Source organism: Salmo salar, chromosome ssa29, assembly GCF_905237065.1.
Source record: "Salmo salar chromosome ssa29, Ssal_v3.1, whole genome shotgun sequence".
Lineage (NCBI taxonomy): Eukaryota > Metazoa > Chordata > Actinopteri > Salmoniformes > Salmonidae > Salmo > Salmo salar.
Genome location: NC_059470.1, coordinates 24,802,783 through 24,940,720, shown reverse-complemented (window position 1 = coordinate 24,940,720; position 137,938 = coordinate 24,802,783). Strand labels below are relative to the sequence as shown.

General features: G+C 45.5%; 2 protein-coding genes across 8 annotated transcripts; one reads left to right on the top strand and one right to left on the bottom strand.

Annotated features, from left to right (window-relative positions):
• Window positions 1-27,688: 27,688 nt before the first annotated feature.
• Window positions 27,689-40,698, bottom strand: shrprbck1r (sharpin and rbck1 related). Of its 2 annotated transcripts, none has more exons than XM_014181426.2 (14): window positions 40,525-40,698; window positions 34,533-34,707; window positions 34,328-34,411; window positions 34,038-34,179; window positions 33,809-33,899; window positions 33,351-33,648; window positions 33,123-33,250; window positions 32,787-32,957; window positions 30,219-30,379; window positions 29,788-29,899; window positions 29,416-29,595; window positions 29,227-29,325; window positions 28,906-29,049; window positions 27,689-28,562 (listed from the first exon to the last, which is right to left on the bottom strand). In XM_014181426.2, the coding sequence occupies exons 2-14, from the start codon at window positions 34,630-34,632 to the stop codon at window positions 28,482-28,484; spliced, it is 1,791 nt and encodes a 596-aa protein (XP_014036901.1). In that variant the 5' UTR covers window positions 34,633-34,707; window positions 40,525-40,698; the 3' UTR covers window positions 27,689-28,481. The 2 variants fall into 2 exon arrangements, with proteins under 2 accessions (XP_014036901.1, XP_014036900.2); XM_014181425.2 differs by lacking the exon at window positions 40,525-40,698 and adding an exon at window positions 39,562-40,075.
• Window positions 40,699-51,671: 10,973 nt separating this feature from the next.
• On the top strand, window positions 51,672-132,925 carry LOC106590416 (ras-responsive element-binding protein 1). Of its 6 annotated transcripts, none has more exons than XM_014181420.2 (14): window positions 51,673-52,118; window positions 76,968-77,078; window positions 77,624-77,793; window positions 103,610-103,738; window positions 103,849-104,081; window positions 106,598-106,687; window positions 111,134-111,297; window positions 118,414-118,558; window positions 118,669-118,811; window positions 126,335-126,524; window positions 127,254-129,975; window positions 130,313-130,498; window positions 131,055-131,861; window positions 131,971-132,925. In XM_014181420.2, coding segments are annotated over exons 3-14 (5,481 nt in total). In that variant the 5' UTR covers window positions 51,673-52,118; window positions 76,968-77,078; window positions 77,624-77,792; the 3' UTR covers window positions 132,642-132,925. The 6 variants fall into 6 exon arrangements, with proteins under 6 accessions (XP_014036892.1, XP_014036895.1, XP_014036898.1 ...); XM_014181421.2 differs by lacking the exon at window positions 51,673-52,118 and adding an exon at window positions 75,274-75,313; XM_014181423.2 differs by lacking the exon at window positions 77,624-77,793.
• The last annotated feature ends 5,013 nt before the right edge of the window (window positions 132,926-137,938 follow it).

Sequence of the window (137,938 nt, the reverse complement as noted above, 5' to 3'; positions counted from 1 at the left end):
ATTAAAGGGGAACAATGAAATAACACAGTGGAACTGGCTTCAAGGTCCAGAGTTGAGTTTGAGGGGTCTAAAGGTTACACACACGAGAACAAATCCAAGTCAGTTATTGACTGCATAGATCTGATCCACAAGTTGGCTAGTCGGTTACACCTCGACTTGGACAGATTTGAAGAAGGTACAACTGAAGTGAGAGTAATGTTTCAAGTCTTCTTAGTTAGCACCAGTGTAGACACATACATCTGTTTCATATATTGTTGCTTTTACATCATGGTTAAAATCAGTTGTGATGAGAGGCAGCAGACTAGAGTAGACTAGATGAATAGAGATGGACAACACAGACAGTGTGTTAGACTAGATGAATAGAGATGGACAACACGGACAGTGTGTTACACTAGATGAATAGAGATGGACAACACAGACAGTGTGTTACACTAGATGAATAGAGATGGACAATTACACTAGATGAATAGAGATGGACAACACGGACAGTGCGTTACACTAGATGAATAGAGATGGACAACACAGACAGTGTGTTACACTAGATGAATAGAGATGGACAACACAGACAGTGTGTTACACTAGATGAATAGAGATGGACAATTACACTAGATGAATAGAGATGGACAACACAGACAGTGTGTTACACTAGATGAATAGAGATGGACAACACAGACAGTGTGTTACACTAGATGAATAGAGATGGACAACACAGACAGTGTGTTACACTAGATGAATAGAGATGGACAACACAGACAGTGTGTTACACTAGATGAATAGAGATGGACAACACGGACAGTGTGTTACACTAGATGAATAGAGATGGACAACACGGACAGTGTGTTACACTAGATGAATAGAGATGGACAACACAGACAGTGTTACACTAGATGAATAGAGATGGACAACACGGACAGTGTGTTACACTTGATGAATAGAGATGGACAACACGGACAGTGTGTTACACTAGATGAATAGAGATGGACAACACAGACAGTGTGTTACACTAGATGAATAGAGATGGACAACACGGACAGTGTGTTACACTAGATGAATAGAGATGGACAACACAGACAGTGTTACACTAGATGAATAGAGATGGACAACACGGACAGTGTGTTACACTAGATGAATAGAGATGGACAACACAGACAGTGTTACACTAGATGAATAGAGATGGACAACATGGACAGTGTGTTACACTAGATGAATAGAGATGGACAACACAGACAGTGTGTTACACTAGATGAATAGAGATGGACAACACGGACAGTGTGTTACACTAGATGAATAGAGATGGACAACACAGACAGTGTGTTACACTAGATGAATAGAGATGGACAACACGGACAGTGTGTTACACTAGATGAATAGAGATGGACAACACAGACAGTGTTACACTAGATGAATAGAGATGGACAACATGGACAGTGTGTTACACTAGATGAATAGAGATGGACAACACAGACAGTGTTACACTAGATGAATAGAGATGGACAACACGGACAGTGTGTTACACTAGATGAATAGAGATGGACAACACAGACAGTGTGTTACACTAGATGAATAGAGATGGACAACACGGACAGTGTGTTACACTAGATGAATAGAGATGGACAACACAGACAGTGTGTTACACTAGATGAATAGAGATGGACAACACAGACAGTGTTACACTAGATGAATAGAGATGGACAACACAGACAGTGTGTTACACTAGATGAATAGAGATGGACAACAGGGACAGTGTGTTACACTAGATGAATAGAGATGGACAACACAGACAGTGTGTTAGACTAGATGAATAGAGATGGACAACACGGACAGTGTGTTACACTAGATGAATAGAGATGGACAACACAGACAGTGTGTTACACTAGATGAATAGAGATGGACAATTACACTAGATGAATAGAGATGGACAACACGGACAGTGCGTTACACTAGATGAATAGAGATGGACAACACAGACAGTGTGTTACACTAGATGAATAGAGATGGACAACACAGACAGTGTGTTACACTAGATGAATAGAGATGGACAACACAGACAGTGTGTTACACTAGATGAATAGAGATGGACAACACGGACAGTGTGTTACACTAGATGAATAGAGATGGACAACACAGACAGTGTGTTACACTAGATGAATAGAGATGGACAACATGGACAGTGTGTTACACTAGATGAATAGAGATGGACAACACAGACAGTGTTACACTAGATGAATAGAGATGGACAACACGGACAGTGTGTTACACTAGATGAATAGAGATGGACAACATGGACAGTGTGTTACACTAGATGAATAGAGATGGACAACACAGACAGTGTTACACTAGATGAATAGAGATGGACAACACAGACAGTGTGTTACACTAGATGAATAGAGATGGACAACACAGACAGTGTGTTACATTAGATGAATAGAGATGGACAACACAGACAGTGTGTTACACTAGATGAATAGAGATGGACAACACAGACAGTGTGTTACATTAGATGAATAGAGATGGACAACACGGACAGTGTGTTACACTAGATGAATAGAGATGGACAACACAGACAGTGTGTTACACTAGATGAATAGAGATGGACAACACGGACAGTGTGTTACACTAGATGAATAGAGATGGACAACACAGACAGTGTGTTACACTAGATGAATAGAGATGGACAACACAGACAGTGTGTTACACTAGATGAATAGAGATGGACAACATGGACAGTGTGTTACACTAGATGAATAGAGATGGACAACACGGACAGTGTGTTACACTAGATGAATAGAGATGGACAACACAGACAGTGTGTTACACTAGATGAATAGAGATGGACAACATGGACAGTGTGTTACACTAGATGAATAGAGATGGACAACACAGACAGTGTGTTACACTAGATGAATAGAGATGGACAACACAGACAGTGTGTTACATTAGATGAATAGAGATGGACAACACGGACAGTGTGTTACACTAGATGAACAGAGATGGACAACACAGACAGTGTGTTACACTAGATGAATAGAGATGGACAACACAGACAGTGTGTTAAACACTAAGCTTAAAGGTCCGCTCAGAGAGGGATATGTATCCTAACTTGTTCTCTAATAAATCCACAATAGGTGACAGGATTTCCACGTATGTCTTCTCTCTGTGCAAACTCATAAGGTACTGTAAGGAGGTTGCAAAGCTAGCATCCTTTTAAAAACACGACTAGTGGTTTATGACTGCTGAAATAAAGGCATTGTTTATGTAATTCGATTTGAACCAAGGTCTAGGAAAAAAACGACAGTACTGATATGATTGCATTGCAGTTTTAAATTCTCTCTCCAGCCTTCATCGTCCCCATCTTTGGCAGAGTGTCTGAACACACCTCTCATCACATTCATACTCGCTGTGCTGGAGTTCCCTGTGGAACCGTTTCTCCAGGTCTTTCCCTCTCCACCCCTGGTCTGTTCCTAATTCTCACACACACACCTGTGCCATGCGGTACTCAAACACACTGCCCCTCTGAGAAATTCTCATTTTTAAGAGGTCTTCCATACCCAGCTGCCTGCTTGTCTTCCTCACCATATCCACGTTCCACCAGGGGTGTACAAGCAGAACATATCCTGAGGCAAAAAACAAAACAAGAGAGAGGGCTGATAACAATTGTCTTGATGTTTATGAGTTATGTAACTGTGCCAGGACTGTCCAGTAACAGCTCTCTCTCCTACCTGTGGGGTGCCGCAGACCTTATAGGCGCGGAAGATGACATCGACCACCCTCTGTAACGTCAGCACATTCCCCCCCACCACAGCGGCATTCTTGGAGGGCTAAAGGATGGAGCTGCTGGGAATGATGAGTTTGATTGGAGTGAGACAGCCCTGAGACAAAGAGTGGTTGTAATGCTTTCTCAGTGTATATCACATCATATCCTTGCATCCAAACTTCAACATTGTAGTACCAATATCTACCACCAGATGTCCTACCATATGTTTCCTGTTCGAGACTTTCTTCTGTGGTGAATTGAGAACTTTGAGCCACTACTGACCTGGTTGAGGGGGATGTCCTGGCACACAATGCAGGCAGGCAGTAGATGAGGGCAGAGAAGGTGATGGCACGAGTTGCGTTACAGTTCCCCCACTGTGAAGTCAAACACTGTACTGCCCTGGGAGGGAGAGATGGAAGAGAGATGATAAGGTAAAGGGAATGAAAGAAAGGGGGAATAATCACTACAATTATATAAACAGCAGTTTCTTATTCTCTCATGGACAGATCTATGTAAACATAACTGGTACCGTAGAATCTGTCGGTATAACAGTGTTCCATCCCTCTCCTTGCCCCAACCTGGGCTCGGACCAGGGATCCTCTGAATATATCGACAACAGTGACCCACAAAAGATTGTTACCCATCGCTCCACAAAAGCCGTGACCCCTGCAGAGCAAGGGAAACAACTACTTCAAGGTCTCAGAGCGAGTGACGTCATCGATTGAAACGCTAATAGCGAGCAGCACTACCCAGCTAGCCATTTCACACCGGTCCCATGGGGAGGAATGAGATGCGTGGGAAAGCGAGCAGCACTACCCAGCTAGCCATTTCACACCGGTCCCATGGGGAGGAAGGAGATGCGTGGGAAAGCGAGCAGCACTACCCAGCTAGCCATTTCACACCGGTCCCATGGGGAGGAATGAGATGCGTGGGAAAGCGAGCAGCACTACCCAGCTAGCCATTTCACACCGGTCCCATGGGGAGGAATGAGATGCGTGGGAAAGCGAGCAGCACTACCCAGCTAGCCATTTCACACCGGTCCCATGGGGAGGAAGGAGATGCGTGGGAAAGCGAGCAGCACTACCCAGCTAGCCATTTCACACCGGTCCCATGGGGTGGAAGGAGATGCGTGGGAAAGCGAGCAGCACTACCCAGCTAGCCATTTCACACCGGTCCCATGGGGAGGAATGAGATGCGTGGGAAAGCGAGCAGCACTACCCAGCTAGCCATTTCACACCGGTCCCATGGGGTGGAAGGAGATGCGTGGGAAAGCGAGCAGCACTACCCAGCTAGCCATTTCACACCGGTCCCAAGGGGAGGAAGGAGATGCGTGGGAAAGCGAGCAGCACTACCCAGCTAGCCATTTCACACCGGTCCCAAGGGGAGGAAGGAGATGCGTGGGAAAGCGAGCAGCACTACCCAGCTAGCCATTTCACACCGGTCCCAAGGGGAGGAAGGAGATGCGTGGGAAAGCGAGCAGCAGTAGCTAGTTCCACTGGTTATTTGGACACATCATGATTTCAGAGGTGTTAGCATCTTTCAAATTTTGTGAGGGGAGGGGACATTAGGCCCCTAATTTGCAAAGAGAGAGGGTGGAGCTCCTCGTTCCAGTTCCGCTCATCATTCTAGCGTCTCTTCATCCCTTCTCTTAACACGTATGGACCCAGAACTTAATCGAACATCTGACCAATTACACAAGACTTTAGTTTTGTGTTAACTGAGATTAGCAATTCCTTCACAGTCCTGATGGATGGGTTGTGACCCGGTTGCCAGGTCTGTCTGTGTTTTAAGCAACACTACTCTGGTGTTAGTAGGCACGCCAAACATGAAAAAGTAGTTGACTCCAGTGCAAACAGATCTGCCGGATATATTAGTACATGGATAGTATTACATCTCCACATGCCTCATTCTCGTTAATCTGGACCCGCAGTCTGATTAGTGTTCCATCGTCCATGAAGTCCTCTGCCTCCACCTTCAGGGAACCTGTCTGTTGCCCTCCGGCGACGGGCAAAATCTTTCAGCATGTCTCTCACCGCCAGCTCTGCATTACTCACACATGCACATGCACGAAGACACACACACACACACACACACACACACACACACACACACACACACACACACACACACACACACACACACACACACACACACACACACACACACACACACACACACACACACACACACACACACACAGGTCAGATTACATAAAGACAAACACATTAGCACCTATCAACATGAATGCTGACCACTCCATTTGTAATGTGATATGACCTAAGAATACACATGGAGCTAATACAACACAACACAATATAACACAATACACACAACACAAGACAACACAGCACAATACAGCCCAACACAATACACACAACACAAGACAACACAGCACAATACAACACAACACAATACAGCCCAACCGAAACAAACATCTCACAGTGATGTCCTCCTCACCTGGATGTATCCCATGTAGACCTGCACCACAGTCAGCCCAAAGCCGTCAATCAACTCCCCCACCAACGTGCTCTCTTGCTGATTGGCTGCCACTTGAGCTTGAAGGTCTGACAGATTGTCATGGAGATTGCAAGTCTCAGAGAAGTCTGGGTATTGAGCCAGAGCCATGAGGGCTTCGGTTACAGTTGATAAAGAACAAAAGAGAGAATAGCAGAGAGAGAGAGAGAGAATAGCAGAGAGAGAGAGAGAGAGAGAGAGAGAGAGAGATCAGTACAATGCCATGGAAACATTATTACAAACAGATTCCTGGAGTGCTCTGAATTCCTAGGGTCACACAAGTCACACAAGTCACACAAGTCTCATGGTTTGTAAAGTAGAGCTCCACAGAGTTTCTCTTGTAAAACCATATCCTTATACTGAGTCACTCAGCTTCCAAAATCTCCTGACTACAACACATTATACAGCCAACTGATGAGAACACAGAGTGATGAATATGGTGTACTTGCAGCCCTCAATTCAGGGCGTTACTTGATGTGGGTGTTCCCTGATTTCAGGAAACGCCCATTGATACCTGTTATTGGTCAGTTCCGGTGTTATGAGACTGATGGTACTTCGACACAGATGATTTGTTTACAAAGCCGGTTAGGATAAATAGCGAGGCAGGTTAGGATAATTAATGCAGCAGGTTAGATGAATTAGCATGGCAGGTTAGGTGAATCAGCATGGCAGGTTAGGTAAATTAGCATGGCAGGTTATGTGAATTAGCGTGGCAGGTTAGGTGAATCAGCATGGCAGGTTAGGTAAATTAGCATGGCAGGTTATGTGAATTAGCGTGGCAGGTTAGGTAAATTAGCATGGCAGGTTATGTGAATTAGCATGGCAGGTTAGGTAAATTAGCATGGCAGGTTATGTGAATTAGCATGGCAGGTTAGGTAAATTAGCATGGCAGGTTATGTGAATTAGCGTGGCAGGTTATGTGAATTAGCATGGCAGGTTATGTGAATTAGCGTGGCAGGTTATGTGAATTAGCATGGCAGGTTATGTGAATTAGCGTGGCAGGTTAGGTGAATTAGCATGGCAGGTTATGTGAATTAGCATGGCAGGTTAGGTGAATTAGCATGGCAGGTTAGGTGAATTAGCATGGCAGGTTAGGTAAATTAGCGTAGCAGGTTATGTGAATTAGCATGGCACGTTATGTGAATTAGCGTGGCAGGTTAAGTGAATTAGCATGGCAGGTTATGTGAATTAGCATGGCAGGTTAGGTGAATTAGCGTGGCAGGTTAGGAGACTGAGGTTAAGGTTAGGAAAAGGGTTAGGGTTAGGCTTAGCTACAACACTACTGTTGTCCCCAATGCGAACGAAACAGCCAAAGTCCAATGCCGAGCATCAATAGGTGTAACTTGATATCAAGAAACGCCTATATCAGAAAACGCCTCCCTAATTGCGGTCTGCAATTACACCATTCTCGAGGTGATCCTACATGACCTACAGCATGGTCAAGCAAGTTAATGTTTCCTACATTTTTGGACTACTAAACAACTATTGATTTAGAACCACAGAGAGTTCATGAAGTCACAAAGAAAACAGGAGCTGCCTCCACTATTCCAGCACCATTTCAAAATCAGCAAATCACCTTTGCTTAGTCTAATACAGTGAAAACTAAAATATACAGTGGCTTGCGAAAGTATTCACCCCCCTTGGCATTTTTCCTATTTTGTTGCCTTACAACCTGGAATTAAAATTGTTTTTTTTGGGGGGGGGGTCTATCATTTGATTTACACAACAGGCCTACCAATATTTTACACAAAATATTTTTTATTGTGAAACTTGAGCATGCATAACTATTCACCCTCCCAAAGTCAATACTTTGTAGAGCCACCTTTTGCAGCAATTACAGCTGCAAGTCTCTTTGGGTATGTCTCTATAAGCTTGGTACATCTAGCCACTGGGATTTTTGCCCATTCTTCAAGGCAAATCTGCTCCAGCCATTTCAAGTAGGATGGGTTCTACTGGTGTACAGCAATCTTTAAGTCACACCACAGATTCTCAATTGGATTGAGGTCTGGGCTTTGACTAGGCTATTCCAAGACATTTAAATGTTTCCCCTTAAACCACTTGAATGTTGCTTTAGCAGTATGCTTAGGGTCATTGTCCTGCTGGAAGGTGAACCTCCGTCCCAGTCTCAAATCTCTGGAAGACTGAAACAGGTTTCCCTCAAGAATTTCCCTGTATTTAGCGCCATCCATCATTCCTTTATTTTTTTCTTTAAGCAATGGCTTTTTTTCTGGCCACTCTTCCGTAAAGCCCAGCTCTGTGGAGTGTATGGCTTAAAGTGGTCCTACGGACAGATACTCCAATCTTTGCTGTGGAGCTTTGCAGCTCTTTCAGGATTATCTTTGGTCTCTTTGTTGCCTCTCTGATTAATTCCCTCCTTGCCTGGTCTGTGAGTTTTGGTGGGCGGCCCTCTCTTGTTAGTTTTGTTGTGGTGCCATATTCTTTCCATTTTTTAATAGTGGATTTAATGGTGCTCCATGGGATGTTCAAAGTTTCAGATATTTTTTTATAACCCAACTCTGATCTGTACTTCTCCACAACTTTGTCCCTGACCTGTTTGGAGAGCTCCTTGGTCTTCATGGTGTCGCTTGCTTGGTGGTGCCCCTTGCTTAGTGGTGGTGCAAACTCTGAGGCCTTTCAGAACAGGTGTATATATACTGAGATCATGTGACAGATCATGTGACACTTAGATTGCACACAGGTGGACTTTATTTAACTAATTATGTGACTTCTGAAGGTAATTAGTTGCACCAGATCTTATTTAGGGGCCTCATAGTAAAGGGGGTGAATACATATGCACGCACCACTTTCCGTTTTTCATTTTTTTCCATTTTTGGAAACATTCAATTTTTTTCACTTTACTTCACCAATTTTGACTATTTTCTGTATGTCCATTACATGAAATCCAAATAAAAATCTATTTAAATTACAGGTTGTAATGCAACAAAATAGGAAAAACGCCAAGGGGGATGAATACTTTTGCAAGGCACTGTACCAAAAACAATTTAGTCACCCCCAAAGCCAATTCCTCCTTTGGCCGCCTTTCCTTCCAGTTCTCTGCTGCCAATGACTGGAACGAACTACAAAAATCACTGAAGCTGGAGACCCATATCTCCCTCACTAGCTTTAAGCACCAGCTGTCAGAGCAGCTCACAGATCACTGCACCTGTACATAGCCCATCTGTAAACAGCCCATCTGTAAACAGCCCATCCAACTACCTCATCCCCATACTGTATTTATTTATTTATCTTGCTCCTTTGCACTCCAGTTTATCTACTTGCACATTAATCTTCTGCACATCTACCATTCCAGTGTCTAATTGCTATATTGTAATTATTTCGCCACCATAGCCTATTTATTGCCTTACCTTCCTTATCTTACCTCATTTGCACTCACTGTATATCGATTTGTCTTTTTTGTACTGTATTATTGACTGTATGTTTGTTTATTCCATGTGTAACTCTGTGTTGTTGTTTGTGTCGAACTGCTGTGCTTCATCTTGGCCAGGTTGCAGTTGTAAATGAGAACTTGTTCTCAACTAGCCTACCTGGTTAAATAAAGGTGAAAAAAATATGTGGCTGTTCATGGTTCTGATTTGTGTGTGCGTTCCTGCAAGTAGAAAAAACATGTTGACTCACCCTACTTGAAGAGAAATGCCAATGCCATCCTCCTCTCTTTAATGTTGAGAAACGGTCTATCACTCTGTCATAGAGTACACACTTTTAGTTTTTGTTGTCCTAGGCTAACTGACTAAAATGCTTGCTTGCTAGCCTAACTTTCTTTCATGGGCAACATTAAATAGTTAACATTAGCCTTCTACATCTAAATACATATTGAACTTCCATCCTCTCAGTCCAGGGGCACAATGTATTTTATGATTGAATCACAATCGCCGTTATAATCATTGATCAGTACAGAGAATTAAATAAGTCCAAATCCCTATCTCCATCCATGGCTAATTTAGGAAAGGGGCAATATTGGCTAGCTAGCTAGCCACCGGAGGACAACAACACAACAAGATGCAACAATTCAAATTGTTTCTGTCGTTGACGTATTTCTCTGTAATAGGAGTGAAGCCAAATCCAAACTGGCTTCGCTTGAGACTTTCATATGGTGCCCCAGAACCATTGACAGTTGAGCTCACTCAGTTTAGCTCAATGCTGAAAGGCTATTATTTTATACGTTTTTTATCAAGGGAGGGCAAATGCTGAGCTGGCTTCCCTTGCATTCTCTTTCTGACCAGACAGCATCAGATAGATGGCCTACACATACAGACACAGAGGGGCGCTGTTTCACTCGCTCGGATGCTTTCTTCAGTGAGATACAGTACATTCAGCCTCTTGCGAACTGAATACACATTTTAAAACACAGAGAGACAAAATATAAATTATTTTAATGTTTTTTTTTTTTCCTTGGTACAGTTTTGGGGGAAGCCTGGCTGAATAAACGCCACTGATTATGAGTGAAACTCCCTGGAGGGATGACTGAGGTCAGAGAGGTGACTGCCTCCTGCACGTGGATGGTTACTCAGAATCACATGACCCTTTCTAATGGTGCTCCTTATGGATTTGATATGTAGGTAGACTATGGAATTCCCCAGACCTACAGGACTGGGAGTTGCTGGAGTAACCTGTGGCCATCCCCATGAAAGCACAGTCTGTTTTCTCATAATGGAGGTGGAGGAAAACTTCAGTGGTTATCTGGGCCCTGAAATAGAAAGAAAGATAAGAAAGCATTGCTTCATTCTTAATTATAAACTGGGTGGTTCGAGCCCTGAATGCTGATTGGCTGAAAGTCATGGTATATCAGATCGTATACCACTGGTATGACAAAACATTGCTCTCTCAGGGTCTCTGTGCAGCTCTGGGTTAGGAGTGAGGGTCGTACTGCAGAAAGCAGGGCTCCTGGACCTCCTCCACCACGTCAGCCAGGGCCAGGTCATGGGCCGACAACACACCACTGCACCTGGGAGGGAGAGGGAGGGACAGGGAGAGGGATAGAGTTAAATTGAAGGGAGGGACAGGGAGAGAGAGAGAGGGATACAGCTAAATTGGAGGGAGGGACAGGAAGAGAGAGAGAGAGGGATACAGTTAAATTGGAGGGAGGGACAGGAAGAGAGAGAGAGAGGGATACAGTTAAATTGGAGGGAGGGACAGTGAGAGAGAGGGGGATACAGTTAAATTGGAGGGAGGGACAGGGAGAGAGAGGGGGATACAGTTAAATTGGAGGGAGGGACAGGGAGAGAGAGGGATACAGTTACATTGGAGGGAGAGACAGGGAGAGAGAGAGAGAGAGGGATACAGCTAAATTGGAGGGAGGGACAGGAAGAGAGAGAGAGGGATACAGTTAAATTGGAGGGAGGGACAGTGAGAGAGAGGGGGATACAGTTAAATTGGAGGGAGGGACAGGAAGAGAGAGAGGGATACAGCTAAATTGGAGGGAGGGACAGGGAGAGAGAGAGAGAGGGATACAGCTAAATTAGAGGGAGGGACAGGGAGAGAGAGTGGGATATATTTAAATTGGAGGGAGGGACAGGGAGAGAGAGAGAGAGAGAGAGAGAGAGGGGGATACAGTTAAATTGGAGGGAGGGACAGGGAGAGAGAGAGGGATACAGTTAAATTGGAGGGAGGGACAGGGAGAGAGAGGGATACAGTTACATTGGAGAGAGGGACAGGGAGAGAGAGAGAGAGGGATACAGTTAAATTGGAGGGAGGGACAGGGAGAGAGAGAGAGAGGGATACAGTTAAATTGGAGGGAGGGACAGGGAGAGAGAGAGAAGGATACAGTTAAATTGGAGGGAGGGACAGGGAGAGAGAGAGAGAGAGGGATACAGTTAAATTGGAGGGAGGGACAGGGAGAGAGAGAAGGATACAGTTAAATTGGAGGGAGGGACAGGGAGAGAGAGAGAGAGGGATACAGTTAAATTGGAGGGAGGGACAGGGAGAGAGAGAAGGATACAGTTAAATTGGAGGGAGGGACAGGGAGAGAGAGAAGGATACAGTTAAATTGGAGGGAGGGACAGGGAGAGAGAGAGAAGGATACAGTTAAATTGGAGGGAGGGACAGGGAGAGAGAGAGGGGGATACAGTTAAATTGGGAGAGACAAAAGTGTATTGAAAGAGAAAAGATGAGAAAATCTGCAGACAAGCAGGAAGGCCAAGTTTCTGTTAAAAGTAAAAAATTAAATAAAAAGGGAAATTTATTTGAATGTTAAAGTTAACATAATCATACTTGAATACTAGTAAAAATTCTACTTGAATACTAGTAAAAATCATACCCTTACACACAACATACCTAACCCGGTAACACTTTACTTGGCACCCATTGTCATAACACATGTCATAACAGTTGACATAACTTGTCATAATATGGTCATAACATTGTCATGACACATATATTTAGACTTGTTGTGACATATATTGCGTTATTGCGTTATTTTATGGCTGGTTATGAGACCTACATAATAGTGTCAAAAGCCACAAAACCTACCACACAAGACAAAACCTTCTATTACACCATGGCCTATGTGTCAACAGTATGTTCATGTTATATAACATGTTCTGAAATGTACCATATTAAATGATCATTGTAATTGTGCACACATTGATGTCAGACATGCACCTACCTCAATGCTCTGTGTCTGATGACTGGGATGAATGTAGGAGCAGATTTCAGGAGCAGGACAAGACACCCTCTTTGTGACTGACATAAGGGCATGTACATGACAGGCCTATCTGGCTTATGTGATGATGATGGTCATAATGCTTCTTGACAGTGTTATAAAGTGTATTTTCTTAGTCCAAGTAAATTGACACAGGATGGTCATAATGCTTCATGAAAGTGTCATGAAGTGCATTTTCTACAAGTTATTTAAAAGATGTCTGTTAAGAATTTATTAAAACAGGACTTAAGAAACAAACTTTGAAACGAAAGGAAGCTTCTTGGCAAGGAAAAAATACATTTGAATAAATGTGGGTTTTGACACTCTTATGTAGGTGTCATAACCAGCCATAAGATAATGCAATATATGTCACAACAGGTGTAAATAATTATGTGTTATGACACTGGATGTCAAGTATGTCAAGTAAAGTGTTACCCAGAACCCTTAGACACACAACATAGAACCCTTAAACACAACATTCCGGACCCTTAGACACACAACTCAGAACCCTTACACACAACATACCGGACCCTTACACACACAACTCAGAACCCTTAAACACAACATACATGGACACACGACATGAAACTAAGGCACTAGTGTTTCTGAACAAAGTAATGGACGATACTGTCATAAATGATATAGTGAAAGGCGGCAGCACCATCCTAGGCACCTTTTTTACCTGGCCAGGGGCCACTGGTATGAATCATGGGACATGAGCAACGACTGGTTGGACTCAAATCAAATGTCACCAGCGTTCAAATAAGCCTACTATTTTCATGCCAGCCTCGCACGCTCCTTGCCCCTCTTTCACTCACCCCTACTTTCTCCTTCTCCACCTGTCCCTCTCTGGAATACACAAACACACAGGGGCGCAACTTTCACTGTGTCCCCCCCCACATTCTGAAATTGCATTTTTGTCCCCCCCAGTTGTATCATTGGAATGTGATACAAAACGAGGCAACGGTGTGCTTTAGGACCACGTGGACCACTCCGAGCGGTCGGGTAGGATGTTTGGAGTGTTTATCCAACCGGATGAAAACATTTATATGTTATGTCCCCCCCCACTTCTAAAACCGAAGTTGCAGCCCTGCAAACACATGTGCACTCAACTCACACATGTACTCAGACATACAAATGTACGCACAGGCAACAGGACTCACATGTGTATGAAGACAGTCCCCATTCCTAAAGCTTGTGCGATGGCACATGCGTGTTGCCCACCTGGTCTGCCAAAACATGCCAACACATGCTTTAAATTATTTTATTTTTTAAATTATTGCTTATATAAATGTTACGTTCCAAATACTTCAAAAAATGTAAGGCATGTGAGGCGTATTTGCGTTTAGACAGAGCATTTGGGCAGCGTCTGGGAATTTTCCTCAAAAGTCTAATGAAATTGGTGTCACACCCTGATCTGTTTCACCTGTCCTTGTTATTGACTCCACCCCCTCCAGGTGTCGCTTGTTATCCCCAGTGTATTTATCCCTGTGTTTCCTGTCTCTCTGTGCCAGTTCATCTTGTATGTTCCAAGTCAACCAGCGGTTTTTCCCATTCTACTGCCTTTGCTATTCTCCTTTTTCTAGTCCTCCCGGTTTTGACTCCCGCCTGTTTCTGGACTCTGTACCTGCCTGACCATTCTGCCTGCCTTGACCTCGAGCCTGTCTGCCACTCTGTACCTCCTGGACTGGTTGGAGTCTGAACTGGTTTTGACATTTTTCCTGTCCACGACCACTCTCTTGCCTACTCCTTTTTGGATTATTAAACATCTTAAACTCCAACCATCTGCCTCCTAAATCTCGTCTTGTGTCACGATAATTGGAGTCATGAATATGGGCTACTGTTCAACATGGAATGGTTTATTACTAGCAACACTATTTCATATACCGTTAGTCTAATGACTATTGCTCATGTTGAAATGGGACTAATTCATGTATTTCAACACATTTTTATTTTACCTTCATTTAGCTAGGCAAGTCAGTTAAGAACAAATTCTTATTTTCAATGATGGCCTAGGAACAGTGGATTGTTCGGGGCAGAACAACAGATTTCTTTTCCCTTGTCAGCTCGGGGATTCAATCTTGCAACCTTTCAGTTACAAGTACAATGCTCTAACCACTAGGCTACCTGCTGCTAAGAATGTCTCTAGTGAAAAAAGATACATCAAATAATCCCTCCTCTCAATACCTGTGTCAGTGCTCTGATTGGATGACATGGCCTCGTTGGCCACTCTGACAAAACCCATGGCAACTTCCTCAACGCTCATCTCTGATTTGCCACCCATGACCCTGCTGTTGTGTGAATAGGCGCTCCCGTTGGCACTGCTCTGGGATTGATTGGTGGAAAAGAAAAGGTTGATCTTGCGGGTGAACTGGTGAAAGTGCTTCATGGTGTCATCGCTGGACAGAGGCTCGTCCTGTCCCGGACCAAAGATCCTGGGGAAGAAGGAAGGGAGCAGGCGGCCCAGAGGCAGGTTTCCATCCGTCGCGTCAGAGAACAACCTATGGAGATCAGACACGAATACCTGTACATTAGACCAGGCCTTAGACCACAGTCTACAACTCACATATTTCTGTCTTCTGTGCGGTACTACCAAACCAAAAGTGTAGGGCTGGTTCATAATATAGGCAACACTATAAAGAACACACTTCCATACAACCGTAGCAGGAATCATACCATACCAACCATAGCAGGAGTCATACCATACCAACCGTAGCAGGAATCATACCATACCAACCGTAGCAGGAATCATACCAACCGTAACAGGAGTCATACCATACCAACCGTAGCAGGAGTCGTACCATACCAACTGTAACAGGAGTCATACCATACCAACCGTAGCAGGAGTCATACCATACCAACCGTAGCAGGAGTCATACCATACCAACCGTAACTGGAGTCATACCATACCAACCGTAACAGGAGTCATACCATACCAACCGTAGCAGGAGTCGTACCATACCAACCGTAGCAGGAGTCGTACCATACCAACCGTAGCAGGAGTCATACCATACCAACCGTAGCAGGAGTCATACCATACCAACCGTAGCAGGAGTCATACCATACCAACCGTAACAGGAGTCATACCATACCAACCGTAGCAGGAGTCATACCATACCAACCGTAGCAGGAGTCATACCATACCAACCGTAACAGGAGTCATACCATACCAACCGTAGCAGGAGTCATACCATACCAACCGTAGCAGGAGTCATACCATACCAACCGTAGCAGGAGTCATACCATACCAACCGTAACAGGAGTCATACCATACCAACCGTAACAGGAGTCATACCATACCAACCGTAACAGGAGTCATACCATACCAACCGTAACAGGAGTCATACCATACCAACCGTAACAGGAGTCATACCATACCAACCGTAACAGGAGTCATACCATACCAACCGTAACAGGAAAACATAAAATTGTTTTATAGGTTACTACTCCACTAGAGCAGTATGTAAAGTTCCCCCTCGGCCACCCAAGCAACCTAAAGATGGGGTAGGGGAAAAACTTTTTCCGTATAGATGTTAAATGTCCGTACATTTTTATTTAACTGAGTGGAACGGATTAAAGACAGAAATCTGTATTTCTGACAAAGGGGTAGATAGAGTCAAAGGGTAAAAGCTGGCGGTGATGGGGTGTATGATAAACGGAAAACAAAACACTGGATTTAAAGGGGAAGAGTGTGTGAGGAAGTGGGAAGGAGAGCAGAAGAAAGGGATTGGGGTAAATTATCTAACAGCTCTATTCCACAGAGAAAAGGAGTGGAAAGAAGGGGAGCATGAGAGAGAGAGAGAAAGAGGAGAGGTGGTGGGTAGTATTTCTACCATTTCTGTAGCAGGCTGGTCCTGGATGGGTACCAGCAGACTCTGACCCCACTACAAACATCCCTGACCTGGGATCGGAGAGGGGAGGTATGTGGGGTCACGACTATAATGTTACATCTCCCTGTAGACGGACTCGACTAGAGTGACTTCCACCACATAGACAGTCATGCCCGGGGAAGTTATGTATTGCCATCTAATGTTTATCTACTAGAGTCATAGGTAGTAACGGTGGCTTAATGGTTTAGCGACGGAAGAACAGTCTGAGCATAAATTACAAAAGGAAAGAAAATATATTTTAATCATTGTACTTCCAAGACCTTCAAGCAACAGACTGTGTACAGTCTATGTAAACATACAGTAACAGTCAATAGTTTGGACACACCTTCTCATTCCAAGTTTAAAAAAAAAAATATTTTCTACATTGTAGAATAATAGTGAAGACATCCAAACTATTAAATAACACATATGGAATCATGTAGTAGCCAAAAAATTGTTCAACAAATACAAATAAATGGTTATATTTGAGATTCTTAGTAGTAGTAGCACCCATTGCCTTGATGACAGCTTTGCACACGCTTGGCATTCTCTCAACCAGCTTCATGAGGTAGTCACCTGGAATGCATTTAAATAACAGGTGTGCCTTCGTAAAAGTGAATTTGTGGAATTTCTTTCCTTCTTAATGCGTTTGAGCCAATCAGTTGTGTTGTGACATGATAGGGGTGGTCTAGTGGTTAGGATTTGGCGCTCTCACCCCTGCAGCCCAGGTTCAATTCCCGGTCAGGGAACACACTTTTACGGGCTCCTGAGTGGCGCAGCGGTCTAAGGCACTGCATCTCAGTGCCAGAGGTGTCACTACAGTCCCTGGTTCGAATCCAGGCTGTATCACATCCGGCTGTGATTGGGAGTCCCATAGGGCGGAGCACAATTGGCCTAGCGTCATCTGGGATTGGCCGGGATAGGCCGTCATTCTTAACTGACTTGCCTAGTTAAATAAAGGTTAAATAAAAATGTAATAAATACAGAAGATAGCACTATTTGGTAAAAGACCAAGTCCATATTATGGCAAGAACAGCTCAAATAAGCAAAGAGAAACAATAGTCCATCATTACTTTAAGACATGAAGGTCAGTCAATGTGGAAAATTTCAAGAACTTTTCAAGTTTGTTCAAGTGCAGTAGCAAAAACCATCAAGCGCTATGATGAAACTGGCTCTCATGAGGACCGCCACAGGAAAGGAAGGCCCAGAGTTACCTCTGCTCATTAAAGTTACCAGCCTTAGAAACTGCAGCCCAAATAAATGCTTCACAGAGTTCAAGTAACAGACACATCTCAACATCAACTGTTCAGAGGAGACTGCGTGAATCAGGCCTTCATGGTTAAATTACTGCAAAGAAACCACTACTAAAGAACACCAATAAGAAGAAGAGACTTGCTTGGGCCAAGAAACACGAGCAAAGGACATTAGACTGGTGGAAATCTGTCCTTGGTCTGATGAGTCCAAATTTTAGATTTTTGGTTCCAACCGCTGTGTCTTTGTGAGACACAGAGTAGGTGAACGGATGATCTCCACATGTGTGGTTCCCACAGTGAAGCATGGAGGAGGAGGTGTGATGGTGCGGGGGTGCTTTGCTGGTGACACTGTCTGTGATTTATTTAGAATTCAATACACACTTAACCAGCATGGCTACCACAGCATTCCTCAGTGATCGCTTCTATTGAAATGTGTGTTCTGTGGTTATCGGAAATGGTATTGTCCCGAAGGTGCCTTTTCGAAATGGTAAGTCCTGAAGGTGCCTTTTCAATATACTTACATCCAGTGACTTCAATTACTTTACAGATTGAAACTAGGAGTAGAAAGAACCCTGTAAGTTAACAAAGTAGATATAAGAAAGGGGAGTGAAACTCAAGTATCTAGACGGCAGGAGAAAAGGGAGTGAAAGAGAAGGATAAGACGCTTAGTTTCTGCTTATAACTAAGTTAAGTATATCCATAAGAAATGTAAGATGTGTCAAATAAATGATATCCAGCTCAGGGCTCCAGCATTTGGTTTGCTAACTTGCTAGCTAAGTGGCTAGACGTCAAGATCAAGCTTCTTGGTTACAGCAGAGACATTCAATCCCCTCCTGGATCAAGATCCCTGTTGCCTAAATTGTTTTGTGCATTAGCGGAAGTGGCCCTTGTATGCACTTCCGGTAATACCATAGACCCCGGTACCCAGAAACGGGATGATGGTATGAAAACCTGGATACTGCCCAACTCTACCTTCCACACAGACCACAGTGATCCAAAACCAAGAAAACAGGCAATCTGACACTACGCCCTAGACACACACACACACACACACACACACACACACACACACACACACACACACACACACACACACACACACACACACACACACACACACACACACACACACACACACACACACACACACACACACACACACACACACACCTAAACTCTAACCCTTAAGAAACTGCTATGTGGGGAATCGTAAGTGGCTCATTTCAGCTTGTTTCATCTTGCTATTGATACCATGTTTGTTTTGAGATGTTTTGACTGCTTTCACGTCAATGCTAATATGGCTAAAATTCGCTATCTAGCTAACCAACAACTGTAACGATGTATAAACCAACCTCATCTGTTTTGCCCCATGTTGCTAAACAACCAACCTGTCTATAGAGACATAGATGAGCGTACAGGAGGACATAGAGAGAGCAAGAGAGAGAGAGAGAGAGAACACAGGTATTGTGGTTAGTGATAGGTTAAGACAGTTGAATGTTAATCAGGCTTAAGATTGAGTGAACTCCTATTATCATTATGGAACAGAAATGATCCCAGATTTGACCTTTAGCTCAATTCAGGTAAACATATTATTTGCCTGTTCATATTGCTTCTGTGTGCGTGTGTGTGTGTGTTCAGAGTATTCCATATTGTAATGCCACTGATACTATTCCATCTCGGAAATAATATAGGAGATCCAGGAAAGCAGAATTTCAGAGAGCAAGGGAGAGAGGGGAGCAAGAGAGAGGAGCAGACAGAACAGAGAGAAGAGAACACATGACAGAGAGAGGAGCAGACAGGACAGAGAGAAGAGAACACATGACAGAGAGAGGAGCAGACAGGACAGAGAGAAGAGCAGACAGGACAGAGAGAAGAGCAGACAGGACAGAGAGAGGAGCAGACAGGACAGAGAGAGGAGCAGACAGGACAGAGAGAAGAGCAGACAGGACAGAGAGAAGAGCAGACAGAACAGAGAGAAGAGCAGACAGGACAGAGAGAAGAGAACACAGGACAGAGAGAGGAGCAGACAGGACAGAGAGAGGAGCACACAGGACAGAGAGAGGAGCAGACAGAACAGAGAGAGGAGCAGACAGGACAGAGAGAGGAGCAGACAGGACAGAGAAAGGAGCAGACAGGACAGAGAGAGGAGCAGACAGGACAGAGAAAGGAGCAGACAGGACAGAGAGAGGAGCAGACAGGACAGAGAAAGGAGCAGACAGGACAGAGAGAGGAGCAGACAGGACAGAGAGAAGAGCAGACAGGACAGAGAAAGGAGCAGACAGGACAGAGAAAGGAGCAGACAGGACAGAGAGAGGAGCAGACAGGACAGAGAGAGGAGCAGACAGGACAGAGAGAGGAGCAGACAGGACAGAGAGAGGAGCAGACAGGACAGAGAGAAGGAGCAGACAGGACAGAGAAAGGAGCAGACAGGACAGAGAAAGGAGCAGACAGGACAGAGAGAGGAGCAGACAGGACAGAGAGAAGAGCAGACAGGACAGAGAGAGGAGCAGACAGAACAGAGAAAGGAGCAGACAGGACAGAGAAAGGAGCAGACAGGACAGAGAGAGGAGCAGACAGGACAGTGAGAGGAGCAGACAGGACAGAGAGAGGAGCAGACAGGACAGAGAGAGGAGCAGACAGGACAGAGAGAGGAGCAGACAGGATAATATATATATAGAGAGGGGGGAAGCCCACACAAGACAAACATGTATTATATTCCTCTCAAGCCAAAGGAAGTAGTGGTTGCTAAACATTACCTCTCAAAAAAATAAAAATGGCACTTCTGCCAAGTCCTGTGTATAAACTGTTAGACCCTGATATGCTCCCATCCCTGAAGGACACCATACAGGTCTCTCTGACCATCCATCCCAGTTAGCAGCTGCAGCTGTGAGAGATTTTTCAATGCATTAAGACATCTACATACAGTACCTGGTTTAGGAGCCTAATAACCCAAGATAAAATGCATCATGACAATTGATAAAGATATACTAACAGCTTGTGAAAGAGACAGGTTTGCACAGCTGACAAATAGGCGATATAGTTTGATGCTACCCTCAACAGGAAAATAGCTTTACACAGTTCCAACAATATCCAACGGATGGCAGTCTAAAATCCCAATCCTGCTATACTGCAACTACAACATTATTTCATGCAAAACATTCATTTGTGGTCTAGGCTGCCACCCTTTGGATTATGTTGGAACTGCACAGTGCGCGCAGCACAAACTCACATTAGTTATAGCCGCTACATTGTAAATCAGGCATCTTGCATTGGCGGTGCAGCATTTTGAAGGAAGTTATCAAGGAAGTGAGTTTGTGTTTATACAAGACCTCCCGCCCTCACCTACCGTCAACCAATCATGTCAATGTGGTGCTTCACGGAGCCCTCCGCATTGTTAAAAACTTTGAGTCGCACAGCGATGTCCTTCGGGATTCAAATTGGTCTCTGCGTGCCTACAGAGTCTCCGCAATTTGCGTCACACCATCCATACTGCGCCTCCGACCACATGGCAGTAATGTGACCAACATCAACATGAGGCTTTTTGTTGTTGTTGCCAATCGCGATATAGTTATGCACTTGTTATTTGTACGTGCTAATAGATGCTTATAAATATTAACAGTCGCTACGCAATTAACTAACACCATATTCAATGGATTTACTGACCACAATCCATTGAATTAATATTAAGAAGTATTGATTATTTGGCGTCAGGATAGCACAGCGCATGGACAAAAAGCTGTGACATATGCAACATTGCGTTATGTTCCTGCAAAATGTTCACGGTTAGCGTGCGGGGCGCTTCATTTCGGTCGCGCAGGGATGAAATCACCCCCTTCCTAGAGCCAGGCCCAGGTCTTCATAGCCCAGCCTATTCTTATTGAAATTACAAGTCAATCTTACAGATTGGCAATTTATAACGGTTTGCAGTCAACATCTGGTACATAATACCGTAATGACACAGTTGCCAGAAAATAGCTTAACATTAGTTTTTTAAAGTTTAATATGTTTTCTTTTGCGACATATTCAAATTCCTTTATTAATCACATTAGCAAGCAATAATTATTATTTTGATGGAAAACCGAATTTTGCTTCTTCGGTCGAGATTACTTACGCTCGATAACGTTATGGAAAAAAAGGTTTATTGGCTAAATGTAGCAATTCCCCTCTTGCTGCAAAAATGTTTCATGGTATCGGGCCTTGTGGTCAGGTTTTGAATAGTCGTTATTCTGTACATTTTTGCTAGACCTGGCAACCCTGGAGAGGTACACTATATTACCAAAAGTATGTGGGCACCTGCTCGTTGAACATCTCATTCCAAAATCATGGGCATTAATATGGAGTTGGACCCCCCTTTACTGCTATTACAGCCTCCTCTCTTCTGGGAAGGCTTTCTACTAAATAAAACATTGCTGCCGGGACTTGCTTCCATTCAGCCACAAGAGCATTAGAGAGGTCAGGCACTGATGTTGGGCGATTAGGCCTGGCTCGCAGTCAGCGTTCCAATTCATCACAATGGTGTTCGATTGGGGTTGAGGTCAAGGCTTTGTGCCAGCCAGTCAAGTTCTTTCACACCGATCTCGACAAACCATTTCTGTATGGACCTCGCTTTGTGCACGGGGGCATTGTCATGCTGAAACAGGAAAGTGCCTTCCCCAAACTGTTGTCACTAATTTGGAAGCACAGAATCATCTAGAATGTAATTGTGTGCTGTAGCATTAAGATTTCCCTTCACTGGAACTAAGGGGCCTAGCCCGAACCATGAAAAACAGCCCCAGACCATTATTCCTCCTCCACCAAACGTTACAGTCAGCACTATGCATTGGGGCAGGTAGCCTCCTCCTGGCATCCGCCAAAACGAGATTTGTCCGTCGGACTGCCAGATGATGAAGCGTGATTCATCGCTCCAGAGAAGACGTTTTGACTGCTCCAGAGTCTAATGGCAGAAAGGTTTACACCACTCCAGCCAACGCTTGGCATTGCGCATGGTGATCTTAGGCTTGTATGCGGCTGCTCGGCCATGGAAACCCATTTCATGAAGCTTCCAGCAAACAGTTGTTGTGCTGATGTTGCTTCCATAGGCAGTTTGGAACTCGGTAGTGAGTGTTGCAACCGAGGACAGACTATTTTTACATGCTACAGCACTCAGCTGTCCCGTTCTGTGAGCTTGTGTGGCCTACCACCACGCGGCTGAGCCGTTGTTGCTCCTAGATGTTTCCACTTCACAATAACAGCACTAACAGTTGACCGGGGAAGCTCTAGAAGGGCGGAAATTTGACGAACTGACTTGTTCGAAAGGTGGCATCCTATGATGGTGCCACATTGAAATGCACTGATCTCTTTAGTAAGGCCATTCTACTGCCAATGTTTGTCTATGGAGATTGCATGGCTGTGTGCTTGATTTTATACAAATGTCACCAATGGGTGTGGCTGAAATAGCCGAATACACTAATTTGAAGGGGTGTCCACATACTTTTCTATATACAGTGGGCTCCAAAATTACTGGCACCCCTGACTAGCAATGCACAAACAATTATAGAGATAAACTCAAAATACCAACATGTGAGAAATACTGTACTTATTTAATGTTTCAATGGAACCCACCAAAATCATACAATTATTCAATACAAAATACATTTGACCAAAATCAAGGTTTCATAATTATTGGCACTCCTCATTTAGTACTTAGTGCAACCACCTCTGGCAAGGATAACAGCATGGAGTCTTTTCCTGTAATGTTTGACAAGGTTAAGGAACACATTTGGAGGGATTTTGGACCATTCCTTTATGCAGATCCTTTCAAGATCCTTCACATTCTTGAGTTTGCGCTTATCAACTGCCCTCTTCAACTCAGCCCACAGGTTTTCGATTGGATTGAGGTCCAGCGACTGAGATGGCCATGGCAGAACATCGCTTTTGTTGTCATAGAACCATTTCTGTGTGGATCTTGAGGTATGTTTTGAGTCATTGTCTTGTTGGAAAGTCCACCTACGGCCAAGTCCCAGCCTTCTGGCAGAGGCAACCAGATTGTCAGCCAAATTGCCTGATACTTGGTGGAATTCATTATGCCATCAATCTTAACCAGTGTCCCTGGACCTCTGGAATTAAAACAGCCCCAAAACACCACTGACCCACCACCATATTTCACTGTGGGTATGAGGTGCCTCTCCTTGTATGCATCTCTGTTTCGACGCCAAACATGCCATTGCTGTATCTGACCAAAACGTTCAATTTTGGTCTCAACTGACCAGAGCACCTTCTTCCAGTCATAATTTAAATTATGTTTGGCAAACTCCAAGCGCTTGCGTCTGTGTCTTGGGGTCAGAAAGGGCTTTTACTGGCAACCCTTCCAAAGAGCCTGTGGTTGTGGAGGTGGCATCTGATGGTGCCTTTTGAAACCTGGTGACCCCAAGACGCCACCAAGGCCTGCAATTCTTTCACAGTGATTCTTGGGGATTTTGTTGCTTCTCTCACCATCCTCCTCCCTATCATGGGGGGCAAAATGTATTTGCGTCCTCTCCCCGTGAGGTTTTCAACTGTTCCATATCTTTAGAATTTTTTTATAATTGCCCTGACAGTGCTCAGTGGTATATTCAATCGTTTGTAGATCTTCTTGTAGCCATTACCAGATTTATGAAGGTCTACGACCGTCTGTCTCTTTTGAACTGCCAGTTCTTTTGTTTTCTTCATGGTGTTGGATGACAAAGGGATATTGCATGCGTGTTACCTCATTTTTATACCCTAGTGAAACAGGAAGTGATGTAATGGCTCAATATAGTTCCTTAAGACTTAGATACACTTAAATAAGTGGAATTTAATTCCTGGTTTAATTTTGGTAGATGTTATTTACAAAAATCTTTAAGGGTGCCATTAACTGCGAAACCTTGATTTGGAGGACATAGATTTTTAATTAAATCATTATATTATTTTGATGGGTTCCATTGAAACATTAATAAAGTACGGTATTTCTCACATTAGTATTTTGAGTTTTTCTCTATAATTATATTGTTTATATTTTTGAAAGTATTATTTGTGCATTGCCAGTCAGGGGTGCCAGTAATTTTGAAGTTCACTGTATAGTGTTGTCAATATATCCATAATCTTGCTACACCCCTGCAGTCCGCTGAACTGAACATGCAATTGAAGCACCCCTTGCCACCTCTATTGCCTTGGTGATGCAGAAACGAGAGACCACATATGTGGCTGTTTTATAAAAATCTGGGAATATTTGACCAAGGAAACATTTCTGGTTGGTCTCAGGGAATGTAAAACAGTTAAAGGAGACTTTTAAAACGTGATTCAGTGAAGTAACAGCAAATATATTGAATAAGCAAGGAGAGCCTCACAAGTTTGATGAAATTACCTTATATATTTCAGTCTAATACAGCTATTTACTTACTTTTGTAGGTCTTCACCAAAAGCACATTAGACCTAACTGCCGTCTTCCGGAAGTGATTTGAGAAATATGATTGGTTGACAATAGGCCTATTACATGGCCTAACACCTCGATTACACCAACAGCACCATTACGTTTTGGTACACCAGAAGTCCATTCATTTCTAACGGAACGCTGTGTTTGCCTTACAGCATTGTCTTGCAGTAGCAGTTGCAGTGCTTTCTGCATGTGTAAATGGCTTGACAGAAATAGTAGCAGAAGGTGAATGCTGAACTTTTGTTGCAAACATATCCAGATGATGCTGTAGGTGTGATCGAGTCGTTAGGCTACTACATCCTTATGATGTACACTGAGTGTACAAAACATTAAGAACACCTGCTCTTTCCATAACATAGACTGACCAGGTGAATCCAGGCGAACGCTATGATTCCTTATTGATGTCACTTGTCAAGTCCACTTCAATTAGTGTAGATGAAGGGGAGGAGACAAGTTAAATAAGGATTTTGAAGCCTTGAGACAATTGAGACATGGATTGTGTATGTGTGCCATTCAGAGGGTGAATGGGCAAGACAAAAAATGTAAGTACCTTTGAACGGGTATGGTAGTAGGTGCCAGACGCACCGGTTTGTGTAAAGAACTGCAACGCTGCTGGGCTTTTCATGCTCAACAGTTTCCCATGTGTATCAAGAATGGTCCACCACTCAAAGGACATCAAGCCAACTTGACACAACTGTGGGAAGCATTGGAGTCGACATGGGCCAGCATACCTGTGGAACGCAATCGAAACACCATGTAGAGTCGATGCCCTGACGAATTGAGGTTGTTCTGAGGGCAAAAGGGGGTATTCTTCTCTGCTCATACAGGAGTAATACAGGCCTAGTTTACAAATTCTGTGGCTAAATTGGCAATGTAGGCCTGATTGCAAAACTAATGCATTGCGAAATGTTTGCAATAAACTCATGATCACTCACTAGCATAGCCTATGGCAAATCCTAAACCTTGTCATATGATGGTCATCATTTTTTAACTAGGGGTTAATCTCGATTTATCAGGAGATGCTGCAGCACCCTCAGAATCCCTCCTTCCACGTGGCTATGTGAGCGAGCTCCCCTATTGTGCAGTGTATCTCAGAGTCTTCATTGACGTGCTTGAGGCAAGCCTCGTCTCTCTTCCAGTGTTGTCACCTTTCTGAAACCAGATTTACAGCTTTTTAGTACCAGCTAGCTGCAACAGTTGCCTGGCTACCCAGACTCCTTGCTCCTGCCATGCCACGCCCACGGACGTTAGTTTCTTCTCCGCAATGAAAAAAGGGAATAAAGGGGAAAAGTTAATGAAGTATGTAGCGAACGACAGAGCATAGTAAGAATTTGGCATGAGTTGTCAGACTACTGCAACAGATTGCCATCATATGACAAGGTTTAGGATTTGCCATAGTAGTGCGATCATGAGTTTATTCCAAACATGTAGCAATGCAATGCATCAGTTTTGCATTCAGGCCTACATTGCCACTGACTGACAGAAAGCTACCTATAATGAAAAGCTGCAGGAATTCTGGCATTCTATTCCTCCGTAGGTTACATAATAATAATTTGTTACATTAAAGGAGCCGATCTGGTTAAAGATAATACAAAGAAAGAAACGTTTTACATTTTTTTGTACCATCTTTGAAATGCAAGAAAAAGGCCATAATGTATTATTCCAGCCCAGGCACAATTAAGATTTTGGCCACTAGATTTTAGACTGATCCAATGAACCACTGCATTTCTGTTCAAAATGTTGTATCAAGACTGCCCAAATGTGCCTAATTGGTTTATTAATACATTTAAGTTCATAACTATGCACTCTCCTCAAACAATAGCATGGCATTCTTTCACTGTAATAGCTACTGTAAATTGGACAGTGCAGTTAGATTAACAATAATTGAAGCTTTCTGCCCATATCCGATATGTCTGTCCTGGGAATTTGTTTTGTTACTTACAACCTCATGCTAATCACATTAGCCTACGTTAGCTCAACCGTCCAACGGGGGTGACACCAATCCCGTAGAGGCTAATAATGTAAACCATGAAAATAGTGTATTTGCCAGACTGGGTAATACATTGTAATTACCTTAAGCAACTTGAATAGGCTAAAGAAATGCAGAATGAGTGTGCCATCCTCATGAGCTTGGGCAAAACAGGAGGCATTCAAACCGTGGTGGTTGTTTGTGTTAATGCTTTATCATATTAGATTTAATTAGAGACTAAATCTTGTGTTTAGAGTGGCTTTATTGACACACTGTTTTAAAAACGCACTATGGCACACAGCAGTTACTGAGCAAATCTGATTATTCCATGAAAACTGGCAGATAGAAAGTGTTTTCTTGGCGTTCATACATTTGTCTGTCTGTAACCAGAGCCTGTGAGTAATAAATAGAACAAAATAGAACACTTAGTCTTGGAAACAGATCTACGTGACAGAGCCTGGTATTCATTCAGAGGTGCTAAAACATAGAAAAACATGCAGAAGTATTAATTTCACATGAATTCTCATGTACTTTCAAAATGGCTATTAATTGGCACACATCGCAATGCAGTTTGAAACAGAGATTGTTTGTTCTGTTTCTATGCAGAAAAAATGGCATTATATCCAGTCAGAACACAGTACGCTCTCTGTTACAACCCCAGAATGCGGTCATTAGCATTAGACTTTGGCTTTGAGGGCTGAAAAAGTTAAGTACACTTAGTTTAATGTGTCCCTGAACAGTATTGCATGACTCTTGCTGCATTTAGACAAGCAGCCCAATTCTGATATTTTTTTCCACTAATTGGTATTTTGGCCAATCACATCATGTTTTTTTTCAGAGCTGATCTGATTGGTCATTAGACAAATGAGTGAAAAAAATATCAGAATTGGGCTGACTGTCTAAACGCAGCCTAAAGGGAGAACAGAAACTAACAGAAAACGTGCATAGCTAAATGTGCAGTGCAATCATCAATCCTTTGAGTGACACACAATTTGTCCTATCTCACTCTCAAACACACATCCCTCATTGTCTTTCTCAGTGGCAGTTCTGACACTTTGGGTGACATTTTTGGTTGTTGATGTTGCAGCGGCAGCCTCCGCTGGTGTCTCCTGGACCCTGGGAGGAAACAGAAGCACATTAGATATTTTATTGTCACACCGAATAGGTGCAGTGAAATGTGTTGTTTTACAGGGTCAGTCATAGTAAAACGCCGCCCATGGAGCAAATTAGGGTTAAGTGCCTTGCTCAAGGGCTCATCGACAGGTTTTTCACCTTGTCGGTGTGGGTATTCGAACCAGCGACCTTTCAGTTACTGGCCCAACGCTCTAACTGCTAGGCTACATGCTACGTAGGACAGGTAGCAGACAGATGTGAAATGTCTGCATTACAGGTGACCGGAGGAGCACAACCATGCAGAGCTAAACTGAATTTGACAGAGACAGGAGGGGCGGGCTCTTACCCCTGGCCCCCAGCGAGGCCCTCTGGTGACCCAGCAGATCTCACTGTGACAGACAGTGCAACGCAGCCAATCACAGCCCTCCTTTTTCTGCACGATGATGCCGCACTGAGGGCAGTGCATGGCCTCCCCGGAGAGGACCAGGGTCTGAGAGAGACACAGGTATTACATGTTAATATAACAGTTATATGTTAATATGATATGAGCAAAGTCTTACAAACCTGAGAACTAACAATCCTTCCCCTAAAATCTCATTGTCCTCAATGCTTTGCTGAAATCGATCTACAGGTATAAATGATGTGTGTGAAAGTGTCTGTGCGTCACCTTGAGCAGATCTCTAGTTCTGCGGGCTGCCGAGTCGTTCTCAGCACGGGTCGTAAGGTCATCCTGGTACTGCTTACAGTCCATCCCTTCATGAATCGCCTGAGAGAGACAGACAGAGTAGAGAAAGAGGTCTGTTCAAATCCATGGTGTATGCAATCATTGGTGAATGTAAAGGTGATGTGTGTGTACCTTGCAGAGCAGGCAGTTGTGCTTGTTGCAGACGGGGCAGTGGAACACATTGACGGTGTCCTCGTACACACACCACCCGGCACAGTCTGGGCTGGCACAGTGGTAACTGCCCTCACAGCGAGACTCTGCCACAGACAAACCTCTCTGCAGCCAGCGCTCGTACTCCTCTTCCGACACCAACTGGTAGGCAGGAAGGAAGGAAAGAGCAGAGGGGAGAGAGATGATTAGATGACTGATGTATCGTGGGTTTTCTGGTTTGCATTAGCCAGGCATTAGGCAGTGCGTTATAACAGTATGTCTCTGATATCCAATGGGCCATCGTGCAGCTACTATTAAATACATTAGAAAGAAGCCAGTGATGTCACCACTCACGGCTCTGATCTCTCTCCCCTGCAGGGTGCAGTCACAGGCGTACGTGTCATCACGGTACGGACAGGCCACCTCCGGGTCCTCACACATCAGGACTACTGAGCGCAGGCAATCTCTGTGAACACAACACACTGGCTCCATCTCTGCATAAGCATCTCATCTCACCCACGCCCTTCTTGCACAGTTCGAAATCCCCCACAACACAATTCTTGTAGAAAGGAAGAATCCGAGGGGTGTAAGCAATACGATGTTATAGCTCCACTTAGCAGCTCTCTGGCAGGCTAAGTGGAGTGTCCATCACATTGCTAATACCACTCCAATGCTTTCAGATCAGCTAGTGTCTAGGTGGAGGGTCATGGGGGGGGGGGGTCACTAGGTGGAGGGTCAAGAGAATTGCGGACTGGGATACGGTCTCCTGTGTCTCTGAGTGGTACCTGCAGAAACAGTGGAGACACTCTCTGAGCAGGACTCCCTCCCCAGGCTGCAGGTCCAGGTAACAGATCCTACAGTCCACAGCATCTGGGTTGGGCACCAGGTCCTTTCCATCCAACATCACCAGCCGGGCAAAGTTCTCCCTCCGCTCTGCTTCCCTCGCCTGGGGTGGTGGGGATCCACAATATACAACAACACACACGTTGAACACGCACGTTTGTACACACACATCGTTCAAACACACAGACAGACGTTCATTTTGTTCAAAACAGCATTTTATTTTCTTGCTTTATTACAGTTAAATACACATTTTAAATTGCAACATGGATGTTTTTTTGTTCTACATTCAGTCAAAAGGCCTTCATTATTTATTAAATTGTGCATTTTGAAAGTTAATACATTAAAAACAAACAGCCATTGAAGTTGTCCACTTGATGACCCTGACTGTAACAAACAGGCACAGAGTGGGCAACACAGCAGTTCTTTGTCTTCTCTGAAATAGTAGGTTTCAACTGGTTGGCACACACGAAGCAAACTAGGCCTACATGGATTTGCAGTATAATTACATAATTCATTACAAACATGCAAAGTTACATTTACATTTCAGTAATTTAGCAGACGCTCTTATCCAGAGCAATTTACAGTAGCAATTATAATTAAGTGCCTTGCTCAGGGGCACATCGGCAGATTTTTTTTCACCTAGTCGGCTCGGGAATCGAACCAGCGACCTTTCGGTTACTGGCCCAATGCTCTTAAACGCTAGGCTACCTGCTGTCCTATATACAAAGTCTTCGACATAGAAGAGCCATGATTCTTTCATTTGCTTAAAAGTCATACAAACACACTTCTGTGCAGATAAACATACACTACATGACCAAACGTATGTGGACACCTGCTCAAACATCTCATTCCAAAATCATGGGCATTAATATGGAGTTGGTCCCCCCCTTTGCTGCTATAACAGCCTCCTCTCTTCTGGGAAGGCTTTCCACTAGATGTTGGAACATTGCTGCGGGGACTTGCTTCCATTCAGCCACAAGAGCATTAGTGAGGTCGGGCACTGATGTTAAGCGATTAGGCCTGGCTGGCAGTCGGCGTTCCAATTCATCCAAATGGTGTTCAATGGGGTTAAGGTCAGGGATTTGTGACGGCCAGTCAAGTTCTTCCACACCGATCTCTACAAACCATTTCTGTATGGACCTCGCTTAGTGCACAGGGGCATTGTTATGCTGAAACAGGAACGGGCCTTTCCCAAACTGTTGCCACAAAGATGGAAGCACAGAATCGTCTAGAATGTAATTGTATGCTGTAGTGTTAGGATTTCCCTTCACTGGAACTAAGGGGCCTAGCCCGAACCATGAAAAACAGCCCCAGACCATTATTTCTCCTCCACAAAACTTTAGTTGGCTCTATGCCAGCTTTACACCACTCCAGCCCACGCTTGGCCTTGCGCATGGTGATCTTAGGCTTGTGCTCGGCCACGGAAACCCATTTCATGAAGCTCCCGACGAAACATTTATTGTGCTGACGTTCCAGAGGCAGTTTGGAACTTGGTAGTGAGTGTTGCAACCAAGGATAGACCATTTTTATGCGCTAAGCACTTCACCACTAGGCGGTCCAGTTCTGTGAACTTGTGTGGCCTACCACTTCGTGGCTGAGCCGTTGTCGCTCCTAGACGTTTCCACTTCACAATAACAGCACTTACAGTTGACCGGGGCAGCTCTAGCAGGGCAGAAATTTTACAACCTGACTTGTTGGAAAGGTGGCATTCTATGACGGTGCCACGTTGAAAGTCACTGAGCTCTTCAGTAAGGCCATTCTACTGCCAATATTTGTCAATGGAGATTGCATGGCTTTGTGCTTGATTTTATACACCTGTCAGCAACGGGTGTAGCTGAAGTAGCCAAATCCATTCATTTGAAGGGGTGTCCATATACTTCTTTATATATAGTGTATTTGTATCAAACAATGTCAGAGGGTAGGTAGCCACAATGCTATGTAATGCACAGTCACTGAGATTCTGTCACAACATGAATGAGTATTGCTCAGTAGCGTGAGTGTATGGGTTGAAGAGAATGTTTACAGTGGCAAAATATAGAAAGTGTGTGTGCGCGTCAGTCAGTCAGTGTCTTTCTGCGATGTTACGGAGTGTGTGTGTGCCTGTAGTCCTGGGCCAAGTTTTCCAGTAGTGAGTCATTTTGAGCACCCGCGCCCCTCAGCGCCTCTCTTCTCCCTTTCTCCTTCAAAAAACAAAGAGACAGAAGAGAAGAGAGTCAGCCTTAGAGCCCATCCTACCATCCCTGGTCGTCTCAACTCTGCTACCCCTACGGAGCCTATCTTTTCCCCTAATAAACCTTTCCCCTAATAAACCTTTTCCCTAATAAACTATGCACTGTAATTAACTGTAAACAGTGTGCATGTGCAAGACTGTATGTGTTTGTCTAGGTTTCTACATGTCCTGTTGACACTGTCTGACAGCTTGCATTTCCTGCTGTATGCACCATTTGACTGTGTTTACGTGCACGAGTGCATGAGTTTGTGTATGTGTTCATGAGCATAAAACATCCTACCTGCTGGTACTGTCGGACAGCTTCTTTCTCCTGCTGTATGCGGTGAAGCTCCAGAGGGTCTGGTTTGTAGCTCCCAGGAACAGTATAGCTCTCTGGACGGTCTGTACTGCAGATCTCACAGCCAGGCCGTGTGGGCTTGTTTATGTACGTGCAAGAGGGGCAGGCCCAACCCTGAGACACACAGCGAGACTGTCTTTACAGGTGTGTTGCTGGAAACCTACTGTATGTCAACTTACCGCATCTAGGTATGCATGCATACCTAGATGAAATCCATGTAGCAGAGTGAAATAGTTAGTCAATTAATACCAAGGGGTACTGTACAGAGCTTGTGTGTACCTGAGGCCCTGATTTCTTAGGGGTAAGTGCTTTGTTGAGTTGCGGCATCTCCAGGTTGATGAGGTCTTTGATTTCACTGATGTTCAGCCTCTCTGCCCCGGCTCCATTTGGCCCCGCTCCATTTGAACCTATTGGAACAAAGCTCGGTCAGGAGGAAGCCAACACAATGGGTCCTTCTGTCAATGGTGTGTATGTGCGTGCATTTGTGTGAGTGTTTAACAGTGTCACCCATGCTGCTGTGGCTCAGTCTGGGGGGCAGGGTGCTGTAACCCCTCCAGTCCTGGGATGTGGGGCCGTTGCTTGGGGTCTCAAGAGGAGGGGTAGCGGGGGTGAGGAGGGCTCTTTCCTGGTCCTGCTGGAGCAGCTGCCGTGTGAGACGGGCGTGGCGGGCAGAGAGGAGGTACAGGAAGGCCGTGTCTCCATCCCTACGCACCCCGTAGGACGCGAGAGAGCGCTGGTCGGCACACAGACACTGGCCAATCACCCAGCGCTGCACCCGCGGATGGAAGCCATACTCCAGGAATACCTAGGGGACAGAGGGACAGACAGAAAAGGTACAAAAACTAAAAACACAGGCAGAAAGTAGGTTTACATTATGATGAAACTATTGTAGAGCTAGATACTGTTAGAGATCTGAATTCAAACTTTTAAAAAAAGAATATTTTATTTAAGCTGTTCAGACTGACCTGCTGCTTGAGTATGGCGATGGTCGCGTGGGGGGGGACTTTCACTGTGACACAACAGGAAGATGAAGAATCTTCGACCACTACAGCCAAGCTTTCACAGAAAGATACAATCGTCATGAACTACTAAATATGCATTTCCTGTCATCGCACCAGTTCACACAATATTCAGACTTCTTCAATAACTTCCTGTTCTATTACCCAGTAACTCGTTTGCTTTTAACTCTCTCACCTAAGCTCCGTGTCTCCGTAGCTCCTCTCAGAGGGCCGGATCTTCAGCTCTGCCTGCTGACGAGCCAGGGTGGCAGCGTAGATGGAGGCCGCCTGGATGTCACCAGCCTCGATGGCCCTGGTCAGCTCAGCACACATCTCCTCTACAGATGAATGGACACAAGGTTGAAACACAGAGTCCGGGACAGTGAGCAATTGAAAAAAAGAGTAGAAACTTGGCCAATACACTACTGTACACACACACACACACACACACACACACACACACACACACACCCCACTGAGGGCTACCTGTGCGTGGTAAGGAAGCGGAGCTGGGTGTCTCCAAGGCCTCCAGAGGAAGTTGTCGGTCATCGGTGGGAGGGCTGTCGGACACTGAGGGGTCAGGAGAGGAGAAGACGGGGGACTCAGGTTATTAGAGCACAGCAAAGATTGGAGGAGAAGACAGTGGAACATCTGATCAAAGGGAACAGAGGCAGGAAGAAAGTAGACTAACCCCTGTGTGCCTCTCTGAGTGATGACATCACCACGGTGGCCCACTCCTGAGCCTCCTGCTCGCAGCGGAAGTTGAAGCTGATGCGGTCGTGAGGGGGCATGAACAAACTCAGCTCGTGGCATTTTGGCGATTTCACCTCATAGTGCACCGACCTCAGGTCAAACTCTGCAATGGACTGGAAGAGAGAAGAAGAGTGATGCTCATTTTATCACACTGAAATTGGCTGCCTACCACTCTTTGTTTCATGGTAGTATGTTGACTTTAGGTATTGCATTGATGTCATGTTGGAATGACCTTTGAGCTCTGTTTTTGGGAGAATGATTGGACAGCACTGCAGCCTATAGACCTAGTCAGTGGGAATGCCTTTGGAAAGTATTCAGACCCCTTGACTTTTCCACATTTCTAAAATGGATTAAATAAATAGAAATCTTCAATCTACACACAATATCCAATAATGACAAAGCGTAAACAGGTTTTTAAAAAACAGAAATACCTTATTTACATAATTATTCAGACCCTTTGCAATAAGACACAAAATTGAGCTCAGGTGCATCCTGTTTCCATTGATCATCCTTGAGATGTTTCTACAACTTGATTGGAGTCCACCTGTGGTATATTCAATTGATTGGACATGATTTGGAAAGGCACAGACCTGTCTATATAAGGTCCCACAGTTGACAGTGCATGTCAGAGCAAAAACTAAGCCATGAGGTCAAAGGAATTGTCCGTTGCGCTCCGAGACAGGATTGTGTCAAGGCACAGATCTGGGGAAGGGCACCAAAAACACAGTGGCCTCCATAATTCTTAAATGGAAGAAGTTTGGAACTACCAAGACTCTTCCTAGAGCTGGCTGCCCGTCCAAACTGAGCAATCGGGGGAGAAGGGCCTTGGTCAGGGAGGTGACCAAGAACCCAATGGTCACTCTGACAGAGCTCTAGAGTTGCTCTATAGAGATGGGAGACCCTTCCAAAAGGACAACCATCTCTGCAGCACTCCACCAATCAGGCCTTCATGGTAGAGTGGCCAGACGGAAGCCACTCATCAGTAAAAAGGCACATGACAGCCCGCTTGGAGTTTGCCAAAAGGTCTGATGAAACCAAGATTGAACTCTTTGGCCTGAATGCCAAGAGTCACGTCTGGAGGAAACCAGACACCATCCCTACGGTGAAGCATGGTGGTGGCATCATGCTGTGGGGATGTTTTTCAGCGGCAGGGACTGGAAGACTAGTCAAGATCGAGGCAAAGATGAATGGAGCAAAGTACAGAGAGAGATCCTTGATGAAAACCTGCTCCAGAGCGCTCAGGACCTCAGACTGGGGCGATCGTTCACCTTCCAACAGGACAAGCACACAGCCAAGACAACGCAGGAGTGGCTTTAGGTCTCTGAATGTCCTTGAGTGGCCCAGCCAGAGCCTGGACTTGAACCCGATCGAACATCCCTGAAAATTGCTGTGCAGCAACGCTCCCCATCCAACCTGACAGAGCTTGAGAGGATCTGCAGAGAAGAATGGTAGAAACTCCGCAAATACATGTGCCAAGCTTATAGCATCATACAAGAATACTCAAGGCTGTAATCACTGCCAAAAGTGTTTCAACAAAGTACTGAGTAAAGGGTCAGAAATACTTATGTAAATGTGATCAGTTGTTTTTTTTTAAATATAAATTAGCAACATTTTCTAAAAACCTGTTTGTGTTTTGTCATTAGAATAAGGCTGTAACCTAACAGAGAGACAAGGGGTCTGAATACTTTCCGAATGCACTGTACCGGTCAAGTTTTACAAAAACCTACTCATTCAAGGGTCTTTATTCTTACTATTTCCTACATTGTAGAATAATAGTGAAAACATCAAAACTATGAAATAAAACATATGGAATCATGTAGTAACCAAAAAAAAGTGTTAAACAAATACAAATATTTTATTTGAGATTCTTCAAAATAGCCACCCTTTTCCTTTGACAGCTTTGCACACTCTTGGAATTCTCTCAGCCAGCTTCACCTGGAATGCTTTTCCAACAGTCTTGAAGGAGTTCCCACATATGCTGAGCACTTTTCCTTCACTCTGCGGTCCGACACATCCCAAACCATCTAAATTTGGTTGAGGTCGGGGGATTGTGTTGGCCAGGTCATCTGATGCAGCACTCCATCACTCTCCTCCTTTGTAAAATCGCCCTTACACAGCCTGGGCGTGTGTTTTGGGTCATTGTCCTGTGGGAAAAACAAATGATTGTCCCAATAAGCGCAAACCAGATGGGATGGCGTATCACTGCAGAATGCTGTGGTAGCCATGCTGGTTAAGTGTGCCTTGAATTCTAAATAAATCACAGACAGTGTCACCAGCAAAGCAACCCACACCATAACACCTCCTCCATGCTTTATGGTGGGAAATACACATGCGGAGATCATCCGTTCACCCACACCGCGTCTCACAAAGACAGCGGTTGGAACAAAAAAATCTCAAATTTGGACAAATTTCCACCCGTCTAATGTCCTTTGCTCGTGTTTCTTGGCCTAAGCAAGTCTCTTCTTATTATTGGTGTTCTTTAGTAGTGGTTTCTCTGTAGCAATTTGACTATGAAGGCCTGATTCACACAACCTCCTCTGAACAGTTAATGTTGAGTTGTGTCTGTTACTTGAACCATGTGAAGCATTTATTTGGGCTGCAATTTCTGAGGTTGGTAACTCTAATGAGTTCATCCTCTGCAGCAGCTCTGGGTCTTCCATTCCTGTGGCGGTCCTCATGAGAGCCAGTTTCATCATAGCGCTTGATGGTTTTTGCAACTGCACTTGAAGAAACTTTCAAAGTTCTTCAAATGTTCTGTATTGACTGACCTTCATGTCTTAAAGTAATGGTGGACTGTTGTTTCTCTTTGTTATTTGAGCCGTTCTTGCCATAATATGGACTTGGTCTTTTAACAAATAGGGCCATCTTCTGTATACCACCCCTACCTTGTCACAACACAACTGATTGACTCAAACGCATTAAGGAAAGAAATTCCAGAAATTAACTTTAAACAAGGCACACCTGTTAATTGAAATGCATTCCAGGTGACTACCTCATGAAGCTGGTTGAGATAATGCCAAGAGTGTGCAAAGCTGTCATCAAGGTTAAAGGGTGGATATTTGAAGAATCTCAAATATTAAATATACTGTGATTTGTTTAACACTTTTTTGGTTACAACATGATTACATGTGTGTTATTTCATAGTTTTGATGTCTTTACTATTATTCTCTAATGTAGACAGAAAACCCCTTGAATGAGTAGGTGTTCTAAAACTTTTGACCAGTAGTTTATACTGGACAAAAATACAAAGTGTTGGTCCTATATTTCATGAGCTGAAATAAAATATCCCAGAAATGTTCTATACGCACAAAAGCTTATTTCTCTCAGATTTTGTGCACAAATTTGTTTACATCCCTGTTAGAGCATTTTGTCCTTTGCTAAGATAATCCATCCACCTGACAGCTGTGGCATATCAAGAAGCTGATTAAACAGCATGATTGTTACACAGGTGCACCTTGTGCTGGGGACAATAAAAGGCCACTCTAAAATGTGCAGTTTTGTCACACAATACAATGCCACAGATGTCTCAAGATTTGAGGGTGCATGCATTCGACATGCTGACTGTAGGCATGTCCACCAGAGCTGTTGCCAGATAATTGAATGTTAATTTCCCTACCATAAGCCGCCTCCAACGTCATTTTAGAGAATTTGGCAGTACGTCCAACCGGCATTACAACAGCAGACCACGTGTAACCACGGCAGCCCAGGACCTCCACATCTGGCTTCTTCACCAGCGGGATGGTCTGAGCCACCCGGACAGCTGATGAAACTTTGGGTTTGCACAACTGAAGAATTTTTGCACAAACTGTCTGAGACAGTCTCAGGGAAGTTCATCTGCATGCTTGTCATCCTCCCCAGAGTCTTGACCTGACTGCAGTTCGGTGTCGTAACCGACTTCAGTGGGCAAATGCTCACCTTTGATGAGTACTGGCACGCTGGAGAAGTGTGCTCTTCACAGATGAATCCAGGTTTCAACTGTACCGGGCAGATGGCAGACAGCGTGTATGGCGTTGTGTGGGCGAGCGGTTTGCTGATGTCAACATTGAACAGAGTGCCCCATAGTGGGGTTATGATATGGGCAGACATAAGCTAAGAACAACGTAAACAAATAGCATTTTATCGATGGTAATTTGAATGAGATACCGTGACGAGATCCTGAGGCCCATTATTGTGCCCTTCATTCTCTGCCATCACCTCATGTTTCAGCATGATAATGCACAATCCTGTTGCAAGGATCTGTACACAATTCCTGGAAGCTGAAAATGGCCAGCATACTCACCAGACATGTCACCCATTGAGCATGTTTGGGATGCTCTGGATCGACGTGTACAACAGCGTGTTCCATTTCCCGACAATATCCAGCAACTTTGCACAGCTATTGAAGAGGAGTGGGACAACATTCCACAGGCCACAATCAACAGCCTGATCAACTCTATGCTAAGGAGATGTGTCACGCTGCATAAGGCAAATGGTGGTCACAAGATACTGTCTGGTTTTCTGATCCATGCCACGAGCTTTAAAAAAAAGTGACTAACAGATGTATATCTGTATTCTCAGTCATGTGAAATCGGTAGATTATGGCTTAATTTATTTATTTCAATTGACAAATTTCCTTATATGAACTGTAACTCAGTCAAATCTCTTGCGTTTATATTTTTGTTCGGTGTATTTTGTTGAACTATAAAATTGTTTCAAATAACTGACAGTTCAATGCATGACAGCCAAAGGTTAGCATGAAACCAGCGGTGACCCTCTGTACACATGTCTGCCTGCCTGCCTTGGTAACGCTGGTAATAATAAAACATCACGTGACATGTAACTTTACTCCATCGAGTTTTAGCTGACAATTTAAAAAACTATTTTTAATGAACACCATTTTGTAATTTGTCAAAAGCAATAAACATTATTTGTCAACATGGCTGACAAATGAAATGAATTGAAATCCGCCTTTAACCCTTCTCTCTTACCACACTCCGACCCGTTGTTCCGCTGGTGTCCCGTAGCGTGAGACGGAATTCCCCGGACTTCCCGGGGTCCATACTGAGCTGTAGACGGAGTGACTCATCACCTGCCCCAGGAAGACACAGCGGCCGAATACCAGAATGGCAAACTGATACCCGTACCGACATCAAGACGGTATGGCAGCCAGTTTGTGAGGCCCCATAGCCAGGGATAGATGAGGACGGGTCCGGCGGTGGGGTGTGAGTAGTCCACCCGCCTGAGCTCAGCGACATTCCACCAACAGCCTCATGCAGTGTTTGGAGACGTCAAGACACCGTTCCCGGTGTGTTTACCACCACGCCAATATTGCCAGCAACGATTGCTATTAGTATTCCAATAAAATTTGCAGTTTCATCGTAGTCCCTCCATTTACCAAGCTCACAACAACAGAACCGATGAACGACCAGCTACCAGGAAGTGCGCACTCTGTGTCACTGTTTGTTTGGCTGGCTCTCTCGTGCTGCCAGTGCCAATCATTTGCGCCCCCACACGTTGTAGCCATGTACTGCACAACATGGCTTTTCTGCAGGTCCAAAAACGTTTAATTTCCTACATTTCTCAAAATCAGGTTCACAAATATACAGTATATGTGATGTACTCCTATACTAAATTGTATACGTATTTTTTAAACTTGGACCTGCAAATTGTAGTGGAGACAATTGCGTATATGGTTGACCTACTTTCAAAAAGACATTAGCAGATAGAAATGTCTGAGGACTGCAGCACTAATGTCATGCCATCAAAATGTTGCTTTTTTGGCCCCATAGTTGTAGTCCAACAACTCAAACAGCTTGTAATCCAGTGTTCCTTCATTTAGGCCTGGTGAAACAGCGACCCCCATTGTTTACCTTCATGTGTGCGCCAGTGGAAATAGAATACACATCCATTGAAGATGCCTGGAAAAGTCAACATCGTATACCTGCACTCACATACTGAAATGGGGGAAGTCTGGTCCGCTCTGGTCACTTCCTCTTGCTGTACGGAGCTCAGTCAACCAGCCTGGTCCTGAGATGTGCGTAAGGGAATTTCCAATTTGGTACACCCAATTTATAACCTAAATCCAATGACATGGAATTCAAGTTAGTTGACAGCTCAACCAAATGTAAATCGAAACTAGACGTTGAAATGACGTCTGTGCCCATGGGATAGCACTGTCATGTCGGTTACAGTTTATGTTTTCACAAATTGTTGTTATCGATAAATATTTTCTTATGTCAGAAAAAGTAAACATTGTCTGAAGTTGCTGTTTGGTTTTTCCGGACCCTGACATTGGAGTCAGTCTTAATTAACCCCTTCCCTCCCGTACCATCATTGTATGAGGGCAATTTGAGTGTCACATCTGTTCAGTGAGTTCAATATTTACCTTTGTTTGCACTTCCGTTCAAAACAAAGCCACTGGTGTTATAGTTCCGACCCAAACCCTGACTTAATGTTACACATCAATATGAAATAAACAGTGCTAACTGGTATGAGTGTACATTTTTGAACATTTCCCTGAAGAATATTAAAATAAATCAAAGCAACTGCATTCACCCATAGCTCGAAGACGCCAGATCATCACTATTCAATTTAAGTTGGTAAATAGTATGTTGCGTTGTCATCAAATACACTTGGAATAAGCCAACCCTTGAAACCCTATTGTTGATTGATGGCGGAAATAAAGATACATGTATTACTTTTGGCAAATTCAGCCCACCAGCTATGTGAAAGCTAGCAGGATACATAGATCCTTAATAGAAACTAGGTTGAGTCATACAAAAAATTCCCAGCAGTTAGTGAGTGTTTGATCTCTGTATACTGAGTTTACAAAACATTAAGAAAACCTGCTCTTTCCATGACATAGACTGACCAGGTGAATCCAGATGAAAGCTAAGATCCCTTATTGATGTCACTTGTTAAATCCAATCAGTGTTGATGAAGGGGAGGAGAGTTAAAGAAGGATTTTTCAGCCTTGAGACAATTAAGACATGGATTGTGTATCGTTCAGAGGGTGAATGGGCAATATTTAAGTGCATTTGAACAGGTTATGGTAGTAGGTGCCAGGCATACTGGTATATGTCAAGAACTGCAACACTGCTGCGTTTTTCATGCTCAACAGTTTCCAGTATGTATCAACAATGGTCCACCACCCAAAGGACAGGAGGGGACTCAATATTAGGAAGGTGTTCTTAATGTTTGGTATGCTCAGTGTATATCCCTCTCCCACAGGGCAGTCCATTGAGGAGATATACCGGTCTGCTAATGTGTTCCTGGAGAGGGGTGCCATGTTTCACTATGATGAGCCCCTGGGCCTGCCCGATATACCCTGCATAACCTTCTGCTCCCGAAAGAAAGACAGCAGATCAGGGCTGGGATTCAATCAAACCCAGTAGCTACCAAAAAAAAAACAATGGCGTAAATACAGAAATGCTAGTTTGTTTGCATTGAGCCCCATGTAAAAAATTTAAAAAAGCACCCTTAAAAAGTACATATTAAGTATTTCTCTTGCATTAAATGCACTTCACGTTACAGGGTGGGAAAGTGTTTGCTATGCTGTTAAATGCATTGATAGGATAGATAGACAGGTGCATTAGCAGGATGCACCGTAGCACAATGGTGTGCAGAAGGGAATTATACATTTTATAGATTCATGATTAATATAAAGGTTTGGTTCACTTGGATGTGTTTCTTAAACTTTAAAATAGGGTGTATTTATTTGCAGAACTGATTGTTTATGAAAAACCATTTAAGTTGAATCTGGACTACCTACCATGGGTGAAAATGTTGCTCTTATATTGTGAAGTACCTATTTGGACACATTCCTGTGAAGTGCATGTTATAACCTCATTCTTCCTCTGCTCCCCTCTTCAGAGATGACTTGATGTGCATGCTGTTGTGGTGAACCAAAATGGCTACCACATTGCCTGCTTCAATCTCACTTTAATAAAAAAAATAGGCCAAGGAGAAGGTTTAATGTGAATTAGATTACGTAGGGGGGAAAGGAATAAATACATTGTGACCACACAATTATGTACCGTTTTTGGATAGTGTGTGTAAATGTTACTGACATACTGTAACTCATGATGTACTTAGATATTAGCTGTTTGCAACACTAAAGATTAGTAATTTCATAATTGTATATATTTTATAATTTCAGTTTGTGACAAAACAAGCAATGTAGAGAATCATTGTACCATCTAAACCACTGAAATATCATTTCAATTTCCAAAAATATTGTACTTTCAGCTGTTTGAAGCTGGTGTACAAAACCGAAAGTAAAAAATGCAAAGGAAATTTAACAACAGAAAGCATAGAAATAATGCATATAGACTTGCTTTCAATGAGAATGACAGATCTATAACTAACATTTCTATGTGAATTTGGTCGTCACCTCAAAAATTACATATTGCAGTTTTAAGCCTTGTCCTGGATTTACAACCCCTTTGAATTAAGAATCTCCCATAAAAATACTTCTTCTTAGTCTAGGACTAGGCTTAATCTGTGTCCGGCAAACTGGCCCATAGTGAACACAAGATGAAATGCTTGATTCAAATAGACCTGCACCATAATTCAAATAGCATGCATTAGATCCATGATTTGTGAAGGTGCATAATATCTGTCCAATTACAATTTGTTAATGTATAAATTCTGTATTAAATGAGTTCTTTGCCATTTGCTCTGAATTTCAGGTTCTCCGATTCTGTTCATTGATACAGAGTTCAACATACAGTAGAACAAGTTATGTTTATAAAAGTTCTGACTACTGGTGATTTCAAAATGACAACTCGTTCTTAAAATAAAAGCTTCAAAGGCAAAAATGACCTCTGTCCGAAATATACTCTCTGATTATGCAATCCCCTACAGAAGGGTAGTAAGCATACATCAGCAGTTTCCCATTTCGCCCACTAGATGTCCTACTCTTTCCAATGTGACAGTAGAGAAATACACAACGTTCCATGCCAAATGTGAGAAGTTCCTTGGTTTTATTGTTGACATAATAATGTGGGGACACACTCTTTTCACGCCACTTCGATACATCTATGACCGGAAGTGATTTTCCCTAACCCTTTTCCTAACCTTAACCGGGTTAGGCCGTCATTGTAAATAAGAATTTGTTCTTAACTGACTTGCCTAGTTAAATAAAGGTTAAAGAAAAATAAAATAAAACCTAATTCTCCTAACCTGCTAAATTAATGATTCTAACTTGCTACGTTACTCCTCCTAACCTGCCATGAAAAAGTAACTTCCAGTCATAGCTGTACAACGTGGTGTGAAAAAAGTGTTTCTCAACAATGTGTGAACCCGTTACTGTATCCTGTTTAAATCCATGTCACTGTTTTATTAGTCATCAGTAAAGGTGCCCTGTGGTCGAATTGAACACTGATACTATTTTAGCTGGATGTTGATACATTGTCGCTTTTGTTGATTGCATATGTGAATTTGGATACAATGTTATAGGCTATATATTATTATTGTTTCCATATATTTCACTTTTTATTGTCTTTACAGACAAATTTTGTCTTTGTCAAACACTTCAATGTGTGGACATTCCAAGCAGAATATGCTTATTTTTGGCTTAAGGGTCACTTTTGCAGAAGGATTGAGTCTGTTTTCAGCACCAGTCACTGATATTGATACTGCTAAAAGTATTTCCTGTTGCCATAGATTCAAGAGGTTCACGCCAAAATGTAAGGTCTTCAGTAGACCAGTAGATCAGTTTCAAAATGATTAAAAAATAAATGCATTGAGGCTGGCTTTCAAAACTCAAGTTGGTCTTATGTTGGATTGCCTGTGTCTGATGCACTTTGTGCTGGCCTTTGCTCTCATGTTTGTCTGAAAGGTGGCAACTGGAAAGCATCCTCAATAACAGGTGTGGAGCCATAGCAATCGTCCCTACAGTTCTGCACAAGGTTGAACTGTCTCACCCCAGCCGAAGTGACCGCCATTTTGGTGACTCATGTCATGACCGAACCACACACACACACACACACACACACACACACACACACACACACACACACACACACACACACACACACACACACACACACACACACACACACACACACACACTGAGACTAGCAAACAGGTCAATGATTAACTCCTCAAGCCAGGAACACATGCACCTCACTCACACCACTATCACTTTCCACATGAAGCATGGTAAGAGAAGGGCTGTATTCCTAAAAAAGTTGTTTACATGATGTTCATGTACTGCTACTGCTGTAACAAATCCCAAGGTTGTTTCATCACAGATTGTGTGATGGCCTCTGGGCATAGACTTTAGTAGGACAGACAGCCACGCTGCAGAGCAGGTCAGATCTCAAAGCACTCGAGCACTCCAAACTATTTGAATCCCTTGACAGGGTTGAATGAGGCTTCATGTTACTGCTTACTCTCTCTCTCTCTCTCTCTCTCTCTCTCTCTCTCTCTCTCTTGTCCTCCCCTCCCACACACACTCTCTCTCTCTCTCTCTCGTCCTCCCCTCCCTCTCTCTCTCCCCTTCCCCCTCACTCTTCTATCCTACTACTGTTCAAACTTGCAAACATCTCGTTTGTCACCTTTTCTTCCCCCTAATATCAGGATAGTGTCAGCATAGGCAATAAAGGTTTCACATTTATCCAGAGAAAACAATTTAAAATAAGTGTTTCTTATTGGACAAGCCCAGGTGGTCCCTCCCTGTTTCAGTCTGTTTTCTTCCGTTCGGTGCCCAATGAACACAGCCCATGTGATAGGTCCTTCAAAAGGGTATAGTTGTGATTTGGGGTTGGGGAAACCTCTCCAACCAGTAGGAACCAAGCTGACAAGAAACCTTCCTAGAACATAAAGAACATTTACACCTAGTTCCTGGTTGGTTAGATAATAACCTTCTAACGTTATTTGAATATTCCTATTCAGGGATGGAATTAAATTAGAGTTCTTGAAATGTTGCTAGACTGTCTTTGAGAAATGTTGTGGAAAAAACGCCTGTTGCCTAAGAGAGTTCAATGGAGGAATGAGTCAGGCTCTATTGCACTGACCTGTCATCTCTCCAAAATCCCAATAACACACTGGGCACACCACGTCATTTCAATGTTGATCAGTGAAATTAAAACCTATTTTCACCCACTCAAAAAGACAGAAAAAAGTTTGTTGAATTCCCAATGTTCCTCAACCATGCAAAAGCACAACTAAATTCCAATGGCAAATACATTTCTGATTTTTGGTTTAGTTGTCACCTAAATGTGTTATCACTTGCTTTCAACCATTTAAAAGCACAACAAAGGAATACAAGGAATTCAAATAGGAATTCAAATAGGAATACAATATCAGATATTTTGTTAATTTATACAATTTAATGTGTTATCACTGTGCTTTATCTAATCGCAGAACCAAATGACCAGTATTGCAGTTGAGATTACATTAAAGTACATGGTGCAAGTGATCAATGCCATTTGAGATTCTGCACAGATTAGTATAGCAATTGTAAAGCTCTCCACAGACATGTGACCTTTGCATGCTATCTTGAACATACAATCTTTCTATGATTACATTTGTTGTTACAGTAACCTCAAAATGCAGACATGGTTGTGTTACTCATTTTAAAGTTGAATAAATATGGTTACATTAGTTTGTAAGATAGCTTTAACTTTAGGCTATTTACTGTATTACAAAAGTGACATTGAATTGTGTTTGGTTGTCATCTCAACCAAATATCAACATTTGAAGGAGATGTTTTTTCTGCTTGCATAGTTTTATCTGTGCCACTGAGTCTGGCATTAATTCCAGTTTGTCTACAAATTAATAATTGATATGTTGGATTCACGTCTCCATTTCAACCAAAAATGAAAGTTAAAGAACAGGACTAAATCAAATCAAACTTTAAATGCACTTTAAATACAGTTTGATATCATTTAGTCCTATTCTTTAACTTAGATTTTTGGTTGAGATGGAGATGTGAATCCAACATATTTATTATTAACTTGTAGATTCCATTGGTAATCAACCAAAGCTTGAAACCCTAGGTCTATAGGTATTTTCTATTCTTCACTCCTGGGCTGAATTTAAACAATAGCTGTTGATGACTTCGCAAATGCTATATAGGCCTAAATAGCATCATTGATATGATTGATGGTTACATTTCATTTGCTCTGTTAAACATACCCTTTGGAATGACTTCGATAGCAACAGTGAATCTATTTAGTGGAGATTTCTCAATAATCCCTCTCATGATAGCACATTGGTAGTAGTCAGTGACAAATATCAAAGTTCAGCAGGGCTTGATTAAAACCAAAAGGATACCTGTAGATAGATCAACTCATCACTAGGAGGTGCTGTCCAGCTTATTGTTTTTTCTTATTGTAGATATTACGTTGAAGATCTGATGATGTTTCAAAGGTTGAATATTGGTTACCATGATGACATAATCCTGTGGTTGAAATTTTAGTTGAGGGTGATGACTTTTTGCAAATCCAATGTATTTTCCACGTAGACTCCACGTCACAATACATTGACAAATTCATTTGAAACAACGTTGATTTAACCAGTTTGTGCCCAAAAGAAAGAGCCGTTACTAAAGGGAGAGAGGACATTCTTCTTGTGGCTAATATATACTGTAGTTGCCCAATGTAATTGTTGCTATTCTCTTCACCTCTCCATTTCCATGTATTCCATACAAACTATTTTATGAATTGGCACAAAGGTAGATTAAATGCACTTCAATCAGTAACCTTTCTCTTGGGGTCAAGGGTGTTATAGACATAATAACCAAATTGTGATTTATTTGTAATTAATGTAATACAAATTAAAACATAAATGGATGACAGATGGATGAGGTTGTTTGCAAAACATTTGAGATATCACAACTTCACTCATCCTCATATTCCAAGTTATTTTTTTAGCCAAAGAGACCATACACTTTAAAATGGACTTAATTAAGGGCAAACTGCGACTAAGAAGTGGGTGCACACTATGTTTTCGTGCATATTGCGCCCAGTAATAAAGAATGAATCAGCAAGTTATAAAGAGAGAATTTACAAGTTGCCCTCATGCACGAAGAGTCTCTGGGCAGCTATAGTGCAGTGCAGCCTGCAAGGCAAACAACTGTTACCTACAAATCATCCGTCACCAATGGAAACCGGTTTTTCACCACTCCCCCTGTCCTCTTTGCATTTACTTACAAGCACATGCTGGAGCCAGCCAGGGCAACATCTTTAACAACCTGTTTACTGTACTTCACATAACTACTTTCTTTAAGCATAAAGTCAATTTCTGCAACACATATATGTGTAAAAAATGCAATAAAAGTTTTAAGCAGTTAAATAGACTCCATAGGAAAGAAAAGTAGACAGTCAGTCCACAGCCAGTTGAGTAAGTGCAGCATGTGCTTGTCATCCCCCACACAACCAACAGGTGTTTATCTCATGTGACTGTCGATGGTGCGAGGGTAGAGTCAAATACAGTGTAATTACTGTTTGAACAGGAAGACAGCGTCAAATGGTTTTTAAAGTTAAAACATAGTGACCCATATGCGTCGAGTGCTATCAACTTTTTCGACTCATTTAGAAAAATGCGCTCGCGCGCGGTTCAGACCAGTCTGGAACTTGTTTTACAGAATGTGAGATGCTGTGGTCGCCTCGCCCACGATGGATGAATCCACCCTTTTGTTGCTGTCGAATTGGGATAGTTGTTCCCAGCAACGGGGTTGAAGCCATGATTACGTTCAATAAATAACATCACTCTCATTTTCGTGGGTTTTGTGACTGAAGAAAGGCACACTGCCATTTCTAGCAATTAAAATACGCACGTGCGCGCGCACGCAATCTCAACTGTTGACCACCATCATGTATAGGCATGCTACAGGTCTTACTTGAAACTCAAGTCAAATTGATGAAATTGTCTTTTATTATCATAAAATCACATACAGCTTTTTAAAATGCCTATTTGAGAGTTTTGATGGAAGATCATCAAGTTTGAACAACCTAAATGTTGAATTGTTATTTAGCATGAAAGCCCTTGAAGACAAAGACTGATACCATCAGGGGAAAGGCAACATGTTTGTAAATCAGCTCAAGGCAAGCATGCACAGCAGCTTGAAACTAAATGTGCTAATTGCACTAAAATATAAATCATTATTTTGCTATGGCTAATTGTTTGTCAATATTGTTCATTGGAATTTGAAAGTAAACACTATTAGATTAGTGATATAATGTAATTACTTTTCATCACAGGCTCATGAGGCTGATACTGTGAGTATTTCCTTTATATAGGCTAGGCACTGCAGAATGTGTGTGTATTTATGTTAAACATTCAAGTTTAAAAAAAAGTATATTTATAAACTACTTGACTTGGACAGAAATAGGTGCCGGTAGTGTTTATATTTAGGTGCAGGAGCTCCACAATAGTTTTGAGGTAATATTCTATAAAAGTAACAGGAGCTCAAGCAGTAGAACATTTGAGATGTCGGTACTCAGCTCTGGTGAGCTCCTGTCCAAGTCAAGCACTGTTTTTAAAACTAAATTGATGCACATTATGAATGTGTAAGAAGGTCCATATTTGCCTTTAATTGAATAGCTCACCAATCATTCTTTAACTCTGCATTGGGAAATACAGTACCTTCAGAAAATATTCACACCCCTTGACTTTTTGCACATTTTATTGTGTTACAGCCTAAAATTAAATTAGATTAAATAGAGATTTTTTTTGTCACTAGCCTACACACGATACCCCATAATGTCAGAGTGAAATGATGTTATTCAAAGTTTTTACAAATGAATTAAAGATTAGAAGCTCAAATGTCTTGAGTCAATAAGTATTCAACCCCTTTGTTACGGAAGCCTAATATGTTCAGGAGTAAACATGTGCTTAACAACTTACAATAAGTTGCATGGACTCTGTGTGCAATAATAGTGTTTAACATGATTTTTGAATGACTGCCTTGTCTCTGTATCCCACACATACAATTATCTATAAGGTTCCTCAGTTGAGCAGTGGATTCCAAACACAGATTCAACCACCAAGACAAGGGAGGTTTTCCAATGGCTCACAAAGAAGGGCACCTATTGCTAGATGGGTTTTTAAAAAAAGCAGACATTGAATATCCCTTTGAGCATGGTGAACTTATTAATTACACTTTGGATGGTGTATCAATACACCCAGTCACTACAAAGATACAGGCGTCCTTCCTAACTCAGTTGCTGGATAGGAAGGAAACCACTCTGGGATTTCACCATGAGGCCAAAGGTGACTTTAAAACACTTATAGAGTTTAATGGCTGTGATAGGAGAAAACTGAGGATGGATCAACAACATTGTAGTTACTTCAAAATACTAACCTAATTGACAGAGTGAAAAGAATGAAGCCTGTACTGAATAAGAATATTCCAAAGCATGCATCCTGTTTACAACAAGGCACTAAAGTAATACTGCAAAAAATGTGGTAAAGCACTTAACTTTCTGTCCTGAATACAAAGTGTTATGTTTGCAGAAAATCTAATACAACACATTACTGAGTACCACTCTCCATATTTTGAAGCATAGCGGTGACTGCAACATGTTATGAGTATGCTTGTAATTGTTAAGGATTGGAAGTTTTTCATGATAAAAAAGAAACAGAATGGAGCTAATCACAGGAAAAAGCCTAGAAGAAAACCTGGTTCAGTCTGCTTTCCACCAGACACTGGGAGATTACTGAACCTTTCAGCAGGACAATAACCTAAAACACAAGGCCAAGTCTACACTGGAGTTGCTTACCAAGAAGAAAAGGAATATTCCTGAGTGTCTGAGTTAAAATTTTGACTTAAATCTGCTTGAAAATCTATGACAAGACCTGAAAATGGTTGACAGAGCTTGAAGAATTTTAAGCTCTTAGGGGTGTGAATACTTATGTAAAAGATTATTTTCTGTATTTCATTTTCAATAAATTTGCTAAAAAATCTAAAAACATGTTTTCACTTTGTCATTATGGGGTATTGTGTGTATATGGGCGAGATTTTTTTTAAATACATTTTGAATTCAGGCTGTAACAACAAAATGTGGAATAAATCAAGGGGTATTAATACTTTCTGAAGGCACTGTATGCTAGGTATCTTCTTAGATTAGCTATACAAATAAGATCTAAGATCTCACTCCCAAAATCATATGTTTGCCAGATGTTTTAAAACCTTCTGAAGTGGTCTATCGAGATGAGTCCATGTCCCATGCCTCAACCCCATATTAATAGGAAAGCTAAGCACCATCTAATTTCTTTATTTTATTTGGTGCAGATCTTTTCCATTCAGTTGGGGTTGATTGAGCATACAGCTGGATAGAGCCTAGAGTTGAACTTAGAATGTTTAGTGATCAATGGTCAGATCAATTTGCAATAAGTGTCTCCATAAGTGTCATACGAATGATGTGATGCAAACAAAATTACAATCTGTTCATCATATTTTTGTTGTTGTTGAAATCTAGCACTAAAAACATCCCAAATTAGCATCCTTATTATCTATCATTCCTGAAGCATCACTAGGCCTATATGCTTGGCAATGGCTATGGATGTTTAGGTTAGGTATAATCAACAGAAGCCACAATGACCAAACTCTCTCTAGGCTAGGCCTATCCTCTCACATTTACTATTCAGTTCATTAGGCCTAAATGAAAGTTGTTCGTCTAGATTTATATTAATTAGTAGCCTAATGTATCTGACTTCATCTCAATGGGGCCCAGACAGTGTGAGTGAGGGCTGTGCAGGCTCCTACCAGTTCAGCTGCATAGAGGGGAGGGAATGTTCTGTCGGCCAGTGGTTGATGAGTAAAGGCACAGGGAGGGGTCTGTATCCAGAGAGGAGGGCTTGGAGGAATGTGGGAGTATGCCAGCACCAGTTGAAACTAAATTTAACAATTGAAACTAGTTAAATATAGTTTGCTTATGCATCCATCACTGGGTCCTGTACCTACTTAAACATTATTTAATCATTACACTTACTTAAAAAATGATAGGTGTCTATTCTTGGTCGGCTTTTATTTTATAAAACGCATCTGTTCATCGTTCAAAGTTGCCCCATAAAGAAATGTTGATCAACAACAAAGTTCTAGAACTTTAAAGGGCTCGAGTTTCCTCGGCGTGCACTTCCTCTCTCGACAAGTTTTCATGTTGAGGGTACCAGGCCGATCGATAAAACTTTTTGCTCTTTTGAGACCCCTCCTGTAGAGATGCTTACTGGCTTAAGTCTTGTGGAAGCAGCCTCAGTAACACGTCCCCTTGGAGACTAGCAGGAGCAACACGTGATGCGTCTTACTTATCAGGTTAGGGGAGAGGAGAGAGCTGCGCTTTGGGGACGGTCAGAGAGGATAGCGAAATAAGTGTTTTCCTCTCGTCTCTGAACTCTTTCTTCTATCTTCCTTTTTAGGAATTTGGAAGAAAGAGGGGGGAACAAAGTTGTCGAACTTTGCACATCCTCAGAAACGCCATTTTGATTCCTCTCCGGAACAACTTTGCAGCTTCTTTTTTTTTTCTTAGCCCATCATCACCATTCACCATCATCAGTATGTCTCGGCGTAAGCAGCCCAACCCCAACAAAGTCAAACGTAAGTACCTAGCTAGCTTCTCGGCTTATTCTCTAAATTCTGCCTTATTTGTCTGGTTTAGTCGATATGTGATGTTAATTGCGTGTTTGGCGAAGTTTACAGTTGTTGTGACAAAGTTGTAAAACTTCGAAAAGCGACGTGGATAGGATAGTTTTCTCGACTCCCATTCGCTTCCTAGTTTCGCTGAGGACCTGATGCTCATCCATGATTAAAACGCTTGAGCGATGGAATTTCTCTTCCTTGTATGATTATTCGTAACCGACGAGGTTTAGTTACTCATCGCCACTTAAAATTAACAGCAATTGTTGGAGTTCTAACTTCCACCATCGGTAAAGTTTGTTTTAATTATGGGGGCTCGAGGTGGAGGTTCAAAGTCTGCTAGCTTGCTAACTAACCGCCTGTTGCTCCGCTCGAGCATCCATATCTTCAGTGCACTTTGATCGAAGCCTAGCTACAGCTTAGTGGCCATGTGTCGGTATAGCTAGTTACATTTTGACCTTGTCAAGTCGTTTTCGAAGCTTATTTGTTTTTCAAGAGTAGCCTGTGTGTTAATTCGATTTGTTCAATGGTTCGATATCATTATTTCTTAATTGTTCAGGAAGTAAACATAAGTTATCCGTACTCATCACGCCGCTTGTTATCCTAGTCTATATTTGTCCTAATTATTACATCACTAGAATTAAGATCGTCATTATTTGTCTTTTCACATAATAAAATTATCATTCAGTGATATATGCTAATTAATTTGGGATCATCTACGAGGTTGATGTGTAAAGTGTTTCTTGGTGATCATTTATGGTTTGTTTTAATTTTTGTTACTCTTAGACGCTCAAAAGTTACTCAAGTGAAGTGATGAACTGATGCGTTTTTGTCTCTTGTGGAACTGCAAAGTAGCGAGGGCTGGTTAGATAATGGTTGCTAGGCATTTTTGTCATTCGTCCCTTTGCTCTCGTCGACTACTGTGCGCATATAACCGCATTGGGTAAAAGTGTAACTTTGTCTCTACTGTGTTTCTCTGTTTGCAAAAAGTTCTCTGGTGATAGAGAAATTACCTGTTGATATTTGCATTGCATACTGTTTTGTTGGTGGTTGAAAATAGAAGCAACACGGTTTTGGAGCGCTCAGTGGTCGATGTTCCTCTTCTCTTGAGCTCTCTGACCACTTGGAAGAAGACAGGGAGGAGAGTGCTGATCCGGATGAGCAGTTCGCATTCCATTACGAAATTCTACACTGTAGTCGAGTAGGCCTACGACGACAGCGGGATCAAACGCACTCATTTTGCTGTAGGGAAACTCGCCATCCAAATCTAGACTCTCTATCAAAGATGGTGGGTTTATTTCAGTTGAAGAAATACTGAAGTGTGAATAGTTTAGTTGAATGTGTGATGAAACTAACACCTCAAGGCAACACGAGGGGACGATGGTGATAATGGTGGGGGTGGGGGTAGTAAGCAGGATGCTCAGTTGACTTAATTGCTTGAAGTGAATTGAGGAAAGCCTGATATAGGCTAGAGACATAACTTTGGTTTTTAAAAGTAGTTTTTCTGTGGTAGAGAAAGATGAGTCTGTCCTGGTTTAGGCCCTGCAGTCATACTCAAGCAAGGCCATGTAAATAAAATGGCAGACTAGATCAGAGGAGAATGCTTTTGCACTGTCAAGAAGACAGTTGGTTTAAAAATAAATAATGTAATCATCCCTCATAAATTATCATGTTCTTTTTGGAGGAAGTTATATAGATGGTGTGATTTGAATAAATGATCAATACATTTATTCTATACTAACTATTTTCTATTGAATTCTGAGCCTGGAGATACAGTTGAAGTGGGAAGTTTACATACACTTAGCTTGGAGTCATTAAAACTCGTTTTTCAAACACTCCACAATTTTCTTGCTAACAAACTATAGTTTTGGCAAGTCGGTTAGGACATCTACTTTGTGCATGACACAAGTAATTTTTCCAACAATTGTTTACAGACAGATTATTTCACTTATAATTCACTGTATCACAATTCCAGTGGGTCAGAAGTTTACTGTGCCTTTAAACAGCTTGGAAAATTCCAGAAAATGATGTCATGGCTTTAGAAGCTTCTGATAGGCTAATTGACATAATTTGAGTCAATTGGAGGTGTACCTGTGGATGTATTTCAAGGCCTACCTTCAAACTCAGTGCCTCTTTGCTTGACATCATGGGAAAATCAAAAGAAATCAGCCAAGACCTCAGATAAAAAATTGTTGACCTCCACAAGTCTGGTTCATCCTTGGGAGCAATTCCCAGACGCCTGAAGGTACCACGTTCATCTGTACAAACAATAGTATGCAAGTATAAACACCATGGGACCACGCAGCCGTCATACCGCTCAGGAAGGAGATGCGTTCTATCTCCTAGAGATGAACGTACTTTGTGCAAAAAGTGCTAATCAATCCCAGAACAACAGCAAAGGACCTTGTGAAGATGCTGGAGGAAACAGGTACAAAAGTACCTATATCCACAGTAAAATGAGACCTATATCGACATAACCTGAAAGGCCGCTCAGCAAGGAAGAAGCCACTGCTCCAAAACTGCCATAAAAAAGCCAGACACAAAATAGATGGCATCTTGAGAGAGGAAAATTATGTGGATATATTGAAGCAACATCTCAAGACATCAGATATGAATTTAAAGCTTGGTCGCAAATGGGTCTTCGAAATGGACAATGACCCCAAGCATACTTCCAAAGTTGTGGCAAAATGGCTTAAGGACAACAAAGTCAAGGTATTGGAGTGGCCATCACAAAGCCCTGACCTCAATCCCATAGAAAATCTGTGGGCAGAACTGAGAAAGCGTGTGTGAGCAAGGAGGCCTACAAACCTGACTCAGTTACACCAGCTCTCTCAGGAGTAATGGGACAAAATTCACCCAACTTATTGTGGGAACTTGTGGAAGGCTACCCAAAACATTTGACCCAAGTTAAACAATTTAAAGGCAATGCTACCAAATACTAATTGATTGTATGTAAACTTCTGACCCACTGAGAATGTGATGAAAGAAATAAAAGCTGAAAGAAATAATTCTCTCTACTATTATTCAGACATTTCATATTCTTAAAATAAAGTGGTGATCCTAACTGACCAACGACAGGGCATTTTTACTAGGATTAAATGTCTGGAATTATTAACTGAGTTTAAATGTATTTGGCTAAGGTGTATGTAAACTTCCGACTAAAACTGTAGTTGATGAATGATCGATGTGGAATCACACTTTAAAAGAGGAGGTCCCTTTGTATGTCCTCAGCTCTCCACCCTCCACAAGGTCTCCAAATCCACTGCATTATTGGTACTCATGACCCTTGCCTGTTGACAAAATAGACTAGCTATGGGTCTCAGTTTAGCCAAGGAGTCTGGAGGCAATTCAGTTTGAACAGTTAAAAAAAAAAAAAAAAATCCTTGATGTGGGATGCATAGAGCTCAATAATGTTTGATTTTATGTGATGTTGACCAGTTGTAGGTAGTTACACATGCCAGAAGGCTAAAGGCATATTTGATGTGATAGGCTTTAATGTAGAAATGTTTGTTTTGTCTTCGGCCTAGATGGTCCTAATAATAACAATGTCATTATACACAGAGTGTACAAAACATGGACACCTGCTCTTTCCGTGAGATAGACTGACCAGGTGAATTCAGGTGGAAGCTATGATCCCTTATTGATGTCACTTGTTATATCCAATCAGTGTTGATGAAGGGAAGGAGACAGGTTAAATTGAGACATGGATTGTGTATGTGTGCCATTCAGAGGGTGAATGGGCAAGACAACAGATTTAAGTGCCTTTGAACAGGGTATAGAGTACCACAGTGTGGTATGGCATTTATTAGGATCCCCATTAGCTACTCTTCCTGGGATCCACATGAGGTCATAATGCGCATAAAACCTAGCTGTCAAACAAGGAAATGGTTCCAATAGTTTTTCCACCATTCATTTTTTTCCATAGGGGATTTTAGAAACACTTAAAATAAGGGCTGTGTTTCGCGTAGGTTTACCCTGGCGTGACGTTTTGATTAACTGTGTAAATCTCTCTAGGACAAGGTGACTTTTATCAATATATTCACCTCTATTTACCCCCCAAAAATGAAATGCTAATTAGCTGCTAATGTGGCGATCATAACGAACTACAAATGCTATGATGATCTGCATGAGACCGAAGCAAAAGGTAAGAATCTCTGGATTAACTGTCTAATGTTAGCTAAATTTAGTAATGAGTAAATTGGCTACATTTATTTTAAATTGACAATACTATGAACTGCCTTGTGCATGTTTTAAATTGACACAATACCTTTTTAGTAAAGATGTCAGCTAGAAATGACATGCAGGGATTTGTAGTTTTTCTTGATGTCTACTTTGACGCTTATTAGCATTTTCGGATCTGAGAGTAAATTGAGCCGATTATATTGATAAACGTCACCTTGTCTGAGAGAGATTTACATGGTTATCAAAATGTCACGCCAGGGTAAGCCTGCACAAAACACCGCCCTTATTTTAAGAGTTTCTAAAATTCCCTATTGGATAAATGAATGGTGAAAAAACTATTGGAACCATTTCCCTGTTTTGACCGCTAGGTTTTATGGGTATTATGGCACCTCCGCTGTGAGGCTCTATGGTAGTTGGTGCCAGGCCCACAGGTTTGTGTCAAGAACTGCAACGCTGCTGTTTTTTTTTTTTTTACACTGAACAGTTTCCTGTGTGTATTATGAATGGTCCACCACCCAAAGGACATCCAGCCAATTTGACACAACTGTGGGAAGCATTGGAGTCAACAAGGGCCAGCATCCCTGTGGAACGTTTTTGACCCATTGCGAAGTCCACACCCTGATGAATTGAGGCTCTTCTAAGGGTAAAAGTGGGATGCAAGTCAAAATTAGGAACGTATCCTTAGTGTTTTGTACACTTAGTGAATATGGGCTGGTTAAAGAATTTAAATAAATAGGCCACTCAAGGGAATGATTAGTCCAACTAAACACTCGATAATATCCAGATGTGAACCATGGATTTTGTAGCATCACTGAAACGATAACACAAGTAATTAGGAGTTTGGATAAGCTAAAAGGACAATCATTTATATATTCTTTGACAAAAAACCAAGTCCGCTGGTCAACATTCCTCCCAATGAGGTTCGGGCCAGACGAGGATGCTGTGAGCTCCCTCTAAGAGAGGTATTTAAGAGCCTTCAACCCCCTCCCCTCCAATCGGGTCCCTTATGCTCTCATTAGCCCACCATTTAACCTAATAATAACCCACCCATACCCCCAAAGACACCTACTTAAACACAATGTCCCCTGATGGCAAGCCGACAGTCAAGTCCCTTCAACAATGCAGGGCATTGGTATTAGGTCCCCCCCCCCCTCATTCTTTCTCTTCTCTCATTTAGCTGTTAACCTGTTGTTCTCTGAGGCTAAATCAATGGAATAGGAGAGGGATGTATGGGTCGAACCACCCGGAAGACACGGTCAAAATGAGAAAAGTTGTGGTATTAAGACACTTTTTCTCTCTCTTCCTGGTGGAGATGGGTCGTGGTTTCCCCAAGGGTACAAATGGGTTGGCCCTTTGGCTCCTAGAGCTATTTTTAACCCGCCTTTTTTAGATAAGATTAAGTTCCATCTCCTGGCTGGCCAGTGGGGCATGGAGGGGACACAGGGACTTACTTGTAGGTGCAGGAGGAGGAAGGAAAGAGGGAACCTGAGGAAGATGGTTTCCAAAATGGAATCTGGGGTTGGGCCTCACTGTGCCACAACGCCCCTCCTCCTCTTAAACCTTCTTTGCTCAGGAATTTCTCAAATGTAGGGTACTCGTAACTGCTACATTGCAAATTGAAGTAATTCATAACGTGTTTACTTTGCGATTTTGGGAAATGGCTAAGTTCATACATTTTACGCCTTGATGCAGTTGTTACTAATCATTGACAACTTGTTTAAATATGACAATGCACTGTATTGCACCTCATATGTTACATACCCAACATTATTGATGGAATTAGGGAACGTTGGGGAGGCTCCAGGTTTGTGGGGATGCGGTAACACAGCCAAGTGAGATGACAGAAATTTGAGAACTGGACAAAACAGCTAAGTAGGACGGTGTCGGTGCTTCCATTGTGTGCACATAGGCCGCTTTAAAGGGATGTTTTCATTGTGACTGAGTAGGGAATGGACTTCTTTCACAGGTGTGTGAATGTAAGCTGCAACTAACAAACACTCACGGAGGGACCTTACAGTAGACATTACAACATGTCCCTGGGGTGAGTCCTTAGTTAGCCCTGCTATACTCTGCCTGTGGTCTAGGCCCCAGTGTAAATATAGGCCTAGTGGTGAGGCTTGGTGATATTTGTAGGCACAGTTACACATTTGTGGTAGAAGTCCCAAATCTAGATTAATATCAGTCTTTTTTTATAGGCGATACTTGGCTGTACAGATAATGTGCAAAGTAGGTCCTAATGTTTATGGGGCCCGTCTCTCGAGGTACTATTGCATCACATCGCTGGATTCTGTAAACATTTGGATGAATTCATTGCTGACTACTCCAAGCCACTACTAGAAAATCCATACCATCCATCCTCCGTTGGTGAACATTACCATTTTTGTTGTTGACGAATGGATGGATGCCTTTATTTGTTGTTACGGGTACTAGGTGACCTATTTTACTAGCAACCCTTGCCTTTACAACCAAGTAGCACCTTGGTTGTCCAATAGTTCTCCTCTCTCTCGTCGATCCACAAAAGTGTGTTGTTAATATTGGCCAAGTCATCCATCTCACAGGGTGTGTCCAGGGTCTAACTGATAAGCTGCAGGGAGGGAGGGAGGGAGGGAGAGAGGGAGGGAGCCCTGCATTGGGGTGATGTCTGCCCTGTCTCAGTGCAGAGCCCTACGTGTTCTTTATCCCTCTGCCCAGCTCCGAGCTGTCACTACCCCCCCCACACACACACACACACACACACACACACACACGTATACACCACAAACATACACACACCCTTCCCAACCACCGGCCACCACCTAGTCTTCAACCTCCAGCACAGGCTGCAAATAAAGCAGGTATTTACTGTGGGTTCAAAGTCTAGCTCGACGGCTGTGTCACTGATGTGAAAGAATGCCACAAGGAGGAGGGTGGAGGAGGAGGAAAGGGGTAGAAAAAATGAAAATGGAGGCTGCAGCAGGACCTGGGGTGAAGCATGGGGGAGACAGGAAGTTAAACTGCCTCCTTTTCAAAGTGGTGGGGGAAGAGATGGAGGAAGTGGAACAACAATGGGTCTGCTCTCCAGAGTTGTCCTCTTCTCCTAAGTCAGCCCGTTTCCAAGCAGCTAGCTCTGTCTTACGGGTGAGAAAAAAAGTTTAAAGTCTTGTTGTTTTGTTTACAATTCTTTATTTGAGTTCTAGTCCATTGACTCCTATTTACCTGCAAAATAACCCTAAAAATACTCTTACCACAAAGTGGATTGTCTTTCCCCCTCCACGAATAGCCATCTCTCTGTGTCGGCTGTCTCGGAGAGGAAAGGGTTAACACTGTAGAGAGAGTGATGGAGAGGAAAAGGGAGGCTAAATGGAGAGTGCGCAGTAAGAATGTCTCCAGCTCTTGCGCTGTCCCTCCCTCTCTCTCCCTTTCTACCTCCTCGCTCTGTCTTTACCTTTCTCTCTCCTCCAGCCCCACCGCTCCCTCCCTCCATCTTTCTTGCTGACTAAACAGTTTTGTCAGCTGGCAGTTGCTCGCAGGCTGAGGATTTGCGATAGCTTCTGGAGGTTAGAGGGGGAGGGGGGAGGGGTGGTACTCACAGGCAGCACTTGTTGCTCACTGGAGCTAGGCAGGGGAGGGAAGGAGGAACCAATGATGTGTGTAAACCCTGGATGACTGACAGGGGGCGCTGTATTGAAGCCACTGCGCAGCCATCTTGGTACTCCTACTCCATTGTAAAAAAAGATTTTGGAAGCTATATAAATGCATTTTATAAATGTTTACATTTGTTTTTGACAAGTTTATTCTATTACAGACATCTTTAATGCATACTTATAAATGATATTATGTGAGCTAAACATAAAAAAAAAAAATGAAACAATATATTCCTTAAAGTATTTTTTTAGAGAGTACTAATGTTACTGTCCCCACTACAACAACAAAATACTTAAATACTGTAGAATTCCTTTCATTCCTATGGACGATTGCTCCTACTGGGGAGTGCCAATATGGCCGACCGGTGGCTTCAAAGCCTCAATGGCCAATAGATTGCATCAGCAATCCAGGGTTTATATACGTCATTGGGAGGAACAGAGTGAGAGACAGAGACAGAGGGAGAGGGGGAAAAAAGTGCGTACGGCAACCGTATCGTCCAACCAGTTTTGTGTGTGTGTGAGAGACGGGAAGAGATGAGAGAACATGCAAATATAACATACTTTATCATCAACACAGCCAGATTACTGCAATCAAAGTTTTTGAATTTGGACATAATGTTTCAGGCAAATAGTTTTTTATACTACCTAACATTGTGTGGTGTCTTTAGAACGTAAATAAATGTCTTGAGAAATGTAGTCAAATGAATGGATGATTATAGGCTGTATCTGCTAGTTGTAATCGAGAGAAGGCTCTGTTAGTCTGTGTGTCTCAGACAGTCAGTCAGCTGCACAGAGACGATAAATATTGAAGGAAGAGCTGCCCTAACGACAGCCCACCTGAGCGCTGCATGCTGGGAAAAGATGCCAGTGGGGTCAGAGGTGACTGCTAATATGGTGCAGACGTGCTAATATAGCTTTCAGAGGCTTCTGACTGAATGTACACCCAATCTATTTCCTGCAGTTCTATATTTTCCTTCCTTGTGCATAACTATGGTGGAGCATTTCGACATGAATCTGATTCGTGTTACTTTTAACTCAAGGTTTGGAGGTTTAGGCTAACTTTGTTATGTTTTTCTGTATACCCTAGTTTCTGGAATAAAGGATAAACAATTGAAATCCAGGGCAATATTCACATTTCCTTTGCATTGTAATTGTTAAACCCAACTCCACCTTGGTAATCCCTATTAATCCTGCTAGGCTAGCTCTGCGTAATGCCTCTTCAAAACGGCATCCTTGGAAGAAACACTGAGCTGCCACTTCCTTGTCCCATTCTCTCTCTCACACACACACACACACACACACACACACACACACACACACACACACACACACACACACACACACACACACACACACACACACACACACACTAGCCGTCTTCCCCTTCATCAGTTGAAAAGGTACCATTTGTTTGTTCTACAAACAGACGGCACACCTCGTCTCCATCGAGACCGGAGCACATGCCCCCAGACTTGTTGCTTGTTGCTCCTCCTTGGTCTTGAAAGGAAGTTAGCGCCACACACCTTCACTCACATCCCCCCCACACACACACACACCTTCACTCACATCCCACACACACACACACACACACACACCTTCACTCACATCTCCCCCACACACACACCTTCACCCACATCCCCCCCACACACACACCTTCACTCACATCTCCCCCACACACACACCTTCACCCACATCCCCCCCACACACACACCTTCACTCACATCTCCCCCCACACACACACCTTTACTCACATCTCCCCACACACACACCTTCACCCACATCCCCCCCCACACACACACCTTCACTCACATCTCCCCCACACACACACCTTCACCCACATCCCCCCCACACACACACCTTCACTCACATCTCCCCCACACACACACCTTTACTCACACCCCCCCACACACACACCTTCACTCACACCCCCCACACACACACCTTCACTCACACCCCCCCACACACACACCTTCACTCACACCCCCCCACACACACACACACCTTCACTCACATCACACACCTGAGAGCATCCCTTTGCACTGCTGGGTGGGGGAGGGGACAGGGATTATGTGATGGGAGAGGCTTTTGTGTAGGAGGAGACTGGGGGGGGGGGTGGAGTATGACTGCTTGGTGTTACTGTTTTTTTCTTCCTGTTTTGAAATGATTCAGCGCTTACAGCAAGTAGTTTTGAACTAGCCTAGTTCTACATAAATGGACTATTTTTTTTTCAAACATTTTCAGGAGAGAAACAAATTTAGAGGAAAACACAAGAACTTTCATTCTTATTGACAGGAGGAACTCTGTTTTGAGTTTCAGTTTTCTCTTAAAAGTTCTCTCTGGTTATTAGACATGCTCTCATCATCAGCCGTGAGACAGACAAACCACACAGACAAGATGGGGTAATCTCTGTGACGTCGGCTACACACGTAACTCTGTATCATGTCGTTCCACGCCCAAGGATTGAGGATGACACTGGTTATAACTCAACCCCTCCCTGCCTGCTTTTGTCTCACATCACAGAAGGAAAACGGTGTCGCAAAAACAAACATTTGCTAATGAGATTAAACTATTTGTTTCGAGACAGCTTTTGATTATGATTGGACAATGGATAAAGATGCGCACTGTTTCCAAAATACTTCCTCCGTCCTGAGCAGAGCTGGAGAGGAGGAATGCAAAGAGGGGGAGAGGGGTGCTTAGTGGGGGGGATGGATAAGAGAGGTGTGGGGGGTGGGATAGGTGTGTTCACTCCGTTGATCTGAAGTTAACACTACACCCCACCACCACCACCACCACACACTGGGAGTAGAGTTGATGGGATAGGCTCTCTTCTGACATGCCCTGGAGGCAGGGCACACAAAGGCAGAAACGCGGTCCTTTCTCTGGGTTGAAACCTGGCCTCTTCTCCCTCCACCCCCCACAACAGGAGCAGCTCGCTCCCACACAATGGAGGGACCTACCTTAAAAACTTAAACCCTGCCCAGACAACACTGGTGATATATAGGCCGCACAGCTGCCACCCATCTCGCGGAAGGTGTACACACACACACACAGAAACACAGGACCACGTTTGCTGTTTCAACCATCCAGGGAAATGTTTTCTCTCCGAACTGAACAGCTCTGGGATACCTGTATAATGACGTAGGCCTAGTGCAACTTTTTTAGCCCCCCCTTCCAATCCAAGTATCACCAGCAAAGACCCTATATCATCCTCCCCCACCCCCCCATCACTCTCCTGAGCTGTGCTCTTCCCAGCATCCTCGGCTTGGTGCGAGGTTGCGGCACCTCCTTCAAAGAGGAATTATAATTAACCAGCCAGTCAGACCAGCTTGTCAGCCAGCTCTCCTCCTCTCTGCACTCTTCCCCCTCCCCCCAGGTACCAAAGTTCACCAAAGTGGAATCATAAACCCCGTCCAAGGAGAACATTAAACATCTTTCACAGCTTTCCCGCAGGCATTGGTGCCCAGTTGAAAACCAGGTTAAGGCTTTCCTTCGAAAGAGCAGCTGCATCGGGACAAAAGAGGAGACTTTGACCCCTTTATGTAGCTAACTACTTTCCAGTGAGATGAGTGCACTCCCTCCTAGCTCTTGCTCCTTCACTAGGTATTTAACAGTAGTTGGCCAGTTTCGTCTTTGTCCATCATTCATCCCTCCATGTCTACTGACAAACGCTTTGCTTGTTGTTTGTCGCCAAATACTGCAGAAATGTGAACTGTGAAACCACCAAACTTCCTCAGTCCTCTGAGTCATCAAGGCGGTCTCAATCAACACCGTCTCTGGAAGATGATGCCATTTCAGGTCCGTTATGTCCAGATATGTCTCCACTTTCTTATCTTTTCAGAGCAAGGTCACCAAGCTTGTGATGCAATGACTCAGTCAGCCCCCTCAGTGTTGAAGACTGTAACAGTGTAGCAAGGCCCCGGAGACGGGAGTGTTATGGCCCCGGAGACGGGAGTGTTATGGCCACGGGGACGGGAGTGTTATGGCCCCGGAGACGGGAGTGTTATGGCCCCGGAGACGGGAGTGTTATGGCCCCGGAGACGGGAGTGTTATGGCCCCGGGACGGGAGTGTTATGGCCCCGGGGACGGGAGTGTTATGGCCCCGGAGACGGGAGTGTTATGGCCCCGGGAGACGGGAGTGTTATGGCCCCGGAGATGGGAGTGTTATGGCCCCGGAGACGGGAGTGTTATGCTCATTGAGCCCTCTAATGATCCTAATGGAGATTGTCTGAGTAAAGAGAGACTCGCATGCTGACAATTTAAAGGCTCTAAGGAATTGTGTTGGAATACGTCTGTACCGCCATTTGGTTTGTTCAGTCATTGATATGTTTTGTTGTTGTAGTTGCTGGGACTTAGCATTGGTGTGTCATTTGTCAAGATTAAGACTACTTAATTCTGTCAGTGCAACGTTTTCATATTCTAAACTCAGCAAAAAAAGAAACGTCCCTTTTTCAGGACCATGTCTTTCAAAGATACTTAGTAAAAATCCAAATAACTTCACAGATCTTCATTGTAAAGGGTTTAAACACTATTTCCCATGCTTGTTCAATGAACCATAAACAATTAATGAACATGCACCTGTGGAACGGTTGTTAAGACACTAACAGCTTACAGACGGTAGGCAATTAAGTTCACAATTATGAAAACTTAGGACACTAAAGAGGCCTTTCTACTGACTCTGAAAAACACCAAAAGAAAGATGCCCAGGGTCCCTGCTCATCTGCGTGAATGTGCCTTAGGCATGCTGCAAGGAGGCATGAGGACTGCAGATGTGACCAGGGCAATAAATTGCAATGTCCGTACTATGAGACGCCTAAGACGGGGAGACAGGACGGACAGCTGATCGTCCTCGCAGCGGCAGACCACGTCTAACAACACCACCTGCATAGGATCGGTACATCCGAACATCACACCTGCAGGACAGATACAGGATGGCAACAACAACTGCCCGAGTTACACCAGGAATGCACAATCCCTCCATTTGTGCTCAGACTGTCCTCAATTGGCTGAGAGAGGCTGGACTGAGGGCTTGTAGGCCTGTTATAAGGCAGGTCCTCACCAGGCAACAACGGCGCCTATGGGCACAAACCCACTGTCGCTGGACCAGACAGGACTGGCAAAAAGTGCTCTACGTTGACAAGTCACGGTTTTGTCTCACCAGGGGTGATGGTCGATTTGCGTTTATCGTCGAAGGATTGAGCGTTACACCGAGGCCTGTACTTTGGAGCGGGATCGATTTGGAGGTGGAGGGTCCGTCATGGTCTGGGGCGGTGTGTCACAGCATCATCGGACTGAGCTTGGCTCATCCTGACATATGACCCTCCAGCATGACAATGCCACCAGCAAATCTGTGCGTGATTTTCTGCAAGACAGGAATGTCAGTGTTTTGCCATGGCCAGCGAAGAGGCCAGATCTCAATCCCATTGAGCACGTCTGGGACCTGTTGGATCAGAGGGTGAGGGCTAGGGCCGTTCCCCCTAGAAATGTCCGGGAACTTGCAGGTGCCTTGGTGGAAGAGTGGGGTAACATCTCACAGCAAGAACTGGCAAATCCGGTACAGTCCATGAGGAGGAGATGCACTGCAGTACTTAATGCAGCTGGTGGCCACACCAGATACTGACTGTTACTTTTGTTTTTGATTTCCCCCCTTTGTTCAGGGACACATTATTCCATTTCTGTTAGTCACATGTCTGTGGAACTTGTTCAGTTTATGTCTCAGTTGTTGAATCTTATGTTCATACAAATATTTACACATGTTAAGTTTGCTGAAAATAAACGCAGTTGACAGTGAGAAGACGTTTCTTTTTTTTGGTGAGTTTATAAGTGTATGCTGGTTGTGATGTTTTTAGCCTAGGCCTGACTAGTCAGAATAGCATGCCACCAGAGACATTTTGAGATGGTGGGACAATGTCAGGGATAAATAGACCTCTGAGGGGGAAAAGAAGACTTCTTCGTCCTCATGTCATTCTTTGATGAGGAAATGGGTCATCCCACAAGACTGCAAAATCTTTTGGACTATCTGAACAGGAAATGGTGGCTAGTGGATGTTTTCAGGTTTTCATAATATGATTAGCACTTGTGTGCATCATTAGGGGAATTGTTGTCAGAAGGCGAGGGGAAATAAACTGGTTCAGAAAGAAGTAGTTAACAAAGAGAATAATCCAAATCTAGTCAAAGCTTATCCTTCGGGCACTCCCTAAGCCAGCACTTCTATCCCAGTAAACAATCACTTTTTCTTTATCAGGCCTTGTGCTCTACGAGGAGACACTTTGCTCGGAGCCTTGAGGCAGGTATCAGAGCAGGAGCCTCCTAGATGCTAACATGTCTAGCATTACTATTAAACATGGAAAGCAGAAACAAGCTTGCTGTCTTTGTAACTGTTCCTTACCGCTCCATTCTCCTCCTCCCATAGTGTGTTGGGGGGGTTGACTTTGAACACTTTCAAGCCCTGAAAGTAGCCCATCTTTCAAACTCCCATATTTTGCTCTGCTCGGTCACCCATCCTGCTCTACCACTCAATAATGTCTGACATGCAACAGGCTCCATCACTGCCTAACTTGGGCAAACATCGAGCTGGACAATGAGGATGTAAATGAGGTCTTTACACTCAGTCAGCTGAAATGTTACATGTCTTTTATTTCCCCACACAACACTGGGCAGAAGACCAGGGCTCATTGTGACCAGCCTCTGATGCTCTGACCCCTCTGGGCTGTAGGGGTCCCTCTGTTTGGGCCACAGGCTCTAATAGTTCTATGCATTGTGTGCTGGTGGGTGTATTTGTCATGCTTTCAGAAAATTATTCATCGCTTGTCTGTTTTTCTTGCTTTCTTTCTTGTCAAGGCTGACTCCATCTTAAGAATCACAATTCTAGACTGTAGATGATCACAAGTACTTTTCAAAAACATATTTTTTTATGACAATTATTGGATGGGTGTACTTTACCATAAGATGGCAGTTTATTTCTATGCCCCCCCCAAAAAAAACTGCTCTATGTGAAGTTCCAGCATCTCCACCTCCCACCCCACCCTCCAGATGAATCACTCCCTTGTAGGAGCCCATTTCCTCAGGCAGTAAGGCAGGCAGAGAATCCATGTAGTGAAATCCCAGCACTGCAGGAAGAGGGGGAAAAAACACAATGTGACTCTTATTTCAGAGGGGAGTAGTGGAGGGATATGAGTGGTGGAGGGGTAGGAGTAGTGTAGTGGAGGAGAGGGGGGGTGGAGGAGGGGGGGAGTAGTGGAGGGATATGAGTGGTGGAGGGGTAGGAGTAGTGTAGTGGAGGAGAGGGGGGGTGGAGGAGGGGGGAGTAGTGAAGGGATATGATTGGTGGAGGGGTAGGAGTAGTGTAGTGGAGGAGAGGGGGGTGGAGGAGGGGGGGGAGTAGTGGAGGGATATGAGTGGTGGAGGGGTAGGAGTAGTGTAGTGGAGGAGAGGGGGGTGGAGGAGGGGGGAGTAGTGAAGGGATATGAGTGGTGGAGGGGTAGGAGTAGTGTAGTGGAGGGGGGTGGAGGAGGGGGGAGTAGTGAAGGGATATGAGTGGTGGAGGGGTAGGAGTAGTGTAGTGGAGGAGGGGGGAGTAGTGGAGGGATATGAGTGGTGGAGGGGTAGGAGTAGTGTAGTGGAGGAGAGGGGGGTGGAGGAGGGGGGAGTAGTGAAGGGATATGAGTGGTGGAGGGGTAGGAGTAGTGTAGTGGAGGAGGGGGGAGTAGTGAAGGGATATGGAGTGGTGGAGGGGTAGGAGTAGTGTAGTGGAGGAGAGGGGGGTGGAGGAGGGGGGAGTAGTGAAGGGATATGAGTGGTGGAGGGGTAGGAGTAGTGTAGTGGAGGAGAGGGGGGGTGGAGGAGGGGGGGAGTAGTGAAGGGATATGAGTGGTGGAGGGGTAGGAGTAGTGTAGTGGAGGAGAAGGGGAGGAAGAAAGACAGGCAAGACATGATGTGATGCTGCTGCTGTGGGAGTCGTTTCAGTGTAGCCGAGCGGTGCTGCACGGCCGGTCATATACCCCCGGGGGCGCCATGGATACCCCCCACCCCCGTTGCTAGAAGTTGTGAGAGCCCCCTCCTACCCCCGCTCGCTGTCATTCACACGTGCGGCTCAGGCAAACAGCTGGCCGCGGAGTACCTGATTGGCCCGAGGCAGAGAGCAAGGGGGCCGGTGCCCATGTGGGTAGGAGGGGCTTAGGCACTGGGCGGCTCAGTGGGTGAGTGCGAGCTGGTGACGGCAAATAGTTGGCCGATGTTGTCTGGCCTTGTACTTTGGCCTGCATCCTCACTTTAGTGTTAGGTCATCTAAAATCAAGAAGCCAAATAAGGGGGAGGAGGATGGGGGTTAGGGGGGAGGGGTTGGAGGATGGGGGTTAGGGGGGAGGGGTTGGGGGGGAGGTGTAGAAGGACAGATACAGACAATACCTGGTGGTGCCTCTGCTGAACTGATCCATCTAGTTTTACACTTCGCTAAATGTTGGCAGACACACACACACACACACACACACACACACACACACACACACACACACACACACACACACACAGAGGCAGTCCTCTACAAAGAGGAGGGAAGAAATGGTCTTGACAGCCACAAATTGTGTGTGTGTGTGTGTGTGTGCGCGTGCGCCTTAGTCCCCAGCCCAGATGAAGGGTGTATTCTTCTTGGCTGTACAAAGAGCTCCATTATGGTGAGAGTGGTGAAGAGGCCTATCCTCCCGACCTGGGCTGTGGTTCCTCTGCTGGGAGAACCCCCACCCCCGTCCAGTGGTTTGTCCTGCTCTGTCTCCTCATCAGACATGGTGGAACACAGACCGACAGACCGACAGACAAGCTGATGATGCTTCATGCTCTAGTTAAAAGAGCATCGCAGACTCATAGGGATACAGCATTTTAAACACAAAGACCAAGTAGCGTAAAAACATTTCACTCACATGTCACTCGCTGCATTTCAAGCAGTTATTGTGCGAAATGACTTACTGCGAATGTCTGAAGTGGCATACTTTTTACATCTGACAAACAAGTAGACCAAACTCATCCCAGATGTGTATGTTCACTGTGTACACTGCTCTATAGTAACATGAACACTACTGTCTGTAATGACTGACTGAATGGCTGAAATAATTGTCTGCTTTTTAAGATCTGATACAAGCAGTTCAGATGACTACATGGGTTGGGAGATGCTTTGGGTGGGCTTTTTGCTTTTTTGTGGTATGCCTTTGCACACAAGTTTTCATGTAGGATGGGCTAATCCGTGTGACGAGGGTGTAAGTCTTGTCTGAGGGACTTGGTGTGTTGGGTAAGTCCAGGCTTAGGCAGGTAGGGCGTGTATGAGCTTGTAGGCCTGAAGGCAGCCCCCCCCACAACCTACACTCACACATATATATATATATATCCACACACACACACACACACACACACACACACACACAAGTGCTGAAAGACTGTGAGGGTTTGCGAAAGACAGCGACACACCCAAGTGCATTGTTGTAACACTGGGGATGTTGTTGAACTGAGCCCATCTCTTTTCACTTCATTCTCCCCCAAGATGTTAATGTTCCTCAACTGCTGGCATGCCACCATTTTATAAAGAATCTAACTAGTAGGCTTCTAGTTATTGGTGCTTGGCTTCATGTGGATACAAGGTGTCCTGGACCGTATGTGTAAACCTCAGCAACAAATGTTGTGGGTTGGCGTCGAGTTGGGTATCATGGCCTAATTCGGGTGAATCGAAATTCCAACTGGAGGATGCCCCATATGCAAATAGGAGCAGACCATCCCATACAGCCTTAGTAAACAAAGTGCTTTTAAAGGCTGTTCTGCTGTTCATTGGCTTGGAATACTGATACGGTAGTCAATGCCTGTTGGTAAACTAGACTATTAACTGACTTGAACTTAACAGGCCTTTTTAAGAGCTGCACATAAAGTGGATGGAGCCGAGCAGCATCAACACAGCAGGCTCTGTTGTTGGAGGTGGTGTGTGTGTGTGTGTGTGTGTGTGTGTGCGCGCGCACGCCCCAGAATTTATGGAGTGGTGCTGTCACTGCCGCCCCTGAATGAATGTGCCATTTGTTGCACAGATAGACAACTGTCAGTGGAGAGCAGTCCAGGTCCACTGTGTCCTCTGTGTGGAGAGAGAGAGACCCATGTGACTGATAACGGGGACGTACACTTTTTGTATTGATGAAACAAATAAAGTTGTGGAACTTGAAGTACAAGTAAGAGCTAGACTCATCTTTACCACAGACCTACAGTTTCTCACCGGCCCCAGAGTGTACTGTAAAGGTGCGTGTGTGTTTGGGGGAAGGGGAACGGTTGCCAGAGAGGAAAAATGAGCAGAACAGGATAGGTAGTATACAGACAGAGAAAGATGGATGGGTCTCTGTTTCCCTACATAAAAGGGTCTGGTAAATAAAGGACTGGGGGATGAACATAACAACAAAGGAGGGGGGGTTAAAAGCGAACCCTTTCTGCTCACCGCTGTGATTTACTCATGGCGGAGAGACGTGCCAAATAAGTAGCTTGCTAGCAGGGGCTATTTATTCTCAGCCTGTTGGGGATGTCAAGCCAACTCTCCCCTACATCTATCTGGCCTTCAGAGAAGACCTTGCTTCATGTCCCCTTTGATAAAGGTATAGGCTACACACACACACACACACACACACACACACACACACACACACACACACACACACACACACACACACACACACACACACACACACACACACACACACACACACACATACACATACACATACACATACACATACACATACACATACACATACACATACACAGCAAAGGAACTCAAAAGTTATCTCTTTGGGAAGTAATCAGTCCCTTTTTTTCTCCATCACTTTTATTTGTAGGAATGTTTAAATGAGCATTAGTGTGTAACTGTAGTGTAGCTGTTATGTGTATGTGGCATTAAGGGCACATACCGTGCAGCCAGCTAGCTATCTGGTCGGTGCGGTTGGTTGGTGCCATGCAGCTGTCAGTGGGGCTGCATGGGATCTGTCAGGACACAATCTACATCTGCACTCTCACTCTATGTAACTGGCACCCACCACAATGTCTCTGTGTTTGTGTGGGGGGGGTATCTGTGTGTGTGATGTCAATATAGCCTAACTTACGTTCACTTATTTTATATAGGCCTAAAAGTATTTTGGTGTATGAGTGTGTTAAACTAGCAGTGGTAGCCTACTGCTTTGTCAATAGAGTAGTAGAATAATGTAGGATAATCTGGTTGACGTTATCTCTCCCTACATATTTTCCACTACTGAAGATGTGGCTGAAATATGAGCCTATCATGCCCCCCAACACAACCACCCCAACCCCACCCCCACCCTGGGCTCCCGAGTGGCGCAGCGGTCTAAGGCACTGCATCTCAGTGCAAGAGGTGTCACTACAGTCCCTGGTTCGAATCCAGGCTGTATCACATCTGGCCGTGATTGGGAGTCCCATAGGGCGGTGCACAATTGGCCCAACGTCGTTAGGGTTTGGCCGGGGTAAGCCGTCATTGTAAATAAGAATTGGTTCTTAACTGACTTGCCTAGTTATATAAAAACCAGGCTCATGTGAGCCTGTCAAACTATACTCCACTCTGGAGAGTCAACACTCACTCCCCAGAGTGGCCTTGCAGCAGACCTCCAGTCCCAGCCAAGGCAGCATATGTCCCATTTAGGGCTTGAATAAAGCCCTGTCTTTTCTCCTGGAGGAGAGGAAGGCCCCCAAAAGTCCCTGGCTGTCGCAGGCACCTGTGGCTGGCTGACAGCTGAGCCCCTGTGTTGCCAAGGACCCTTGTTTCCAAACCCTACTATGCCACCCTTGATCTGTGAAGTGTGTTTGTGCTGCTGGGCAGCTTGACAGCTTTCCTCTGAAGCATCCAGTGGCTTATCGTCTGTTTTTGTGTTAGTGAAATGGTCTACATTGCCTTCAGAAAGTATTCACACCCCTTGAGTTTTTCCACATTATGTTGTGTTACAGCCTGAATTTAAAATTGATTAAATTGAGATTGTGCCACTGGGCTACACACAGTAACCCATAATGTCAAAGTGGAATTATGTTTTTAGAATATTTTTTTATTATTATACAAATTAAAAAATGATAATGTCTTGAGTCGATAAGCATTCAACCCCTTTCTTATGGCAAACCTATGGGATCCCTGGCCACGGCCGGTTGTGGCACAGCCCGGGAATGAACCCGGGTCTGTGGTAATGCCTCTAGCACTGCTTTTTGACCACTTTGCCACTCGGGAGGCCCAACTCTCATAGCTTTTGATACAAAGCCAAGAATATACTGTATGGTACGTTTTCCCATGCTTTTATCAACCATACTTTTATCCATCATTTTAGCATTACACCATTGGCTAAGTGAATATTTATATATGGGAAGTTATAAAATTATCTTACAATCTGGGCTGGAGGCAGAATGGTAGCAGATGAACATGCAGTCTGTCACGCTTTCATAATGGGCTTTAGGTTGAAATGTGAGACATCCTGAGAGAGACTTTTTTTACCTCAGGAGAACTGCGATCTCTACCCATCAGTTTCTCAGTGGGTTTCACAACTCTCTTTTCAGGAGTCAAATTGATCGGGCTTCTCACAGTTCATGAGACTTTGTAAAGTTGCATCCCTGTGCGTTCTCAGCTTTGAGGAGAAAAGGGGAACCTGAAATCACAGCGATCAAGTTGTTTCTCGCTGGTGTTGTATAGAAGGAAGTTTAAAGAGCTCAGCTGCCGTCAACTTTTTCTCTGATTATAAAAAAAAAACGCGCACACAAGGAAGTCAAGACCACATTAGGAATTGTCACACGTTTGACACGTGTGCTGGTTGGTCAGATGACTTCAATTTTTTGCATTGCTGTCATTTTTGCTCTGAAAAAGTATTCAAATGACTTAGACTTATTGGAACTGAGTGATAAAAAAACAGTGGAAAAACATTCCCTACTCAATTCCTCATGACGCTGATCGACTAGTTTGATTTACGTAGCTTATTTAGCTGAGGGCAAGTCACAAATAAGCAACGTATACAAAACCTTTTGATATTTTGATGTCAAAGTTTTTGTTCTGAAAAAAATAAAACAATCATTAGAACTGTCTTGCTCATTGGAGAAAGCAATCTCTCCAAAGTAGTCAACATGATGGTGGTTGGGTGCACTGTTTGTCTCTACAAGGATGCTTAGACCAGAGCGAGGCATGGCTTATCCTGTAGTTTGGGTTAGACTTGCCTGGAGAGCCAATGAGCAGCTAGCTTCTCCGCTCTGGTGGCAGCAGAGAGCTGGTGGAAACAGACATGGGGGCTCTCTTCCTCTCTAAACCATAATGGAGGAAACCGGCTCGTCTAGTTTGTCCAGATGATCCTCCCTCCCTGCCTCCACCTCTTCTCTTAGTGGGCTGTGCACTGTAAAGCCATTCATCTCTTTCACCTCCCTTTCTCTCTCACTTCCCTTTTCTCGGCCTCCATCTTCCTTTTTGCATCTGTCTGTTCCCCCCCACACCCTCTTTCTCTCTCTTTCTCCTTTCTTTCACTCTCTCTCTCTTCCTCCTCTTTCTCTCTAGCTCTCTCTCTAGCTCTATCCACCCCCCCCCTCTTCGCCCCCTCTCTCTGCTTTTATCTTAACCTTTCCCTGCTGTAACTGATATAGCGGGGATGCTGTCGTGTAGAGCAGGCAAAAAGTGATATCTCCCCGTGCCAACTGCTCTGCTCTCAAACCTCCAGGCTTTAGCACTTGTCTGTGCCTGTCAACCGGCTATGAGAGCAGCACAGCAGCATTCTTACACACACACACACACACACACACCACACACCACACACACACACACACACACACACACACACACACACACACACACACACACACACACACACACACACACACACACACACACACACACACACACCACACACACACACACACACCACACACACACCATTGTCACTGGCTCTAGTTCTACTCCCCATCCTCATCCTGTAAAGTTTATATTTCCTTCACAAGACTGTTCTCTACATAATAAAAATATACCAGTATGCAGTTTAGAATAATTGCCTATCTTGCATAAAATAAAGCTATTTTAGGCTACTTACTTACTAGCAGAAGTTCTATGTGCCCATAGGTCCCTCCATGGGTTTAAAGTGTCTTAGTGTGCTAATTAGGCTAGCCATAAGCAAGAGGCTACCAGTTTAGTGAGGGCTTTGTTCTGCCTGCTGATGAAACAAAGTGATAAACCTCCAACCAGTAACAAGCTGATAACTGGACAGCTCAGTTTACGTGCTTGTATCTCTCTCAACCAGATTCATGAGGTAGTCACCTGGAATGCATTTCAATTAAAAGGTGTGTCTTGTTTAAAGTTAATCTGTGGTATTTCTTTCCTTCTTAATGCGTTTGAGCCAATCAGTTGTGTTGTGACAAGGTAGGGGGTATACAGAAGATAGCTCTATTTGCTAACAGACCAAGTCCATATTATGGCAAGAACAGCTCAAATAAGCAAAGCAAAACAACAGTCCATCATTACTTTAAGACATGGTCAGTCAATGCGGAAAATTTCAAGAACTTTCAAAGTTTCTTCAAGTGCAGTCGCAGAAACCATCAAGCCCTATGATGAAACTGGCTCTCATGAGAAACACCACAGGAATGAAATACCCAGAGTTACCTCTGCTGCAGAAAACAAGTTCATTAATTACCAGCCTCAGAAATTGCAGCCCAAATAAATGCTTCACAGAGTTCAAGTAACAGACACATCTCAACATCAACTGTTCAGAGGAGACTGTGTGAATCAGGCCTTCATGGTTGAATTGCTACAAAGAAACCACTACTAAAGGACACCAATAAGAAGAAGAGACTTGCTTGGGCCAAGAAACACAAGCAAAGGACATTAGACCGGTGGAAATCTGTCCTTTGGTCTGATGAGTCCAAATTTGAGATTTTTGGTTTTAACCGCCATGTCTTTGTGAGACGCAGAGTAGGTGAACGGATGATCTCCGCATGTGTGGTTCCCACCGTGAAGCATGGAGGAGGCAGTGTGGGGGTGCTTTGCTGGTGACACTGTGAGGTTTTATTTAGAATTCACGGCAATTAACCAGCATGGATACCACAGCATTCTGCAGTGATACACCAACCCATCTGGTTTGCACTTAGTTCCACTATCATTTGTTTTTCAACAGGACAATGACCCAACACACCTCCAGGCTGTGTAAGGACTATTTGACCAAGAAGGAGAGTGATGGAGTGCTGCATCTGATGACCTGGCCTCCACAATCACCCGACCTCAACCCAATTGGGATGAGTTGGACTGCAGAGTGAAGGAAAAGCAGCCGACAAGTGCTCAGCATATGTGGGAACTCCTTCAAGACTGTTGGAAAAGCATTCCAGGTGAAGCTGGTTGAGAGAATGCCAAGAGTGTGCAAAGCTGTCATCAAGGCAAAGGGTGGCTATTTATATTTGGATTTGTTTAACACTTTTTTGGTTTCTACATGATTCCATGTGTCATTTCATAGTTTTGATGTCTTCACTATTATTCTACAATGTAGAAAATAGTACAAATAAAGAAAAACCCTAGAGTAGGTGTGTCAGCGTATGTATGTATGTATGTATGTATGTATGCATTTTTTTTTCAGTTTGTAACAGGTAGCCATAACACTTTTTTTTTTTTACACACCTGCAAGTGTGTAGGCCTAATAAAGTAGAATTGAGAGTTTTTTGACGTGCAGTGATCAGTATCTAATCATCTGTATCGATCACTTTTTGCACCACTTGTATAGCCTAGTTCAAACCAAGCTTCTGTGATGGGTTTTATATGTAGGTTAAGTTATTGTCTGCTCCACAGTAGCATGGCCTTTCATCTGTCAGACAGCTAAGTCGCGTACGCAGCACGCAGCACGCACGGTGATCCTGCTGGACTTACCCTGGGCCACAGTTGGTCTCCTCTGACGTGTACACAGGCCAGGACGCGCATGTAGCATTTCATGTGAACAGGACTTGAGATGCTTGGGGACATAGTCCACTGATCGTGGCTAAACAGGCATTTGAACCGAAAATGTCTCCTCCGCCCAGCCCCATTATAACTGCCTCTTAATTAGGCCCTCTTACCAGCCACTAATCTGATAATCTCTGTTCTGTCCCTCCTTTCCTCTCTCTCGACCCCTCCTCCCTCTTGCTCATCCCTGTCCTCTCCCGTATCTCTCGACCCCTCCTCCCTCTTGCTCATCCCTGTCCTCTCCCGTATCTCTCGACCCCTCTCCTTTTCTCCGTCTCTCTCATCCATACTCACTCATCTCATCTGTCCTGTTTTAGCTAGCCATCTTCATCCTGCCTCTTTTTCTTATCCATCCTTTACTCTCTCTCATACACAGATGCGTGCACAGACACACTCCTCTCGCGAGACAACTCCCCACAACACCCTGCTACAGCCACCATTTAGAATGTGTTCTCCCTCCCTTCCCCCCTCATCTTAGTTTTTCCCCCCCAAACCTCTTTCACAAAGTAGATAAGCTGTCGGTGGCTCTGCACTCTAATTCCTTCTTGTGTCCATCTATCCTTGTTTGCCTCACCTATTACCATAATAATCAGCTGTCAACAGCTTTTAGTGCTAGTCTGACATGTTGGAAATAAATGCCATAATGAGAATGACTGTCTTCGTTTCAACTCGCCATCCTGCAAAGGGCCACAGTTTCCTGGTTTCGCTGTCGGCAGTGTGTGTGTGTTGGTGCTCAGAGACACGTTTATGTGATAAGAGTACATGTTGTTTGATTCATTTACAGCTTAACAAGGCAAGAAATCAGTCTACTACCTCCGAGTGTCTCTCTCTCATACACACACACACACACACACACACACACACACACACAACAGCAGCCTTCTCATCTTAGACCAGAGCAGCATGCAATGACAGATTGTGTGTGTGTGTGTGTGTGTGTGTGTGTGTGTGTGTGTGTGTGTGTGTGTGTGTGTGTGTGTGTGTGTGTGTGCGCGCATGCGGGCGACATGACTGTGTGTATTGACGGCGGTCTCTGTGCTCTCCCTGCAGTGTGAGCAGTGGGGTGCTGACACTCGAGGTGGGCAGGCAGGCAGGCCGTGGTCTCCCACCCAGGCCCTGAGCTCCGAGCCCAGACGCGTTTTTGCCCTGGTCTCTCGACGGGTAAATATAAGGCTCTCTCTTCCCTCCATCCCACCACTCAATACTGTAAACTCCCCATATACTGAAGGCTGTGCTTTAACCTTCACTCAGCATGTCTACTTTTTTTCCTCCTTTATCCATTCGTCATCCGTATCCTTTTTCACATTTTCATATGTTCTTCCATTCTTGCGCTTTTTTTGAGTGTTTTGACATTCATCAGTTGCTTTCTGTAGACGTAGGTGGAGAACAGTAAAAGTTAAAGGCTCATTTTGCTTCATTACCGATTTTGGATGAAATCGTGTCATTTGTTTTCTTCCAGTAGTTTTGGTGTGTGCGTAGAGCACACTGATAGTCACTGTGGCTAGCACTCAAGTCATTGTCCAGGCTCTGCGCTATGTGCATGGCATGCTGTCATCTCTACCCTCTCTTTATCTGGCTGTGCTTTTGTTGAGAAGAGGAGTCCTTTTTCCTCAATTCTTTGTCTCACACACCCCACCTCCAACATGTGTGTAGGTAAGTCACACAGATTACACACTTTGAGTCACCGCTCTTTGCCTTGTTGGCAGTATGGTATTCCCACCTCCCTCACCCCTCTGATTGTTGGGTCGACCCTTGGATGATGGGAGTCAGGACTGAACCATTTTGGATGATGGGAGTCAGGACTGAACCATTTTGGATGATGGGAGTCAGGACTGAACCATTTTGGATGATGGGAGTCAGGACTGAACCATTTTGAGTATGCACTGATTTATTTCATGTTCTACCATTTTCTCAGTTCGTGTCATATTTAGACCTGAATATAGGCTACTGCCATGATTTTATTTACATATTATATGCAGCTGCAGCATTTCTAAATAATTTAATTGTAAATGTGTCCTATAAATTAATTATTGATGTCAAAATCCTGGGTTTAGATAAAATCCTGTGTTTGTCCATCCCATCTTTACACTGATTAATTAATGGTGTTCCTATACTTATTGTACTTCTGTTTTGTACAGTCTGCCTGTCCCTAGTTAGACTGAGAGCTTGTGTAGTGTGGTCTCCCCTTCTCCCCTTCTCCCAGTCTGCCTGTCCCTAGTTAGACTGAGAGCTTGTGTAGTGTGGTCTCCCCTGTCTCCCCTTCTCCCAGTCTGCCTGTCCCTAGTTAGACTGAGAGCTTGTGTAGTGTGTTCTCCCCTGTCTCCCCTTCTCCCAGTCTGCCTGTCCCTAGTTAGACTGAGAGCTTGTGTAGTGTGGTCTCCCCTTCTCCCCTTCTCCCAGTCTGCCTGTCCCTAGTTAGACTGAGAGCTTGTGTAGTGTGGTCTCCCCTGTCTCCCCTTCTCCCAGTCTGCCTGTCCCTAGTTAGACTGAGAGCTTGTGTAGTGTGTTCTCCCCTGTCTCCCCTTCTCCCAGTCTGCCTGTCCCTAGTTAGACTGAGAGCTTGTGTAGTGTGGTCTCCCCTGTCTCCCCTTCTCCCAGTCTGCCTGTCCCTAGTTAGACTGAGAGCTTGTGTAGTGTGGTCTCCCCTGTCTCCCCTTCTCCCAGTCTGCCTGTCCCTAGTTAGACTGAGAGCTTGTGTAGTGTGGTCTCCCCTGTCTCACCTTCTCCCAGTCTGCCTGTCCCTAGTTAGACTGAGAGCTTGTGTAGTGTGTTCTCCCCTGTCTCCCCTTCTCCCAGTCTGCCTGTCCCTAGTTAGACTGAGAGCTTGTGTAGTGTGGTCTCCCCTGTCTCCCCTTCTCCCAGTCTGCCTGTCCCTAGTTAGACTGAGAGCTTGTGTAGTGTGGTCTCCCCTTCTCCCCTTCTCCCAGTCTGCCTGTCCCTAGTTAGACTGAGAGCTTGTGTAGTGTGTTCTCCCCTTCTCCCAGTCTGCCTGTCCCTAGTTAGACTGAGAGCTTGTGTAGTGTGTTCTCCCCTGTCTCCCCTTCTCCCAGTCTGCCTGTCCCTAGTTAGACTGAGAGCTTGTGTAGTGTGGTCTCCCCTTCTCCCAGTCTGCCTGTCCCTGGTTAGACTGAGAGCTTGTGTAGTGTGGTCTCCCCTGTCTCCCAGTCTGCCTGTCCCTAGTTAGACTGAGAGCTTGTGTAGTGTGGTCTCCCCTTCTCCCAGTCTGCCTGTCCCTAGTTAGACTGAGAGCTTGTGTAGTGTGGTCTCCCCTTCTCCCAGTCTGCCTGTCCCTAGTTAGGCTGAGAGCTTGTGTAGTGTGGTCTCCCCTGTCTCCCCTTCTCCCAGTCTGCCTGTCCCTAGTTAGGCTGAGAGCTTGTGTAGTGTGGTCTCCCCTGTCTCCCAGTCTGCCTGTCCCTAGTTAGACTGAGAGCTTGTGTAGTGTGGTCTCCCCTTCTCCCAGTCTGCCTGTCCCTAGTTAGACTGAGAGCTTGTGTAGTGTGTTCTCCCCTGTCTCCCCTTCTCCCAGTCTGCCTGTCCCTAGTTAGACTGAGAGCTTGTGTAGTGTGGTCTCCCCTGTCTCCCCTTCTCCCAGTCTGCCTGTCCCTAGTTAGACTGAGAGCTTGTGTAGTGTGGTCTCCCCTGTCTCCCCTTCTCCCAGTCTGCCTGTCCCTAGTTAGACTGAGAGCTTGTGTAGTGTGGTCTCCCCTGTCTCCCCTTCTCCCAGTCTGCCTGTCCCTAGTTAGACTGAGAGCTTGTGTAGTGTGTTCTCCCCTGTCTCCCCTTCTCCCAGTCTGCCTGTCCCTAGTTAGACTGAGAGCTTGTGTAGTGTGGTCTCCCCTGTCTCACCTTCTCCCAGTCTGCCTGTCCCTAGTTAGACTGAGAGCTTGTGTAGTGTGGTCTCCCCTGTCTCCCCTTCTCCCAGTCTGCCTGTCCCTAGTTAGACTGAGAGCTTGTGTAGTGTGTTCTCCCCTGTCTCCCCTTCTCCCAGTCTGCCTGTCCCTAGTTAGACTGAGAGCTTGTGTAGTGTGTTCTCCCCTGTCTCCCCTTCTCCCAGTCTGCCTGTCCCTAGTTAGACTGAGAGCTTGTGTAGTGTGGTCTCCCCTTCTCCCAGTCTGCCTGTCCCTGGTTAGGCTGAGAGCTTGTGTAGTGTGGTCTCCCCTGTCTCCCCTTCTCCCAGTCTGCCTGTCCCTAGTTAGACTGAGAGCTTGTGTAGTGTGGTCTCCCCTTCTCCCAGTCTGCCTGTCCCTGGTTAGACTGAGAGCTTGTGTAGTGTGTTCTAGAGGAGGCCATGTATCCACTAAGAACATGTTTGGGTGCCAGCATGCATACTGTCTGTCTGAAACAACTACCCCGTAACTACCAATCACATTCATACTGAGGAGAGGAGGGGCGAAAGAGAGAAATTAACAAAGTCCTAGCAATCTACACAGTATTACAATCAAGTGTTTTTTTTTAATAACAATTGAGATTATTAGTATAAAGTGATGGTATCAAGATGAGCACCTCATTGAACTCGGTGACTACCTTGAGTAATGTGTGGGTGTGTGTGAAAGTATGTATAATGTTATTCTGTGTCTTAATGCATGAACTGTGGCTGATTTAAAAAAAAATAATAACAATTGTGTGTGTGGCGACAGACAGACGGGGAGGAGGGGAGACAGACGGGGGGAGAGAGATGGACAGACGGGGGAGAGAGATGGACAGACGGGGGGAGAGAGATGGACAGACGGGGGAGAGAGGGGAGACAGACGGGGCAGAGAGATGGACAGACGGGGGAGAGAGATGGACAGACGGGGGGAGAGAGGGGAGACAGACGGGGCAGAGAGATGGACAGACTGGGGGAGAGAGATGGACAGACGGGGAGAGAGGGGAGACAGACGGGGGGCAGAGAGATGGACAGACGGGGGGAGAGAGATGGACAGACGGGGGGAGAGAGGGAGACAGACGGGGGAGAGATGGACAGACGGGGGAGAGAGGGGAGACAGACGGGGGAGAGAGATGGAGAGAGGGGGGAGAGAGATGGACAGACGGGGAGAGAGGGGAGACAGACGGGGCAGAGAGATGGACAGACGGGGGGAGAGAGATGGACAGACGGGGGGAGAGAGGGGAGACAGACGGGGAGAGATGGACAGACGGGGGGAGACAGACGGGGCAGAGAGATGGACAGACGGGGGGAGAGAGATGGACAGACGGGGGGAGAGAGGGGAGACAGACGGGGCAGAGAGATGGACAGACGGGGGAGAGAGATGGACAGACGGGGGGAGAGAGGGGAGACAGACGGGGCAGAGAGATGGACAGACGGGGGGAGAGAGATGGACAGACGGGGGAGAGAGGGGAGACAGACGGGGCAGAGAGATGGACAGACGGGGGAGAGAGATGGACAGACGGGGGAGAGAGGGGAGACAGACGGGGGCAGAGAGATGGACAGACGGGGGGAGAGAGATGGACAGACGGGGGAGAGAGGGGAGACAGACGGGGCAGAGAGATGGACAGACTGGGGGAGAGAGATGGACAGACGGGGGAGAGAGGGGAGACAGACGGGGGAGAGAGATGGACAGACGGGGGGGAGAGATGGACAGACGGGGGGAGAGAGGGGAGACAGACGGGGAGAGATGGACAGACGGGGAGAGAGGGGAGACAGACGGGGGCAGAGAGATGGACAGACGGGGGGAGAGAGATGGACAGACGGGGGGAGAGAGGGGAGACAGACGGGGCAGAGAGATGGACAGACGGGGGAGAGAGATGGACAGACGGGGGAGAGAGGGGAGACAGACGGGGAGAGATGGACAGACGGGGGAGACAGACGGGGGCAGAGAGATGGACAGACGGGGGAGAGAGATGGACAGACGGGGGGAGAGAGGGGAGACAGACGGGGCAGAGAGATGGACAGACGGGGGAGAGAGATGGACAGACGGGGAGAGAGGGGAGACAGACGGGGGCAGAGAGATGGACAGACGGGGGGAGAGAGATGGACAGACGGGGAGAGAGGGGAGACAGACGGGGCAGAGAGATGGACAGACGGGGAGAGAGATGGACAGACGGGGGAGAGAGGGGAGACAGACGGGGGCAGAGAGATGGACAGACGGGGAGAGAGATGGACAGACGGGGAGAGAGGGGAGACAGACGGGGAGAGATGGACAGACGGGGAGAGAGATGGACAGACGGGGGGAGAGAGATGGACAGACGGGGGGAGAGAGGGGAGACAGACGGGGGGAGAGAGGGGAGACAGACGGGGAGAGATGGACAGACGGGGGAGAGAGGGGAGACAGACGGGGGGAGAGAGGGGAGACAGACGGGGAGAGATGGACAGACGGGGAGAGAGGGGAGACAGACGGGGAGAGAGGGGAGACAGACGGGGAGGAGGGGAGACAGACGGGGGGAGAGAGATGGACAGACGGGGGAGAGAGATGGACAGACGGGGAGAGAGGGGAGACAGACGGGGGGAGAGAGGAGACAGACGGGGAGAGATGGACAGACGGGGAGAGAGGGGAGACAGACGGGGAGAGATGGACAGACGGGGGAGAGAGGGGAGACAGACGGGGGGAGAGAGATGGACAGACGGGGGGAGAGAGATGGACAGACGGGGGGAGAGAGATGGACAGACGGGGGGAGAGAGGGGAGACAGACGGGGGGAGAGAGGGGAGACAGACTGGGGGAGAGAGATGGACAGACGAGGGGAGAGAGGACAGACGGGGAGAGAGGACGGACGGGGGAGATGGGAGGAGAGAGGACAGACAGATGGACAGACGGGGAGAGAGAGGAGACAGACGGGGAGAGAGAGGAGCAGACAGAGAGACAGACGGGGGGAGAGAGGGCAGACAGGGAGACAGATGGACAGACGGGGAGAGAGGGTGGACAGATGGATAGACGGGGGAGAGAAAGAGGAGACAGATGGACGGACGGACAGACGGACGGACAGACTGGGGGAGACAGACAGACAGACTGGGGAGACAGACGGGCGGAGAGGGAGGGAGGGAGGACAGACGGGCGGAGAGGGAGGTAGGGAGGACAGACGGGCGGAGAGGGAGGGAGGACAGACGGCGAACGGAGAGGGAGGAGAAGGGCGGAGAGGAGGGAGGACAGACGGGCGGAGAGGGAGGGAGGACAGACGGGGGGGAGTGAGAGAGAGAGGGGAGGACAGACAGGGGAGACGGGAGGTGAGAGGACAGACAGATGGACAGACGGGGAGAGAGGACGGACGGGGGGAGAGAGAGGGGGACAGATGGACAGACGGGGGGCGGGAGAGAGGGGGGGACAGATGGACAGACGGGGGGAGAGAGAGAGGGTACAGATGGACAGACGGGGGAGAGAGAGGGTGGACAGATGGACAGACGGGGAGACAGATGGACAGACGGGGAGAGAGAGATGGGAGACAGACAGGGGGAGAGAAGGGAGACGGGAGGAGAAAGGACAGACAGATGGACAGACTGGGAAGAGGGAGGGGGGACAGATGGACAGATGAGGGGAGACGGGAGGACAGACAGATGGACAGACGGTGGAGAGAGAGGAGACAGATGGGGGAGAGAGAGGGGAGACAGACGGGGAGAGAGAGGAGACAGACGGGGAGAGAGAGGGGAGACAGACGGGGAGAGAGAGGGGAGACAGACGGGGAGAGAGGGGAGACAGACGGGGAGAGAGAGGGGAGACAGATGGGGAGAGAGAGGGAGACAGACGGGGAGAGAGATGGGAGACAGACGGGGAGAGAGAGGGAGACAGACGGGGGAGAGATGGACAGACGGGGAGAGAGAGGAGACAGACGGGGGGAGAGATGGACAGACGGGGGAGAGATATGGGAGGCGGGAGGAAAAAGGACAGACAGATGGACAGACGGGGAGAGAGGACAGACGGGGGGACAGATGGACAGACGGGGAGAGAGGGTGGACAGATGGATAGATGGGGGAGAGAAAGAGGAGACAGATGGACGGACGGACAGACGGACGGACAGACTGGGGGAGACAGACAGACGGGCGGAGAGGGAGGGAGAGAGGACAGACGGGCGGAGAGGGAGGGAGGACAGACGGGAGAGGGAGGGAGGACAGACGGGCGGAGAGGGAGGGAGGACAGACAGACGGGCGGAGAGGAGGGAGGACAGACGGGGAGAGAGAGAGAGAGGGGAGGATAGACAGGGGAGACGGGAGGTGAGAGGACAGACGGGGAGAGAGGACGGACGGGGGAGAGAGAGGGGGGACAGATGGACAGACGGGGGCGGGAGAGAGGGGGGACAGATGGACAGACGGGGGGAGAGAGAGAGGGTGGACAGATGGACAGACGGGGGGAAAAGGGACAGATGGGGAGACAGTGGACAGACGGAGGAGAGAGAGATGGGAGACAGACAGGGGAGAGAAGGGAGACGGGAGGAGAAAGGACAGACGGGGAGATGGGAGGAGAGAGGACAGACAGATGGACAGACTGGGAAGAGGGAGGGGGACAGATGGACAGATGAGGGGAGACGGGAGGAGGGAGGACAGACGGGGAGATGGGAGGAGACAGACGGGGAGAGAGGGGAGACAGACAGGGGGAGAGAGAGGAGACAGACGGGGAGAGAGGGGAGACAGACGGGGGGAGAGAGGGGAGACAGACGGGGGAGAGAGGGGAGACAGACAGGGGGAGACAGATGGACAGACGGGGGACAGATGGACAGACGGGGAGAGAGGGTGGACAGATGGATAGACGGGGGAGAGAAAGAGGAGACAGATGGACGGACGGACAGACGGACGGACAGACTGGGGGAGACAGACAGACAGACTGGGGAGACAGACGGGGCGGAGAGGGAGGGAGGACAGACGGGGGGAGAGAGAGAGGGGAGGACAGACGGGAGACGGGAGGTGAGAGGACAGACAGATGGACAGACGGGGGAGAGAGGACAGACTGGAGGAGAGAGGACGGACGGGGTGAGAGAGAGGGGGACAGATGCACAGACGGGGGGAGAGAGAGAGGATGGACAGACGGGGAGAGAGAGGGGAGACAGATGGACGGACAGACAGACTGGGGAGACGGACAGACAGACTGGGGGAGAGAGACAGACTGGGGGAGACAGACGGACAGTGAGGGAGAGGATAGACAGACGGGGGGAGAGGGAAGACAGACAGACGGGAGATGGAGGGGAGAGAAAGGGGAGATAGACAGGGGAGAGAAAGGGGGGAGGGGAGGGGAGACAGGCAGACTGGGGGAGAGAGAGGACAGACAGGCAGGCGGAGGGAGAGAGAGGACAGGCAGACGGGGTGAGAGAGAGGGGAGACAGACGGGGGAGAAAGGACAGACAGACAGACGGGGAGAGAGGACAGACAGACAGACTGGGGGAGAGAGGGGAGGGGGAGAGAGGACAGACGGGGGGGGTCAGACAGACGGACGGGGAGAAGACGGACAGACGGGGGTAGGGAGGGGACGGATGGACGGGAGAGGAGGAGAGACAGGGGAGAGAGGGCGACCGAGAGAGAGACACAGGGAGGGGGGGAGGACGAGAGAGAGCACAGAGGGAGAGAGAGGACAGAGGGAGAAAGAAGAGGAAATAAGAGGGGAGAGGAGATACTGAGAGGGCAGGAAAATATATAATAGGCTGGGCTGTGGGTCTCGACAGACATTTTCCGTGGCCACATTGTTCCGTGGTTGGTTGAAACACACCCCTCCCCCCATCTCTTCCTCCCTCCCATCTCTTCCTCCCTCCCTCCCATCTCTTCCTCCCTCCCTCCCTCCCATCTCTTCCTCCCTCCCTCCCATCTCTTCCTCTCCTCCCTCCTCCCGTCTTTTTCACACCAGAGCCCAGATCTGTGAGAGGAATGCAAGCGACTGGAGCTTCCACATTACTGATGCTATCTGCATGGCTTATCAGATCAAGTTTAAACTATTTGTGGGTATGTGCGTGACTATTGGTAGCCCTATGTAGGTCTAGATGTAGGTGTGTGTGTGTGTACACGTCTCCTTTATTAGTCCAAGGAGAGGGTTGAATCCGGTTATGTTAGCACTTTGTTTAGGAGAGATTATCCTAACTCTCATTTGTCACCGTGGGATGTGGTAACTCACTTCTCTCTGCCTAGCAACTGACTCTGTTGTGACATGCTGCTGCCGAAACTGAGCCAAGAACTTTCACTTTAGCAGGGAAACAAATATCCTGTTTTAGTCTATGAACTTTGCTGTGTGTGTGTGTGTGTGTGTGTGTGTTGACCTGAACACATGGGAAGATAGATACTTGCACACTGTCAAACCATTTGGGGAAAACTGCAAAAATATATACAAATCCCTGAACACAGCCATATAGTCTAGCGCGTGTTAAGCATTTACCATCGGTATAGCCTTGGCCTATTATGAAAGGAGGAGGAAGCGACTGAAAGAGGGATGGGGAGACGGCCAGAGTGAGAAAGGGAGACGATGAAGGGGAAAAACAGGATTATTGAGAGGAAGAGGAAACAGAGAAGAGGCTCTGTCCGTTCCTGTATGCCTCCCCCTCCTTGCCTCTGTAAACATCGTACTGCACCGACACCCTGACCTTTGCTCTGTGAGAGGGGGTGGAAGAGCACAGAGCTAGAGGCATGGATGTGGTGTGTGTGTGGTTAAAAGTGTGTGTGAATTTTCTCTACCTGTTGCATCTGTGTTGCATTTGAGTTGGCCCTACCTGTTGCATTTCAGTGTGTAGGTTGTGTGTGTGTAGGTTGTGTGTGTGCACGCATGCAACATGTCAGGGCAGGGTAGTCTGAGGGAGGGGAAGGAGAGGGAGGGAGGATGGGTAATGGCAGCTGAGTGTGAGCTGAAGGAGGAACCGGAGGAGGAGAGAAACAGGAGAGGGGGAGGGGTGGTCCTCTAAAAACTCACAAGAAGCTGGCCAGTGAGAAGGGGTAGAGAGAGAACACTCAGTCAGACACAGCCACCACACACACGTGCAGAGAGAAAGAGGGAAGTGGAACACTGTGACTGGCGAGTCTGTGCTTCCTGTTGTGATCGAGGAGAGTGTCATGCTCTGCCACTTTGTCTAAACGCCAGTCAGTCACATCTTCACAGGCAGGCCAGACAGGACCAACTGTACTTTACTGTTCTATCACTAACAAACACACAAAACTATGCTGCTATGTATTGGCCGAAAGGCTATTCTACTCTGCGTTTTCCATCAACAACCCTACATTAACTTGGATTAGGATATTGCATTTCTTAACCCTTACACTTGTGGGAATTGGCTTATAGTGCCTTCAGAAAGTATTCATACCTCCTTGACTTATTCCACATTTTGTTGTTACAGCCTGAATTCTAAATTCACAAAAAAACACCCATCTACACACAATACCCCAATAATGACAGTGAAAATATGTTTTTTGTACATTTTATAGAAAATAAAATACGAAAACATTTAATTTACACCCGAGTCAATACTTTGTAGAAGCACCTTTGGCGGCGATTACAGCTTTGAGTCATCTTGGGTATGTATATCAGCTTTGTACATCTGGATTTAGGGATTTTCTCCCATTTCTTCCTTGCAGATTTTCTCAAGCTCTGTTAAATTTGATGGGGAGCGGTGGTGAACAGCAATCTTCAAGTCTTCCACAGATTTCCAGTGGGATTCAAGTCTGTGGTTTGGCTGGGCCACTCTAGCGAAGACTTTCACATTCTTGTTATGAAGCCATTCAAGCGTTGCTTTGACTGTATGCTTGGGGTCATTGTCCTGTTGGAACGTAAATCTTTGCCCCCAGTCTAAGGACGTTTGCACTCTAAAGCAGATCCTATCAGTCTCCCAGTCCCTGCCCCTGCCCCATAGCTTGATACTGTCACAAATTTGCAAACATTTCTAAAATCATGTTTTCATTTTGTCATTAATGTGTATTTTGTGTAGATTTGTGAGCAAAAAAATTGATTTTAACAATTTTGAATTCAGGCTGTAACAACAAAATGTGGAATGAGTCAAGGGGTATGAATCATTTCTGAAGGCACTATATGGATGCGGCTAAATTGAAATGTTTCTTACAGAAGAATTCTGAAAAGCATATGCATTATTACACTGAGAAGAAAAATCCTATCAAATTGTATTTGTCACATGCTTCATAAACAACAAGTGTAGACGAACAGGGAAATGCTTACTTATGGGCCCGTCCCAACAATGCAGAAAGCAAAAAAGAGAAAGAATAGAAAAATAACACGAGGAATAAATACACAATGAGTAACAATGACTTGGGTATCACGGTGTACCAGCACCGAGTCGATGTGCAGGGGTACGAGGTAATTGAGGTAGATATGTACATATAGGCAGGGATAAACTGACTAGGCAACAGGATTAGTAGCAGCAGCAGCGTATGTGATGAGTCAAAAGAGTTAGTGCGAAGAGAGTCAATGCACATAGTCCTGGTACCTATTGGTTAACTATTTAACTATACTGAACAAAAATATAAACGCAACATGTAAAGTGTTGGTCCCATGTTTTACGAGCTGAAATAAAAGATCCCATTTGCACAAAAAGCTAATTTCACACAAATTTTCTGCACAAATTTGTTTATATTCCAGTTAGTGAGCATTTGACCTTTGCCAGACAATCCATCCACCTGACAGGTGTGGCATATCAAGAAGCTGATTAAACAGCATGATCATTACACAGGTGCACCTTGTGCTGGGGACAATAAAAGGCCACTAAATGTGCAGTTTTGTCACAATACAATGCCACAGATGTCAAATATTTTGAGAGTGTGCAATTGCATGCTGACTACAGGAATGTCCACCAGAGCTGTTGCCAGATAATTTTATATGAATTTCTTTACCATAAGCCCCCTCCAATGTTGGTTTTAGAGAATTTGACAATACGTCCAACCGGCCTCACAACCGCAAACCACGTGTATGGCATTGTGTGGGTGAGCGGTTTACTGATGTCAACATAGTGAACAGAGTGCCCCATGGTGGCGTTGGGGTTATGGTATGGGCAGGCATAAGCTACGGACACCGAACACAATTGCATTTTATCGATGGCAATTTGAATGCACAAAAATACCGTGACGAGATCCTGAGGCCCATTTTTTGGGGGGCGTATCTGTGACAAACAGATGCATATCTATATTCCCAGTCATGTGAAATCCATAGATTTAATGAATTTATTTAAATGGACTGATTTGGCATGCTTGTATGCCATCAAAGCTGTATTTATTATAATACTCAACGTCTCATCTTTCCAAATACATTGAGTCCTCATAATTAACAGCAAATCCCACTCAGACAACAAAAAAATTGCAAAACTTGCCCAATTAGCAGGAGGGAGGGGCACGTCTTGTCGCGAGCGGAGCTAAAGTTCAAAATGGCTGTCTGTCAAAACACTGAGCTCTGATGTCATGTATAGCATGTTACTGTACAGCTACTGCGTTCCAATGTACAGTTGGAAGTCGGAAGTTTACATACACCTTAGCCAAATACATTTAAACTCAGTTTTTCACAATTCCTGACATTTAATCCTAGTAATAATTCCCTGTTTTAGGTCAGTTAGGATCACCACTTTATTTTAAGAATGTGAAACGTTAGAATAATAGTAGAGAGAATGATTTATTTCAGCTTTTATTTCTTTCATCACATTCCCAGTGGGTCAGAAGTTTACATACACTCAATTACTATTTGGTAACATTACCTTAATTGTTTAACTTGGGTCAAATGTTTCGGGTAGCCTTCCACAAGCTTCCCACAATAAGTTGTGTGAATTTTGTCATTCCTCCTGACAGAGCTGGTGGAACTGAGTCAGGTTTGTAGGCCTGCTTGCTCGCACAAGCTTTTTCAGTTCTGCCCACAAATTTTTTATAGGTTTGAGGTCCGGGCTTTGTGATGGCCACTCCAATACCTTGACTTTGTTGTCCTTAAGCCATTTTGCCACAACTTTGGAAGTATGCTTGGGGTCATTGTCCATTTGGAAGACCCATTTGCGACCAGGCTTTAACTTCCTGACTGATGTCTTGAGATGTTACTTCAATATATCCACATCATTTTCCTCCCTCATGTTGTCATCTATTTTGTGAAGTTCATCAGTCCCTCCTGCAGCAAAGCACCCCCACAACATGATGCTGCCACCCCCATGCTTCACGGTTGGGATGGTGTTCTTCGGCATACCGCTGAGGAAGGAGACATGTTCTGTCTCCTAGAGATGAACATACTTTGGTGCGAAAAGTGTAAATCGATCCCAGAACAACAGCAAAATAACTTGTGAGATGCTGGAGGAAACAGGTACAAAAGTATCTATATCCACAGTAAAACGAGTCCTATACCGACATAACCTGAAAAGCCGCTCAGCAAGGAAGAAGCCACTGCTCCAAAACAGCCATAAAAAAGCCAGACTACGGTTTGCAACTGCACATGGGGACAAAGATCTAACTTTTTGGAGAAATGTCCTCTTGTCTGATGAAACAAAAATAGAACTGTTTGGCCATAATGACCATCGTTATGTTTGGAAGAAAAAGGGGGAGGCTTGCAAGCCGAAGAACACCATTGTTGGAAAAATTACTTGTCATGCACAAAATAGATGTCCTAACCGACTTGTCAAAACTATAGTTTGTTAACAAGAAATGTGTGGAGTGGTTGAAAAACTAGTTTTACTGACTTCAACCTAAGTGTATGTAAACTTCCGACTTCAACTGTAGATACTTATCAGTGTCCAAGTCTGCCATTTTCAACCCGTATACGGGTACAAGTGTAAAGGGCTACACAAAGACAATCCACAATAATCAACTTTGGTCTGCTGTCTCTCTTGGCATGTAAAATATTGTATTGAGTGGTGGTAAGTTGGTAGCAAGTTTTTATCTGGTGCTTTTGCATCTCTAGTCATGTTGAGTGTTGTGTGTGATCTGTGCTAGTTAGTGCTGGGCCAGCCGGTCCCACTGCCGTAACACTTCTCTTGGTGTCAGGAGAGAGACCGTTAGGAGGGGGAAGTTGACTTCTCTTGGTGTCAGGAAGAGCGAGACCAGCCTCGAGCTGGCCTCAAGCTAGGCCCATCTCCCGGCTAGCAAACGAAGTACACCAAGAACAATACCTCTCTTGCCAATTGGCCTGGACCCTTTGTCGACACGGAGCCCCGCCGATCCATCACAACTGGTCTGCTGACGTAATTCGGCCGATGTGCTCTTAACCGGCCTTTGCGTCATGGATGTAGGGGATGATTCATCTGATAGCCCCGGCCCGCTAGCTTCGTGAACGCCATGTCTCCCGCTCGCCTAGCATAGTCATCGACTACCAAACGGCTCCCTGTTTAATCTATTGCTGCTCATTGGACCCTATGATCACTCAGCTACACAGCTGATGCCTGCTGGACTGTACATTGACACAGTACTTCATTTTGTTTTGTCTGTCGGCCCCAGCCTTGAACTCAGGCCCTGTGTGTAGCTAACTGACCCTCTCTGCCCATTCATCACCATTTACCCGTTGTTGTTGTCCTAGCTGTTTACCCGTTGTTGTCTCACCCATTGTTGTCTTAGCTCTCCCAATCAACACCTTTGATTGCTTTATACCTTTCTCTAATGTCAATATGCCTTGTATACTGTTGTTTAGGGCAGCTCTCATTGTTTTATTTTACTGCGGAGCCCCTAGTCCTGCTCAACATGCCTCAGATAGCCCCCTTGTCCCACCCCCCCACACATGCGGAGACCGCACCTAGCTCAACTGGCGCCTCCAGAGATGCAACCTCTCTCATCGTCACTCAATGCCTAGGTTTACCACCACTGTACTCGCACCCTACCATACCCTTGTCTGTACACTATGCCCTGAATCTATCCTACCACGCCCAGAAATCTGCTCCTTTTATTCTCTGTCCCCAACGCACTAGACGACCAGTTCTTATAGCCTTTAGCCATACCCTCATCCTACACCTCCTCTGTTCCTCTGGTGATGTAGAGGTTAACCCAGGCCATGTGTGTCCCCAGGCGCTCTCAATTGTTGACTTTTGCAACCGTAAAAGCCTTGGGTTCATGCATGTTAACATCAGAAGCCTCCTCCCCAAGTTTGCTTTATTCACTGCTTTAGCACACTCCGCTAACCCTGATGTCCTTGCCGTGTCTGAATCCTGGCTTAGGAAGGCTACCAAAACTTCTGAAATTTCCATCCCCAATTACAACATTTTCCGTCAAGACCGAACTGCTAAAGGGGGCAGAATTGCAATCTACTATAGAGAGAGCCTGCAGAGTTCTGTCACACTATCCAGGTCTATGCCCAAACAGTTTGACCATCCCTCATCCATCTCTCCAGAAATAAGTCCCTCACTGTTGCCGCTTGTTATAGACCCCCCTCAGCTCCCAGCTGTGCCCTGGACACCATATGTGAATTGATTGCCCTCCATCTATTGTCAGAGTTCATACTGCTAGGTGACCTAAATTGGGATATGCTTAACACCCCGGCCATCCTACAATCTAAGATAGACGCCCTCAATCTCACACAAATTATCAAGGAACCTACCAGGTACAACCCCAAATCTGTAAACATGGGCACCCTCAGATATCATCCTGACCAACTTTCCCTCTATATCCACCTCTGCTGTTTTCAACCAGGATCTCAGCGATCACCGCCTCATGGCCTGCGTCCGTTATGGGTCCGCGGTCAAACGACCATCCCTCATCACTGTCAAACGCTTCCTAAAACACTTCTGCGAGCAGGCCTTTCTAATCGACTTGGCCCGGGTATCCTGGAAGGATATTGACCTCATCCCGTCAGTAGAGGATGCCTGGTTGTTCTTTAAAAGTGCTTTCCTCACCATCTTAAATAATGTCCCTCTCAACAAATTTGAACTAAGAACAGATATAGCCCTTGGCGTACTGCACTAGCTTCGAATAGTTCCCGCGATATGCAACTTTTCAGGGAAGTCAGGAACCAATACACACATTCAGGAAAGCAAAGGCTAGCTTTTTCATACAGAAATTAGCATCCTGCAGCACTAATTCCCAAAAGTTTTGAGACACTAAAGTCCATGGAGAATAAGAGTATCTCCTCCCAGCTGCCCACTGCACTGAGACTAGGAAACACTGTCACCACTGATAAATCCACGATAATCTAGAATTTCAATAAGCATTTCTCTACGGCTGGCCATGCTTTCCACCTGGCTACCCCAACCCCGGCCAACAGCTCTGCACCCCCCGCAGCAACTGGCCCAAGCCCCCCCCACTTCTCCTTCACCCAAATCCGGACAGCTGATGTTCTGCAAGAGCTGCAAAATCTGGATCCCTACAAATCAGCTGGGCTAGACGATCTGGACCCTCTCTTCCTAAAATTATCCACTGCCATTGTTGTAACCCCTATTACTAGTCTGTTCAACCTGTTTCGTATCGTCTGAGATTCCTAAAGATTGGAAAGCGGCCGCAGTCATACCCTCTTCAAAGGGGGAGACACTCTAAACCCAAACTGTTACAGACCTATATCCATCCTGCCCTGCCTTTCTAAAGTCTTCGAAAGCCAAGTGAACAAACAGATCACCAACCATTTCGAATCCCACCGCACCTTCTTCGCTATGAAATCTGGTTTCCGAGCTGGTCACGGGTGCACCTCAGCCATGCTCAAGGTCCTAAACGATATTATAACCGCCATCGATAAAAGACAGTACTGTGCAGCCGTCTTCATCGACCTGGCCAAGGCTTTCGACTCTGTCAATCACCGTATTCTTATCGGCAGATTCAACAGCATTGGTTTCTCTAATGACTGTCTCGCCTCTGGCAGTCTCTACTGGGGTGCCACAGGGTTAAATTCTCAGGCCGACACTTCTCTGTATAAATCAATGATGTCGCTCTTGCCCTGGGTGATTCTTTGATCCTCCTCTACTCAGACGACACCATTCTGTATACATCTGGCCCTCCTTTAGACACTGTTAACAAACCTCCAAATGAGCTTCACCGCCATACAACACTCCTTCCGTGGCCTCCACCTGCTCTTAAATGCTAGTAAAACGAAATGCATGCTCTTCAACCAATTGCTGCCCGCGCCTGCCCGCCCGACTTGCATCACTACTCTGGACGGTTCTGACTTAGAATATGTGGACAACTATAAATACCTAGGTGTCTGGCTAGACTGTAAACTCTCCTTCCAGACTCACATTAAGCATCTTCAATCCCAAGTTGAATCTAGAATCGGCTTCCTATTTCGCATCAAAGCCTCCTTCACTCATGCTGCGAAACATACCCTCGTAAAACTGACTATCCTACCGATCCTTGACTTCGGCGATGTCATTTACAAAATAGCCTCCAATACTCTGCCTCCAATTTGCTGAGTAGTCTATCACAGTGCCATCCATTTTGTCACCAAAGCTCCATATACTACCCACCACTGCGACCTGTATGCTCTCGTTGGCTGGTCCTCACTACATATTCGTCTCCAAGCCCACAGCTCCAGGTCATCTATAAGTCTTTGCTAGGTAAAGCGCCGCCTTATCTCAGTTCACTGGTCACCCACTCGTAGCACGCGCTCCAGCAGGTATATTTCACTGGTTATCTCCAAAGCCAACACCTACTTTTGCCGCCTTTCCTTCTAGTTCTCTGCTGCCAATGACTGGAACAAATTTCAAAAATCACTGAAGTTGGAGACTTATATCTCTCTCACTAACTTTAAGCGTCAGCTGTCAGAGCAGCTTACCGGTCGCTGCAGCTGTACACAGCCCATCCGTAAATAGCCCATCCATCCAACCAACTACCTACCTCATCCCCATATATATATATTTTTTTTCTGCTCTTTTGCACACCAGTATTTCTACTTGCACATCCTCATCTGCACATATCACTCCAGTGTAAATTGCTAAATTGTAATTACTTCACCACTATTGGCCTATTTATTGCCTTACCTCCTTACTTCTTTTGCACACACTGTATACAGATTTTTCTATTGTATTATTGACTGTACGTTTGTTTATCCCATGTGTAACGCTGTTGTTTTTGTCACTGCTTTGCTTTATCTGGGCCAGGTCGCAGTTGTAAATGAGAACTTCGTCTCAACTGGCCTACCTGGTTAAATAAAGGTGAAATGAAGAAATAAATGAAAAGAACATTAGGAGGGAAAGTTGACTTCTCTTGGTGTCAGGAGAGAGACCGTTAGGATGGCAGGTAGCCTAGTGGTTAGAGCGTTGGACTAGTAACCGGAAGGTTGGACTAGTAACCGGAAGGTTGCAAGATCGAATCCCTGAGCTGACAAGGTAAAAATCTGTCGTTCTGCCCATGAACAAGGCAGTTAACCCACTGTTCCTAGGCCGTCATTGTAAATAAGAATTTGTTCTTAACTGACTTGCCTAGTTAAATAAAGGTAAAATATATATATATTTTTTTAAAGGATGGGAAGTTGACTTCTCTTGGAGTCAGGAGAGAGACCGTTAGGAGGGTTAGTTGACTTCTCTTGGAGTCAGGAGGAGAGAGACCGTTAGGAGGGAAAGTTGACTTCTCTTGGAGTCAGGAGAGAGACCGTTAGGAGGGAAAGTTGACTTCTCTTGGAGTCAGGAGAGAGACCGTTAGGAGGGTTAGTTGACTTCTCTTGGAGTCAGGAGAGAGACCGTTAGGAGGGTTAGTTGACTTCTCTTGGAGTCAGGAGAGAGACCGTTAGGAGGGAAAGTTGACTTCTCTTGGAGTCAGGAGAGAGACCGTTAGGAGGGTTAGTTGACTTCTCTTGGAGTCAGGAGAGAGACCATTAGGAGGGGGTAATAAATAGCCAATATGTGGTCATCGGATCTCTCCCCTTCTCTCTTTTCCCCCAAGTCCCTACCTAACCCAGTCTGTGAACTGACAAGCCAGCCTTGATAAAGACGGCCCCTCTCTCTCATACACTCGCACGCACACACGCGCAAAAACACTCTTCTACGCAAGACAACTCCGCACAACACCCGGCTGTAGCCACCAGTGGAATGCTTTGAAAATGCGTCCTTGCATCCTCCGTCTCTCGCTCTCTCTCATATTTAACACAGTGCTAGCTAGTTAGCATGCTAACGTCGCGAGGGACCCAAAGGTGAACGGGTTATAAACAACACTGCTCTGTTAGTGCTGGGTGAGAGCAACCCCCCCACCCCCCACTCCCAATGTTTGCTTTGAAGAGCATGTGTCAGTTTTGGCAGTTTGGCTTGGGGCTCATTGTCTCTCTATCTGCCTTGCTGGTAGAGGACTCAACTTCCCTATTTAATGTATTACTCATTGAACATAAAGCTGCAATATATAACTTTTTGGCGACCTGACCGAATTTACATAGAAATGTGAGTTACAGATTTGTCATTCTCATTGAAAGCAAGTCTAAGAAGCGGTAATCACTAGATCTGTTCTGTGTGCTATTTCTATTCTTCCCATTCTTAAGTTTCGTTTTTGCATCTTTTGGTTTTGTACACCAGCTTCAAACAGCTAAAAATACAATATTTTGAGTTATTGAAAATATATATTCAGTTGTTTAGATGGTACAATGATTCTCTATACTAAAATTGCTTGTTTTGCCACATAAACTGAAATTAGGTGAACTATTATGAAATGGCAGAACGACTTCTGCATATTGCGCCTTAAACAATGGTTGTAGTTTGAGTCTAATACAAGTAGCAAAGTTGCTCGAGGTGATGCAAAGGTAGCCCTGGTTTAAACACAGTGCCTTCAGAAAGTATTCATATAAAAACCATAAACTCCCTTGTGTTGCAAGTAGCACCATGCCCAGACCACCGAGTCATTAAAACTGACCACATTATTAAATAATGCAAAAAATTAATGAAAGCCACTGCTTTACAACTAGCAAAGTATTGTGGAGTAGTAAGTAGCTAATGGAGTAGCAGCTCTAACTAGCAATACAAAGCACAGACTAAGTAGTATGGTCATGTTGAATAGTGGGGGTTTGGCCAAGGTGTGTGTGTGTGTGTGTGTGTGTGTGTGTGTGTGTGTGTGTGTGTGTGTGTGTGTGTGTGTGTGTGTGTGTGTGTGTGTGTGTGTGTGTGTGTGTGTGTGTGTGTGTGTTAACCGCAGATCTCAAGATTAGCCGTGGATTTGTTTTCTTTCATTAGCTGAGCATCACCCCCTCCCTCCATCCCGCACTCTGATTGGTGGATCAAACGCTTGGGCAGCACTTTTTATGGCCTGCTAAAATGAACTGCAACAGATGGTGGGAACCGAGAAGAGGGAGAGGGGAGAGGAGAGGAAGGATGAAAGAGGGATAGATGGAGGAAAGAAAGAGGGGGAGGAGAGACAGGAGGAGGGGGAGGAGAGAAGAGATGCAGAGGGGAGTTGGAGAAATGAAAGAGGGCCAAGCGGGGGAAAAGGTGTGGGGAGAGGAGAGATTGCACAAGGGCCGTGCTAGGTTTCCAGATTTCTGTTGTGATGTTTCAGAGCAGGCAACTGGAGGAGAGTGTTGCACTTGTTTGGAGATTCCAACACACGCTCATGGAGAGAAAGTGCTGTGTGTTACAGGAGAGGAGTGTGTTTGCATGCGTGTAGATGGTGCGGAGGAGGAGGGGCAGCAGTGGCTGCTGTTACTACATCTGTTCCCAGCCATCACTCTCACTACAGCTTTGACCCCCCCCCCATCCATAACCCACCATCCTACACACAGACACTACACTGCGTGTGTGTGGATGGAAAAGTCGCCACACTGTGCCAAAGAGCAGCAAACAAGAATGCCTCTCCACGCCTCTCCTCTCTTCTTCTGTCCTGTCCTATCCTGTCCTGTCCCCTCCCCTCATCTATCCTTGGGCCCCTCGCAGCTCGCACTCCCTTCCTCTCACAGACTCCTCCCACCTCCATTTGCTCTCCCTCTCTTCTTCCCCCTCTCTCCATCTTGTTTTGTCTGACTGCCTGGCTGGGTCCTTCCCTCCATCCTCTCTCACACTCGCTCTCTCGGTTTCCCTCCTTTTCTTCATTGTAACTCCTGTCGTTTTAACCTCAATCTGAACAACACATCTGTATTGGTTGTTACACTTTATTTGCAAAACTTTATAATCGTGTTCAATTAATTACAAGGTGCTCATTCATATTACTTATTTAGCCAGCTAAGTTCATGAAGTTGGATTGATTAATGGAAGTATTAGGCTGTGCAATCAATTATTTTAATAGATTATTGGAAATGGTAGCAATTTTTTTTAGGTTTCAAGTCCTTTTAGGTTTCAAGTCCTATGTGAAAATACTCTCAATCAATCAACTTGCAGCAGCCAAAGACATAGATTTAAATATAGCAACCTCCACCACCATCCCCTTCCACACACAGTCAGTCAGCCACCAATCTGGCAACCGCATGAGTCAGCTGACAAGGTCAGAGGGGTGGTCACACCGCAACCCTCCTGCTGGGCTAGAGGGGACACCGGTGTGAGGACAAAACGCTGGTGACAAATCACTTGTGACACGTTTCCATAGATTTAAAGCCACCATTCAGTCTCCCTTACTTTATTAAAAATCAGTGCCTTCGAAAAGTATTCAGACCCCTTGACTTTTTCCTTATTTTGTTAGGTTACAGCCTTATTCTAAAATGTATTAAATACATCAAAATCCTCAGCAATCTACACACAATACCCCATAATGACAAAACGAGCAGGTTTTTAGAAATGTTTGCTAATTTATAAATACATAAAAATGTAAATATGAAATTTACATAAGTATTCAGACCCTTTACTCAGTACTTTGTTGAAACACCTTTGGCAGCAATTACAGCTTCAAGTATTCTTGGGTATGACGCAACAAGCCTGGCACACCTCTATTTGGGGAGTTTATCCCATTCTTCTCTGCAGATCCTCTCAAGCTCTGTCAGGTTGGATGGGGAGAGTTGCTGCACAGCTATTTTCAGCTCTGGAGCAGGCCTTATTGGAGGAGTGCTGCAGAGATTGTTGTCCTTCTGGAAGGTTCTCCCATCTCCACAGAGGAACTCTGGAGCTCTGTCAGAGTGATCATCGGGTCCTTGGTCACCTCCCTGACCAAGGCCCTTCTCCCCTGATTGCTCAGTTTGGCCGGGCGGCCAGCTCTAGGAAGTAAATAAGAATTTGTTCATAACTGACTTGCCTAGTTAAATAAAGGTTAAATACATTTTAAAAAAACATCTTGCAAATCACCAGCAGAGGGCCAGCATTTTGAATCCATTTTCACGTTCACTCTGTTAGTAGTGCTTACAAATCGGATCATAACTCTAAAACTAGCAAAGATCCCACACTGGAACTTTGATATGCCAGTAGAGTATATTATGTTCAACAATATATACAGCGGCTTCGGAAAGTATTCAGACCCCTTGACTTTTTCCACATTTTGTTACGTTACAGCCTTATTCCAAAATGGATTAAATAAATACAAATCCTCAGCAATCTACACACAATACCCCATAATGACAAAGAGAAAACAGGTTTTTCGAATTTTTGTAAATGTATTAAAATAAAAAAATAGAAATAACAGACTTAAGAATTCAGACCATTTGCTATGAGACTCTAAATTGAGCTCAGGTGCATCCTGTTTCCATTGATCATCCTTGAGATGTTTCTACAACTTGATTGGACATTATTTGGAAAGGTACACGCGTTTCTATATGAAGGTCCCACAGTTGACAGTGCATGTCAGCGCAGTCCGTAGAGCTCCGAGACTTTTGTCGGAGGGATTTTTGTGGGATTTTGTCGAGACACAGATCTGGGGAAGGGTACCAAAAACATTCTGCAGCACCTAAGGTCCACCAAGAACACAGTAGCCTCATCATTCTTAAATGGACGAAGTTTGGAACCAAGACTCTTCCATTTTTTTTTTATATAACCTTTATTTAACTAGGCAAGTCTGTTAAGAACAAATTCTTATTTACAATGATGGCCTACTCCAGCCAAACCCTAATGACGCTGGGCCAATTGTGCGCCACCCTATTGGACTCCCAATCATGGCCAGTTGTGATACAGCCTGGAGTCGAACCAGGGTCTGTAGTGACGCCTCTTGTACTGAGATGCAGTGCCTTAGACCGCGGCGCCACTTGGGAGCCCACGTGATGTGCAGTGATGCAAGTAAAAGGACATTGTCTACTATTGGTTACATTGCCTACTATGCCAATTTCTCTGTATAAAATGGCCCATAACTGTTTTAAACTATCACTCTGGAACTTTGATATGCCTGTAGAGTAATTTATGTCAATGGAAAAAAAGCTAAATATTTTGTACATGGGATGCAGTAGCAGCAAGACTTGGAGTGAGACATGCCCACACCCCCCTCGCACTCTGACAGAAGGGTTTGTGACACTGCACCTGCTTAGGCCATGTTGCTGTTTGTAAATGGGGTGTTGATGAGTAATCGTGTTTTCAAATAAGAAAATACATAGTGTTGGTATTCCGTGTTGGTATGCCTTCATCATAATAACTCCTTATTATACAGTACCAGTCAGAAGTTTGGACACACCTACTGATTCCAGGGTTTTTCTTTATTTTTACTATTTTCTACATTGTAGAATAATAGTGAAGACATCAAAACTATGAAATAACACATATGGAATCATGTAGTAACCAAAAAAGTGTAAAACAAATCAAAATATATTTTATATTTGAGATTCTTCAAGTAGCCACCCTTTTCCTTGATGACAGCTTTGCACACTCTTGGCATTCTCTCAACCAGCTTCATGAGATAGTTACCTGGAATGTATTTCAATTAACAGGTGTGCCTTGTTTAAAGTTAATTTGTGGAATTTCTTTCCTTAATTCGTTTGAGCCAATCAATTGTGTTGTGACAAGGTAGGGGTGGTATACAGAAGATAGCCCTATTTGGTAAAAGACCAAGCCATATTATGGTAAGAACAGCTCAAATAAGCTAAGCGAAACGACAGTCCATCATTACTTTAAGACATGAAGGTCAGTCAATACAGAACATTTCAAGAACTTTGAAAGTTTCTTCAGGTGCAGTCGCAAAAACCATCAAGTGCTATGATGAAACTGGCTCTCATGAGGGCCACAACAGGAAAGGAAGAACCAGAGTTACCTCTGCCACAGAGGATAAGTTCATTCGAGTTACCATCCTCAGAAATTACAGCTCAAATAACTGCTTCACAGAGTTCAAGTAAGAGACACATCTCAACATTAACTGTTCAGAGGAGACTGCGTGAATCAGGCCTTCATGGTCAAATTTCTGCAAAGAAACCACCACTAAAGGATACCAGTAAGAAGATGAGACTTGCTTAGGCCAAGAAACACGAGCAATGGATATTAGACCGGTGGAAATCTGTTCTTTGGTCTGATGAGTCCAAATTTGAGATTTTTGGTTTTAACCGCCATGTCTTTGTGAGATGCAGAGTAAGTGAACGGATGATCTCTGCGTGTGTGGTTCCCACTGTGAAGCATGGAGGAGGAGGTGTGGGGGCGCTTTGCTGGTGACACTGTCAGTGATTTATTTAGAATTCAAGGCACAATTAACCATCATGGCTACCACAGCATTCAGCAGTGATACACCAACCCATCTGGTTTGCGCTTAGTGGGACTATCATTTGTTTTTCAACAGGACAATGACCCAAAACGCACGCCCAGGCTGTGTAAGGGCTATTTGATCAAGAAGTAGAGTGATGGAGTGCTGCATCAGATGACCTGGCCTCCAGAATCACCTGACCTCAACCCAATTGAGATGGTTTGGGATGAGTTGGACTGCAAAGTGAAGTGAAAGCAGCCAACAAGTGCTCAGCATATGTGGGAACCTCAAGACTGTTTGAAAAGCATTCCAGGTGAAGCTGGTTGAGAGCATGCCAAGAGTGTGCAAAGCTGTCATCAAGGCAAAGAGTTGCTACTTTGAAGAATCTCAACCAACACTTTTTTGGTTACTACATGATTCCATGTGTTATTTCATAGTTTTGATGTCTTCACTATTTTACAATGTAGAAAATAGTAAAACTAAATAAAAACCCTTGAATGAGTAGGTGTCCACACTTTTGACTGGTACTGTACATGGAATCAGGAATACCAGCCCTTTGTATTTTCTTAAATAAATAAAAAATTAACTACAGTAACTGTTGGCATTTTAATTCCCTGTGTACCAAAATCGAACCTCGACCCCACAACCACAATAAGTACCCCATCCGTGGGTTTGGCGAACCATTACACCCTTAGTCTGTAATGTCACTTCTCTACTCCCTCCCGGCACTCACTAGAATAAACACAACCAGCCGTCACCAGTCTGTTCAAGCTCACCTCTTTCACCCACTCTCCCCCCTCTCATCTCCTCCTTTTCCTCTCCTCCATCTCATCTCTCTCTACTTCTCCATTTCCAAGGCTTTCCCCCCTTCCTTTTCTCGCTATCATCCTCAACTCATGTCCTCCATCCCTTTATTTCACTCCCTTTTTTTATTCACTTTGGTTAGGGTGAGTCATTTGGAAAGCCAATGTAGAGGAATGTAGACACTAAAACACACACACACACTCCAACCCTCCCTCCATGAGGAGGAGGAAGTGGCCTGGACCGGAGAGGAGCTTCCTGTGGGGCTGTGAACGGGAATCTGCAATTAACAGGGGGGGCTCTCTTGTTTGGGCTCTCTCTCTCACCCCTCTTCTCTCCTCTTTCTTGCTTATTCTGCGTCTGTATCTCTCTCCTTCCCCCCTTCTTTCTTTCCTTTTTCCATCTACCCCTCTCCTGCATCCTTCTCTTTTGTCCTCTGTCTGTCATTCGTCTGTTTCTCGGTCACCGTCTGTATTAGCTGGAACTCCTGTGATACTGTGTCATAGCACGTTAGCTGGGCCAGATAACAATAGTAGGCATAGTTAGGGATGTGTGCTGGATACAGGATGGGCCTGGGGGGATGGTACAGAAAGCGCCCGTCTAGCATGGAGTTAGAGAGATTAGCCCCCCCCCCCAAACCCTCCCATCGGGGACTGGCCCTGGTGCAGAGAGAGGATAGGGAAACCAAGGGCTTGAATCTGTGTGTGTTTGATTGGGTAGTGGCTGGGGGCCTATGGGTTTACCTGACCATGGACCATATACACTATTGGTGGCCTGCTGTGATTGGTTTCTTACTAAATTGTTATGCTGAGGATAGAAAGGGGAGGATATTTCATCCTCTTTCTCCCTCCCGCCCGCCCGCCCTCTCTTGTCTCATACGAGACAGGTTTAATGCCATAAAACACTGGCTATCATGTCTAGCTAGCGACATCAACTCAGCCAGTATTCTTTCGCTCTCCCTATCACAAGGTCACCCTCCTCCTCCCCTCTGCATTAACCTTCAGCTCCCTCAACCCCTCTAGGCCCTCCTTCCACTCCATAGCCAACCTATGCTCTAGTGCACACTGTGAAGTGCACTGCATACTCACTTCATTTACCATCTTCTGACTCCTCATGTTAACATGTACGTATGTGGCATCTGTATCTCTTTGCGCATGCCTTGTACCTTTTTTCATTTGTTGTAGTGAAAAATGCTAATACTGGTAGCTAGCTACAGAACATTGTGCTAATGCTTGTAGCTAGCTACAGAACATTGTGCTAATGCTTGTAGCTAGCTACAGAACATTGTGCTAATGCTTGTAGCTAGCTACAGAACATTGTGCTAATGCTTGTAGCTAGCTACAGAACATTGTGCTAATGCTTGTAGCTAGCTACGGAACATTGTGCTAACGCTAGTAGCTAGCTACGAAACATTGAGCTAACACTAGTAGCTAGCTACAAAAAATTGTGCTGTATTGGAATGTTGGCAACATTATCCTTACGTTTTTTTGGACTGGCAACATGTTGCTAGTAAATGTTAATTTAACTTCCTGAATTTAAATGGAATTGACCCCAACCCTGCTAAGTACCAACGCCTTCTTAGTTTTTGTGTATGTCCCATGTCACTAAGTTTGTGTGTATGTTGTGTTCCTGCAGTGATGGAGAGCGCCACAGAGGACAAGCGTCCGGGGGGAGGGGTGAGCGCTGAGCTGAGCGCTGTAGAGACTGAGCACTCTGAGGGGCAGGAAACCCCCGACTCCACACACACACAGGACGAGCACACAGGTGAGGGTGGTGTATGTGCCTGTGTCCGTGTCCGAGTGTTCTTGTGTGTGTTGCAGAGCTGGTGTGTGTTAGTTTGCTTATACTAACTGCGGTTTCCTCACTCTTCCCAGGGAGTAACGGAGCTATGGAGGAAGGAGAGGAGGAAGATGAAAATGGAGAGAATATGATAGAGGGCGTGGACTTGTCATCCATCAACGCCATGATGTCGACGGTGATGAACGCAGGCCAGCTCAACGGAGCCATGGAGCCCTCCTCAGCCCCTGCCTCAACACCTTCCATCCCCATTAGCAAGACCACCCCACCCAGACCCACTAGTGTCAATCGCAATGCCAGGAGAAACACGGTACAAACACACACACGCGCGTAAAAAAACGAACCGAGGACAGGGAGGAGACTGAGTCAGTGTGGCATCACATTTGAAATTACGTGTCAACTGGTTGAAGTAAAAGCTAGTTTTTCACCAGGCTCCAACAATGGTGTGTGTGTGTGTGTGTGTGTGTGTGTGTGTGTGTGTGTGTGTGTGTGTGTGTGTCAGGACCGAGGGATGGGGGGTGGGTTGTAAGGGCAGGTAGAGAAGCATCCTCCCGTCTCACTCCACAACTCTTGTGTCCCAGCTTCAAACGAGTAGCTACAAGTGGTCCTTGCCTCTCAATTCCCCTTTTGTCCCCCCGGCCCTGCGTTACGTGGCTCCTATTAAAGCGTGGGATTGGGGGCCATAATGCTCGGGTGTAGGACAAACAGTTGTCACTTATGACGCGAGCACACACACACACACACACACACACACACACACACACACACACACACACACACACACACAAATACACAGCCTGGAAGAGCCATCCAGGACCAGAGTTGTAGGCCGACCTACCCCTGACATGCATAGTGTACTTCACATCCCCTTAGCCAGGTTCTCAGCTGCTCACCTCTTGAGGAAACCGGCTTAAGGCCTATTACGTCATTTAGCAGATTGTCAGCTCTAACATAGGCCACACACAGCTATAGCATCAACGCATGCTACCAGGTGAAGAGGTTGGCACCAGTGGCCAGCTTGCAGAGTTCACACTGTGCTGTGGTTTAGAAAGAGCAGCAGAAAAAAGGATATGGGGTCACATCTTTTGCTGAAAACCTAAACTCAATTCAGCTCTCGCACGCTCGCTGTCCATCCTGCAGTCTAGACACACACACACACACACACACACACACACACACACACACACACACACACACACACACACACACAGGAGAATGAATGAATGATTAAGGATGTTTATTGACCTCCGTTGCCACACACTATACAGTGGAGTTGAGCACCAGATCACTTGAGTCTGTGTGTAGAGAGAAAATGTCTGCAATGCACTGGATGCCAGCGAGACGATGGGCTGTGAAACAGACTTGAGCCCAAGCCAGCGGTACAAAGGAAATGAACAATTCCTTTACTAGGCCTCTCCAAGAGAGGAAAAGGAAGTGCTTCCTAAAGATTGTTTTTGAAGATTATTCTCTCTGTCTATGTGTGAAAGAAAGTATGCATATTTGTGTGCTAGTCGGTTTTCTGTGTGCATGCATCTAATTTTGTTTCTGCCACCTTTACACTTATACAGTGTGTGCGTGCATGTGGCGATCCATGGCAGTCCAGTGCTATGTTCAGTCAGTCGGAGTTAATTATCAGCTGTAGTGTCAACAGGAGAGAGAGAGGAAGGTGGGACCTGGGGTGTAGGGTTACACTGAGCTCAAGGTGAAACATCCCCCTCACCATTCTCCACAAACAACACAACACACATACATGCAAGCAGACAAACGCATCAAACCACACACACACACCCGGGTTACAGGCGAATGAGTGACAGGGTCAAATCCAAAACTCGCTGGGACTAGCAGGTGCAATACTCTGTCTGTAATTTTGACCGCAGAATACAGATAATCAATGGGGGGGCGGGTCTGCCACACAAAAGCAAAGTACATTTTTCACTTATATTATTTTTCCCTGACCATTCTGGTCTTTATTATCAAAAGAATATAAGTAATGATGACATTTCTGTATATCCCTCCACTCATGCACAAGGATAGGATGGCAGACCCTATGGTGAATGAAGCCACCATCAGTGCTTCAGGCCGCACCAACCACAGCCCAACTATACAATAGTTATGAAAGCCACGATGACCAAGTGTTTTTATGGTATAGACTGGTTGGTTGTTTAGCAACAAAACCGATGAATGCGCAACTGTGGGGCAAAACAGATGGGGTTGGCTTAGATTGTTAACTATTTCGTCACCAATGTTTACTGAAAACATAAATAAATTTGCACAATGAGCAATTGTTTCTCAAATACATCGTTAAAGTTGTTGGTTAGCTAACTAGCGAATGTGAGCCATATTAGCATTGACATGAAATCAGTTAAAACGCCTCAAAATAAGACATGGTGTCAAGAACAAGATGAAACAAGCTGAAATGAGCCACTTATGATTCCCCACATGGCAGTTCCTTGTCATCGTTGCTAGCGATCTGGCCATCCAGAATTACAACACACAGACATCTGCCCCATTTGAAGCTTGCACATCGTTTTTGTGACTTTGTCAGCCAACCCATCTATAGCCAACCCTCTCAAACTTCTCCCAACGATCAAAGCTTAACCATTTGTACCATACATAGCGATCCACATTGCAGTTTTTATTTTTATTTATTTTCATGCATCTTTATACTTTCCAATATCAAATTTAGCCGCAGTGGTTAGTTCTTGTCTCACCTGTCAATGGGATGAATCCCAAAGTGCATAACCCAGATCCTCCATTGACACAGTATGCTCCCATCTTGCCTGTCTTATTAGTTGTAACTTGTGGTCTCTTGTGTCTGCTTTACAGGAAGCCAAAGACGTCAATACAGATTTCATCTGTCCGCTGTGTGACAAAGACTGTATGACCCAGCACCAGCTCACTATGCACATCCGACAGGTAACACTACTATTACCATTACTACTTCTGCTGCTACTTCTACCTCTACTACTTCTACTAATGCTGCTACTTCTACTCCTACTACCACCACCACCACTACTACCTCTGCTTCTACTACTACTTCTGCTCCTACTCCTACTACTTCAACCACCACCACTACCACCACTATTACTTCTGCTGCTACTTCTACTACAACCACCACCACTACCACCACTATTACTTCTGCTGCTACTTCTACTCCTACTACCACCACCACCACCTCTGCTTCTACTACTACTTCTGCTGCTACTCCTACTTCTACTCCTACTACAACCACCACCACTACTGCTTCTGCTACTTCTACTCCTACTACCACCACCACTACGACTTCTTCTGCTACTTTTACTCCTACTACCACTACTACTACTTCTGCTTATACTTCTACTCCTACTACCACCACTACTTCTGCTTCTACTACTACTACTTCTGCTGCTACTTATACTCCTACTCCCACCACTACTACTTCTGCTTCTACTACTACTATTACTTCTGCTGCTACTTATACTCCTACCACCACCACCACTACTACTTCTGCTTCCACCACTACTACTTCTGCTTCCACCACTACTACTTCTGCTTCCACTACTACTACTGCTACTACTGCTACTACCACTGCTGCTACTACTGCTACTGCTACTACTGCTACTACTACCGCTACTACTACTACTACTACTACCACTGCTACTGCTACTACCGCTACTGCTACTACCGCAACTACTACTGCTACTACCGCTGCTACCACTACTACTGCTGCTACTGCTACTACCACTACCGCTACTACCGCTGCTACCACTACTACTGCTACTACCACTACTACTGCTGCTAACGCTACTACCGCTGCTACCACTGGTACTACCGCTGCTACCACTGGTACTACCGCTGCTACCACTGGTACTACTACTGCTGCTACTACTGCTACTACTACTACTACCACTGCTACTACCACTGCTTCAACTACTACTGCTACTACTACTACTACCGCTGATACCACTACCACTACTGCTGCTACCACTACTGCTACTACCGCTGCTACTACTACTGCTACTACCACTACTGCTGCTACTACCGCTACTACTACCGCTACTACCACTACTGCTGCTACTACTGCTACTACTGCTACTACCACTACTGCTACTACCGCTACTACTACTACTACTACTACTGCTGCTACCGCTACTACTACTGCCACTACCGCTACCACTACTGATACTACTGATGCTACTACTACTGCTACTACCGCTACTACTACTGCTACTACCGCTACTACTGCTGCTGCTACCGCTACTACTGCTGCTACTACTGCTGCTACTACTGCTGCTACTACCGCTACTGCTACTACTACTGCTACTACCGCTACTGCTACTACTGCTGCTGCTACTTCTGCCGCTGCTGCTACTACTGCCACCACTGCTGCTACTACTACTACTACTGCTGCTACTACCGCTACTACTGCTGCTACTACTGCTACTACTACCGCTGCTACCACTACTACTACTACCGCTGCTACCACGACTACTACTGGTACTACCGCTGCTACCACTACTACTACTACTGCTACTACTGCTACTACTGCTACTACCGCTACTACTACTGCTACTACCGCTGCTACCACTACTACTACCGCTGCTACCACTACTACTACTACTACTACTGCTACCGCTGCTACCACTACTACTACTACCACTACTACCGCTGCTACCACCACTACTACTACCGCTACTACTGCTACTGCTGCTACTGCTACTACCACTACCACTACTGATACTTCCACTACTACTACTCTAGCTCAGTTGGTAGAGCATGGTGTTTGCAACACCAGGGTTGTGGGTTCGATTCCCACGGGGGGCCAGCACAAGAAAAAAAAATGAAATGTATGCATTCACTACTGTAAGTCGCTCTGGATAAGAGTGTCTGCTAAATGACTAAAATGTAATGTAATGTAAAATGTACTACCGCTGCTACCACTACTACCACTGATACTACCACTGCTACTACTACTACTACTGCTGCTACTACTACTACCGCTGCTACTACTACTACCGCTACTGCTGCTACTACCACTACTGCTATTATCGCTGCTGCTACTACTGATACTACCGCTACTACTACTGCCACCACTACTAGTACTACTACTGCTGCTGCTACTACTACTACTGCTACTACTACTACTACTACCACCGCTGCTACCAATACTGCTGCTGCTACTACTACTACTGCTGCTACCACCACTACTACTACTACCGCTACTGCTACTACCGCTACTGCTACTACTACCACTACTGCTATTATCGCTGCTACTACTACTACTGCTGCTACTACTGATACTACCGCTACTACTACTGCCACCACTACTAGTACTACTACTGCTGCTACTACTACTACCGCTACTCTACTGCTACTACTACTACTACTACCGCTGCTACCAATACTGCTGCTGCTACTACTACTACTGCTGCTACCACCACTACTACTACTACTGCTACTACTACTACTACCGCTGCTACCAATACTGCTGCTACTACTACTGCTGCTGCTACTACTGCTGCTGCTGCTACTACTGCTGCTGCTACTACTACTGCTACAACTGCTACTACCACTACTAAGACTGCTACTACTGCTACTACCACTACTAAGACTGCTACTACCACTGCTACTACTACTGCCACTACCGCTACTACTACTGCTACTACCGCTACTACTACTACTACTGCTACTGCTGCTACCACTACTGCTACTACCACTACCACTACTGATACTACCGCTACTACTACTGCTACTACCACTACTACTACCGCTACTACTACTGCTACTGCTACTGCTACTACTACTACTGCTACTACTACTACTACCGCTACTACTACTGCTGCTACTACTGCTACTACCACCACTACTGCTACTACTGCTACTACTACTGCTGCTACTACCGCTACTGCTACTACCGCTACTGCTGCTACTACCGCCACTGCTACTACCACCACTACCACTACTGCTATTATCGCTACTGCTACTACTGCTACTACCACTAGCGCTACTGCTACTACTACTGCTGATACTACTGCTACTACTAATATTACCGCTACTACTACTGCTACCGCTACTACTGCTACTACTATTGCCACCACTACTAGTACTACTACTGCTACTGCTACTACTACTGCCACCACTACTAGTACTACTACCGCTACTTCTGCTGCTGCTACTACTACCGCTGCTGCTACTACTACCGCTGCTGCTACTACTACTGCTGCTGCTGCTACTACTGCTGCTGCTGCTACTGCTGCTGCTACTACTGCTGCTGCTGCTGCTGCTACTACTGCTGCTGCTGCTGCTGCTACTGCTGCTACTACTGCTGCTACTACTACTACTGCTGCTACTACCACTACTACTGCTGCTACTACCACTACTACTGCTGCTGCTACTACCACTACTGCTACTGCTACTGCTACTACTACTACTGCTACTACTACTACTGCTACTACCGCTACTACTACTACTGCTACTACCACCACAAAGACTGCTACTACCACTGCTACTACTACTGCCACTACCGCTACTACTACTGCTACTACCGCTACTACTACCGCTACTACTACTGCTACTACTACTACTGCTGCTACCGCTACCACTACTGCTACTACCACTACCACTACTGATACTACCGCTACTGATACTGCTACTACCACTACTGATACTACCGCTACTACTACTGCTACTACCACTGCTACTACCACTACTACTACCGCTACTACTACTGCTACTACTACCGCTACTACTACTAGTACTACTACTACTACAACTACTACCGCTACTACTACTGCTGCTACTACTGCTACTACCACCACTACTGCTACTACTGCTACTACTACTACTGCTACTACTGCTACTACCGCTACTGCTGCTACTACCGCCACTGCTACTACTACCACTACTGCTATTATCGCTACTGCTACTACTGCTACTACCACTACCGCTACTGCTACTACTACTGTTGATACTACTGCTACTACTGATACTACCGCTACTACTATTGCCACCACTACTAGTACTACTACTGCTACTGCTACTACTACTGCCACCACTACTAGTACTACTACCGCTACTTCTGCTACTACTACCGCTGCTGCTACTACTACTACTACCACTACTACTACTGCTACTACCGCTGCTACCAATACTACTGCTGCTGCTACTACTACTACTGCTACCGCTACTACTGCTGCTACCACTACTACTACTGCTACTACCACTACTACTACTACTGCTACTACCACTACTACTACTACTGCTACTACCGCTACTACTACTGCTACTTCTACTACTTCCTCTCGCTCTCTGACATTCAGTAATGGAAGTAATAATGTATAATGTGTCGTAATAATATCTCTTTCGCTGTCTCTCCCCTCCCAGCACAACTCGGACAACGGGGCGACGGACCACTCATGCAGCATCTGTGGCAAGGCCCTGAGCTCAGCCAGCTCGCTGGACCGCCACATGCTAGTGCACAGCGGAGAGAGGCCCTACAAGTGCTCCTTCTGCGGCCAGACCTTCACCACAAATGGCAACATGCACAGGTCAGACGCACGCACGCACACACACACACTAACTCATTCTCCACCTCGCTCCGTATCAAAGGGCTACCTACTAATGTTTAGGCATTGTGGTAGGGGCGGATGTAATTTCTGCATTTGGCGTTGTTTTTACTTTTGCGCATCACACAGGCTAGAAGAAAACGTCTCATTGCTAATGTTGTGCGCCTGTACAGTACCTCACAAAATGGACATTAAGAAATGTAGTGGACTGTTTAAAGATTGTATGCCGTTGAAAGGCCCAGAGTATTACCAACACTAAAGCTTTGGTCTTTAAGCCTTTCTGTAAGTGGTTCCCTACCCAGGTGTGATAGCAGCACCACCCAAACACATGTGGGGTACTGCTCACATAAAGCCAGCAAAAATCCAAGCGTTAGCACCTGTCGCTAACTGCAGACACGCCCTTTAGAATAGCCCAGCAGTTGTTATAAAACAAAATAATCTGTAAACAAACAAATCTTTTTAGTGCTCAGTTTTTCCCGGAGATAAAGCATTTACAAAAAATGATTACCGAAATATTCTGCTTTTACAAAATGTTATACTGTTTGTAAATAAAATAAAATGTCTTGCTCTTGTTATATCTTTTAGAATTGACACGCTAACGTTGGTCAGGGCAGACCGTTTGCCTGGAGGGTGATGGGGGACTGTGGTACAGAGATAAATATATAGGCGTTGTCGGGGGTTGGGATGCTCTGGGTAAGGTGTGTGTGTGTGTGTGTGTGTTGACGCTGTTTAGGCAAAGCAGAGTACAGGAAGTAGGAAAATGACTTTGCCCCACTTCAACACACACACAACAACAACTGTTAGGGCATCTGCTCCCAGCATACTTGACTGATGGCAGGGTTAAATACCGACTTCCTCTCTCTCTGCGCTCTTAGGGGTTTTATTGTGGGTGTGGGTGTTAGAATTGGGGGCTTGAGGTTTAATTGATGTGATGTGAGAAGCTCCATCCCTTTTGAGTTGGCCAGCCCTTCAACATAAGCTTCTGAAGTTATCCTGATAAAGTGGTGTTGTGAAATCTAAACGGTTGGCTGTTGAATCTATCTGCATGAGAGGGATGCACCAGGACAGTAATCTGCCTGCTCCATCGTTGGAGAGTTCATCTTTTCACCCTCATGTGTATGGAATGAAGAGGTGTGGGCAGGAAGGAATGAGTGTAGGCCGAGTCAATCTGAGAGAATACGAGAGTGTGTTTATGTGTTGGTCTCTACTGTTAAAGAATGCCACTGAATTCTGTTTAGACGATACTAAGATTGTTGCATAAAAAAAAGAAAGTTGTTTTCTTTGCATATTCGCGTTCTTTTTCACCATTCTGTTTAGCATTTTCTCAACACTCCAAAAAGAAGCAATGCTTTGGGGCAAGAAAATGAAAGCACAGGGGTGTATACATCAGCGAGTTGTAACATTCAGAAATTGAGTGGTCTCTATTCATCCTATCTGCGACCTTCCTTGTGAATGTTCCACGGTACTGAATTGATCCAGCCCTAGTCTGATGTGATGGAGCTGTCCATGTGGCTGGCAGGGGAGCAGCCATTTTGTTGCCAGAGCATCACATGAAATGGGGCCTGCTGTTGTGAGCCTGTTGCCAAGGAGAGGCATCCTAACCCTATGAAGGGTCTGGCGAATAGACTGAGCCAGGGGGTAGTGGATGGGCACTCTGCTTTAACTCTTTACAAGACAGTGAGAACACTAAAGGGTGGTGGGGAAGAGCGGGATAGAGAAGGTGCGATGGTAAGGAGAAGTGCCCTTGGTGTGACATTGCACAAAAGCAGGCAGCATCATTTTGATGCTACAGTGCCCCCTGTCCACCCACTGTGGTGGTGCAGTGGATTTTTTTCAGTTTGGATGAGAAGGGAGCTGTTGAATCATCAACCCCGCTGTCAGTTTGATCTCTCTCTCTCTCTCTTCAGTAGACTTTGTTGACATGGCAAGTTACTTACATTGTCAAAGTATACATATAACAAAAAATGGTGGGACCAACAGCAATAAGGCATTAATAGTAGTAGTGGAAATATTAATGAGAATAACAATACATTAAAGCAATAGTAGTAGACCAGTCTCGCTCGACTGGCCATAAGAATAGATTACTTTTTGAATTATTAAAAATGACATCTTATGTATCTTGATAATGAGTTTTGTTGTAACGCTCATACTGTTTGAGTTGTTTGAGGTCTGAGTGCCTCAGTAAATGACCTCTTCAGTCCTGAAAGTAGTGTTTTTGCAATTTACAGACAGTCAAACCATCAATCAACTAGATAGACTGATGGGAAATGTTTTTTTAGGCAGGTGAATTTAGGAGGATGGCTGAGGTGACACAAAGACAAGTTGGTTTCATCCAATCACGCTGTGCTGACATGACAGCTTAGCTCTCTCGGGATTGGCTGACGCCAGCGGTCAGAGTCCAGGGGATGCGGCTGCTGTCTGTCAGGTCCCCAGATGGGTGGCCAGCTCGCTGCCTGCCTGCTATTTCTAAACCAGGCACTGACGGCAGAGTGAAAGCTGAGACCTGTGCTGCCGACCCAACACTGGCTGACCTTTCCTCTTTCGTGCTGGCGAATGCGCGCACGGTTGCTCACACACACACAGGCGTGCACACTCACGCCACGGACATACAGTTTTACACAGACAAACACACTTATTGACGCAAACTCACACGATCGCAGTCACACTCACGCAAACACACTTATACACAGATATAGCTAGAGTACAAATCCATGCATACACACACTATCAAAGTTACTCGCAAACAAGTTCACCCACACAATTGCACAATAATGTACCCACCTTTATTCAAGCAGATGCGCAGGGACAACTTGTGAAGTATGGGTGCACAGTCGCGCACACACAGAAATGTTAGTACACTCACAGAGGCCCTATGACTGACTACTGATGCAGGGCTCTGTGTGCTAGGCCAGGCCTGTCAGGGATGTACTGATGCAGGGCTCTGTGTGCTAGGCCAGGCCTGTCAGGGATGTACTGATGCAGGGCTCTGTGTGCTAGGCCAGGCCTGTCAGGGATGTACTGATGCAGGGCTCTGTGTGCTAGGCCAGGCCTGTCAGGGATGTACTGATGCAGGGCTCTGTGTGCTAGGCCAGGCCTGTCAGGGATGTACTGATGCAGGGCTCTGTGTGCTAGGCCAGGCCTGTCAGGGATGTACTGATGTGTTTTCCAGGGTCTTAGTCCTCCTGTCCCCCCTCCCTTCACACACACACACACACACACACACACACACACACACACACACACACACACACACACACACACACACACACACACACACACACAGACACACATACGTCCTTAAATCAACTGATGGCATTTGACCTTTCACCAGACAGAGTAGAGGGGGGAGGAGTCCTGTATGGTTTAGCCCCCCCATTCGTTTCTCTTCTCCTAGCTCTGCCGTTATCAGTGACCCCTTCTCAAAGTTTAAACTAATGTAATCAGCTTAAGAAGGACACACTCAAGTCACATACACCTTTGCCTCTATCCCCCTCCCCCAGCTATACATTGTCCCCTCCAGCCCGACAGCTGAATGTTGTGTAGTGAGGAGGAGGAGGGGAAGAGAGGAGGAGGAGGAGGGGAAGAGAGGAGGAGGGGGGGAAGAGAGGAGGAGGAGAGACAGGAGGTGAAGGAAAAAGGGGGAGAGAGATTAGCAGCAGGAACAACAAATGCTTCCAGAGGACTCTGTCTCAACAGAATTCTTTTTGTGTTCCAATCATCCACCACAGGACTAATAAACATACTCTATGTCCAACTGTATTACTATATCTGAATGCCATGAATAGAGAAATAAATAGCTGAACTACCCCTGTAAACGTTACTAGAGAAGGCACATTTGATAGACATAATATTACAGGGATGGAGATGACTGCCCTTCATGGTACCCTCGACCCTTTTCCCTGGCCCGGAGTTAGGTCCTTACATGGGCCTGCTGAGCCTGCTGGATAATTTGAGCAACTTAGACTATTACCGCCTTCCCTGCCCTCCTCCCAAGTGTGTGTGTTTGGTGTGCTCACGGGCCAGAGTATGTGAGCGGAGCTGGATCAGAGCGAAGAGCGGAGCATGCCCAATTTGACTAGTGCTTAACTTCACAAGCTCAGGGCATGCCCGGCCCAGCATGCATTTGTAGTCTACTTGTGTGCTGCTATAGCCCCTTTCTTTAGCTACTGTCTTGGAATTCATGAATATTTTCATAAAGAAACTGATAAAACATGTATCCCGAAAGCATGATGGTGTCCTAGGTGCACATGCGAACAGAAAGGAACGAGGTGGGTAGCTAACTAAGTGTGTCATTGTAGCAAAGTATTTATAAACTCAAAATCAGATCTCTTAAGTTTCCTTCATTTTGGTTCTATTTACTATACAATAGGCGATCACTGATTTTGGCCCAATAGCCCTGACATATTACCTCTTTCAAGGAGATTTCTGTTTTGATAAGGTTATTTTGCCTGAAAACCTTTAGGCCTACCTAATAGATTTAAAAAATAACTCTGCATCCCTACACAGCCTGGCATGAGTGGCCCGAAGGGTGTTCAGCATCCGCAGTGCCTGTGCAAGCGCGGAGAGGGTCTTCTCCCCTGTTGGCCTGCTCTCCAGACTCTGTCACATGAGCCTGAAGCCACAGACTCTGACCAAACTTGTGTTTCTAAAAGTGAATTCAAAGGCACTTTTTATTTCATTCTAACTTAGTCAGACTATATGCACAATTAGTAGACTATAATGATTTAATACAACAAACTGTTATTTAAATGCTGAGCGTTTAGTGTTCCTGCCAGCCGAGTGTGCAGCACACCCAAGTGCTTCACAATTTATTTCTTTGTAGACTATAGCCTGGAAATAATAGGCTAGTAATATGGCCTAAATAATGCATTTTTGTTCCTTCTCAGGCTACATGTCAGTGTTGATATGCTGTTTTATTATGACATGTGGCCTATTTGAAATGATGAGCACTTCTTACAGTCACCTTTTTCTGTTGTTTTAAGAAATACTTTTCATAAACATTATATGGTTTGGTTTCAATACTTCAAAATCAAATGGTAGGTTCAGGTAGTCACACAAATAGTGTTGCTTAAATGGGGATGCTAATGAATGGATGGAATTTGGAACAGCATTTTTTTTCTGTGAGCGAGAAGCGGGATTTCCGACCGCTCAACCCCGCTCACATACTCTGGCGTGCGTGCGGAGATTATTGAGCCCAGCTCCCCAATCTGGCAACCCTCCAAGCTGTCTCTTCAGTAGATCTGAAGTTCTGGGAATTAAATAAGTGGTGTATATCAATCCAGCATTTGTTTTTAGGCTCTTTACTGTAATACACCTTTCAAACCATTCTGGTGGCAGAATTTGTTGTAACTTCTCAAGGGATATGTTTTGTGTTGGACTGTGATGTTATGCCTTTCATAGATTCCTGTTGGCTCATCTATTAGCACTGGGCAGAACATTTTGCCTGCATGTTATGTGGCTTAACAAGTGGATTATTTTGTTGTTCAGTTGCTTAGTAACCTGGGCCTACTGCCGATCAAAAGCCTGTGACTTGTCTTAATCAACCAATGGGATTTTGTTTCACTGAATCTCCGTCTGCATATTTGGTTAATTCTCTGGCTGGCCAAATAAGTGGAGGTGGTATATCACATCTATCACTGATCAGAAACATTTAGAAATTCAATAATGTGGCCTAAATGAAGAGTAGGCCTATTATTTTACTCGATGGTGTATAGGCAACTCCAAAAGCCTGCGGAGGTTGTGAAATATGAACTCAAATCATTTGGAAAATATAGACTGCTGTTATTTTCTATAGGTGTAATGATGAAGATACTCTCAATGTAAGACCCTACACCTGCTCCCTAACAAGGCAGAGTGAGGGTAGGAAAGAGATGAAACAACTTTTTTTTAATATATATATATGACCGCAGTTCCACACGTTGCCATGAAGTTGTGTGGGAAACATTTAGTTGTCTTTTATTGTGTTATATTTCATAATATTCTTAGCCTATTATAACATGTGTGTTGACTGTGATCAGGGTAAGTGTGTCTTGTCTGTTTAATGAACATAATAACTATTGATTTCATGTGCATGCCGCAGCCATATAGGCTGTACAGACCAGTAACAAATTAAACTCAAAATATTTGATTAGTTTTAGGTTTCTTAGGACCTGCCTAAACGTGATATCCAATTGGTAGTTACAGTTTTGTCCCATCGCTTCAACTCCCGTACGGACTCGGGAGAGGCAAAGGTCGAGAGCCATGCGTCCTTCCGAAACACGACCCGCCAAGCCGCAGTGCTTCTTGACACACTACTCAGTTAACCCGGAAGCCCGCCGCACCAATGTGTTGGAGGAAACACAACAACGGGCGACCTGAAGTCAGCGTACATGCGCCCGGACGCCACAAGGAGTCGCTAGAGCGCGACGGGACTAGGACATCCCAGCAGGCCAAACCCTCCCCTAACCCGGATGATGCTGGGCCAATTGTGCGCCGTCTCACGGGTCTCCCGGTCGCGGCCGGCTGCAACACAGCCCGGGATCGAACCCAGATCTGTAGTGACGCCTCTAGCACTGTGATGCGGCGACTGAGACCGCTGCGCCAGTCGGGAGCCCATGGATTTATTTTTGATGGTGTATATTCTCAATGGATTTATTAAAATAGACGCCCACCCACATCTTCACACCACTACTGCCACTCGTCCCCAGCATGCCGACATGCGCACGGGCCATATATAAAAGGCATATGCAGGCAAGAATGTAGTAAAAATGGGTCTGTTTGTAAAGGGGTCATATATATATATATATATATGGGCAAAATATCATAAATCCTATGTGAAAGCGGTATAATACTACTAGCAGGGTAGACCTGGGGTGGGTGGGGGGTGTATGTCATGAACAGGATCACGGAGATATTCAGCTAAACCTTTCCTCAACGACCATAGTTGTAGCCTGGGTGCCAGTCTTTTTCTGCTCTCCTGCCAACTCCTAATGGAATTGTCATGCCAAATAGCTTGCCAATGGGACCTGACTATAGGAGTTGGCTTTAAAGCACAAACAGATCTGGGACCTGGCTACTTGTTCTGTTCTGATGTCTTTTCTCCTTCTCTCCTCCCTGCAGACACATGAAGATCCACGACAAAGACCCAGCCGGCGTCATTCCTATTAGCCCCCCCTCGCCCACCAAGAGACGCCGCCCCTCCGCCAAGAGGAGGTCAGCCATGGACGAGGACACAGAGCGAGGCGACGAACCACCCAACAAAAAGGTAATGCACACATACACACACACAGTCCACTCCACCGCATTACATTCCCAGTTAAGTCATTGTTATTGTTACCTGTGTGTGTGTGTGTGTGTGTGTGTGTGTGTGTCCAGGTGCAAGAGGAGAGTGTGTTGGAGGAACTGGGATCAGGCCGGGGGGATGATGAGGTGTTGCCGTGCCCGATCTGCTTCAAGACCTTTGGCTGCAAGTACGACCTGGAAGTCCACATGGACACACACCCTGACACCACTCTCAGGTACTAGAGCCTAAAACACACACACACGCACACAGAGTGGCATTACATCACAGATTTAATAAATTGTCACCAAACTATCAAGCAAATCAACAGTTAGAATTAATGACAGAATGTGTGGTGATAAATCCTGTAACAGTAGTGGTTATAAAGCCCCCCCCCCCAATGTCAGGGGTCAATGCTAGGGTCACAGGCTGAATGACCTCTGCCCTCTCTCCACCCAGGTCCTAAACACCTGGTTCTCCATCACACTGCTAAAGGCCACCTCTGTGGCCTCTTCCTCATTGGGAAGACATTTTCATTTAAAATTGTTTTAAACGCTTTGTTATCATGGATAAACCCATCAAATCACCTTCAGACTAAATGTTTCACTTGACAGAGTTTAACTTCAAAGCACTGTGCTGCAAGGCCAATTTTACCCCCTCTCTTCAGGCCCTGAGGCCTAAAAAGTGGGAAAAGTCGGCAGGAAGGCTATCCCCGGAAAGGGCGGGAGGGATGGAGTTGGGGGGTTAATGAGTCAGAGGGGAGGCGTTGTGATGCGGTTGGCTGGACAACGGAAGGGGGGAGGGGAACGGTTTTCCATGGACAAATCAAAATCTCCAGATCACCATAGCGACTCAATTCCAAACTCAAACCCCAACTTGGGTTGAATGGATAGCCGCGCATAACTCACATAGGAATGTATTTGTCTGAACTGAAAAGAAGACAGATGCAGCCTTTCTGTAGTTGAGTTGGGCAGCAATCTGATTATTGTAGGAAGTGCTGCAAATTTAGCCCTAATCCCAGTTAATCACAAGAGTTGAGAGGGACAGTTAATAGGATATGGCTGCACTGGCTGGCTTGGGTACCTCGGTGTACACGATAAGAAGCTGAGAAACGACGCATTCGGCGTGCAGTAACACACTATTATATTGTATTATACTAATGCTAACATTTTTATTCTATTCTATTGAGCCATTTACTTTATCTTTGTATTCTAATATTTTATTTCTTATTGTTGTCGAGGGGGAACCTGCAACTAAGCATTTCGTTGGACGGTATATAGTGTGTGTATCCCGTACATACGACTAATAAAACTTGAACTTGAAACACAAACGCACACCCTGTAGTTGCAGCAGAATTCTCTGGGCTTGAGCCAACCTCTGTGAGATTAGACGGCTCTCGCAGACCTGTGTGAGAGACCAAAAACACAGTCTTTCTCACAGGCATACACAAGCACGCACAGGCATACGCAATGAATGTGTACACAGAGTGCCCACCACATACCCACAGAGGTGTGAAACCACAGGGAAGGGAGGAGGGGGCTGGGTGTGTGGGATGAGGGGTGGCTGGGCAGGTGTGTAGTGCTGGGGGACCATTTTCAATTTGAGAATATACAGAAAATAAATTATGATCCGTTCTAAATAAATAATATTTAATTACCACAAAAATTCCATGAGAAACAATAGAATGACAAACCAAATAAATACGTAGGTTACAGCAGCCTAGAGGTAGGTCTTCTCTCTGGTAGTGGGAAGAATGATGAAGAACTGTAGGTTACAGCAGCCTAGAGGTAGGTCTTCTCTCTGGTAGTGGGAAGAATGATGAAGAACTGTAGGTTACAGCAGCCTAGAGGTAGGTCTTCTCTCTGGTAGTGGCAAGAATGATGAAGAACTGTAGGCTACAGCAGCCTAGAGGTAGGTCTTCTCTCTGGTAGTGGGAAGAATGATGAAGAACTGTAGGTTACAGCAGCCTAGAGGTAGGTCTTCTCTCTGGTAGTGGGAAGAATGATGAAGAACTGTAGGCTACAGCAGCCTAGAGGTAGGTCTTCTCTCTGGTAGTGGGAAGAATGATGAAGAACTGTAGGTTACAGCAGCCTAGAGGTAGGTCTTCTCTCTGGTAGTGGGAAGAATGATGAAGAACTGTAGGCTACAGCAGCCTAGAGGTAGGTCTTCTCTCTGGTAGTGGGAAGAATGATGAAGAACTGTAGGTTACAGCAGCCTAGAGGTAGGTCTTCTCTCTGGTAGTGGCAAGAATGATGAAGAACTGTAGGCTACAGCAGCCTAGAGGTAGGTCTTCTCTCTGGTAGTGGGAAGAATGATGAAGAACTGTAGGCTACAGCAGCCTAGAGGTAGGTCTTCTCTCTGGTAGTGGGAAGAATGATGAAGAACTGTAGGTTACAGCAGCCTAGAGGTAGGTCTTCTCTCTGGTAGTGGCAAGAATGATGAAGAACTGTAGGCTACAGCAGCCTAGAGGTAGGTCTTCTCTCTGGTAGTGGGAAGAATGATGAAGAACTGTAGGTTACAGCAGCCTAGAGGTAGGTCTTCTCTCTGGTAGTGGGAAGAATGATGAAGAACTGTAGGTTACAGCAGCCTAGAGGTAGGTCTTCTCTCTGGTAGTGGGAAGAATGATGAAGAACTGTAGGTTACAGCAGCCTAGAGGTAGGTCTTCTCTCTGGTAGTGGGAAGAATGATGAAGAACTGTAGGTTACAGCAGCCTAGAGGTAGGTCTTCTCTCTGGTAGTGGGAAGAATGATGAAGAACTGTAGGTTACAGCAGCCTAGAGGTAGGTCTTCTCTCTGGTAGTGGGAAGAATGATGAAGAACTGTAGGTTACAGCAGCCTAGAGGTAGGTCTTCTCTCTGGTAGTGGGAAGAATGATGAAGAACTGTAGGTTACAGCAGCCTAGAGGTAGGTCTTCACTCTGGTAGTGGGAAGAATGATGAAGAACTGTAGGTTACAGCAGCCTAGAGGTAGGTCTTCTCTCTGGTAGTGGGAAGAATGATGAAGAACTGTAGGTTACAGCAGCCTAGAGGTAGGTCTTCTCTCTGGTAGTGGGAAGAATGATGAAGAACTGTAGGCTACAGCAGCCTAGAGGTAGGTCTTCTCTCTGGTAGTGGCAAGAATGATGAAGAACTGTAGGTTACAGCAGCCTAGAGGTAGGTCTTCTCTCTGGTAGTGGGAAGAATGATGAAGAACTGTAGGTTACAGCAGCCTAGAGGTAGGTCTTCTCTCTGGTAGTGGGAAGAATGATGAAGAACTGTAGGTTACAGCAGCCTAGAGGTAGGTCTTCTCTCTGGTAGTGGGAAGAATGATGAAGAACTGTAGGCTACAGCAGCCTAGAGGTAGGTCTTCTCTCTGGTAGTGGGAAGAATGATGAAGAACTGTAGGTTACAGCAGCCTAGAGGTAGGTCTTCTCTCTGGTAGTGGGAAGAATGATGAAGAACTGTAGGCTACAGCAGCCTAGAGGTAGGTCTTCTCTCTGGTAGTGGGAAGAATGATGAAGAACTGTAGGTTACAGCAGCCTAGAGGTAGGTCTTCTCTCTGGTAGTGGGAAGAATGATGAAGAACTGTAGGTTACAGCAGCCTAGAGGTAGGTCTTCTCTCTGGTAGTGGGAAGAATGATGAAGAACTGTAGGTTACAGCAGCCTAGAGGTAGGTCTTCTCTCTGGTAGTGGGAAGAATGATGAAGAACTGTAGGTTACAGCAGCCTAGAGGTAGGTCTTCTCTCTGGTAGTGGGAAGAATGATGAAGAACTGTAGGTTACAGCAGCCTAGAGGTAGGTCTTCTCTCTGGTAGTGGGAAGAATGATGAAGAACTGTAGGTTACAGCAGCCTAGAGGTAGGTCTTCTCTCTGGTAGTGGGAAGAATGATGAAGAACTGTAGGTTACAGCAGCCTAGAGATAGGTCTTCTCTCTGGTAGTGGCAAGAATAATGAAGAACTGTAGGCTACATGTGTGCACTACGAAAGCCCGCTGGAGGCTTGACAACTTTGGCCAATCAGAATGTTGAAAATAAAATCTAAATTCACCAACCCTCTCTTGCGCAGTGGAACCCCGAACGATATGTGAACACTTGGTTATTGCGACACCGTTCTGCCAAGGACATCCAAACCAGAGTGGCCGCCGCAAAGCCTGACCCTCTCTGATTGCTGTAGCCCTGCTTGGGATATTTAGAGTATATTGGCTATTGGTTGAGACGCAGGGCCCTTTCTAGCTTGGTATGTCAGGGTGAGAAATTGGAAATGTGAATTGGGCCAAGTTGGAGGTAATAATGCATTTTTAGGTTATAGTTTTAGATACATGAATGCATCACACCAAAAGCTTTCCTGCAATTCTACGTCGTAATTATTTATGTTCACTACTTAGTCAATTGATTTGATCATTTAATCTATGCAACTAAATTCAATGAATTGATAGTTAACCTCTCTGTTTTTTTTTATTCTGTAATAGAGTACAGCGCATTCGGAACGTTTTCAGACCCCTTGACTTTTTCCACATTTGGTTACGTTACAGCCTTATTCTAAAATTGATTAAATCGTTTTTTCCCCCTCGTCAATCTACACATAATAATCCCATAATGACAAAGCAAAAACAGGTTTTTAGAATTTGATAAATACAATAAAATGTCACATTTAAATAAGTTCTCAGACCCTTTACTCAGTACTTTGTTGAATCACCTTTGGCAGCGATTACAGCCTCGAGTCTTCTTGGGTATGATGTTACAAGCTTGTCAAACATGTATTTGGAGAGTTTCTCCTATTCTTCTCTGTAGATCCTCTCAAGCTCTGCCAATTTGGATGGAGAGCGTCGCTGCACAGCTATTTTCAGGTCTCTCCAGAGATGTTCGATCAGGTTCAAGTCCGGACTCAGGCTGGGCCACTCAAGGATATTCAGAGACTTGTCCCGAAGCCATTCCTGCGTTGTCTTGGCTGTGTGCTTAGGGTCGTTGTCCTGTTGGAAGGTAAACCTTTGCCCCAGTCTGAGGTCCTGAGCGCTCTGGAGCAGGTTTTCATCAAGGATCTCTCTGTACTTTGCTCTGTTCATCTTTCCCTCAATCCTGACTGATCTCCCAGTCCCTGCCGCTGAAAAACATCCCCACTGCATGATGCTGCCACCACCATGCTTCACCGTAGGGATGGTGCAAGATTTCCTCCAGACGTGACACTTGGCATTCAGGCCAAAGAGTTCAACCAGAGAATCTTGTTTCTCATGGTCTGAGAGTATTTTAGGTGACTTTTGGCAAACTCCAAGCGGGCTGTCATGTGCATTTTTATTGAGTGGCTTCCATCTCGCCACTCTACCATAAAGGCCTGATTGGTGGAGTGCTGCAGAGATGGTTGTCCTTCTGGAAGGTTCTCCCAACTCCACAGAGGAACTCTGGAGCTCTGTCAGAGTGACCATCGGGTTTCTTGGTCACCTCCCTGACCAAGGCCCTTCTCCCCCAATTGCTCAGTTTGACCGGGCAGCCAGCTCTAGGAAGAGTCTTGGTGGTTCCAAACTTCTTTTATAAATTTGCACAAAATGTTGCTTTGTTATTATTGGGTATTGTATGTAGATTCATGCGGAAAAACATTTATTTAATCCATTTTGGAATAAGGCTGTGACGTAACAAAATTTGGAAAAGGGTAAGATGTCTGAATACTTTCCGAATGCACTGTATATTGTAACCATTTGTTCAAGCTAATCAAATCAAAGTTTATTTAGCGCTCCAATCATTTATAATACTTATTAAGATCTGTTGCCTACGCCTAATATCCTACTCATCACTTATTGTTGTTAATCTTTTATTTGTGATGATGATGATGATGATATCACATCTCACAATGGTGCTTGTTTAGTAAAGTTAGATCAAAGCCGAATCAATGTTTTCCAAGATCACATAACAATTCATTCGTATTTTACATAACAGAACCGAATATAATAGCATACTATGCCTATGACGTTACTGTTAGACCAAAACACCTCATTTCTGATGAGATTTTAAGATGGTTGGCTGAAGCTGAATAGCCCCCAAAAAATGTGCATGCGCCAAAACTCAACAGAGCCACTAGGCAGGATATATGCTTTGATTGAAGAAATATACAAGAAAGGTTAATAGGTTTAACACCATCTGCTCTAACTCAAGAAGATGGAAATGCGTAGGCTATTCCCATGAAACTGATTGAGATCAATCAAATGATTGGCATGCAGTTTCACATTTCACAATTTATTTTCAAATTTTAGTAATTTAGCAGACAAGCTTGTCCAGAGCGACTTACATTCACCAGTAAAAGCTGAATTATCATTCATGATTGACAGTGATGATGGCCTATTTTGAACTTAGGTATGCCTAACTTGGTGTTTGAGGGTATTAAAAATATAAACATTCCTTCAGACAATGTGTGGGCATAGGCAGATGTTGTGATTGGCAATTTTATAACAGGGCTTTTCAATTCTATAACAGGGTTGTGCCGAGTAGTCGGACAAAACGAATATCGCAACGGAAAAGGGCAATTTTCTGGATACGGTTATGATCTGAGTATTTTTTGTAATTATCTGTGATTGGAAGAAGAAAAAAAATAATTTCAGGTGCCAACACGCGTCTTTCTCATATCAGTCAGTCGTGTGAGGTTCTACGTGGTCTAAATGACTCAACTGGCTAGTTTGTCTGTCTGTAAAGAGAAGGGCAGGCTGTCCGTTGAGCCTGCTGTTCTAATTGGGTAGAGTGAAGCTGTATTACTCCATCCACTTGCTTCATCATTTCACATGATCAGTTTTCCTCACATGTTTTTGGTCTGATCATTTAGATTGCTGCTGCCTGTTACTATGATAAATCATATGGCTAGGACGTTTAATATTAAGCTATCAATGTGCATAATATTTCGAACAAGTGTGGCAAGGGTAGGGAAAATAGATGAAATGCTGATGCGTTATCTGACTGAGTGACCGCAAACTTGGCTGCCCGCTGCAGGCAGGCAGACAGACAGGCAGGCAGACAGACAGACAGACAGACCCCTCCGTGCGCTGCTCCTAATCTGCAGCTTTTTTTGCAATGAGAATGTGCAGGGAGGCATTTTGTCAACATCTACTTAGGCATATTAATGAATCATTTCATTTTTTTACGGATCACGAGTATCAACTGTGAATTTACAGATACGATTACAAATATTATTATGGCCATGTCAGGACACCCCTATCTCCCAACCCTGTTCCTGGAGAGCTACTATTAGGTTTTCATTGTAATAATTAGCTGGTTGGTAAGCTGAATCAGGTTAGTTACAACTAGGGTTGGAGTGAAACCCTATAGGACGGCAGCTCTCCTGCCACAGGATGTGGAGTCCTGTATGGCTATCCAATAGGCTACATCTGTCGGTACAAACTTAGATTGAGGAAATTATGACCACATTTACATATTTTTTGCACTCCCTCACCTAAAACAATAGCACTAGACCACTGGGGCTGGATGAGTGGGTCCAGCCTTAGATGTGTGTGTGTCTCCATGCGCACGTCTTGATAAAGCTGTGTGTAATCTCCTCGGGCACCTCGTCACAGGATGGCCGATAAGAGGGCCGGCCCTAGGAGACACTGAGCAGCTGTCCCTCTCAGCGCCTAACGAGGTCCGCTCCATCACTGCCACAGGACGTGCTGGGAGTTATCCACACACATGATTTAATTTACACATGATTTGATTTAAGTGTTTTCTTACACCCAACTACAACACAGCACTACAACATAGTAAAAAAAATCCCTGTATTATATATCATCATATTTCTGTGTCTTGTCTCTAGGTGTGACCTGTGCTGCCTCTCCTTTCGGACCCACCGCGGCCTGCTGCGGCACAACGCCGGCATCCACAAGAAGATGCCCACGGACCCCGGCGGACGGCCCTTCATCCAGAACAACCCCTCCATCCCCTCTGGCTTCAACGACCTGGCCTTTATCGACTTCTCCTGCCGCAAGTTTTCCCACATCGCCCAGGTCAGAGGAGAAGTTATGGACAGAATAATGTTGCTGATGCTCACAATGCTACTGATATGACTAATTAATATGATTATGAAACTGATACTACTAATTCATATGATTATGAAACTGATACTACTAGTATGTTGGTCATCTCTCACACAAGCAGTGGTGTAAAGTACTTAAGTAAAAATACTTTAAAGTACTAGTTTACTATTCATATTTGACAACTTTTACTCCATGCATAATAATGTACTTTTTACTCCATGCATTTTTCCTGACACCCAAAAGTACTCGTTACATTTTGAATGCTTAGCAGGACAGGAAAATTGTCTAATTTACACACTTATCAAGAGAACATCCCTGGTCATCCCTACTGCCTCTGAACTGGCAGACTCACTAAACACACATGCTTTGTTTGTAAATTATGTCTGAATGTTGAAGTGTGCCCCTAGCTATCCGTAAAAAAAGAAAATCGTGCCGTCTGGTTTGCTTAATAAAAGGAATTTGAAATTATTTATACTTTTACTTTTTATACTTAAGTACATTTAAAACCAAATACTTTTAGACTCTTACTCAAGTAGTATTTTACTGGGTGACTTTCATTTTTATTTGAGTCATTTTCTTTTAAGGTATCTTTACTTTTACTCAAGTATGACAATTAGGGACTTTTTCCACCACTGCACACAAGGCCTCAGTCTGCTCTTCCACACTCTAACCTCATCTGTCTGTCTGTCTCTCCAACAGGTCTGGTGTGAGACCAATCTCCGCCGGTCCACCAGCAAGTTCCACCGCTTTGTGTGCGATGCCTGTGACAAGGCCTTCCCCCTACACTCGGCCCTAGACCTGCACAAGACCACCATTCATCAGCAGCAGCAGCCGTCGCCCGTAGGGGGCGGCCAAGAGACCCCTGCGGTCCAGGAGAAGCCGACAACCCCGCCCCCTCAGCAGGCCAGCTTCCTGGAATCCCTGGGTCTGCAGCACATTTCCCAGGTCAAGCCTCAGCCTTCTGAGGATGAGGTCCGTCAAGCCCAGCTGGACAGTATCCGGGTCATCCAGGTGGAGCCTCCGGACTCCACCCTGCCCCAAGAGGCAGCTTCCACAGCTTCTGGATTTCTGGGCGGCCTGGGCTTGGTGGCTGCTTCGTCCCTGCAGGGCCTGTCCCAGAGGGAGGCCCTCAGCCTGCTCTCCCTGCAGCCCTTCCCCACGGGCTTCCTCTTCCAGCCGGACGGTGGCACTGCTGTCAAGCCTGTCTGTGGCGAGGCTGGCCTGATTGAGCTGGCTGACATCCAGAAAATACTGAAGGTGGCCTTGGCCGCCCCCGGTCAGATGGGCCTCCTGCCGACACTGGCCAAGGCCCCACACCAGGGAGTGTCCGGCCAGGCGGCCAGCTGCAAGCCCATGCCCCCGCTGAAGCCAAAGCCTATGGTGGCACCGCGCTCCAGCCTGGCTGCCTCCACGCCGCCGCCGCTCCAGAGCACCCAGCAGGCTTCCCTGGGCTGCATCAGCCCGAGTCTGCCCCCGCCACCCAGCCAGCTGCTCAATATGCCCCAAGAGTCTTCATCGTCATCATCATCCTCCTCTTCCTCAGGCAGCCAGGCCTCCCTGGAGAAGATGCAGATGGAGGCGGACTGCATGGGCGACGCCCACATGCCCAACGACTTGACGGAGCTGCAGATCAAACAAGAGGAGGGCCAGGCGGGCGGGGGAAAGAAGGGGTCAGGAGGGGCCAACCGCGGGGGTGCTAAGGCATCCTACCCCTGCCGTTTCTGTGACCAGGTGTTTGCCTTTTCCGGGGTGCTGCAGGCGCACATGCGCTTCCACCTGGGCATACTACCGCACCAGTGCAACATCTGTGACTACGTGGCACCCGACAAGGCCACGCTCATCCGCCACCTGCGCACGCACAGCGGCGAGCGCCCCTATGTGTGCCGCGTCTGCCACTACCCTTTCACCGTCAAGGCCAACTGCGAGCGCCACCTGCGCAAGAAGCACATGAAAAACACACGGAAAGAGATTGAGAAGAACATCAAGTACGTCTCGTCTACCACCACCCAGGACCCTTTGGAGCTGGTTGCTGCCGGCGACACCGCCTGCCGCTTCTGCGGTGAGGATCTAAAGAGCTACCGGGCTCTCCAGATCCACCTGCGCACCCACAACGGCTGCCAGCGCAAGCCCTTTGAGTGCCGGCGGTGCGGGGCGGCTTTCCTGGCCAAGAGGAACTGCATCCACCACATGCTCAAGCAGCACCCCGAGGTGCAGGAGCGGGAGATCGAGGAGCACATCGCCACCCTTCTCCCCGCCATCACAGCCACCACCTCCAGGGCCAGTCCCAGCAGCCCTCTGGCTCTCAACGGCGTCACGCCCACCAACAGTGCCAACCTGCAGCCGGTCAAGGTGGAGGATCTCAGCATCTACTCCTCCTCTGGTGACCTGGATCAGCCCTTGGACTTCTCCAACAAGAGCCGGGGGGCAAGCAGGACAAGCAGCACTGCGGGGAGTCTGACCGGGTCTCCTGGGATCAAACTGGAGACGGTCAGCCCAGCAGCTTATGACTGCTCCATGGAACCTATTGACCTGTCCATCCCCAAGAACCCCAACAAGAGGCTGAAGATGGACACCACCGCTGTTTCCACGGTGAGCGTGGAGCGCGGAGAGATCAAAAAGGAGCTGCCCTTCCCCAGCGTACTGGACCACCTCTCCTCAGCCCTTCAGCTGGACAAGAGCACTGAGGAGAAGCTGACGACCCCCCAGTCTGGCTCTTACCAGCTCCCCCCAGTGACCCCCTCCCCGCTCCCCATTGGCACCACCACAGGCCGGGCGCTCCGTCTCAAGCCCCTGCTGCCCAAACCAGCCTCTACCTCCTCATCCTGCTCTCTGAAAGAGCTTCCCCCTTTGGCTTCCATCGCCCAGATCATCTCCTCCGTCTCGGGAGCTCCAGACCTACTCAAGAGGGAGCCAGATAATAAGGCTCCTGCCGCCCTCAATGGCCTCCAGACAGAACCGGAGCGTCCAGCTGGGGGCGACAACAGCTCAGAAACATCGATGGAAGAGCTCCCCCTAGAGGGCTCGTCCAGAAAGCGCACTAGAAAGAAGCCAGTGAGCCAGGCCAAGACTATGGCACCTGCCTGTGTGTCCATGCTCGAGCAGAACACAGGAAGCGGCTTGGACCTGGAATCCAGCGGCGAGTTCGCCAGCGTGGAGAAGATGCTTGCCACCACCGACGCTAACAAGTTTAGCACCTACCTGCAGACGGGGGCGGCGGAGCTGGGAAGGCGGGACGAGGGGAGACAGAGCCCGGGAGAGGAGAAGGAAGAGAAAGAGTCACCACCTCAGTCTGTGCCGCCCCAGTCCAAAGGAGGGAAGAAGAATGCCTACTCCAACTCAGTGCAGAAGATGACCTGTCCCTTCTGTCCTCGGGTCTTCCCCTGGGCCAGCTCCCTGCAGAGACACATGCTCACACACACTGGTGAGCCATAGGGAAACACACAAGCGCGCACACACACACACACACACAGCTGGTTGAGACAGATTGGATAACTCCCCAAATACCCAACACACAGCTGTCATAATAAGTAATGTTGTTGAAATACTGCATAAATAGACAAGTCACAACAACGCAATGATACCTGGAAGATTCTGTTCAGTAATGTAGAAAAACGTTATACAAGATAGTACAATTCCAAGACATTAATGAGTTATTCATTTGACAGGTTTTCTAAAGGGTCTAACTGTGTGCATTTTGCATATTTAAAACTTCCTGTGGGTTCACAACATGTCCCTAATACTTCTTATGTGACGTTCAGTCTTCTCTAATGTGCTGTCGGCTACAGGTCAGAAGCCCTTCCCCTGTCCCAAATGTGACGCCTTCTTCTCCACCAAGTCCAACTGTGAGCGCCATCTGCTGCGCAAGCACGGCGTGACCAACCGCTCTCTGCGCCGCAACGGCCAAGTATCCAAGAATGGCGATGAGGGTTCACACGACAGCACAGGTAAGAAACTGTATTGTAGTATACGGTACTGTATTGTATTGTACTGTATTGTAGTATACGGTATTGTAATATACGGTATTGTACTGTATTGTAGTATACGGTATTGTAATATACGGTATTGTACTGTATTGTAGTATACGGTATTATAATATATGGTATTGTACTGTATTGTAGTATACGGTATTGTAATATGCGGTATTGTACTGTATTGTAGTATACGGTATTGTAATATACGGTATTGTACTGTATTGTAGTATACGGTATTGTAATATACGGTATTGTACTGTATTGTAGTATATGGTATTATAATATATGGTATTGTACTGTATTGTAGTATACGGTATTGTAATATGCGGTATTGTACTGTATTGTCGTATACGGTATTATAATATATGGTATTGTACTGTATTGTAGTATACGGTATTGTATTGTACGGGTAGTATACGGTATTGTACTATGCGGTATTGTACTGCACTATACTGTAGGACTGTACTATACTGCTATTCTGTAATAATCAATTTGTAATTTGATGGTTCATTTTGTGTGTGTTTTCTAGAGAGTTCCGAGAATGAGCAGGCTGCAGGAGAGGTTTTGGATCTGAGCAGCATGGACCCAGATCAGAAAGGCGACGCATACGAGTCGCCAAACGCAGACCAAACACCAGACATTGCTGAGCAGCTGCTAGGGGAGATGGAACCGCAACCTAGCAACAACAAAACCAACAACAATTATGAAAATGAAGACTATGAAGACAATGATTCACAGAGCAACAAGAGCTTGGACCTCAACTTCGCCAGCAAGCTCATCGACTTCAAGTTCTCGTCGGATGGCGAGCAGCCTCAGACCTCCCTGGGCGGAGAAAGGGTGGTGGTGGCCGAGCCGGAGAGGGTGATGGACGTCCAGCAGCAGGACCAAGAGTCCTCCAAGTACACCTGCAAGAACTGCAAGAAGAACTTCCGCTACGCCGCCACCCTGGCTCGCCATGAGAAGGCACACCTGTGTGAGAGTGCACCCCCTGAGGAGGCTTGTGGAACGGAGGGGACCGGGCCAGGCACAGAGGAGCTCCCCAATGCTACTACAGCCATCACCGAGGAGGAGGATCAGGAGGAAGAGGAGGAGGGAGAGAAGGAAGCTCCGGAAAGCGAGGGAGCGGGAAGTGTGATGGACAGCGGCTCGGAGGAGGAGAAAGAGAAGGAGGAGAGGAGCGATGAGGAGGGGGGCTTGGCAGAACTAAAGAACGGAGAAGGAGAGGTGGGAAGAGGGTCGGGAAGCAAAGCAGACAAGAGGAAGAAGATCTGTAACGTGTGCAGCAAACGCTTCTGGTCACTGCAGGATCTGACGAGACACATGCGCTCGCACACAGGTACTAGTTGATTCTATTGTTGTAGCTTTACTTTCTTTAAAGATATTTATACCTGGCCCTGCTCTGGTGTATGTGTGAATATTGATCTACCTGTTAATTTTTTATTAAGGCGAGAGGCCCTACAAGTGCCAGACATGTGAGCGCACCTTCACCCTGAAGCACAGCCTGGTGAGGCACCAGCGGATCCACCTGAAGCCGCGGGGCAGCGATGTAGCTGATGCCAACGGGGCAGAGGCCCCGGCCGGAGACTCGGCTAGTGAGGAGGGAGAGTGCACCCCAACCAGCACCTGTCCTCCTTCAGAGAACGAGAGTGAGGGCACCGGAGTGGCCGGGGAGGAGGGAGCTGAGAAAGAGGCCCCTCTACCAGGCTCCACATCCCCGGACCAGTCCCTGTCCACCACTGAACCAGCCCAGTCCGAGTCAGCTACGGAGGCCGTGGCTGAGCTGCTCATTAAGCCAGCCTCGGAACCAGTCTCGGAACCTGTTCTGGGCCCATCTGTAGAACAAGCCTCGGACAGCGTCTCTGAAATAGCTGTAGAACTAGCTGCTGTAGAATCAGCCTCAATAACAGCTAGTAATACAGCCACTGAACCAGCAACAGAAACCCCCAAAGAATCCTCCACAGAGTCCCCCACCCCACAGCCCTCTGCTGTAACCCCAGAGAAAGACCCAGAGGGCCCATCGGAAGGCTTCATCCAAGGCCTACTGGAGATCCACACCAAGCCTTCCCGGGAGTTCATCCTACCTGCCGGCGAGGCTCCCTTGGTGGGCGTGGAGTGAGGGAGCCCCAGTCTCTGGTTCTCTTTACGCAGTGGACCGCTGTATGTGCCACAGTGCCATAAGATAGAAGTACCCCCCCCCCCAATAATGCAAGTCGATGAAATCAAGAAGAAACACCTTGTTTCTAAGTGCCTTACTACTTCTATTTTTTATTTTTTTTGCTATATCTTTATCTACGGAGGATCTAATTTGTATAGCTTTTTATGATGATTACATAATTGTTTTTGGAGTCTATATAGAGATGACCTTTGAATAAGCAATAAATGAAATCTCATTTACCATGACCGATTTATGACATGATCAAGTGTGTGACAGACGAATAATAACCGTTAATGTGTATTTAAACCACAGTCGTACCTTAAAAACAATGCAGAGACTGAGTCAGTGGAGATAGTCACTCATGTAACTGGAAACACCGCTAGAGCAGACAGCTGTCAGGCTGTCATAAAGGTGTCCTGAAAAAAGACTGGCGTTGTTCTCTCTCCTTCGTCTTGATTTACTCCCTCTCCCTTTCTCACTCGGTCCCTTATCCCTGATTACCAACGTCTACAGTCTCGCTTTTTGTTTGCAGAATACATGAATGAACTGTGACGTGATTTGGTGTGAGGGGACAGGTGACTCAAAGAAAACAGACTTGACAATGGATAGCCTGCCACATCTGAGAACTCTGCTTTTGTCTTTGGTTTTTAACATGCCCTCTTCCCATAGGCTCTCTTTATCTTTTCAGAGATAATATGGGCAATATTTGCCTGAACCGTGTGTTTTTTTCAGAATCATTCTCATTTAATTCCATGTGCGATGACCATGTTGCATTTGGAGTATTGTGTGTGTTATTCGTTCAGGAGTCGGTGGGGGGATATAAGGTTTTTGCGGAAATTGAGCTTTTCCTGAACAAAAGGGCTTGATATGTGTATCTCCCCCATCTCTCACCGTCACCCTCTAGCGTTCCTAGCAACCTCTCTTGGAGGTCCCATGTTGTCTGTACTACCACCAGTGTGTCTAGCTTGTGTCCACTTTCCCCTCTTCCCTAGTGGCAACTCATTTTGTTGCTGCTAATTTAGACGTCTTCCATAACGACTGTCACTGTGTTCTTAAAGCCTGTGGTTCTGCTGGGTTATTTTATATGCAGAACTCACCTGGTGCTCTAGGTAGAACACTACTCAGATTTGGCTACTTCCACCACCCACATCACCCCCCCCTTTCCACCCCCCCCTCACCCCCCCCCCTTTCCACCACCCACCTCACCCCCCCCTTCCACCACCCGCCTCACCCCCCTTCCACCACCCGCCTCACCCCCCCCTTCCACCACCCACCTCACCCCCCTTCCACCACCCACCTCACCCTCCCTCCCTTCCACCACCCACCTCACCCCCCCTTCCACCACCCACCTCACCCCCCTTCCACCACCCACCTTACTCCCCTTTCCACCACCCACCTCACCCCCCCTTTCCACCACCCACCTCACCCACCTCATCTCCCCCCTTTTATCACCCACCTCATCTCCCCCCTTTTATCACCCACCTCGCCCCCCTTCCACCGCCCCCTTGGCCCAAGAGTATATTTCTGAGGTGGGACTCAAATGTCAATCATGCCACCTTGCAGGGCTGAATTTTGTAGAAATGTATTTCCTTTTTTTCTTCTCATTTTATATAAAGCAAACATATGAAACCTCATGGCGCACATATGAACTGTAAGACGCAGGCAGCATCGGCTGGCTGGAGGCTGACAGACAGCCACAGAGCAGAGAGCACTGGACTAGTCAGCCGCCGCCGGACAACTGCCCATCTGGCACTAACAACATACAAACAAACCTACTACTACTACGACAATAAACGGCTAAGCAATCAGAGAGAGAATGAACCGAAGTGAATTTCTGAGCTGTGTTTAGAACTTGAACGTAACACAGAGTATTAAGTGGGGGGTGTTAACAGGTGGCGAAGCTGCTACTCCATGCAGAAGACTGCCCTTTAGTGGCCGTACCCCGGTATCTTCCCCATCCCAACCCTGCTCTCAGGCACTGGGAAAGTATTGGCAGACTAGAATGCAAAATGCAATCCTGTCCTCAAAAACACTGTCAAGGGACTCCACTTCTCTCATTTGTCCCTGTGTGGGTGTGTGATTATGAGTCCCATAAGAATGCACATGGACTGTTTTTATTCTATTTATTTGGAAACCCAGTGAGGGGTGAAGAGATGTGACTTGAGGAGAAGCCATTTATGATTACCACATTGATGCTGCAGAGAATAACGGATTCAAATCCACAAAATGGTCGCCCAGCATCGGCCTGGAACTTCTATTAGCAATAATCACTATTGATTCTAAAGCTTTATGTACACCATTGTACGTGTTTTATAGACTGTGTGGATCTATTATTAAAAAAAAAAAACGTTTTTTTTTTTTAGTTTGGCTAAGAAAATATATATTTTTTCTCAGATATATAAATATGTATAAAACTGTGAAATTAATTGTGTATAATGGGTGAGTTTTAGGCTAGTTTTGCATGTAAACTTTTTGTTCAATTAAGGATAATTTCTTTTTTCTCTCGCTCTCAGGGTCTTTATAAAATGCATATTCAACACTTCATTTTCCTGAGTTGCAAGAAGTTCTTCCAAGTCATGATTTTATTTGTAATGCTTAACTGTCAATCACTACATTTAGCACTTGATTGTGAACTCAAATCAGGAGAACAGAGAAAATGAACTTGTGCTCAAATCCCCGTGGTTGAAAGCGTAGTCCAGACTATTTTCATCAACCCATAAACAAGGTGTTTTTCCTTTTTGTTTGTCTCCTTTTCATTCTTCATTTTTATCCCTCACTTCAAATTTCTGTCACCCTTGACCATATTATCCTCTCTCGTTTTGAAGAGGAAATCAAGTCGTGACTCTGTAAAAAAACAATTAAAGTGGCTGTCTGTGTCACTGTCTGACGTTCTGACCCGTTGTGAAAGGGAACTTTGCGTCGCTGCTACGGCCACACCAGAACTGACCCCATGAAAGGACCTGGATCAGAACCTTCAACGTTAGCTACACTGCTCCCTCCCTTCTGGTATTACGGCGCTTCAGAATCAGAAATGTAAGCTGTTCTGTATTGAAAAATTAAAGCAATAAAGATATATTAAGGAAAGGTGTGAATCAAACTGGCCTGGTGGTGTTTTTTGTCTAGCCCAAACCATCGATCACTGGTACGTGTTTCACACTGTGTGGCCCAGTACATGCTCTGCTTCGACAACACATTTGACACAACAGTTGTGATACCACAGTTTTGGCTTTACAAAAATAATGTACACAGCTGTTTTGGAGACACCTCACAATGATTTTTTTTGTATCACAACCATGGTGTCAAGTATGTGTACAACCTGATTACATGGCGTCAAGGTTCAAACCGAGTCAGGCCGAGGTACTATATGTTGGGCTGGCCTGCTTACACATCCACCATAGTTGCTGGAACAGTGTGAAAATAAAATATCCAAGCCAGCCAGCATATTACTTGATTTAGCCTTATCCTATACTGTGAATCAAGCATGTGTGTCTTGTAATCATGAATCCATGAATGTACGGCGCGAAGTGGCCATACTCAGTCAGCATTCACCCCAAAAATGTATTACTGTCTAGGGTCGTTCCACAAAATGAGTCCCTTTTTGGGTAGTGTAACTTTTTGGGGTAGGTCAACAAAAATGTTTTATTTCACCAAATTTTAACATTCATTCATGACCAGCATATGTTCAACTTAATAAAAAACATGTTTTCCTATCTCAATAGGTGAAATTATATGAAGTGCCTATTGAGGTAACAGGGTTGACGCTTTTATCTTAAATCAGTCGTGTGGAACACGGAGGGGCAAATGAATGCAAGCTTAACAATCCCATTTTTGGTGAAAACATTTCTAGCCTATCTATGGGTAACAGGGTTGACGTGATATGTTTGACCCCCTCAGTCTTTCACTACAAAACACCACGCACACCTCCAACTCAATCATCAAGTTTGCAGATGACACAACAGTAGTAGGACTGATTACCAACAATGACGAGAGCCTACAGGGAGGAGGTAAGGGCCCTGGAAGAATGGTGCCAGGAAAATAACCTCTTACTCAATGTCAACAAAACAAAGGAGCTGATTGTGGACCGCAGTGGAGAAGGTGGAAAGCTTCCCAAGTTCCTCGGCGTACACCTCACTGACGATCTGAAATGGTCCACCCACACAGACAGTGTGGTGGAGGCGCAACAGTGCCTTTTCAACCTCAGGAGGCTGAAGAAATTTGGCTTGGCCCCTAAAACCCTCACAAACTTTTACAGATGCACAATTGAGAACATCGGGCTGTATCACTGCCTGGTACGGCAACTGCACCCCTGGTCTGCCCAACGCATCACCAGGGGCAAACTACCTGCCCTTCAGGACACCTAGAGCACCCAATGTCACAAGAAGGCAAAAAGGACATCAACCACACGAGCGACGGCCTGTTCACCCCGCTATCATCCAGAAGGTGAGGACAGTACAGGTGCATCAAAACTGGGACTGTTGAGCTGAATATCAGGAGTGAGTCAATGAACTACACTTCCCAGAGTGCACCAGCAGCAGCAAACCGGCTGCTTGTCACCTGATCAATCATTTTCACTTATTTGGAGCACCTGTGAAGGCATGGAGGGCGTCAGTCATTCAGAAGAACAAACTTCAGAGGGAAAACTCCAAGTTCACTCACAGGTTCAGTCCAAAGACGCCAATGGTAAAAGGCTTAAATGATTAATTCATCTTAGTTATTTAGAATGTTACTTAAATGTTTAAACTAATTTAAGTTAATTAAAATGTTTAATTAAGATGGTAACTTTTTGTTCTATCTTTAAAGGTTTACAACCTAATTTACTGGCTAATTTACTGGATAATTTACTGGCTAATTTACTGGATAAATTACTGGACAGACCAACCAACTGAAGGCAAACTAAAAAATAAAAAAGATTGAGTTGGAAAATTGAGTTGTCCCTGTGTCCTTTGGATGGTGAACAAGAGGAGGACTTGACAGGTGTAAACCACGCAGAGCGGCCTGGCCCTGAGGATAAACGGCTTCAGATCCAGAAATAAGCTGTTGACGCAGAGGAAGTCAAGATGGCGGAAGATGCCCTGGGGAAGTCGGTCCAGCAGCTCAAAAAGGAGAGGACCACTGCAAAAAGCAGCTTCACCAGACAAGCCAACTTCATTTCAAGAGGAGCAAGCAGCATGCTTCAAGTGGAGTTAAAGGAGGAATTCGCTAAGCTTTCAGATTGTTTCAGAAAGATGCTCGATGCCAACGATGACTACAGGATTGGA

Coding starts and splice junctions, on each gene's coding strand:
- shrprbck1r (XM_014181425.2), bottom strand. CDS start 39,828: ATGTCGCTGAGCTCAGGCGGGTGGACTACTCACACCCCACCGCCGGAC. Junction 34,180..34,327: donor CGCTTCCTTACCACGCACAG/GTAGCCCTCAGT, acceptor ATTCATCTGTAG/AGGAGATGTGTGCTGAGCTG. Junction 33,251..33,350: donor ACTGAGCCACAGCAGCATGG/GTGACACTGTTA, acceptor TTGTTCCAATAG/GTTCAAATGGAGCGGGGCCA.
- LOC106590416 (XM_014181417.2), top strand. CDS start 52,079: ATGTCTCGGCGTAAGCAGCCCAACCCCAACAAAGTCAAAC. Junction 103,739..103,848: donor CACACAGGACGAGCACACAG/GTGAGGGTGGTG, acceptor CACTCTTCCCAG/GGAGTAACGGAGCTATGGAG. Junction 126,525..127,253: donor AGTTTTCCCACATCGCCCAG/GTCAGAGGAGAA, acceptor TCTCTCCAACAG/GTCTGGTGTGAGACCAATCT.